The 143,516-nt window shown below is 25.9% G+C and overlaps 1 protein-coding gene across 2 annotated transcripts; it reads left to right on the forward strand.

Annotated features, from left to right (window-relative positions):
* The first annotated feature begins 53,017 nt into the window (after positions 1–53,017).
* Positions 53,018–114,075, forward strand: LOC129612587 (homeobox protein unc-4 homolog). Of its 2 annotated transcripts, none has more exons than XM_055526265.1 (6): positions 53,018–53,612; positions 94,320–94,529; positions 99,548–99,688; positions 111,269–111,571; positions 111,643–111,827; positions 112,194–114,075. In XM_055526265.1, exons 1-6 carry the CDS (start codon positions 53,471–53,473, stop codon positions 113,430–113,432), a joined length of 2,220 nt encoding a protein of 739 aa, XP_055382240.1. In that variant the 5' UTR covers positions 53,018–53,470; the 3' UTR covers positions 113,433–114,075. The 2 variants fall into 2 exon arrangements, with proteins under 2 accessions (XP_055382240.1, XP_055382241.1); XM_055526266.1 differs by having other exon boundaries at positions 112,211–113,243.
* The last annotated feature ends 29,441 nt before the right edge of the window (positions 114,076–143,516 follow it).

The raw sequence follows: 143,516 nt of genomic DNA on the forward strand, positions 1-143,516 counted from the left end.
TAATTTTTCCAAATAAATTTAATGTTATTTATTAGTGAATAATTTTCAGTAATTTTATGTACATACTCGAATATTGTTAAAGCAAAAAAAAAAATAAAAAGAAAAAAAGCAAGAGGTATGCGTACCCAATTTATAACATTTAATAAAATCCAATTTCCAGGTTTTTTACGGTTACCTTCCGTTTAAGAATTTTAATTATTTTGGACACTTTTTCGCGAATTTTCGTCGCCTTCTGTAGTCAATTTGATAATCATAAAAATATTGGATGATGATATTTTTTTTTTGTTTTTCGTTTCTTGATTTTATTTTTAAAGATTAGTTTGGAGCTGTCATGCGGGTTTTAGGAGTTTTGTTTTCTTTTTTTTTTTAATTTTTATTGAATATATTGAAGAATATATAGAGAATTAATTGTCAAATTAAAGCAAACAAGATCAGAATGGAATCAGATATTGCATGAAATTTCGGTTTAAAAATGACTCATATCGAATTCGAAAATACATGTAGTGTCAGTCGGTATTGTACCTAAATAACGATTGCTTTTTATTTTGTACAAAGATGAGTTTGAAAAATTCTTGTAATTTAAATTATGGTTGGTTAAAGTTTTGTTTGATTTTTAATTTATTTGATTTGATCTTTTGTAGTGTATTGAAATTTTATATGTGTGTACTCATAGAATTAATTATAAGTAAAAAAAAGAAGATTCATGAAAATTTTTATGAGCTGTTAAATATTTGTGTTCTGGAATTACTATCAAAAGTTTCCTAATTCGAGTTTGGCAACGCTTTATTTGATTTTAAACATAAATACTCTTTTGTTTAGATTACACGACCTTTTAGAGGTAACGACCTTTGTTCCGAAGTCATAGATTACTCAAATTTTAATTTTCCAAGCTAAGCTCAATGATTGATTACGTTTAGCTTTATCTATCAAAACTTGTTCATCGTACTTTACTAAGTTCTAAAATTTTGAATAAAAATATAAAGGGCAAAATATTTTTTTTAAATATTTTTTTTTCGAATTAAGTCCAAGTTTTCAACTTATAAAAAAATCGGTTATATTGCTTGGACGTGCTTTTATAAATTGAAGAATTAAACGCATTTAATAATAATTTTATAATCGTGGAGTTAATTTATTGTAAGATTATTTAAATAAGGTTATTCTTCACAATCATATGTAGTAGCGTAGCTAACGTAATGTAATTGAGTGGAATGTATGCTGTTATGATTTACGTAAGGTTCGCTCATCAATGTACGCCTTTACCTAAATTGTTTTGTAACATTATTATTGCAATCAAATTCATTTATGAAAAGTTTTTATTGAATCGTGATTCAAAATATTGTATGTAGATATTTTACTTCAATAATATACGAAAACAACATTACCTACAATTTATTTTTTTATTATTTAGTATGGTCTACGTCTCAGCGATCACTGATATTTTACCAAATTTTACAAAGAATATAATTGAATATCGTAACAAATTAAGTTATCACTGTTTTAGTGAAAAAATGATGAATTTAGCAACAGTCCCATTTTAAAATAAATCACAATTTGGGATTAATTGTTATGTCAAAATAATTTATAATTACATTTTTGATATTTTCATTTCTAATCGGTAAAATTTTGATTTTTGTTTTCATATTTTTAAATTATTTTCAAAGTTTTGCTATTATTTAATTAATCCGAGTAAGAGAACTCATTTTGACATTTCCTACTTAAGATTCGAAAGAAAAAGTTCATTACTTTTCATTATTTTTGAAATTTTTTTTTCTTTCTACATTTTTCTTTGAACGTTTTTATCAAAAGCAAAATCTCTTTAAACCTAATTTTTTTTAATTTCAATTAAATGAAGAAGGCAGGAGGAGCTATTGTTTTTGATATTTATTTAACTTTTGAAACGGTTGATGTAGTGTTTAGCATTTAACTGTTAAAAATATTACATGAGATTTTTTTGAACTTTTCCTGTTGTGAATGAATTTTATTTTTGAGCTTAAAAATCATAAAAGTATAAACATGTTATAAGATTTTACAGGGTCGTAAGTATAGTGTATTATACGCCCGAGTATAGTACACTATACTTGCGACCTAAAAGTATAGTGTACTATTACGGCCGAGTTCACAGAGCTTATTTTAGTATCAGTTTGGTTATCTGCTGAATCCTCGATTTTGAGTTAATAGTTGAATTATAAATTCATTTACATAATTCGTAGAAATTTTTCCATATCTAGCAAATTTAGTATAAAATCATTCTCGAAATATAATGCCACGACCTTCAATTTCATCCTTAATTTTAATCATCCGTTTTTATATTTAAAAATGAATTGCATCCATTATTATAAACGGAATATGTATTGATGATTTTTCATAGCAAATATAGGTGAGGCATAAACCCTTATACTCAGTTGTAGTGTTGTGATTTAATGTTTCAGTTCAAAATGTTCTTTGAAAAATTTATGTGTAGAATTTGGAAAAGTCTTCTAGTGACTCCACTGCGAAAAAAAATAAACATTTTAATTTTTTAACAGTATTTAAGCGCACATACAGTAAAATGCAATACCTAAGTGATTATTTTTAATGAGCTGACATGTAGATGAAATAACGGTTACGTCTATATAGAAATTTATTCAAATGTATGTCTATATCAAATGTATTTATAGTTTAAAAAAAAAATAATTCAATTGTGTTCGCGAAATCATGCGTTCAATTAAAAATACACCTTACTTAGATCATATGCAATTTTTATTACAGCTTCTTTTGTTTACTCGTTTACTTATTTATTTTATATAATTTTATAACAGTAATAGAAATTACAGTTGAATTATGTTAAGTATTTTAACATTAAAAAAAAATTATAAATTTCATTCCACTTAGATTTGCCAGATATAGAAGAAATTTTTTAATACAATAAGCAGGTATATAAAAGAAAAATAAGTTTTTTATTACTTTATTTCCAGATGCCATCAAATATAAAACGCTCTAAATTATAATAAAGTAAAAAAAATAAATAATATTTTTTAGTTTCTCAAAATTACTAACTGTTAGCATTTTAAAAATGAATGAAATTTTCCGACGTTTGTATGGGTATTTTTTAAATTTGACTTGAGTAGCAGATTGATTTTATGAGAATTTCTTTCAGATAGTAACTGTTAAGTTAATTTCTAAAATTTTTATGGCCCCATATCAGATCCATTTTCGTTAGAAACTATACTGAGGAATATTTTAGGATATTCGGAATAAATTAAAGATAATCAATATTGTAAAAAATTATCAGCAACAGCGCAATAGCTCTGAGTCTATCTTACCTTCATTTGCAACTAGTTCTCGTTCTTCTCGATTCGTTGCCTTATTTTCTCGTCATTTTGTGAAAATCCTGTAGATATGTTATTGTCTTTAATGTTCCCTTTTTGACTTCTTAAGTAGTCCGTTTTTGACTTCTTGTTTCATTTACTTTATGTGCAGGCCTGGCCAAATTAATGTATTTAGAATTAATGCATGGTCAATGGATCTTATGTGTTTGACTCCACGACTTGGCAAAGTTATAGTATTTAAAAATGTTAGAAGTTATACTTGTAGGATATAATAAATAAAATAGATCTAATCTAGATCCTCCATCCGATTTGTAACATTTTGTGTAAGAATAAACCTTTCGGTTGCAGGTTGTTCACTAGAATTATAAATATGTATATGATATTATGAAGAGAATTTTTTTAATAGCAATAAACGCAATTTTTTTTCTCTGTCTCTCTGCCTCTTGTAGATTTTTTATATTTTTCTTTTTCTACCTCACATTTATGTACAACAGTTAATTAATTTAATAGTTGAAAAACATTAAAGAGTTTGAATTTAATATTTCAATTCATTTTCTTTTGTGCAAATTAAGTACAAGTATTATTTTTATCTATTTTAATTTTCTAATCGATATCTTAATTATTATACAACATACAAGCTTATTGTTATATACGTGCATACATATACATATGTAACAAAACTCATGCTGCTGGCCCAGTTTCTTGCTTTTTTATTGTTATTTCGACAGTCAGGAAAGTTTTCAGCATTTTATTCAAATATATTTCCAAAAAAAAATAAAAAAAAAGTTTTCACAATTTCATTATTACTTTTAATTATTCATATTATGTATTTTAAATGGTGATTATAAGTTAGTCATCGTGTACCAAAATATGAACACAAAAAAAAAACAGAATTAAAATTGAAACAAAAAAGAAAATTGGTAACAGTAAAAGGAAATGTTAAGCAATTTTCATTTTTACTCAATTTTTAAGTACATTTCATGTCAAAAAGTACAAAATAATCGTTTAATGTAACAAAACCTCAAAAACTAAAAAAAATTATAATTTATGAAAAAAAAAACTTTTTAATTTCCTTAGTGGTGATACCTACACTTTATTACTACAACAAAATATTAAACGTGTGCATGTAAAAAAAAAATCAGAGGGTGTCCCACATATGGTGACTAAAATGAGAGTATTTTATCTTTTATGAGAGTAAAAACTTTTTGGTTCATCCTAGAAAAACAATAGAAATTAAAAAATAGAATAAGCTTTTTGTAACAAAAAGTGAAAAATAAGTGGCGTAGATCAGCACGCTGTCTGTTGCTATAAAATATTATTTTTGAATATAAATTAAATCATTTATGTGTCAGATTGGTGTGTTGTGGCAACATCCATGATCACAACTTGAGATTTATATTCCATTTCAAACTTAACTTTTTGAGGAACGTATCAACAAAAAATATATTTGTAATAATATGCTTTTTAATTATATAAAATAAAAAAAAACACTTCCTAAGTAAAATTGAATTTTTAAAAATTTTATAAGTTTAAAAAATTAATTATGTAGTTGTCATAAAATTTTTTTGTAAATTAAATTGTTAAATTGAAAACAAATTGTAATTAAAATTGTTACATTTTCTACTAAAAAAACTAAAATAAAAGTTAAGAAAATATTCTTAAAGTTTGCAGTAGTCTCTAAAAGGATCACTATATATATTGCTTTTTTATATAAGGTAGCAAAAGTTAATATATTTTATTTTTAGTTAAAATCAATCACCGAGATGAAGGGTTACAATTATTTGTTAATAAACTTCACTAAAGTAATTTATTTGAAGGTAGATGTGAATCTTATATTCTTTTAAGGTTAAAACAGTTAATATAGTGATAATTTTTCCATTTTGTAGATTTCAGATTTCAAAGATTAATCGTAGTTTCATAATGATAGTATTGTCGCCAAAATTCAAATCACTCTGATATTGAAATTTGGTATCACGTTGACGTACTTAAGAAAAAGTTTTCCAATTAAGTTTTAAACACAATCAACAATCAAAATAAACATTTGACTGAATAATATTGAATCCATGGATCCGAAAATTGTTGAAATTTTGAAAGATTGATATTAAGCTGTGCTTAGGGCAATTCGATTTCCAATTTTAAGCTTTTTTATTCGTTAGCCCTTAAATTCCAATTAAATTCTGTTAAAATAAAAACTGGTACACTCTATACTTACTTGAATTTTTTGCATATTTTATAATATATTGTAATTTATATATACATACATATGTAGAAAATAATATAAGGTAGGTGAAATAATATTTTAGTTGTTATTATAACGAAAGTTAATTGTCATTATTGTATGCTAATTTTTTTATTTTTTGTATCACCATTTATAAGTAAACTCTTGAGAAAGCATTTATTGTTATAAATTTATACAATTTGAACATTGTGCTTGTTGTTGTTGTTGTTGGAAAAGTTATTTTACTAACTTTTTATTTTTGTTGATTCTCTTGCAGAAGAAGAAAAGGAAAAAATAATTAAAAGATTTACTATAGGTAGCTATTGCAAGTACTTTTGTTATTTATACACACACATTATAGGCCATGGAATCTTGTTAACTAAAGTTACAATTTTCTTGTGTTCGTAAATTAATAAAAAAGTAACTGGGTAATTTACAAATGGTATAAAAGAGAGGCAGGAGTCAAGATGTTTTGAAAGTTATTTTTTTCTTTTTTTTTCTAAAATTATATGATTAGTAATTAGAAATCTCAACTACAGTTAAATTAACTTTCAATTCATTTAATAACAATCAACATAAATTTGAATATGAAATTTATATTACAACTTATAAAACATTGTGTAAAAGGGAACGGTATGAGAGGAAGGATTAAAGATTTAATCAGATTGAATTCGAAAATATCATTAAAAAGTAAATTAGTTGCGTAAAATACAAAATGGCATTGAAAAAGAAAAAAAAAACGATTTTATATTTTATTCGAACACAATTAAAACAATTTTTTGTTGAGTGTTTTTGCTTATGGTTATGTTTTTCTAATTCACTTCATATTGATAACATTGTGAAAATCTTAGATTATTAAAGAAATGAAATCGTTTCATTTTTAACATCCTTCTTAAAGGTTATGTAACGCTTTTGATTCTTCTTTCAAAAAAGACATATTTTATTTAGCATATTTTTATGGACTAGATTTGAAATTCAAAATTTTTCATTGAAACATTTTCAAATGAATCAGTTTTTGAATCAGTTCACGAAAATCTCTGATATTTGACTAATATTAGACTTTTTAATTTGAAATTTGAAGTGTATAGGTGATCTTATCGAACAGTTTCATTTTATGTTATCGAACAGATTTTTTTTATTCCTTTACTGGGAATATACTAAGTACATTAGAGATTTTTTAATTGTTCAATGAATACGGAATCAAATAAAATCGTTAGCTACATTATGTAGTTTTATATAAAGTTTTCGTGTTTTTCTATTATAAATCGCATTAGTATCCAAGAATATTGTCACTTCTCCTTAATTTAAGAATTGTATTTAAGAAAATGTATTTCAATATTATGTAGTTTTCCCATAAATAATAAACACTTTTGAACAAAAGAAAATGTTTCATAATTTATTTAAAATTTCATATTTCATTTATTCAATGAACTTTTTTTATTTAAATCAGTTCCATACCAATCCAATGTTTAATTCCGTTTTTGTCATAATTTTTATCATGTATACGTGACATGTGGTATATAAGCACTATATAAAGCACCTCCAATCTGAAGTTAGGTCAAATAACACCGCCTTTCGAACTATTTAAATTGAAAAGAAATAATTTCATAAACACAATTTTTTGAACAATTCGTATTTCAAAAACTGCACACAAATTTGTTTGCAGTTTTTAATCGAAAACTATTCAATTAAAAGTTAGCTATTGCCATTTTGTTTTAATCTTCTTCTTCTTCTTCATGACCTTGTCCCTTATTTGGGGTCGGCCCTCCGTGATCTGAGGCGCCAAGAACACCTGTCTTGGGTTGTCGCTGCGTTCAATCCTGCTTTTCTCATATCTCTGTTGACTGTTCCTAGCCATGTTGCTGATGGTCTACCTGGTCCTCTCTTAGGCACTGGTATGTCAAGGGCTTTTCTGACGACGTGCTCTTCATCTCGACGCATGACGTGACCGTACCACCTCAGACGTTTTTCAGTTAATTTTTCTTTGATGTCGGCAACCTTAAAGCTACCCCGGAGCTGCTCGTTTCGTACCTTGTCCATTTTTGTCACTCCTGCGGACCACCTTAACATCCTCATTTCGGCGACATATAGTCTTTGTTCATGGGTTTTGTTTGCCGCCCAGCACTCTGTCCCATACATAAGAGCCGGCCTGACCGCCGTTTTGTAGATTTTGCCTTTTAGTTTAATCGGGAACTTTTTGTCACACATGACACCTGTTACCGATCTCCACTTCATCCAGCCAGCATTGACACGGCTAGTAACGTCCCCATCGATTTTCCCACTTGATGATATAATTGAACCAAGATATTTGAAAGCATTCGTTATCGGTATTGCTTCGCTTTTTATTTTAATTGTATTTATAGGACCTATACACAATTCGTTTTTGAATGGTACATACATGTATTCGGTCTTCGTTCGACTTATTTTTAAACCATTATTTTCAAGAGCGTTGACCCACTGATCTACTTTGGTTTGCAACTTCTCTAAAGATTCGGCGAGAATTACAATATCGTCGGCGTATAAAATTGTCCAAGGAACTGGATCGTCGATATTTTTGCTGATATAATCCAAAGCAGTGATGAAATGATTGCCATTTTGTTTTAATAATCGAATAAAATTTGATATAAATGTACGGCCTTGTACTCTTAAATTATTTTATTCAAAGAGCCCAGTTTTTTTAAGTTACATTATATGACACATGAGAGTTGATATAAACAATGAATTGTATCATAAGATGATCGTCATCGTCATCATGAGATATATGACGACGATATACTGGAATTGTATGTATGAGCTAATCGACAGAACACATTTTAATATATAATATTTTTTAATAGTTTGAATGATTTTACTTGGCTTTAATCCTTTTTGTCTCTAGATTTTTTATCCAAGTTTACGAAAAACAAAAATACGTAATATTTTTTATTGTGGCAGTAAAACTCTGCCAAATGCTTTATCACAGTTTAAAGTATGTGGACTCCAATACTTTAACATATTTTCACTTAAAATATTTTTACTCTTATTTTACATAAAAATTTAAATATTACGTGGTAAATATTATTGATTTTCTTATTTTTAATGCTTCCAACAGTAAAAAAAACTGTCACACCCACCCAACATTATCAACCTTATTACTACCAAAAAAAAAAAACCAAAAAACTTAACATTATTTCCTATCGAAACTCATCAATAACATAACCAAATGATTATGTGAAAATGACATGAAAACGTTAAAATATATTAGAAAACAAAAAGTGAAAAAAAGCGAAAATCGCATTTGTCAACTTAATTTCCAACTTAAAGTTCAACCTTTTTGATTTCAAAAATCGAAAAAATTGGTAAAACACATAAAACAACAAAAAAAAAATCAACAAAAAGAAGGAAAATTAAAAATAAAAATTAGTTACCATTTTAGATAAATTTATCACCGGTGTCATCATCCCAGACACAATTCATAATGGCGACACTAATGTGAGTTTATGTTTTAAATAAATTAAAGTGATACTAAAGAAAACAACAAAAAAATAATGAAAGAAATTAATTTTTGAAGTTTAACTTTTGCAAATTAAGCTTTTACACAAATTTATGTTTGTTTTTTTGTGCATCTCTTTAAGGGGACAATTTTTTTAAGGTCATTGATAATGGAATGTGTTATTTGAAAATACTGTTTAACTTTGAGCAAAGTTATTATTAAAAATTATTAAAAAAAGGTGATATTAAAATTATCATATGATTTGTCAAAATTAAGAAAAAAATTTGTTATTTCAACAAAAATGGTTGACATGATCTTTAAAATTTACAAAATCGTTGTTAAGTTATTGATAAAATATTTTAAAATAATTTATAATAATTAATTAATGTCACAACTCTAATGAGGCTATAACTTATAACTTTTGTCTTTGATAATTTTTCTTTAAATATGTTAAATTGCTTTTTTTGTTTTAACAATAAATTATATGGACATTTGGCAACAATAAATCTTTATTCAAGTTTACGTTATTGTTTCAACTCGTTTCAGGCATTTCTATTTTTTAGTTAAATAGATTTTTACCTTATTTTGGATCCTCTTTCAAATTATAATTAAATTGAATTGCTTATGATGGGGAAAATTTAGAACTATTTTTTCGTCTATTAACTATATTAAACATATTTTGCAAATTATAATAATATTAGCAGAAATTTGATATTGTGAACACAATAAATGCACGATTCGCATTTTACAGGCAAGTTCATTCAATCAAAAGTTAAATTAATAGAAAGTATCTTAAGTTTATTACTGGAATTATAACTCGGTATCTCGGTGTGTTTTTGTTTCCATTTCTCGAACACATTTTATAGCGTTTATTCTCTTAGCACATTTTTTAAAAATTTTTAATTAACATTATAATTCAATTGCAATAAATTTTTTTTTAAATTAGTGTTGTTACATATATTCTTCCGGCTTTATAAGGATTTATCATTTTTCTAATTTCCACTTAAATTTGAGCTCTTACTTTTGACATTTTTTCGTCATTTTCTAAAAGACTTCTTAAACCCTTTCAATGTCTTAATACAGTGGTTCTCAAAGTGGTCTATATAGACCCCAAGGGGTCCATGAAAATCTTTTAGGGGTCTACAAAAAAATATGAATTTAATTAAATTAGTATTAAGAGGCTCTATCAAAAATTCAAAAACAAGAAAGGGGTCTACGAGGGGGGAAGTTTGGGGACCTCTGTATTAATAGAATACTTTAGCGTTACTCTAATAGATAAAAATAGTTAAACTTTTTATTAAAAAGAGTAAATTGCAAAAAAAAAAACATTTTGTAAAAAATCTCTATCGTGATCTTACTAAAATTCTTCATGTTAGAAGGCAGAGCAAATGCCAAAATTATATACCTTTGTTCGATTGGGGAGTTCATGAAATTAGGTGTTCACTAGAGTAGATTTCTACTATAAATTTTATTTATTATTCTTCACATCCGAACATTGTAATACCCATTTTATGGCAATACTTCATACTTTAAACTAAATTTTTATATATTTGTTCGGCAAGACTTTTTCAATGTTCGTGATTTTTCACAAAAATAAAAAAAAATACTTAACTGAAGATTGATAGATCCCACTCATTAGTTTTGATCTTCAAAATAATTCAAAAAATTTTTCATTACCTTAAATTTAAATAAATTGCACATTTGGAAATGTCAGATTTTGTTGCAATGATAAGGAAAATATTTAGTTTTTTTTTAGCAATACTCAAGTTCTTCACAATTTTCTTTTCTCTTTTCTTTTCATAAAAGTTATTCAAGGCTTTCAACAATATATCGCCAAACTATATCAGACATTGTTTTTCAAAGATCCTTTCTAAGACGGTTTTTGAGAATTCACACCGTGCAAGACCATATTTCAAACAAAATTTCGCAGAAACTTTCAATGGCAACATTAGTTAAATTTTCCAAAAGATCTTATTTGGACTTTGTATAGGGGGTGTTTACCTAATCCTATATAATAAATATAAATTTTATTTATGAAGCTTTCAAAATCTTTTCTAGTTTGGCATAATAATTTTAAACGAATAAAGGCAAAAGAAAATTGCCATAAATCATTTAATTGCAGTCATTCGGTGGCCGCTTATTTAATGGAATTTTTCTGCTTACACAATGTTGCCGTCAACAGAATATTATACTGTTTACAAAAATAAATGTAATAAAAAACAAAAATTAAAAGAAAAAAAATACAGAACTCACCACCTAAGAAATTAAAGAAATCCGAATTTTTTAAAGAATTCTTTTTTTTAAAGAAATTTATAATCAGCTTATAAATTACAAGAACAATTCACAAAATATACAGTTATAAATCCATTTAAAGGTAAACTTAATGTGCTCATAAAAATACGGCACTCTTCTGGTATTTATTACTACTCATTCAATCATACACATATTTATATATTTTTAACATTTATGTAAAAACAAAATGGTAATGAAAAAAATCAAATTAAAACGGATCATAAAAATGACATTGTTTTGCGTTATAAATTATGAAAAGGAATACCGTTCTTAAAATTGCATAAAAATTATCAGAAATCTTAATTTTTTTGCATATTTATGAACAATAATTTTTTAAAGTTATGTCCTTAAACTATAAGGATATGACCGTATTGTGGTTCACTCATTAATAAATAATTCAATTCGGACATAAGAAATTAAAAATCTTAGATCCAAGATCTAAATGTTTGACTGGATTTCATATGTATAGTAAAAGGTGCAGAAAGGGAAAGGTATCAAAAATGTTTTTTTATTTATTTGAGATATGTGAACATTTCAGAAATAGAACAGAGATAAGATTGAATTTGAAATGCAATATAGTCTCGGTTTGCAGCATATAGAAACTTAAATTCCGAAAAATTTATTTTATTTTTAAAAATCTTATTCCCCATTACCTAAAGTAATGTGTCGTAGACAATATGGATTACTAACAAATTATTAAAGTGATGACGAATTGAAAATCTAGGAGAATATCGGGAGCCCATATAATAACTTACTAATAATGACTTTTAAGTATTTAAAGAACTCAATAATTGAAAATATTATGAAAATAGCTGAGCTTTTACCGCAGAGAAAATTCTTAATTTCTTAATTTAACTCCTGTTAGACCATATTTCCCTTTTTAAAATCTAAATTACGGTAAACCTGTTTACTTAAAAGAACGTTACTCCAAATTCAGAAAGAATTATGTTTAAAGAAAAATTTTATGAGAAATTTTTGTTTCTTATTTGGCTTTTTTAAGACTTTAAAAAGAAAATTATGTTTTTTAAATTATCTTTATTTTCAATATTCTTTCAACTTAAATAAATTTTCCCCAAGATGTTTAAAGATTTATTTTAAAACGAGTTATAGGCAATTTAAAAGTCAATGATTTAAATTTATATTTATTTAAAAATAGTTACGCAATTATTTCTTTAATTATGTTTTACAAATTAAATTAGCCTCTAATTACAAACCAACTTGATTTTTAATTAATGATCAAGCACAATGCAGAAAATTTATTGAACAATTTTTAAATGAAAAATAATTGCGTAATTATTTATAAGAATTACCTTTTGAATAATTAAAATTAATAATTGTAAGTGCAGGCAGGAAATGTTGCGTTTCGTATTATGAATTTTTACTATGATTTTCACATTTTTATTATAATTTGCTGTATTTCAAGATTTTACAAAATAGGTTTGCTTGAAAGGCTGGAGTCGAAATCTAAATTAGATAATACATGAACAAATATTAGCAAATTATTGACTCTAGCGGCAAGCTTAAGTAGAAGTTCTGGGTAAGAAAAAACTCAAACTAAAGTATTTTAGTTTCTTCAAACGGATCAAACCAGTAATCTCTGCCTGGCATGGCCTTAATTTTAATTTTTTTTGCACATTATAATCCAGATAATAGTTCAAAGGGTCCAGGAGTATCGTTTTCAAATCCCATCCCTCGAAATAACGACTCTTTCTTCCAAGCAAAGTTTGAAATCTCGTTTTCTATTTGCTCATCATCTTTACATAAATCATTGAGGTGATTAAAGAAAAGTAAAATTTAACTATAATTTTTCATAACAAGCTAGCTACGTCCCTGTTCGATTAAACATTAAACAAAGATAAAATTAATGAATTTTCTTTTAATTTTATTTACATTGTAAGTAAATGTAAATAAATAATTTGTTAACATAATTACTTTTTTAGGACTAACATTAAAATATAAAATTTCCATTTTAAAATCAAAATTAATTTAAAAGCTAATACGAGTTTACAGAATCAAATATCCGACAGTATCGTCGAAGAATATAGTCGTATATAATAAAACTTAAGCAACAAAGCAAATAAATAACAAAAAGAAAAACACTTTAATATTATGGCAATAAATTTACATGAAAAGCAATTCTAAATTCGAAATCTTATTTGCCATTAAACTAATTTGTATTAAGCAAAAAAAAATTTTTTTTTAAGAAAACTAATTTAAACTATACGTACAGTCTTGATAATAAAAGTGCAAAATAAATTTTACATAATATAAAGAATGCCTCAAATTACCCAAAACTGCTGAGATTAATTTGAATTAAATGCAACAAAGTGATTACAATGTGATAAATTTTTATTTTGATTTGCTACACTCCATTTAAGGAGTAAAACTAACAATGACGGAAAAGTAAATGCAAAAAAAACAAAAAAAAAAACGCTTAAATCGATTTCACATTTGCCAATTAATGTTTGTAAAAATCTTTTTAATTTTAATTCTTAAATATTTCATTTGTATAAATACAAGCATTAAAGTATGATAACGTCCCGTTCAGATGCCACCTCCAAACTATGCTCTTCAAGTCAAAAGAAAAAAAATATAAAAATTTTAAAAGTTCTGTTTACCTTTTAAAGCCTCAATTAAAACATTTTTATGTGCAATGATTATGATTGTGACGATGATGATTATCACAATAATGATTAAAAGAATGACGAAGAACCTATTATTATTATTAACTATTACAACAGGGTTTCCCCATATTAACTATTAAATATTTATTATGTATTCAAATTTGTACCCTAAAAAGTAACACGCTTAAGAAATCGCATATCAATAAAAGATATTGCCATAACACGAAATATCGTAAAAATTGAGACAAGGGTATAAAGCTAACACAAAATGCTAGTATTCATTTTCGTTAATTTGCTTAAGTTGGGAGGGTTATTTTGCGTTTAAATTTAAAAATTATACTAAATTAATTTGTTTAGTAGTTTTAATAATTACAGTTTATGAAAAGATGGCTGCTTTACTTCGGCTTTAAATAATTTTATTTCAATAAATTTTACAAAATGTTTTAAGTAATAAATAGTATTTTAATAAATTTACGTTTTTGAAAATGAATTGACTTTAGTAGTGCAGTTTTTTTAAGAATTTAAAATATCTGAGTTTTCTCGAACATTGAAGCTGTAAAAACTAAAATATTTAAATGTGACTGTATATTACTATATGTATATATGCAAGTGTAATAATAAAGTAAAAATTAGTAATACAACTTAAGCCACAAATTAAAACCTTTTAACTTGGTGTTAAGCAATTTTGCCACAAACTGACATTTAAAATTAAAAATTCTTCTTGAAAAACCCTGTGCACTATTGTATGTAATGATAACGACTTTTGACGATGATGTTCGTAATCATAAATTTCTTAAAATTTTACGATCTGAAATAAATACGGCCCCAAAAACTAATTTAAAAAAGGAGTTCTTTTTCATTGCACTTTTTTTTATGCCTCTAAACTGCTTTTTTTTTCTTAGCAATAAATTGATTAGATATTTGCCTTGCAAATCAATTATTGAATTTAAGTAAAATAATAAAATAAAAGAGAAAAAGAATTAAAAACCCAAAATGTAATTTAAAGTGTAATTAAATTTTGATTTGAAATCGCTGTTATTTGATTGGTTTTAGTTAAGCAGTCAAAAATGCTCATATGCGTAGAACTAAGGCGCATCGCGTCGATAAACATAACCTTTGCATACTTTGTTGATGAGATTAACAAGGATACATTTATATAGTAATAAAATTAAGCAAAAAAAGGGGGAAAAAATGTTTTATGACTGTTAACTTTGTATGTTTTGATCGCCATAAATAACCAAAGTTAAAAGTTTTGCGAGCCTCTTTTTTTTTCTTGTGTTATTCTTGACAGATTTTTGATTATAGAAGAGAATATAAAATTGTAATTTAAAAGTTAAGGTAGTTAAAAAGTATATATTTTAAATTTATTGCTAAATATTATCGGTCATGACTTTGTTTAATATGTAAAGTATGTACTTCTTTTTTTGTATAAATGGATTATAAAGCCAATAAATGCAAAATTTAAAATTTGTTTCTTTTTTTGACATTAAATACTCAAAATAAAATGTAACAGTAACAGCACAGCAAGTAAAGGTTTTATGTTAAGAAATAAGTTTCTCGCGAAGATCTACACAAATTAAAATTTGTAGTTCTGACTTTTCTTTTTATTTAAATCGAACTGAGTGATAAAGTTTTAATCAAAAATAAAAATTGTTACATAACATTTACAGGGCAATGGGAGATTCTAAGTACACATATTGTGGGTGTTTGTAAAATTGATAAGTTATTTCGATAACAAACTAGAAAGTTTGAACTTTTGATTTTTTATTGTACAAGAAAGTTTACTTTACTTCAAACATTCCTTTAAAAATATCCGGAAACAAGGAAAAGAAGAGTGGTATAACATTACATCATAATAGCAGGGTAACACTGCATTGAGATACGATAACACGATATTCTAAAATAAATTCTTATTAATTACATACATAGATTTTAGAATTTTTTGAAATTCTAAGCTTTGTTTAATTTGACGTAATTGAAATTAACATTTCTAAAAGAAAATTCAATATATGTGGGTTATATGCAAAATTTCAAAGTCTCAAGAATAATCTGATTAGCTAACGAGCTTTAAAACTAATTAAGACTTATACAAATAAACTTCTTGAATCTAAAGTAGACTAAAATGAAAATACAGATTCCATCAATTACTTAACAATTTCAGCTTCTTCAGCTACTTAAGAAGATAGTATATAAATTTTTGTATTTTTTCAAGAGTACAATAGTAATTGAGGATTAAACTGCTTTATTTAAAACTACTTAAAGTTTTTGACAAAATTCAAAAAAATTTTGAAAAAAGCTATTTTTAATTTAATTCTGTCCGTTTGCTTGTCGACCGTGGAAAAATTTGTTTGTATTCGAATTTTTTGTATCTTTCACGATAGAAAGTTGATTTTAGAGAAAAATTTCATATTTCTTTAGAGAAAAATTTTTAAGCATAATTGAAAAGTTACGATGTTAGCCAGAGATAATTTATAATTTTTGTATAAGCAGAATTGTTGCAACTTATTTTTTCTGTCGTAACAAACTATAAGTATCAAATCGTCAAATTAACTTTTCAAAATAAACATAATCTCTAATAGATTTTTCGTAAATCATATTTCTTGAAATAATATTTCTCCCAAACGAAAAGTCAGTTGAGCCTGAAATTTTTTGTAACAAAATTGCTGTTACAAAAAATTTTTATTTTTTTACAGAATTTTTAAAAAAGTTTTTTTAGAAAATCTGCAAGTTTTAAACTACAGAATTTTTCCTCTCCTCGAGACCTCTCAAATGATTTAAAGTTTAAAAAAAAATAATCAAAATTTTTCCTTCTAAAATCATTTCCAGACTAATATTTTCTACTAAATATATTCTCAAAATTTTTGATAATACAATTATATAACAAAAAAATTAAACAACAAAAAACAAATAACTGATCCCTTTAAATCATTTCCGCTTTTTATACGTTAATTCAATAAAATCGTTTGTTAAAGAGGGCGACATAAAAAATTAGGTGGTTGATTCCATTGTTAACAATATTATGAGATCAAAAACGCAAGAATAATGCAATGTTCACATCCATTTTGTTGTTGCATACATCAATTCATAAATATCAAAAAAATTGTTGAAATTTTCTTTTTTAATCGTCAAGAATCAGGGTAACAAAAAAATATACTTAAAATCCTTAACTCGAAATCATCTGCTTTCAAACATTAAATTTATTTGCAAGAATTAAACTCCATCGTACCCACTTTTTATGATTGTTTTTGTGCTGCTCTCCTGCGTTTTTTTGGCTTGAGAATATTTTGTTTGTATAAAAATTACCTGTAAAACAAGTACGAAAAACAAAAAAGAAAATAAGGAAAAATTTATGCGGCAGTCAACAATACCAGTCATGAAATCCTTATTCCGATTCAATCTTATGTCCGGTCGTATTTTATGATATAAACTTAATTGAGTCATAAATTTTGAAATTTATCTGCGCACTCTGGAATTTTATTTTTCTTTACTTTGATTTTTGATGCTTATAGTGATTTTTATTTTTTTTAATTGTTGTTGTGGATTTAGTCTTATTACACCAATCTCACCAAAAAAAAAAAAATGCTAAAAGAAAAATTAACAGCGAAAAGAAAAACAAGCATCGAAGAAATTTTTTGTTTAATTCGAAGATTCCTAGATTATTTGTGCGACAAATTCGTTCAAATCGATTCTTTTCCTTCATTTTTACACTTAAAATTTTTCCATTTATACCTTTAGCATATGTATGTGTGTTTGTATATTAAAATTAAGGTACATGCTAATAACATATTATGTTTAATGCTTGTCTCAATATTAATTTTAAAAGCTCCATATACATATACATACATGCGCACGTATATGCAAATATATTACATAATATAGATATACCCAATTTTAATAAATTTGGATCAAATATGTGGTTCGTTAAGTAGCGCTTTTACCTTAACAAGTGATTAAAGGGTTTATTAAACAAATATAAATTTTTAATTATTTTCCTTAAAATACTGAAGTTTATCAATTTGTTGCATACCTTCAGGATTCAAACCACAATTAGCAAAGGAAGCATTTTTAAAACAATTAATTATATTTTTTGAGAACATGCAGTCCATTTCATAAAGCGTTCCGTTTTTGGAAATACAACGCGTCAAAAATTGAAATTTCACTGCTTTCAAGGGACATAGTTTTTATATTCATACTCGTAACTCGGAATATAAAAATTCAGATTTTTACATTAAAGAATATAGAAGATTTTTAGACAGAGTTACGGACAAATGGAGGGGCAGAGTGAAAATAATAAGCACTTTCTCCCTATTTTATTTTACAAAAACACTAAAAATGTATGTGTGAATATTAACTATACGAGTATTTATAACTTAGATTTTAACTAAATAATCATTGACTCTAAAAGTGTTGGATGACATGAAAAGTCATTGATTTAATTAAATCCTTATAAATTTTATATATGTGTGCATACTTAACAATGTTACCGGTTCTTATTTATATTTATATGTATATATATATTTTATGCAAGTAAAATATAAGATCAAAAAATTTGTGGAATAAAGATTATGTTGTTAAGAATTTTCATTAAAAAACATTCAACGACTATAACAAAAATAATCAAATGCAGAAAATATAAAAATAATAAAATGAAGCTGGGACTGTGTTCCCAGTGAGATTTTGAAGTTTCTCGTTAATAAATTTAATGCTGTATGATTACGAATCGAAATAGACGAAAAATCAAATTAGAAATTAATCGTAATTTTCAATGCTATTGTTAAAATTTTCTTGTTAAACTTACTGCTTGAATCATTCGGAGAAAGTTTAAGAAGTTGAAGGTTGGTGCTCTCAATTTTAGAGTTATAATTTTATGTTTAATGAAATTTAATATTAAATGTTACAATGCTTATCCGATAAATATGAAATCTGAAGTAATTTTTAAATCAAAATTATTTTTATGTAATACTAATTTAGCAGTTTGGTAAATTAGTTATGATTGGATTTCTTATATTCTGTATCTCTACTGTATTATTATGTTATATCACTACTCCATTGAATAAGTTTTCTGATAGCATATGATTGCGTTATGACGGAACGTACCACTACAAATTTAATTATTACGCATATATTTCGAATTAAAGTTGAGTGAAATTAGGGAACACACTTTGTGAAAATTTTGGAATATTGCATAAATCTTGGCACGAGAGTGTTAAATATTATTAGACCAAAAATTTGTTCATTCAAATCAGCTCGAACCTATTTTCAATTGACGACCATTGGCATTTTGAATAACTTACTTAATTTAATGTTTGATTACGCAATATTGAAAATTAGGCGAAACTGGATAACCTAACCCTAATTGTTGTATTAGGTACACCATTTTCAAAAATTGCTCAAAAACTCTTGTATACAAACCAAACTTTATAACTTTATTTTTAATAAAATTTATAAATTTATATATAAAATTTAATTTGTAATTTAAAAATAAAATATAATATTAATAAATTGTTAATAATTTTTTTCAAAAGTCTGATAGGGAATTCTCATCAATATATTTTTGAATTCGTATTATGTGACCAAATGTACATGTTATTCATATATGTATATACGTATATATTTATACTTTTATTCACGTACTTACATAATGAAAATAAGATTGTGATTTTGATTTCGATTTTTATTGATTTCACCACAAGATATGAACGTTAACAGAAAATTGATATTACCTAAAATTACTTTAAATTTGCATATAAATGGGACATTCGAGGACACTCTGAGGATATCATAATTTTTAAAATTGAATTAATTTTTGCTTAATTTTCTTTTTTTCTTCTGGTTTTTATGAAGTCTACCTTATTTTCTTTTAATTTTCTTGAATGCCTAATTCCATATATAATGAATTTATAAAAAAGCGACTGTGAAAATTATATTCGTACATAATCGTAACATATACGTACTTATTTATGTTGCATTGCGATATTTTTACGATATTCATATATGTACATGGATTCATAATAGAATCGTACGATATTAAATTAAAAAAAAAAATTGCTAATGGTAATTTCATTCATTACTTGTTGGTTAAATAAAATTATCATCTTCTGATAATTTGCACACCTCTTCACTGCTCCAATGTAATATATATTTAGAGAAAGAGAAAGAAAACCGAAGAGAAAAAGAAAAAAAAATTGAATAATGTGTTATCGGTTAAAAAAATATTTATATGCGCAAATGCATGTGTGAGTTTCAATGAACATACACTCTCTTTTATGTTGAGAAAGTAAAGGTCATATAATATTAAAAAGATATAAAGCCGGAGTCTGGCCAATATTCACCAAAAAGTAATACGTTAATTATATAGGTACATACTAGAGAAGAGAAAAATTTTCTGCAGTTTTAACAGAAAAATATAGCCAAGAAACCTCATGGCATGTAAAATAGCAAATTTCCCTTTTATTTCGCTATTATTGAAATGATTTTCAATTTCATACCATAAAATAATATATAAAAATTGCATAATTTTAAGATGAATCTTATAGTAATAATTTCAAAAAGTTTACGCTAGCATAAAGATTTAAAAAGATTACAAATTAATTTAACTAAATTAAAAATAAACGATGGAAATATTTTTGAAATAACTCGGAAGGGAAGGGAATATAAAAGATTTTGTTCTATTGTTATCGATATCGAAAGGATCAATTAACGAGAATTAAATTTTTACTTTTTTGTTAAAATGAAGTTTTATAAAATAGTATTGTTTTACAGTTAAAAATTAAACAAAACAGAAAATCAGAAATATTTTCAATAAAAATTATCATCTGGCAACATTTTTCCTTACATATTAATAAAAAATCAATGTATATCTTATTTTAAAATGCTAAAAAAATTAAATTAACATATTTTCTTTTTAGATCATAAATATTATTACTAATTAGATTTAAGCCTTAAGGCATTTTTTTACAACCATATAATGTTAAATTTTGTTGTAGAATAGTTGAAGCTGCACTGTAAATTGATTTTGTTGCTCATTCAAATCTCAGACACATCGTAAGCTGAGTTCATCCAATAAAATTTAAAGAGATATTTTAACATGAATTTATTTAATAATTATGTAATTAAATTTATGTAGTATGTTAAGTCAAAAAAAAAATTAATTACTTAATAAAAATTCATTATGAAGGCAACAATATCATAAAAATTCCAGATATAAATTTGCTTTTTTTTCCTTTTAATTTAAAAAGTTGTTAATAATTTGTCCACTTTTCACATTAAAAATTATGCAAGTAAGAAAAAAACTGCTGAGTTTTTTGCTATTATTTCGATATTCTATGAATTACAATATTAATACAAAACTTTAAATAATCTTAAATTCTTAAATTATCAATTTTATTGGTTGGGGAAAAAATATTCTTGATCAGATTTTAAAACAGAATAAGCATTTCTTTTGATATTTTTTCTTGGAAATTTTCAACTTTATTTGGATTCACTAGATTACATAAAATTTTCCATTTCTTCTACAGGTCTCTTAACGTAAAATTTTTATTAAAGCTCTTTTCATTTATTTTCTTTTCAAAGAATTGTTCAAAATATTGTACAAGGAGTGAAATATGAATCCAAAGTTTACCCTTGTTTTCCACCATGGGATTCCAATAATCCATTTTGTCATGCAAGCAAATAAGTATGTGTATGCGTTATTGTATTTTAATGTTAGTCTCCATATGCATATACATTTCTCTTTAATATTCTTATTATAATAATATATAAAGGTATATGGAAAACTACAGGAATTTTTTAAAATTAACAAGCTCAAAGTATTATTCTTATTTTTAAAACAATAAAAAAAAAACATCCTAAAAGAAGGCTTAAGATGTATCAGGTGACAATAAAAAGGATGACTGTTAATATTTAGTACATAATATACACATAATTATGAAAAAATACCACGAAGAACCATCATTGGCATTGAATGATGTTAGAAGAGGAGTAATCGATTCAAAACTTGTTTATAATGGCATTAAATCAAACAGTTGAGTTGAGTTATTGGTTCTTATAAAGTTTAAATTTTATAAACAAGTTTAGTATATGTTATATTTAGAAAGAAATGTTATATAATGGTTGCGTAACATTGGGGAAAAATTTTCATTTAATTTCGATTAATTTTTTTGTTTTATTTTCCTTTATTAGTTACCATTTTAACAGCCAAGTTTTTATAATCACAATATGATATGAAACTAAGATGTTGTGTGGAAATTATTTATATTAATTTTTCTTTCAGTTAATATTTAATAAAAAATTTGTTTAAATTTTCCAGAGCCTGAATCTCTGTGGGTGATTTAAAAACAGAAAATTATATTTTTCATGTAAATTTCTCCCCATATGTATACGCAAGTAGGTGTTAAAAAAATCGATCAGGAAGCATTTATTGTGTTGTAATTTTATATACGAAATTTAATATGGTAAATATTGTTAATTTTTTAATTGATTTTAAAACAATATCATCACAGTAAGCATCGGATTTTATGCCAACTTTCTACTGTAATGACAGTAATACCATATATAAGGATAACATTGGAGTCCGAATACTTTATTCTAGAATTATTGCTTGTAATATGTATGTTATAAGTGCGTATTATAATTTATTTTTTAAATTTTTGTTATATTGTCGGGTATATCCCCTTGAAGGGAATCTTGGTATTTTGTTGTACACGGGCCGGCATAACAAGCTTGTTTTTGAGGTTGATACTTAGCTTTGTATGTTAAAGTAACTACTAAGGTGACAAAAGATAAGAAAAAATAAAAAAAAAAAGATTTTTCTCAAAAGAATAAAAAATTGTTTAATAATGTTACTTAATTTGTGAGATTTGCAGTGGATTTTTATAACCTAACGAACGAATATTCGAATGGAATTATAAATTTGCGACTCTGTTTGTAACGTTAAGAAATAAAGATTTAAATAAGCAAATATAAGCGATTGTTATGTTCAATGAAATTCATTAAAATTACTAAACTGCTTCAGAACTTATTTGGTCATATTTTAAAGCTACACTTTTAAAACTACAGAACTTGTTGAAATGAGGGAAAAAGAAATATGAAAAAATTAACGCTATTTTCGGGTTTTCTCGAAAAATATTGTCATTAAGTTCGTTGGGTTTTGATACTTTTATGTTAAATATATAAATAAAAGTATGTAACTAATTTTTAGTTTGGTGGAAAATGTGATAATTTTACAGTTGATTTTTTCATATTTGTACTCAGGAGAACATGCTCTAGAATTAAAGATTCACCGCTTCCATATATTTACTAAATTTATTGATATTCTTCTTTAAATATAGATTATGTTATAAAAGTAATTTGCAATCATAAGCATCGTAATTCAGTATTAAAAGCAAAATTTAAAATAATTGAAGTGTTGTCGATTTTCATAAAATTTCTAGGGGCTTGAAAAACTGTTTTTGCAAATTTTCCAGGAGGATTTATAATTTATTAATCACATTTAATGTTTGAATTATTGCAGTATTACTGTACTTGATAAATATTAATTGTTGCAATATTGAAACATTTTTTGATCTCCCGCTGTAGTAAAACGCCACACATTGCTTCGATAATAAAAAATTAGTTTACAATTATTTATTTAAGAAAAAAAAAGCGGTAAAATTAAATCAAAGCTAGTTGAATGGTAACCACTTAATTAAATTGCTGTAATAACCATCATAATTTTTTGTTGAGAATACGAGTATAGTATTTCAATTATGACTCAGAAAATATCAGTGCAATGTATAAGAGGCTCTGTTTATGGCTATAAAATCAAGAAAGTAAATCAAAGTTAATAATTTAAATTTTAATATTGGTTTATGAAAATTTCTTTTTTTGCCATATCGTTTGAATATTTGCTTAATCTTCTCTAATCTTAATTATTCACGTCTTTTTATTTGGAGTTAATTTTTCAATTTGTATCTCGTATTAATTTCAAAAGCAAGTTATAAATAATAAATTTAAAATGTTCTTTTTAGGACTTCTTTTAGTATAATATTTCAAATAATCGAAAAATATATTCGAAAGAAGAGTTAATGGTCATTAATAATAAAATAATATTATCAAAGCTAGTCAATGATTTCATTTATGTCCCCTGCATTGCATAAATGTTTGTCGGTTTTCTGACCTTTTGTTACACCAAGTAACAAAATCGGGTTCTTGCAACTTTAAATTTTCCTTTCTTGTCCTAGAGAATTATTTTGACTAAAGCGCTGTTAAATTTTTGTCGATGCTATGAATTTACGATAGATGGTAAAGCATTAGTATAGTAGTTTGGCTTAGGGACAACTTAATTCCTGGCTGCAAAATAAAAAATTCAATTTGATTGCATAGTCACCACTTCAGTAATGTTGTCAAATAATGTTTTTTATTTTAAAACTTGGAAAATATTCTTAAATATTGAAATTGAAAGAAAAATAAAATGAATTACGTGGCTCTCACAGTAGAATTTCAATTGTATCTGGCATTGAAATTAACTTTTAAAAATACATTTTAGCAGATTGGCTTTTTTAATTTTATTTTTATGTTTTTTTTTTGGCTTACGGAACGCATAACAAAAACTCTACTTTGCGTGTCTATAAAATACAATAAAATAAAAATTAAGAAAAAATTTATCGTGTTCTTGGTTTTTTTCGTCGTTGTCTTTTTTGGTTTTTGGGTTCTTCTCATCTTACTAAATTGTTTACATGTCCATGTAAGAAAATCACCAATTTTATTAATTTTTTTTTGTCCATAAGGTAAAGTACTTATAGTTTTAGGTTAGGAAATTTTAGCTCAATTTTTTTTTTATCTAGCTTTTACAATCAACTTTTCTCTACTTACATATAGATGATGTTCTTTGATATTTCTTACATGTCAGCTGGGTCACCTTTTTCTGTTTTAAAAGAAAAATATATACATATGTCTAAAAGTTAAGAATATATATGTATATATACGTACACATACATATATATTCTTAACTTTTCATTTGTACATATACCAAAATGTTGGCACTTTGGTAATTTTACAATTCTACACTATCTAGTATGCTATATTGTCAAGGGAGGCATCATTATATTGCGAGCTCGCTCGCTCACTTGTCTTCCTCATATAATTCTTATTCGTTCGCACTTTTACATATGCCTGTGTAGATTCTTATATTTCTTCTTATTGTTGGAATATTTTTTTTTGTGTTACAATGACACTAAATTGTTTATTTAGTGACACTTTCTGTTGGTTAAAGTAATTGTTTTGTTCTGTTGTGTACTTCTACTCTATATACTATGATGTAGTTTTGTGTCGTCGGTGATGATCAAAGAGAATTTGGTGTATTATTTACGTATCTACATAAATGTTCTATATAGTATAATGTATGGGAATAATAATGCATAAATAATTCAACATTTTAAACCACCACCGCTATTATGATCATCAATATCAATATCTCTTTCAATATCATCATATTATAACTACAAAATGTTAATCTGGTTTTTCAATACGGTTGGGAGCCATACATCAGATTTACTTAGCAAAGGAAACGATGACTTCCTGAAGAGTGTCCGAATAGTTTTTCTCTCTAAGAGATTTTTTTTCATTTGTACCGTTATGAAATTTAATAAGCTCTTTTTAATTTAAGAGACTCTAAAAATAATTTGTTATAATACAATATTTCGCCACAAATGTCATTTTTGAAAAGTGTCAGAAGAACGCACTCTATAAAAGAAATAAAAGCAGAGCTTCGTTTTATGTAAAATGATGAAGTTATTTTATATGTTAGTGAAAGTTATAGTTAAAAATTTTTGTGGTACCTTCAGACACTTTAGTTTCTCTTTCAAAAGATTATTCTTGTCTCTGATGGCAGAAAAAAATTATAGAAAAAATGCTATAAGCCTTAAATTATAAAAAAAATTGTTTTCTAAAATTTTAATGTTGCTTGAATTAATTTTCAAAAATTGCTTCGAATTTATTTAGAAGACCGGAAGGGCTACGCTAAAATATATTATTGTATATTAATATAAGGTCTTATTATTATATACTATAGTAAATTAAACTGCGTAACTTAAGCTTTCTGAATCTTAGAAAATTTTAGGTAGCTGCGATTTAAACTATGAATTTCGTTGTATTAAATAGCCTATTGCTTCACCAATCTACCATTACAGAACTGTTATATCTGACAAAGCCAAAGATCTATAATCCAATTTCTACTACGACAGTCGAAAAAGAAATTATGCTTTCAAGAGTCCCTATCTCCCAAACCGGTCGAAATAAAAACCTATTTGGAACAATGATATAGTTATGATAATCTTTTATTCGGTCTCAACATTAGCAAACGAAAATTATATGAAAATCATTTATTATTGAAGAACCCATTTAAGGAGAACTTTTAAATAAAGGCAGTATAGATATTACTGACATGAATACACGTAAACTTTTGATTGTCTCATGTTGATTAAACCATTTTGGGATCAACAAATGTACAAACGAATGCATTTGGATTTACCAAATAATATACCGCAATATTAGCATTTTTGTCATCATGCTTCTACAGCTTAATATATAAATAAATGTACGTATGTACATATCTATTTACTACATTTTTAACAATTATATACTTATGCTCTTATTATGCTCTTATAGAATATACAAAGTTTATTATACAATTACTGATAATAATGATGGTAAGGGTAAACGAAACCACAAAAACACGAATAGTTAAATTTATGTGTACAACATTATTATAGTAAATACAAATACATACATATATACAAAATAAACAATGAAGTAAAATTGTTGTAACATGAAAATTTTCTTAGCCAATTGTCCAATATTCTTAACACTTACTTACTTAAATTAAAAGATTCGCAAGAGAAAAATAAAAATTTTGTTGAGAAAAAAACCCAAACAAAAATGACAATTCTATGCACACCAAAAAGAATCTATAATTTCCGCTTTTAACTTTTTTTACCACTTCATACTATCATAAATGTTTAACATAAGAATAATAGAGGAATGCCATAATACTACTATTTGAATGCTTTGTATATATTTACAAGAATGTATATGCACGTAAAAATGATTATAATCGTATAAAACTAAACTCGAAGTATTATACGCCAAAAGAGAGTACATAAAATATGTGGAAGCGCTTTCCCTGTACATAACTTGCTATATATATTTGGTATAAACAAGTATACTTGGTGTATACGTGATAGAAAATTAGAATTAATTTTTGAACATACACGGTTGCAATTCTACTACTAAATACTGATATAATGGTTATATTTATATAGATTACACAACGTTATATACATATAGGTTAGTTTATGTATACAAAAATTAACATTAAAAATTTTCCAAACATTTTCATATTCACATATACTCGTAGTTGTAGTCCCCTTATAAAGATGATAATCAGTAAATGAAGAGCTAAAAATTAAAAAAATAAGCAAGAAAAGAAAAATTAAAAATTAAAATCGGAAAATGAAAATCTAGAATCCGTACAGTGGAAATACTAATGGCGGTATTCATGTAAATATCAACTATAACTACCTTTTTGGTAGTTAAATTTCTTTATTGGTTTAATATTGTTGTGGTTTTTGGTGCTAAAATTGTTGGTTTTGAAATAAAAAGCAGGAAAAAAACAAAGAAGCAACAGAAAATAAACAAATTCTTCTTTTTTTCTGGTTTTATTTCTGTTTTTTTTTCTTGAATTTTATAAACAAGACAGTCTAGGAAATTCAAAGAGGAAAAAACCACTAAAATAGGAAAGAACCAAAAAAAAATAAAGGAAAACAGAAAGAAAAAGAATTTTTTTTTTGTATATGGTGTATATAGAAGTTGGCATATTGAAATGGTGGAGTGCCAAATATTTGTTTTGGTGTTAATTTGTTAGTTTTTAAGATATTTTGATCGGATTTCGTTTTGGTTATTTTCAATACCATTTTATTTTTTTCAAATAATGAAAAAAAATATTCAGCTGTTTATTCTGACATTTTGTTTATTTTTTTTTCTGGATTGCGGTAATTTAATGATAGTCAAAATTTAAGAATGTAAAATAAAACAAGTTATAGGGTGTTTTTTAAAACATTTAATTTTATTTTTTAAAGTTGAGCGTTTGTAATGGAAATTTTATTGCAAATTGCAATGATACGTAATTAAAATATTAAATAATAATTTTTAGAAAGGGTAAGGGTACTTCTATCAAAGCAATTTTTATTGATTTGTTTTCGTAAATAAAATTGAACATTTTTGGACTGATTCTCAATAACTTTACTATACCATGAAACACTATTAAATTAAATATTTTTTTATTTCAGGTCTTGAGCAGTTGTAAATGTTTCTACTTGAAAATTAATGCACAATGTTTTGCTGACAGTTCAGTTGAATATTGTACTGAATGTAGACAATAAAATACTAAAGAGAAATTCCTCCACTCGGACCACCGCAGCCAGTCATGGCTTATTGTAGCTCCCCCATATCTCGCTTATACTACGGTCCCAAGTAAATACAACGAAAATATCTCTCAGGGAGTTGAACGTGAACTCATCAACACGAGAAAACACTGCCTTCTTTAATCCTTCTGCCGACCGGAGCAGAACAGTCAAACAAAATATGTCTGACGATTTCCTCATCGTCTCAACAGAATCTGCAACAGAGTGAGTTTGAATATTGTACTGATATTTCTTTGAATATCTCCATTAAGCCATTATGGTAATTCGAAATGCGTTAAAATCTATAAGTAAATCGGTTCACCATAATTAAACAAACAACGCTTAAAAATGTTTGAGTGAGACTGAGTTCGGGCTTTTTATTAATTTTAGTACAATAAACAAAAGCAGTTTAAAATCGCGTGAATTGTTTATTATTCTAGACGTTATGTACCAATGATAATTACGGTAATAAGGCCTCCGTATAAGAAAAAATTTCAAGCTAATTAAAAATACTGAATGAATGCATATTTTTGCGCTTTTATTTTATTAAAATAATATTTTATCAACATGAAAGAAGAATAACTGTAACTTTTGACAAAAAATAAATACAAAAATTGTAGCAATTTTTTAAAAATTCTCAAAATACGCTTTGAAATGCCTCTGGATATAATAAAACTTGAATGTTTCTATACTTGCATAAATTATATTTCTGGTACTATGAATCGTCAATTTGAGAGACCTACATATATCAAAAATGTGTTTTTTGCAACTTTGGAATTTTGAGCTAATATAGCCATGTTTACCTTTCCATCTGCTCGTTGGTACTAAGTCCATTCGACTAGCCAACTTTTTCCTAATTATTTTGAGATGAGATTTATGATGAATTTTTTTGAATTTGGTTCCAAATGGGACTATGACTTGAATAATTATTTAGAATGTTGAACCACTATCGTTTTATCGTTGAACCACTATCGTCTATTACAATTGAAATCAAACAACATTAAATAAAATTTTAAAACATCCTGTACGAAATAAAAATATTGTAATTTGTTTTTCATTTTTTTTCCTGAAAAAAAAATGGTGACAGTATTTTTTATAGTAAACGGACAACAACATGACAAATTAATTAAATTTGTGTTTTGTAAGTGCCATGGTGTATGTATAGTTAAAACAATGTACATACATACAATTATAACAAGGTAAATAAATGGAAAAAAATGGTCACGAATAAGTTTGCTTCAAAATAATTTTAAAGTTAAATTGATTTTAAAGAAGTTTTAAAAAAAAAATGTAAACATTTTGTACATTTTGCAATTCTATTATTTGCGGTTGCAATTGTTATTTTCCAAAGCGTAGTAAAAAATGACGAAATTAAATTTAACATGAACTTCTTTTTGATTTTAAAAAATTTATTATTGCATATACATATGTATGTTTGTGGTACACTTTGGAAGGGATAATGAAATTTTTGCAAATTTTAAGTATTATGTAAGATGAAATGAACAAAATAATGGCATATGAGAAAGTTCTATTTAAAAATGAAAGAATTTTTAGAAGGCCAAGAGTATACAGTTGAATTATGATGAAGTTACCACACTAATTCTGATATATGAGATTTTAGGATTTGATCTTGTAACAAACTGATTATGGAAGTGTTAATTACTGTTTTTGAGTCGTTTATTTATTTTAAGTGTAACTGCTTTAACATTAGACTAGAATTTGTTCATTAACAATAAGGCTCTTTTAATTTCTTCAAAATGAAACATTTTAAATAAAGAAGTCTTTAAAACGTCTACCATTTTGTTTTCTAAAAAAAACAAAAAGTTAAGAGTTTTAAAGATTTTTGTGTATTTGAAAATCTTAGTCAGAAATCTTTAAAAGCGTTTAATTCTTATAGGATCGCTGAGGCATGTTTTCTTTACCCATTACAAAGTGATTTCTGAATAAGAGGAGAAAAATTTTGTTATTAAATTCCTATGTCAAATAAAGCGACATTTTTACTGAAGAACTATTTTCAACCATAGGGATAGACTTTTATTTTTAGAATGCCCCGATAATTTCGTAATTTCTGCATAAAAATTTAATCAGATTTTATGAACAATAAACTTTTGCATACCTATTAAATTATAGCGATTTTATAGCATTAAATTAATTTTTTTAATAAAAATTGTGTATTAACATATAAAAAATACTGAGTGCTCAAATATAATTAACGTAATATTGAAATTTTCGAAATATTGATCGTAAAAAGTATTTTAACTACTTCGTATTAGTTTTGACTCAGTACATAATTTTACAACCAGTGGCTTTTTTGAAATTGTTATTTTCTTCATTTATGGATTAATTATATACTCGTATTACTGCACATAAAATTTATTTATGCAATAAATTTTTGAAATTATAAAACTTAAAAATAATAAAAATTAGCAGCAATTTGAGCAAGTAAATTCGTATAAGAGATTATCAATGAGCATTGATCTTTTTATAATTTATTTATTCATGATTAAATTAAAATTGCGTCCTTATTATTCTAAGAAAACTTAATTTAATTCATATAACTTCCGAAATATAGGTAAATAACTTTTGTAGTTTTGAAGTTATAGGGCAGAACCACTGCATGAAATTTGACATTTTAACTTTTCATTTTTAAAAAAACGTTTATTTTCAAGATGACGTAACATTGGAGCTTTCTCCAACTTTAGCACAGGTGGCAACCTTGAGTCAATTTGGTGTATGAGTCATCACGCTACCTGATCTGGTTTAGGGGTTATTGAGAAAATGTTTTCAATGTTTTAAAAAATGTACAACAATCGTTCAAAATAGTGTCTCTGTTCTGTTATGCAAATGTTCAGCTTAACGTCCATGTTACCTCACGTTTGCAAAAATTAATGGCCCGGAGAATATCATATGGCGCCTCTCATTGGTACAGCCTTTTATAATTAAATATATAATTGTATGGCACTTAGAAAAGCACCAAATACTTTTGTTTTGCTTTTTGAATTTTTAAAAGTACTTATTTTAATAGTACACGGTTCATTAGTGTTTTGACTTTTAGTGCAACAGAAATTTTCCAAATTGCTTGATTAATTACCTAAAAAAAAATAAAAAAGTGATTGGTTCTATAGAGCCTAGAAGGTTAATTTCGCATTGTATTTTTTTATTCATTTCAAGTATGGCAAGAGTAAAATATTTTTCAAATTAAAATTTTACTTAATAGGATCTCGAACTACAGAAAATGTTATCAAATTATGTAACCACAATTTACTAATATGCCCCATTAGAAATTGAGAAAGTCGAATTCTTCATTATTTCATTGTGTTGTAATAATTTACATTTCGAATATAAGATAATTATAATTACACGGTAATATTTCCTTATCAAATATAGGATGTGATCGAAATAAAAAAATACTCGTATTATAAAATTCTCATACAACAGTCTGTAACGCGCACCTCGATGATTGATTGCTTTAAACAAGTAGCAAAATTATTGACATTAATTATTTTATTGAAAAAGTATAAAAAAAGAATTTTTCTAATTAATTAATTTAATGGCAAATAATAGTACTCGTAATAAAAATTCCACCTGCATTCATTATAAAATTTTTAAATAAAATGAAAAATATGATTTTTTGATCACACATCTTTTTCATTATTTTCTTGTGATAAGTTTTTCTCACGTATTTCACTATAAAAAAAAACAAGAACTTATTATAGAATTCATGAAAAATCACAAAAATTTTGAGATTGAATGAAATATTTTCCACGAAAATGTTTAATAAGGTGTAATAAAATTAATTTTAAATATAAGATTTTTTTCTCCCTTGAATATCTGTGTTTAAAATATGATATCTTAATTTTATTGACACCTTAAGGTATAAAAATCAAAAAAGAAAAAAATTGGTAGATAAATGCTCTCTTCATAACACAATATGAGTCCAACCAAGAATTGAATGGAAGTTATAATTTTGTTTCCCAGATATAATATGAAAAGTACAAATATGTCACCCTCATTTAATCATCTTTTACCCGATTCAAACGGAAAACAAAGAGAAAAAAGAACAACAAAGACATTTTTATTCGAAATTGATTTGACGACTTTTGGCAAATTTTTATATTTACCTAAATTTTTTTTTCAAGTAAACAGAGGAAAAAAAAGGATTCTTTTGATACTAAAAGAAGATTTTATAGAGTGTATGACAATACAAAAGGAGTTATAAAGAAAAGAAGAATAAGAAGAAGAAAGAGAGAAAGATGAACCAAGGCATTCTTTAAAAGATTTCGATGATGTAAATTAATTGCTACACATTAGTCATTGTCTAAATGGCTAATAGATTGTAGTAAGATGTGAAAACAAGATTATTATATAAAATAATATGACTTAAATGATGAAATGAAACTGAAATGAAATCGAAGAATCCGAATAAATTTTTCCTTATTACATTAATGTATACCTTAATATGCTTGTGTATACCTACTCATTCTTTGAAACGCTTATCAAAGTTTTAAGAATGAAAATAAATGAGCAACTAGGTTAAGAAAATCGAGGAGAGAAATCAAAAATAATGTAATACGTGTTGCCGTTTTGTATTTTACGAGAATAAAGTCTTAAAAGAAGAGGTGATGAATATCTTAGACTCTTAGATCGTATTTGCGAAATGGTTAGCTGTTACACAGTGATAATGTTTTTAATTTTTTGATTAATATACTCTGGTAAATTATTATAAATAGACGAAGAAGAATTACTTATGTTTATAACAAAATTTTGTGTTCAGTTCATTTTTCTCTTTAATAGCTTGATACTGCATGTGATGTTGCACATTTCTTATTAACGCTCGTGTGAGGCGATATGAGGGAGTTTAGGCCGCCTACATGCAAAATGATCATCATTGAAAAGATCATTAGATAACAAAAAGGATCATTAGTCGAAATAAGGGCGGAGGTTGCATTATGATAAGTAGAAATTGTTCTATGACCAATTATGTTTCGGTTGAAAACGGTTTCGGTTGTGGTACTATTTTATGTCGTTAATTCAATCAACATTGTGTGTACTATTGTTAGAGATCAGTTGGTCAAGTATTGATATTTTGGCAAATAAAAAGCAAATTTTGATTAAAGCTTGGTTTTAAAAATTTAGTTTACATAATTTCCACCAGATCTTTTTGATCTTTGCATTATACCGGGATCATATAGAAAGTGTTTTTACTGTAGCAGTGTTGATTTTTGTACTAAAAATTGCATACGAAATATTTCAATAAAAATTAACTAATTTAGTTAACTGGGCTAATTTAGTTAACGGGCTATATTATACAATAGCCCAGCCCGTAAGCGAAGTCATATGTTCTCTCTATAATTAGGCTCTTTTTGAAAAAATGTTTGAGGTGTAATGTAAAATAGTTCCTGCGAAGATTCTTATATAGCTGCCATTATTTTTACTGCGATTATTTTTGGATGTTTACTTAAGCAAATTCAAATATTTTTCAACAACAAATGGGTATCTATTTCTAGATCTAAATTTCATTATTTTTCAATGATGTAATATTTTTTGGTATATTGAGAAAACCAAAAATTATAACATTTTATCAGTTTTCCTCAGCAAAACTTGTCAAAAAAGAGTTTGTATTAAAAAAAGCTTGATGTCAAATGTAATTTGGTTTGATATAAAAAAATCTAACGTTATTCTAAAACTGCAGTATAAAAATTTTTTTCCAAGCTTTATTGTTCATCATTTAAAATTTAAATTATTGTCCCGTTGAATTTTAATCTACCAAAGATTGAACTGGGGCAAATGTATGGATACGTTTTCATGTTATTTCATCACTGACATCTCCCATGTAATGGTAAGCAAATGCGAATGAATTTCAGATAATTGAAATTAAATTATATATAGAAAAAATAAGTCCTTTAGCATTTAATAGTATGTTATGAAACTGTAATGCATTTTCTAAGTCTTAGTCAATAGTCATTCTAATAATAATCAATAAAACTAAATTATGCCCTCTTTATTTCAATACTTGTTATTGTTTTCTCTTTTTCTTTCTCATTTTAACATTAGCAATATCATTGCAAATTGGTGAGCTGACGTGAAAAACTTAGACCTAAAATTAAATTAAATAAGTTAAGCTGATGTTTTGTATTCTCTTGAAATTCCTATAAAAATTTAATTGGATTAAAAAAAGTACACGCAATGAGTTTGTTTTTTTTTTTGTTTCTTTTTTTTTTTAAATAAACAAGAAAAGCAATGAAATTTGAGAATGTAAAATTGTTATAAGAGAAAATGTATCGGAAGTAGATTATTACGGTTTTCTTATTAGTGTAATTTTAACTAATCTGAACAGAAACTAAACATGGATTTCACGCAGAAAAAGTTTTGAGCACAAACTATTTTGCACTATACGCTTGCTATTACATTGGTTTCATACGAGTAGATACAAATGTATATAAATATATGTATGTATATATATTTGTAGATTTTGATATCAAAAGCATTGAATAAATGGTTCTTCAGAATCATATTAATGTCCGTCTGTTTTTTGAAATTGTATAATACTTTTAGTATCACACAATTTGTATAATAGTATAATACTTTCAATTAAAGTTGCAGTAATCACATTTTGCAGTCTTGTACTGCAAAAAATTATTTATAGAATTTTATATTATGTATTGTGGTTAATAGTTACAATTTGTTAGAAATGCCAACATACATTTATACCAAATTCAATCTGATGTGAAGTTGAGTGTGATTATATTTTTTCGGTATATATATACAACAGAATTCCAAAAACAATATCAGTTTTTATGGACAATTATTCAAATGAACTTCACTCAGTTCACAATTTCATTTTAGAGAAATATGTAGCTACTTTTTTATTTATTTATAATCTTCCAGTAATATACAAATTTTTTTTGTCTTAAAATAATTGACTATTGATTTTATAGAGTTTAGGCTATTTTAAAGTCTTTACAACTAAGATATTTTTGATAGCTACTTGATTCATAAAATTTGTCACCAGGGAAAGACACTCGATTTCTCTTAAAATTAATTATGTCTAAAGCAAAAAACTCATTTTCAGGTTTGTAAAACCTGCAAACAGAATTTGTTTTAATTGCTGTTGTTGGTTTTTTATTTTTGATAATTGTTTGTCTTTTAAAATTATTGACAAAATATGACCGGCTTGCATAACTACGAATCGCAGTTTTGAATATCACCCTTTAAAAAGTTGCTCTAGGTTATTTCAAATTCAAAGTTTTTAGTTTTTTTCTGGTTATTTCAAGGGTTACAATCATTATTTTACGCTAATTAATAGTTATAAATATATAGTTTTCGACTAATACTTTAATAATTTGATCAAAAGCATAATCAATCAACATATGAAAAATTAACTTATTTAAAAAAAATCTAGAAAAATTTGTTTTTACCGGTTTTGTGCTGCCACAGACCTTAGCCCGTTTACAAAACTTTAAAATTTTTCGAGGTAAAAAGATAAAATTGAGAATGAAAGGTGAAATAGAAGAAGAGTTTAAAATTTTAATTTTATGAATTTCGATAGACATTTCATTTTGCTAGCTTAAAATTTTTATACTAGCCTGTTTCAATGAAGGCTTATGTTTCATTTTATTGAAGGCTTTCCCATAAGTTTCATTTAACTAAGATGTAAAAACTTAAAAAAAACCCTGTCGCAATCGTTTCTTATTGCAAACTGTTCATGCTTTTAGCAATCTATTTCCATATTGACACTGTCGCTCTTTGTCACCGTACGCAACATAATACGGTATTTACCCTTATATCCATTGGGTCTAAAAAGACCCACACATAAAACTTATTAACCAGTGCTTATTCCCCTCTAAATTAGGAATGAGCATCGTAGACACGTTATTTTTACACTTTTATGTTTATTTATAAATTAATATTAGTGAATTTGTATTATTTTAAATATATATACATACATATAATAAATTTTTTTTTATATAAACGTATGTTCGTAAACTTTTTAAAATCAATAAATAACGATTAAAACAGTGGTTTTCAAATTATCACACTTTTTCGAGCCATTGGAAATACTATCTTCAGAAACAGTCTTTTACTTAAGTTATTCGCATTCTAGCCAGCATATTGTGCAAAAAATAATTATTGTCTACTTTTGGTATAAGAACAAAATTGATATAAGAGGATTAAGTGTCTTATCTAAAGAAATATCAACATTATAGTTAAATTCGTCTGCTATTTAGGTAAGTTAGACACTTACTTTTAAACTTTTGCTTCTGTGGAAGCTGTTTGTCGGATTTTGGAATATATTGATAACTCTGAAGGAGAATTAGATAAGAAAAAATGTTGTTCTAACAGAGTAAAGCAGAAGTAGATAAATTTTTTTTTCAAAAAAATCACTTTCTCTTTCAGATCCAAAATGTCAGCTTTGGCATTAAATCTATATGTTTTAATTTTTCTTGTAATATTCAAACAGTTTACTCAAATTTTTCAAAGTCACAGTAAATTTCATAGACCAATTTTTTAACTTTAGTTTTTCGGGTTGAAAATGACTCCATTATGAATTGGGGTGAAGGCAACTATTTTGGTGGAATACACTTTTCATAATTCTTTGACTTTGTTCACTTTCTTTGACTTTGGTGTTATACCACTGATCAGACTTTTCGTTTATTTTAGTGTAAAAGTGTAATTCGTTTTAAATTTTACTAATGAATATTGTTATAAAACGGCAACACTCGTCATACATTTTTATTACAATTTTATCTTATTAAATAAAAAGGATATTATTTTATTAAAAATTACTTTTGATAAAGTCCTCGAAGTCAATTTATATACCATTCTTTTGGTATATCGATAAATTTTAAATTGTTACCTACAAATAGTCACATACATATGTATATATGTATGTATATATTATGTGTTTTAGGATTTTAAATCTCAATTCACGTTCTTATAATCATTTGATTCTATCACTTCTTAATTTTCATTTTTTACAAACAAGAGTAACGAAAAAAAAAAATTGAATAAATTTTAAAACGATATTTTTCAGATAAATTATTTGTGTTTTTTTCATACCTGTTATTTATAGGTATTTAATATGCTTGCAACCTGCAAGTCTTATACCTGTATAAATAAATTTTATTAATTCATTTTTTATTTTCAATTCTGTTTTTGTTTTTCTACTATAAAATTAGAAATAAATTTGGATATAATCAAACATTTTAATATTTAATCTATATGCAGACTTATATGAAATGAATACGTGCATGTACGTAAGTATATGTGTGTATACAAATGTACATTTATATACTTTATATTTTAAAATGTGATTAATTTAATTTTTAAACTGTAATTTAAGAAAAGTTAAAAATTTTGTTTATTTAATGTGTGTCGGATTCCGATATTTATTTTATTTTTATAGCCGCATTTTTTACAAAACATAAAACAATTCGAAAACGACACCTTTTTTCCCCCGATAATCAGATATGGTATCATCATCAAGGAGCTTATTAATCTTTTAAATATTTTATCACTGTCCATTTTTGAATTTCATTTTATTTATAAAGTAATAAAAATCACACAATTTTTTTCTTTTCAATTTTAAAATAAAAAAAATTAAGTGATAATTGAAAATGTTTTATTATTTATCCATATGTTCGTCCCACAATGAATCCTTCGCGTGAAACTCAAAGAAAACATATACATATGTATGTAAATTATGGATAATTGAAATAATAAGATTTTCATCAGGACGCTTTTGATAAATGAGATACAGAATCAATGTGACACAATTATTTTATTGTTGTTAGAAATAACCGAAATCCTATACATTTCAAGGAGTTTCGTAAGTTTGTTTCTGGAATTTGATATTTTTATAAAATTACTACGATATTGGTCTTGTATTTTTGTTAATTTTCAAATCTAAATTCAAAATAAATCGTCAAATATATTAAGGATGCATATTTGAAATTATTTTTGAATATTAGCACATAAATTTTTTATCAATCTTTTCATGGAAGTAAATTTTATTTTGTAATATCAAGCGAAAACTGCTTAAATCGATTTTTGTTTTTAAATTCGAAATCGCTACTGTTTGTCAAAATTCGAATCAAAGTTTTTTATTGAATTCCGAAGTCTTGAACGAAAGTATAAAAAGTCACCATTTTTTTTTTATTTTCAAACATTAACTCAATTTACCCAAGGCACGAAGTTTCGATTAGCAGTAATTCCTCCTATAAAGTATTTATATTTTGGGATTGAAAGTTTCCGCGGCCAACGAAGGAATTATTTCAAAATTTTAAGGACAAGACTTGTCGGACCAATGGTTTACATAAAGCATTACATTTCCTTTTTAACTCACTCTTCTTACAATTGCAGTCCCCTTTGTATTAACGCATAATGTTGGGTTTTAATAAGATTAAATTAGGATAAGATTTAGCTAGGTTCAACTACCTAGTTGAATCTACTTCAACTAAAATTCCATCTCCTATATTTCTTTTAATCAGTCCCCACTTTCTATTAAACAATTAATAAATCGGTTTAAGTCTTAAATCCCACAACTCTAAGAAAGCTACTGGATCACAAAAATGTAAATGAAAAAGTCTTTTTCTAATTGATAATCTAAATACTTTGTTACAGATCCAAAGTCACAAGTTATTACATATGAAAATTCGTACATTGTCAGTAACAAATAGAAAAAAATTTTTTTTTGATTACATAAAAATATTATGCTTAGGTTATATAATTTATTCAATATAATATTTTAGAATTTAAGATGTAGTATATGACTTATTTTTATTTTAAGAACACATATACAAACATACAAGTAATTAATAATGCCTAAATTAAAACGATGATATATAGTAGCTGTAATTCATCAGTAATTTAGCCGTTAATGCAACAAATTTTCATTCCTAACTACGTTATATAATATACAGGATGATTCAGAAAGCTATACAACAACATATACCATTGGTTAAAAGATCGAAAATGGGTGAAACTTTTGCTTCGGACTGGGTGCCAGATCTCAAGGTTAACGAATTTTCACGAAATTTTTACTTATCAAAATTTTTTTTGGATTATTACTTCCATTCTGAAAAAGATAGAAACTTCGAAAAATAGTTTCTAAAAGGCCTAGTAAAGGACTTAAAATAGAAATGCTGGTTGATTCTGTAATTTACGTACCTTCGGAATACCAAGCATTCGAACTTTTGGGAAAATCCAATTTTTCCCATGTTTTTTTTTCAGTTTTTTCTAACTGGATAATTTCGTAAGAAAATTTTTTAAACCTTAAAATTTGTTTATAAAATTTATCATAGCTGCTTAAACTTTAATTTTAGACCTCAAATATTAACAAATTTTTATGGTACAGAACATATAGCACAAGAGCCACAAATATTGTTTTCAAATTTCTTAAAACAAACACCAAATTCTCCTAGGAAATTCACCTAATTCAGCAAAAATTTATGTTTTGCTTCTTTCAAATCTATTTAATCTATTTTTATTCAATCGCATATTTTAAATTAATTGCTTTACTGGAATTCTTCCAATTACCAATTTTAGTTTTTAAAAACTTTGTTGAAAATTTATTATTATACCTAAAATTATTTATTAATTATTTATTAGCTTAATAATGTTAATACCATATCATTTACCAACTCCATTTTAAAAATTAAATTTTTCTATTAAAAAAAAACTGTTTTTTTATTAAATATCAAAATTTATATGGCATGTCTTTAAAAATTCGCTCCAGCAGAATAATTTTAATAATTTCAGATGCCAAATGGTGCCTAGATTCCGAAAATATTTTTTTCAAATTTTTAAATTGCACCCAATCGGAGAAAAATGCATTTAAAAATTTCAAACCATATAGGTACCATTTCTTACAAAAATTGGCAAAAATAAAAAAACCATCAATTTCTTTTACCAAGAAAAGTTTCGAAAAAAAATTTTTGATTACTAGATTTTTTTTTGTTTTTCCTATTACAAAATTCTAATTTTTCTTTTGAAAAATTTCAAATTTTTTAAAATCAATTTTTGCTTTTCAAATTAAAAGTTTGTATAAAATTTCGTTTCAATTTTGTTATTACTTGTTACATTTCAATAAAAACATAAAAATTCAGATTTTTTATCAAAATAACGGCTCTTCAACATGTCAACTGTTTTTTGGAGCGACTTTTGTCACCAAAAATTAATGTTAGTTGATAATTACAACGCTTAAAAAAATCCTTGCCTTTAAGGTTTCTTTAAAACCTTGAGAAATGGTTTTTGTACTACATCTTCTGTATTGTAACATAAAAAAATTTTTTATTGTTTGAGGACTTAAATTAAAGCTTAAGCAGCTGGGCGAAATTCTATAAAAAAATTTAAAGGCCTTAAAAAATTTCTTATACGAAATTATCTAGCTAGAAAAAAACTGAAAAAATAAAACAAGCTAAAACTTTGATTTTCCCTAAAATTCGAAAGCTTGGTATCGAAATACAGAATCAATCAACAAGTTTATTTTGAGACCTTTACTGAGACTTTCAGAAACTCTTTGTTTGAAATTTCTATCTTTTTCAGAATGGAAGTTATAATCAAAAAACCTTGGATAAGTAAAAATTTCGTGAAAATTCATTAAAACCCCTGAAACTCGGAAACCCTTGAGATCTGGCACCCAGTCCGGAATAAAAGTCTTACCCATTTTCGATCTTCTAACCAATGGTATATGTTGTTGTATAGCTTTCTGAATCACCCTGTATATTTGCGGCATGATTAAAAACAAAATTTGTTATGCTCTCGTTTGCCGCCTTTAAGAAGTATATTATTAATATATATGCACATAATAACAAACATATGCTGCGAATATCATCACCTTAAAAAATAGCGTTGCTATTATTATAGATATGGAATAAACCAGTAAGCAAAGAGCTTTATTAAACATTTTTTAATGCAATTATGTTTCTGAATCGTAGCCTTAAAAGTTTGAATTAAAGTTTTTTATATTTAGTGTGAAAAATTTGAGATTTAGTATGTTTTTTGAAAACACAATAGGCCTCGCCCCACAAGCTGACCGTAATTATTTGAATTTTAGTTATAACTTAGTTAGGTACTTCATTAATTTTCAGGTATTCAGCTTTTACTAAAATGCATTGGATACAACATGGAAAATGCATTCCTCTAAACTATTTTTCAAAGAACCAAATTTTACATGTCCAATTTTCAACCATTTTAAGCGAGATTTGTCAATCTGCGCTTTCCTGTAATACAATTTCGACTGAACTGATTTTAGAAAAAGACGTACATACTTGGATTTTCTTTTTCTGTCTACTAGTTTTGCTGAGATTCAAAATGAAAGTCTTTGGAGGAAATTTTCCTAATCTTGTGTGTTCTTTTCCTTCTAATACCTTCCCCAAGTTATTAAAAACAGATTTCAGATATTCAGAGAAGACACAATGCAGTTGATGATGTGCTGAACACATCAAATATTTTATTTGGCTTACTGGGATAAAGTTTTACATATTCATAATGTGCACACGTATCCAATCACCTATGTATCAAATTGAGATTTAAAGTAGCACATCAAATATCATTAAAATGCTAATAATATGTTGATGGATTTATTATGAATTATTTGGATATATTAGGCAGGTATTTAACTTTGAAGTTTGACGTACATATGTTCATACACACAAACATACGCTCAGAGTAATGTGTGTAAACTTCTTCATCATCATCAGTTAAGTATATCCATAATGATAAACAAATCATGATAAAGTGTTGATAATTTATCATAATAGTTTTATATAAATATTGACTGTTCAGGATAATAGATATGTCATGAAATAAGGATACTGTGAAAAAATATGTTTTTTAGAAAATTCTTTCGAATATGATATTAATTATGTTTGTGTGTTTGACATAATTTTTAAGACCATTCATTGTCTGGGAAAATACTTTTTGTAAATTTTATAATTTTTCGAAAAATTAAACAAAACAAAAGTAATTTGTAATAATAAAATGATTAGTTGATGCCTTTGAAGAACCGCTACCGCTATTATTTTTAGAATTTGGAAAAGGATGTCAATATTAGTTACGTTTTAATGACTCATAACTAAGAATGTATCGAACATTTTGAAACAATAGATAATTTCTATTCAACTTTTTTTGGGATATTTTAAAAATCAAGTTATTTGAAGAGACATTATATTAGTTCAAGATAAACTTTCCGTAAACTCAATAAAACTTTCAAACTATGTTTGAAAGAAAAATTAGCAAAGAAAAGAAGTAAAAGAAAATTTTGTTCAAATTAAACAAATCTGTATGTAATGTGTTATTTCACAATATTTTGGCCAAAACTGATTTCTTCATAAAGTTGCAGATTTCTATATTTTAAAGATTTGAGAAGTTTTAAAGGACAGCCTTATAGAGTGAAACTATAGCAAGCTTATTGTTCCATTTTGATTATTCCAGATTTAGAAAACGGAAGAACATAGAAGAAGAAGCGGAAGAACATACTTCGACATTCCAACAGATTTTTGTAAAATTATTAATGAAATTTTCAATTTTTCAATTAAAAATGCTAATTTTTGTTTGTAGAAATTTTTTATTTGTTCGTATTTTACATTAGAAGTTTTTTAGATTCATATTTACATATTGATTTGTGTTATATTATGTAACATTATAAATTGTATAATATAATAATTTTAATATTAAAAAAAATTTACGTCATAATTAGCCCTAGTCGATCTTTCCTAACTTATATTTTATTCTTTGATTAATTCTATTCAACATCTTGTCTGTGACACAGTCTTTTAGAATTTTTCTAACTCATTACAAGTTATTTTTGGATAGCAGTATGCTATTTATAGTAGTAAAGTTTTGCAACGACATAAAAACAAAAAAATAAAATAAGGAACAGATAATTTTTTTAATAATAACAGACTTTGAAATTCCAATAATTATTGTTGATATTTACATATTTTGTTGAGAAGATCTTCATATTAAAGTTCACTAGAGGTTGTCAAAAGTAGCACGTGTATCATATTGTTTATATACACTTGATATACAATGTAGATAATATGGGACAATGCTTTTTTAGGACAATATTACGAGTAATTAATTATTGAATTAAAATATTTGTATACAAATATATGGGTATTTTATAGGTAAACTATGACATATATGTACATATGTATATATTAAGGCATAAACATTTATATTTTATATAGAAATTGAAAATTTCATTATGCATTTGCATTTAATAGTAATTTAAATTAAATGAAACATTCACACTATTTCAACACTATTTCACTTGTTGTGCATTTTGAAATGGAAAACATTAGTTCAATTTACATCCAACAAATCTGTTCAACCCAAATATGTTTCACCCAAATAAGTGCAGTAAATCTAACTTTGGTGTGGAGTTGATTTGTCAAATGTGAGAAGAAAGTGAGGCAATTGCTTTCTTGTTCTGTTATTTTGTATTATATTCAAAATCGCCCTGCACCAATTTACGTCAAAATTTCAATCAATTTGCGTCAAAAGTTTTATAGATTTTTGAAAAAATTTTTTTACTTAATCAGATAATCATAAAAGCTTTTGCTTTAAAAGTTATTCCACTTAAGATGATTTTGTAACACAAAAAAAACGTGATTTGCATATTATATTTTATCAACAATAACACTCTGGAAGATGAAACAAATTGTTTTGGATTTTAGGGCAGCAACTTATAGAGAAAGTCTTTTTATAAAAAATTTAAATTTTCCTACAATAAAGTCGTCTTAGAGTAATACTTTTTACAATCTAACTATTAAAATTTTAAAGAATAGCAATAACTCAAGAGTAATCGGTATAGTTTCCATTCCACCAAGATTGGTATAAACAAGTAAATTTTGAATATATGTATGTACATAAATATGTAATTTTCAAATGATTTATTTTGAATTGATAAAATTTCTAATTCTAATTTGGCAGTAGAACAAATGTAATTTAATTTAAAAAAATATTATTGGAGCAAATAAACAATTAAAATTTCTCCAATGTTTTGCAAAATTATGTAAAATGGCGAATAAATTTTTCAAATTAGTTTAGCAATTATCTAGAATATTTTTCTTTGAAATTTTAAAATTAATTATTTAGTTTTTGAATGCGAACACAATATTTTTTAATTAAATTATTTTTTACTATGCACATTTGAATTTTATTTTTTTCATAATTTTTCCTACTTTTATAAAAATAAACTTTTTTCACGATTGTAAGGCAATAAGATTTCCTCAAAAAAGAGTTTCTTTAAACTTCACTCATCAAGTCCACTCTTTCTTTTGCATACACTCATTATTATTTAAGGTTTTTCTTAAATTCACTCATTTCATAAAATTCACCACACTTATTTTTACTTGTGTAGCAATTGATTGTTTTGAAAAATACTCATATTTGAGAAGTAACACTACTACTACTACTACTACTACTAGTACATATTTTTTAAATAGAGCCATTGCACTCAATATTTGCGATTGTGTTTCAATTCCTGCAATTTGACAGCGAAATGGTTTATGGATTTCAATAAGTTTGTAGTGGTAATTTGAAAAATTATATACTTGCATAAGAGTTTGTACATTCTGTTTGTGTTTTTTGAGTTTTTTTTATGTTATATATAAAATTAGTAATTTGAAACAGTTAAAAAAAGGTGTGGTTACACATTTTTTTTTGTTTATTTCTGGATGTAAGAATTTCTTTCTCTTTTCCGCGCAATTGTTTAAAAGAACAGGACAGTGTAACTCAATAGAGCATATAAATTAAACCAAGAGTTGCGTGAGAATTTTCAATTGAAAATAAAGAGAGTGTAAATAATATTCAATTAGATTTAATTTAAAATTCTCATGATGTGTGCGAAGCAAATGCATGCATATATAAATTTATTATTATAATTGAAAAAAATAAGGGAGAAATTAAAAGAAAAAACGGGCGTGCCTAACTATATGTGATTAAAAATTGTTTATTTTGAATATATGTAAGTAATTAACTATATATAAATGAATTGTAGGTCCACTACTCAAACAATAATTGCTTAGTATCATCAATGATTATTTAATAATTTCTTTTTATTTTGCTTACTATTATAATTTTTTTTTTTAATTTTAAAATTGGTTCAGCTTTATCTTCATTCCCAAAATATGGAAATTAATTCAATTAAAAGAATAAACAATTAAAAATTTTTTAAATTCAACGTTAATTTTGAAGTATGTGCATAAGTAGGTATTTTATTAAATTGTTGGAACATACATACATACATATGAACTTATTTTTATGAATTTGATAAATAACTTATTTTTGTAATGTTCAGTTAGATATTTTAAAAATATAGTACTTACATACATACATACATACAGGTGTAAGTCCACATAAAGAAAATAAGAAACTGCAGTTGTATGTTCGAAGATTATCTAATTTACTGTAAATTTATCTAATTTACTTTTCTAAATTCTTGTAATTATTGGTTTAATATTAACAAAAAAAACAAAATAATTTTTTTTTGAAGTTTCCAAGTTCTTTGGATTGTTAAATAAGCTCAAATTTTGGTAGTTAAATTGGCTAAAAGTCTGAAAAATGCCGTTATACTTATCAAATAATTTTTTTTCTTTGAAATATTTTAGGACGCAATTTTTAATTTCTTAATTATAACTATTAGAGTGATGAAAAAATAAACACTTAAAGAAGAGACTTGTTTAATAGGAAAAAAAATAAAAAAGGAATTGGCATGCAAAAGACTAACCTTTTCAAATGAAAATGAAGTTCGTACTTATTATTCGTTGATTCAACTAATATTTTGGCTTATTATAACTCAAAAACTACAAGGTTTTTAAAAAAAAATCACTCTGATTTTTTTTAAAGTTATAAATGAATTATGTTATAAAGAAGAAAGAACATAACGGTACAAGACAGAAGGAAAAAGAGAAAACGAAGAAAAGAGAGTCGAAACAATTTACATTAGTATTCTAAGGCTCATTGGAATTGATACACTGAATGGATGAATGCACTGAACTAAGTAATGAGCTAAGAAAATGATAAATCAAAGCATTTTCTTATAGGAACTTTAATATGGAAATTCATTGAAACCTAATTTAATATAAAAAATTTTAAACTGCTTCATTTAATTTAATCCTATAATACCGATGCATAACCTTTTAAAAATGGCAATATTTCACTTTTTATCAATAAGTTATTATTAATTACTATTTTCGTAACTCTTTATTTATAGACATTAGAATCGTATAACTGTAATTTTAAATATTCGTAGCTAGACATAACCCGGTTGGAGGCAGACTTGTGCATTAGCAGATTAATTCTACACATATTTTACTAGCTTATGTATATTTATATAAATATTTTTGAAATTAGGTAAATACTACATTCTAATACATTAAAAAGTTGTTAAAGTTATTATCATAGAAAAAGCTTTTCATTCATGAAAATTCTATTTGATATTATTTAAATGTCTACAACATTTAAATAAATAAAAAAAATTACAACAAAAGCTTTATCATATTTTTGACAGGTTTAAAAACTTTCATTTATCATTAGTTTGCGCTTCAGTAGTTTGTGAAGTGCAATTTCTCATCACATGTTCCAGAAATTAGTTCAGCATTAATACAATCATGACCATATTCTAGCAAAATTTTATATGGTTTCCTTCAATCAAAAGTTTTCCTTTTAATGATCCTTTCGTGGCTGAACATTTTTATGTTGTTTTCGTCAGGCCCGTTTAAGAGTACACATGTCAAGTCTGGTCTTCTTTTCATAATGTTGAGAAGAAGGAAACATGTGGCTTGTATTTATCCGCTTCTAAACCGATGAATCTAAGCTGAATGACAAAGTTGTGTCGAAGTCTACCCTGTGCAACCCGGCGTCTAGATCTCCTTCCGTTTAAAGCAAAGGTATTACAGGTTTTAAAGAATGATTTTAAAATAAATTGTATAAATGTTATTATAATGTAGGGTTAAAAACAAATTAATTAAATTCAATAAAGCAGCAATACTTTCTTCCTAATATTTTACTCAAACGCTGTTAACATTTACTCGTATAGCAATGAAAAATATTTAATTTTTTTTTTAGCTTCATATAATTCAATCATAAACACCCACCATTTTATTTTTTTCATAATTCTTAATTTCTATTCAAATATGTATTATTTAAATTAGATTTTCGAAAAGACTAAATTTTTATCTCACATCCATGAAATATACGTATATATGTATGTGTTAATATAGAAATTTATGTACTATAAAGGCATTTAATTAAAGATCTAAAACAATGGTTGGAGTTCAACAACATTACGAGGAAAAAGTTATGACCATCAAAATAGTTCAACTCTATTTAAATGCGCTCCTTTCCTTACCATTTCATGTTAAATTATATAGTAATCATCATTGTAATGTAAAAATATTTGTATATTTTTAAAAAGAGTTAAAATTAAAATTTGTTTTATATAATTTTTAAGATATTTCACTTAAATATACAAACAACTAAAATATAATCCATCCGATCCATCTTTTATGTAGTATATTTAAGTATTTATATATGTAAGTATGTATCTGTATAAAATCTTATCTTCGTACGTTCATCATCTTAATGTGTGTACATGGATTTGTGCCGCCATACTTACAATTTTAATGTTATTTTTTGTTATATGTATGTCTTTACTTTTTAAAATTAACCAAGCAAGAGATATGAGCCAAATTATAATTTTAACATAACCCACAGACCAATAAAAATAAAACAAAAAACAAAAAAAAAACTAAAAGAATCGAATTATTTTTTTTTTAAATAATTTTTGACGTCCCCATTATATAAGTTGCGTTACGATTGTAAAGTAAACTAATAAAATAATCTGAATTTTTGAGCATAAAACTATTTTCTGTCACGCTCCAGTGATTCGAATTATTTTAACCACTTATTTTGTAGTATGCCTTCATGTAAATTTAAATATTTATGTACATAATCATATAAATACATTTACTTATAAATATACTAAAAATAAACGCTAAATTCGAGTAAAATTAGAAATTGAAGGAAAATTTGATTTTATTTGTAAATTTGAATGAAATGTTTTTGTTAAATGAAACTAATTTTAAATATACGAGTGATATTAATATAAAGGTTTTGTACATCAAGAAGAAGGTGAGCTTCATATTTCAAAACCTTGAAAAGCAAGTAAGCTTCTCTATTCAGAGGAAGGTTATTTGTAAATAATAAAATTTAGTTTCAACAATTTTTGGTTCCAAACAAAACTACGAAGTTTTTCTTCTAATGTTTCTAATAAATCGAAAATGCTTTTAAAAATTATATCATTAAATTAATTGATAGTTATCGAATTTTGATTCCTTTAATTAGAAAAAGACAGAAAAAATTAACTGTATTACAGTGCGTATGTGGCCCACTAAATGTATGTGTTTTAATGAATCTTTATTCAACGTATACGTTTTTCGATGTAAAAGAAATTTCTTTTACTTAGAATTTTAAAATAATTTTATCGAAATTATTTTCTTGGTCGAATTTTTTTTGGTAATTATGAGGATAATGAATAAAAATATTAATTGATTGTTTTCTATAATTAAAATTACATTGCAAAATTTTACTTAGTCAAGGATTCATTGCGATTGAATCTTAAACTTATTAACTTGCTCAACAAAGTACCAAATTAGAAAAAGAATTTGTTAATCTATATGTGTATGTAATTGATTTACTTAAATAAAGTATTAAATATTAGAATTCTTACATATTTTTATAATTCAGTATAAATTATTGTGTTTGAAGTAGTCTTTTAAACGAAATTTGAATTTTGAATAAATTTTTTCGTTACAATGCCGCCAGTTACACGGTCAGAAGGGTTTTCCAAAACTGCAATCGATATACTGGATGGTTAGCACTTTGGCAGATTACAAACGTGAAAGTGATTGCTCATAAAACAGCATTCTCAAATATCATTTACAGATTAAAAATTTGGAAATGTTAGGGCCCCATTTTTTGGCGATGTAATAAATTAGGGTAAAACGTAAATTGAATTGATTTGGTGTTGTTGATTGTAAAGAATCACGCATGAAATTTTGAAAATAAAAAATCCTGTTTGGTGAAAATTCGGCGGACTTTTTTTTTTTAAATTTGTGCATAATTATGTTGTTCTTTTATTAAAGTGGGATATTTAATATCAAATTCATATAGGCATACCATACAAATTTCTAAGACATCGTATTATTCCAAAAATAATTTTTTCTAAATAGGTATGTACATATGTATGTATATAGTCAAATAAAAATAATATTATTATGTTTTTGATATGCTAAACAGCACTTGAGTAAACTTTTACGTCAACTAAAAAAATTATTTGTAGTGCATATATGGTTGAATCCAATTTAGTAAAACGGAAATAAAAGATGGAAAATACATAAAAATTACAGTTTTCTTGCATCATCATGCATTTAACAAAAGAGAAGCCTAAAGCGTGTTCAATTAAATAAAATGCGTATATTTATGTAATGTGGGTGCGTTTAGACGCCCATTTTCAAAAGATGATTACAGTTTTTTTCTCTTTTGTATACTTGGAACTTTTCAATACCCGCATAGAATTTCTATTTACTTTTTATATTTACATACGTTAATATATATACTACGTAACATTTCAATATTTGCAGGCATTAATATGCACATACATACATACTTTCATGTCTTTCTATTATGATACATAATGTCAATAAAAAAACATACATACATATGTTCATAATTGCGTTGAAACTCTTGAAAATGTCATATAGGAATTTCAAATGAAAATAAAATGTGAATTAAAAATAATTCAATATTAAATGAAATAAAATGTGCTTATAAGTATGTCAATTGGCAATTAAAAATTTGAAATAAGTGTAATAATCACCCATTTTTAAATATAGTAAGTCTAAATGTACGTAAGTATATGGTGCATATATCAATACACTGGTATCAATATAATATGTCTCCATATGTATAGCAACTGTTTTTATTTAAGTATTTAATGAAAATTGAAATTTAATACGATTACTTTTATTATGTTACTCTGCATTATTAGTAAAAATTGTAAGTGATTTCATTTTACAGAATAATTATATTTGAATTATAATGGATATTTTAGGTAAATGTGATTTGATCGGTTGTCAAATAATTTGCTAAGTGATAATAAAAAAGTGATAAGTGGTGTGACAAGGAATAAAGATTTAATATTTAAATCTTATTCAATAAAAATTTTCCAAACATTTTCATCTACATATTTCATTTATTGTCCAGGAAAAGTACTTCATGAGTTTTTCACAACATCACATCCAAGATATTTTAAAGCCCATAACTTCTTATTAATGATAAATTTCATTACAAATTTAGTAATTGGATTAACAACAACTTCTTAGTTTTAAAGTATTTTATTTATAGGGAATTAAATACCGGGGAGGATAATAGTTTTAATTGACAGACTTCATTAAATGGACGTATAAACAGCAGAAATCTGGCGTTTTAATAATATTTCAATTATTATAGATGTAAGTGGAAACACTTCATAAAAGAAAGAGTGCCTTTAACAATACTGTGAGTCCCTTTAACATTATGATTTCAGTTTTTCTAGCAAGAATAACTGAATTATACTTCTTTGTCAGTTTATTCTTTGGTGTTTGTTACGTCTCAATATTTCTGCAAATGTTTCAATTCTTGCCATTTTTAAAATAAGCAATTTTTTCCCCATACTTTGTATATGTATAGGTATTTTCATTTTATTTTATAATGCGTTTATTTTTAAGCTTTTTCATTGTGACACCTATCTGCCTATACTATATATGTATATATAAGTTTGCAGAGAATTTTTAAATATTCTCATTCTACACAACTTTTGTCTAATAAATGATATTTTCTCTTGGTAACATACGTATGTATGTATGAATATACATAATATGTAAATTTTTTAAATATGTAAATCGTAAAAAGAACACAAGACTTTTTAATAATTTTAATATTATTTTATGAATCACATATTATTAATTTTTCCAAAAGCAGTGATATAACGCTTTTAAATATTTTAAATACATTTTGCAGCATATATGTAAGCGTGTATATGCATATTTACATGAATAAATAATAAATATTTATAAATATCTTTATAGTAGCATATTTTTATCAGAATGTGTACCCATATGCATACATACGTATGTGTATAAAATTTGAGTGAAAATATTTTTCTTGTAGATATCATAATTCAAAGCAACAATTTAAATTCGAACAAAAAATGAACAGGTAACTCAAAGATAATCTTTAATTTTAACGTGTTAATTAATGAGAAAATAAAAAGAGAGTTGAGAAACTAGAACCTAATAAAACCTAATAAAACAAAATCAACTCATTCACCAACACTATCTAGTCAATATAATTTGAGTATAAAATTCTGTTTTAGTATGAAATATGTAGCAGTTCACAATAATGTTTGATTCAGTTGAAGTGTGTGCGTTTGTTATATTATGTCAAACCTTTTAGCTCGTTTTCCTTTTAAATTCACTCATAATTTTCCTGCTTTGCTTATTTTTTTTTACAACGGAATCTCTCGCATTTAATTTTTTTTCTTAGTATTGTTGCCATTTATGTATAATTTTTTTGTTGCTAGTGTTTTTTATTCTCATTATTATTGTCATTATTGCTGTTCCTCTTTTTTCTTATTTACTTATTTGCTTGCATTGCCAATGTTTAGTGTTGCTGCTACTTGCCGCACAATAATCAACTGCCACTCATTTTCACTGAGTTATAAGTTATAAGACCTGTTAGTTGCTTGATGTTTAACCACTACTGTTCCGTTTTTCAGTTATTTTTTTCTATTTTATGTTTTCTTTTTGTTTTGCCTTCTTTTGTATTGAATCGAAACTAAACTTTCGTTGGTTGGGTTTTTCGATGTGCTTTTTGTTTTATTTTTAAGCGCATACGTCGTTTCGTTTCTTTTGTTTTGTTTCTATTTCTGCTTTATTTATTTAGTTTTTTTTTTAATGTTAAAAATGATAATTATATGAAAAAAGGCTATACATATTTTATGTGAACGGAATAATTATAGATACATATATGCACACACAAACATATGTACACGTACGTCTGAAAGAAAGATTAGTAAAATAAAAAATAATAATAAAAGACAAGGAACGGCAACAGTGCAAAGAAGGGTGTCAGTACGGTAACGGTGTGGCGGCGGGGTCTAACATTGTTTAAGTAAACGGTTTAGTTTTAGTTTAACATTTGATGTTTACGTGTGTGCATCATCGGTGAAACTTTTTTGCAAAAGAGAAGAAAACAGAAAATTTTTTTGTAAAAAAAAAACAAAAATAAAATTGAAATAAGCAAGCGAAAAAAAAAATTATTTTTATTTGGTGTTTTTGTGTTTTTCTTTTTTTTTAAATTTGTTTTGCATTGTTTTTTGTGTCTCTTTCTTGCTACATGGTTTTTATTATTATATTTGTTATTTTTGTTAATTTGTCATCACACTTCTAAAATATTTTAAAATCCAATACTTTTATTGTTCCGTTTTATGTTTACTTTCGTTTTTTTTATTTTGTTTTTATTTGTCGTTGTTTTTTATTGATTTTTAATTTATTTATCTGTGATTTTTATATTCAAAAAACCCACCTATTAATTAATTATCGAAAATATTAAAATCAGAAATAATGTTACTCGGTAAAATTAAATAAAAAGTATAAATGTTTGTTCTGTCTCAATATGCAAAAGAAAATAATTAAAAAAGATCGAAAATGATTAAGAAAAAAAAGAATAAAGAAACAAACGAAAACTTTGTAATTTATTGAATAATCGCAATTAAATCGGGGTTTAGACGAAAGAACATACAACACAACAAGAGAAAAAAAAGTGAGTACACTATAAGCACTACTTTTAACCACACTAATAATTTATGAGAATAAAATGTCGTTTTAATAACTCGTTCTTCATCGATCAATTTAAAAAGTGTAAATATCTAATTTTCCAATTTCAAATGCCGTTTTAATATTTTTAAATATATAAAAAGTAAAAACTTTTATTAACAACAAAGTACAAAAATTTATTAATAATACAAGAAGAAGTAAACGATAAAGAATTGTTTTGGTTGATTTGTCATGTTGATTGGATCTAGTATTGGTAGCGAATTTGGACCGTTACCAACAACGCCTTGGAGTATGGAACCACCACGACCACCGATTGTTGGTGGCGGTTCAATACCACCACCACCGCCACCTTCATTGCCCTTATCTCCAACAGGTGAGTGAGCAAAGCTGTATATGCTTTTTTTAAATTTATATACTTAGGTATTACATTTGATTGTCGTATATTTATGCAATGCAAAACCTTTGTATGTATTCACATTTAAATTTGTCCTTACATCAAAAAGGTAATAGCCGACGGCATAACTTTTTTCCATTTAATTTTTTTTCCTGATATTCATTTATAACATAAGTGAACTCGCTATTTTCTATCAATCAAGACGACTAAAATAAAAAAGTTATGAAAGTAGGAAACATGCATGTTTAAAACATTTTATAAATTTAAGTAATAAAAATGAAAATTATATTATATTATATAATATATGTATAAAGTTTTTTAAAAGAATTTGAATTTCAATTGTGATTTTGCAAAATTTAAAAATGTAATAATTGAAAAAGCCGTAAAGTATGCAATAAAGAAAAATGCGTAATCTGTATTCCTTGATGTAATCCCTTTTTTCAAATTTGAAATAATGAATATAACAGTTAGATCGATTAATGTTAAAACCTCAACTTTTATAAAATAGAAGCCTTTTCTTTATTTTTTCATAAAATTTTAATGTTATAATCACTGTAACAATCAATAGTGTTCCCGAAGAACTTTTGAAAATATAAAAATTAATGTTTGACATACAAAAGGCGAAACTCTAAGAGAAAGTAGTTAAAGTTTATAACTGAATTGAACCAAATTTTTTCTGAAACGGTGATTACTTTCATTTAGCAGAAATCAAACTTCTAAGCAGCAAAATCACAAGTAACAAAACTTGCTGGTTAAAGTGTTATCGTTTCTTCAAGGATATTTTAAAAACAATTACTGACAGTAAAAAAAAATAAATAAGATTGTTTTGAGTATATGAAAATCAACCACCTGTTGATTGTTTCTGGTAACACAATAACAAAAAACAATTTATTATGCATACGTTTTTGAAAAATTAAAGAAAAAATATTGTAAATAATGTTTTCTCATAGTAAATAGTTTCCCATTTCTACTATTTTTATAATAAATTCGGAAGAGAACGCCGAGATTTAAGAAACTATTTGTTTTTCCTTTTGTGTTTCAATCAATGTATGTATATAAAGAAATTTAATTCTAATAATTTTTTTCTTTATACAGTATTGCTTTTATTGTATAGATTTGTTAAGTAATTCAGTGAGCTTTAAATTAAAATCACTCACCTTCAAGGTGTTACTAAATATAAAATATGTATTTCATTATGACTTAGTTTCGTGTCATTTGTAACAGTTATTCACCTGGTCTTATATAAAGTAAGCGTTTGATCTGATGTCAAAAACCTGCTGTTACTGAAAACTAGTAAACAGGATTATTGGGCATCTTTTATTTGGTTTGTTCTTAGGATTTTGTCTTTTTACGGGATTATAACTTAAGTTGCACTCTTACAATATAATGTGCATATTACAGTTCTTAACAATTTAAAACTATTTCCTTTTAACTATGTTTTATTTTGATATAAAATTGTATAATAAAAGATTGAGTAAAATGTAGATGTTTGTTAAGGCGAATATAAGAAAAAAAATGTATAAGTACGAGTAAAATGTGTCGCTTTTTGGTTAAGTCTCAAATGCCAGTTGGAGAAATCCATTAAAAGTTTTTGTATTAATCAAATTTTAAATCTCAAATTAAATAATGTTTTAAATTTCTTTTTACAACTTTATGCGCACTTTTATTTGCGCGATTTTACAGTAAGAATTTGATTATAAAAAAAATGTTTTTTTTTTTTATTAAAGGAACATAATCAACTCTTAATCAATTTTTTTTATACTTCCCAACTTTATCTCTAAAATAGAATTTATAGCAACTATTTTTGTTATATTTTGCTTAACGCGAAATTAAAAATATGTTACACAATTTAATATCTGGAATAAGATAAAAGATTGTGGATGACCCTAATTGCTTTCGTTTTAATGCAAAATAATTATCTCCTTCTTTCTTTTACTCAATTTAATTAGCACTATTAAAAATTAGATCATTAAATTTTATATATAAAATCACGTTAATTGATTGGTGTAATTAAGATATTCACACCTTCCATAACTTAACGTAAGACCTAAGAAAAGTAAACTCATAAAGAAAAAACATTGAATTATAACTAAATTTACTTGTAGTGTTGTTCGTGAACACGTAGTTACAAGTACGTGTATATTTATTTTATAGTGTAAGCTTTTTAAAATAGTTAAAAAAACTGGTTATATCATTTTATTTTTCTTATCTAACTAATAAATTAAAATTATTTTTTAATTGATCTAAGCATTAGAAAAAGCTTTAACTGACAAGCATCAAAACATATAAAAAATAATTTAGTGTTGTAGCCATCCGTCACTAAAATCACTACTTGTATCGTACCTATGCATAATTTAGAATATGATTTTTTTTTTAGTTGTACTTAATATATGCAAATAAAGGAAAATCTTCATAAAATAAATACTTAGAAGATTTACTGTTTGTCTGGATTTAAAATATTGTAAACAGAAACCAGCTTTTTTCTACAACAAAGAAAAAAATAATATGATAAAACTTTAAGGATGAAACTTTTACTTAATTATTGTTAAGTAATTATCATCTTCAGAAAAACATTGAGGCAGTGAAATAATACAATCTGACCTATTCATTTGGTTTAATAAATTGAACGATTTCTTATAGATTTATAGAAAACTCCTTATAGACTTGAAAAAACAATTAGTTCAGTTAGCTTCAAGGAAAAGTTAACTGTACGTTTCAACGAGAACTAATATTTATTAATAGAATATGATTCATTTAAAAATTACACATTAAAACTCGTCTTATATCATGGGAAATTTGAAATCGAATAAATAATTTTCATGAGTAGCTATCAAATACATCAAAAAAAGATTTAAAAGGGAATAATATAATAAAATCTATAGTGAAATAATCTTACTCATTTGTAATACGAAAAGTAATTTCAATATAGTTTCAGGATAGTTTTTTAAGAAAGGACTGGCAGATGAACTGATAGATTTAGAATTAAAGACAATGGAATACTTATTTTACGGGATGAGAATGAGATCAGTGCCATTGGGGGCAATAAATCAAAATAAAATTTTTTTATACAAACGATAAAATTATTGTAGGGTGAACGAACTGCATTTTGATCAATTATTAAAAAAACGAACTCAATTTTCCTTTTAATTGTAGGTAAACATTAGGCGTTAATGTGTAGGTAAACATCATTAACGGTTAAACTGCAACAAGCTACATATTTATGTCAACCATATCGCCTAAACTTTCCTGGAAATTGGTAAATAATCTTTTAGATCATTTGACTAAATGTAAAGTTAAACAAACAAGGCAATCACATCACTTGTATAATTTTTTTCCAATATAGCATGGTGACAGTTAGACATCGGCCATCTGTATATATTGTATTTGGAAATATTTTCTCTATCTTACTAACAAAACGAAATCAAATGGGCTTTCTTTAAAATCCGCAATTTTATTACGAAATTTTTTATTCACAGATCTATTAAATTATTTTTTATTATAGTCAAATCATGAAAATATTAAAATTACCATGACGTTCCATTTCGTTTTTTTTACATAACTTAGTTACTGCTTCACAAACTTCATTTCTTTGATAAGCAACATAGATAAATTAAAAAGCAACTTGTTGAGCGATCATGGATAATCATCCATGTTCAAGTAAAACTATAATTTTCTTTTTAAGATTTTATTGAATTATATTTCAAGCAAATATTTTGAAATATAAAATAAACGAGAAAAAATAGAGTTAACCTTGTCAACTCTGTGATACCCGTACGAATTTGTTATCCTATGTGCAAATAAATATGCCATAACTGACTATGGGACAGACTATGACTTTAAGTTGCCGTATTACCATATTAATTTATGCAAAATTTCAGTACTGTGTTTTTCAAAATACTGTGTGTGCCAAATTACTACTGAAGTTGTATGGCAGCCACCAGAAAGAGCCAAGAAATTTTAACCAATTTTATCAAGCACATCGGCCCTACTGATCTATTCGCTTGCGTGAAATTTCACTACCACAGCTTTTATAGTTTCTGAGATATAGCCAAATAAATTTTGAAGCTGTATGGCAGCTACCAGAACCGGTACCCCGATCATGTCCAATTTTAATAGGGTTCTAGCACTTACTCCAATAAATCATTTGTAAAAATTTTGTGAAGTTAACTCAGAATTCGACGCTGATCAAAAACATGCACTTGAGTCTATATCTTAGACCGTTATTTCTTAGCGTTACAAACGGTAAGGAAAATTTAGTATACCCTTCGAACATACGTTCGTACGGGTATAAAAAGTCGCTGTTTCATCTGATTTATAAAGTAAATTTGGTTTTATAGTATCGCTTCGCTATACACATTTTAAATGAAGCATGAAATGTGGTGGAGGGCTATAAACCTATTTTAAATATAAGCCTCTTTGATTTTATATTTCTCTTCGTCTTTATTTATCTTATGTGAACTTAAATTTTTTTTAATTTTTATTGGAATTTTTTAATCTAATCGCGAATATTAAATTTAGATTTGTTTTAATTTAATCACACATTGAAAGTTGCACTTTTATTGTCTTGTCTTTTTAATTTATTTTTAATTTTAGTTTTTTTTATTTTTAAAATATTTTTTTAAACGATTTTTTTCTATCTTAACTATTAATCATTTGGTATTGCAAAACTTAATAACGATACGTAATAATAGTTTTTTAATTTTTATTATTTGTTTTTTTATAACTTTGTTTGAAAGTGTTTTAAAGACAGCGGATAGAAAGACTTAGTGTTTTTTTGATGAGATGAATAAATTTAAATTTGAAATTAACTTAAAAATTGTATTAATTTTTTATTTCTTTCTTTTTAGCATTTTTCCAACAAAATTTAAAAAAAATGATATTTAAATTTAATCTGTTCGTCTGTTTACGAAAGTTATTAAGATAAATAGGTGAAAATTGTTATACATACTTTTAAACCGCTGATTAGTTCTCTTAAAGATATGGGCTCTTAAAGTTAAAATATACCATAATCCCTAAAAATACTTACATGTTTTTAAACTGTGAACCACCATAATCCAAAGATTACAATACTAAAATGACCGTTTGACTTACTTACTATCTTAAATCAATTGTTTTCAAATTTTCAAAATTCTTTTGCTTTTAGACATTATTTCTTTTTCTTTATTTTCCCTTCCTTTTAAATATTTTAAAAAACTCTATTAACCGTATAAGTTTATTAATTTGTTATAGTTAATTTTCTTCTCATCCTAAATATATGCAATGATTATGATTTAATAATTAAAATTAAGAGAGCGATGGTAATACGTACCATATAAAACGTCTTTTTTAAATAAAAGGATTTTTACTTGGAAATGTGCTGCTTTACAAGCCACTTGTGTGGCACGATTTTTTTTAATCTTGAGTGAAACGTAGGATTAATCAGCAAAATAGCTTTATATAATTTTGGTAAATTTCAAAGCTCTTTCTTTATTTAATGGGCCTTGATGCTATTATTAAAAATGTTGGATAAATATCTCAAGTGCGGCTTTTTTATTATTAAAAAAAAATTTTTGCGAGGTTTCTTTAAGGTCAAGAAATTTTTGTTTTCCCATTTGTATGAAATTATAACGCTTTTAAATTAAAATTATAACACTTTTGTAAAATTTTTTCTTTAATTTACTATAAAAAAAATATTATTATTAGGCACCACAAATTTCGACATCCCACTGAGATTTTTGTTGTTATTTAAAGTTGTGTTAATCCTTGATTTTATGGCCGCTATAATTTAACAAATTTTCGAACTTATTGAAACTTTTTGATGTTTTACTGTAAAGCTAAATTGAAATTGTTTTGATATGAGTTTAAATGTATAAGAAAGCATAAATTGGAAACTGAAATTTATCTTTTTTTTTATATTTGTAATACTTGAATATGGTTTAAAATATGTGTACTCGTAGTTTTTATTGAACAGCTTTGTTCAAATTTACAATAAAAAATAATTCAAATTTTCATATACTAGTCAAAATTTCATGCTCGAAAATTGAACTGTAAATTCAATTTATAGTTATTTGGGAATACAAATGTATTCCCAAGCTATTTAGCAATGTATAGTTATGGCCTCCTAAAGTTTTTTTTATTTCGACGAACCACTTTTGCAGCAACGTTATTGGGATTTTAAGACGTTATTGTTTTCACTTAAAAACTACGTCATATAAGTAAATACACATTAAACTCACTCCTTTTCGTCTTTCAATAGTTTTGTATACTACCAAGACTGAACTTTTACAACCCATACAAAACTAACTAGAACTAATTATACACTATAAAATTACAGCATTGCGTAATATTATAAAAAATAAAATTAAGTGTAGTATTCAACATAAAAAAACTTTCACGTACGCAAAGTGCATATGGGAAATTGCATTATGTATGAATAGTGGAATGAAAAAGCAAGTTAACAAGTCGACCGTTCAGACAATCAACACAAAGGTTATTTTACGCAATAATCTTTTGACCGATTATATTTAAAGCTAGACATGTTACTTTTAATAAACCAATTATTTTATTATTCATTCTCGTCTTCTCGCAGTTTTTATTCGTTCTAACAGTTTATTTTTCAAAACATCATGCAATTCTGCTCTATTTGTAATACGCTAATTACTTATACACTCGATATTTTGCTCTCTTCCTAGTTTCGGCTCTCTTACTCATGTAATTTTTATATTACATATTTTCGTTAAAAATTCTTTTGTCGTATCTACTTAATTTTAAATCTTCTTGTTTTTATATGCTATTGAAATATTTTCAAAAAATGTTCCACGTTATTTTTGATACAAGTTCACATTTCATTTAATATTCGCTAATGAATATTAAATATTTAAAAAATAGAAATAATATTTTTTTAATGTTTTTATATCCGTACGAACGTATGTTCGAAGTGTATACTAAATTTGCCTTTGCGTTTGCAACGCTAAGAAATAATGGGCTGAAATATAGATTCAGGTCTATGATTTGATCAGAGTCGAATTCTGAGTCGATTTAGCTTTGTCTATCCGTCTGTCCGTCTTCCCGTCCCAACGATAACACAAAAACTAATTGAGCTAAGTTCACCAAAGTACAATAAATGATTTATTATAGTAAATGTCATAACCCTATTTAAATTGGTTACGATCATGGTACGGGTTCGGATATCTACCATACAACTTCCAAATTTATTTGGCTATATCCCAAAAACTATAAAAGCGATGGTATTGAAATTTCACACAAGCGAATATTTTAGTAGAGCCATTATGTTTGACAAAAGTCATTGAAATTTCTTGACTTCTTGTAGTAGATTTTTATTAGCATAACTGCATGCTCATAACTTCAAGTTGTCTTTCGTAATTATGTGGTCCGTTTCGTAAATATCTTTTGCAACTATTGAGTTTATCTACTTAAATGTTGTTTAAGCCTTATTGTATCGGGTCTCTTCATTTGGTTTATATGAAATTTGTCGCAATTATTACATTAAATTTTGTATACACTGCATCTTTCATGTTGCCTTAATTTATCCTTAGCCGAATTTAATAAATTCATCAGTTGGTATTTACTGTCGGTTTCCAATGTCCGAATATTATGTTTCTTTAGTTGTTTATTTATCGAATTTGTGGAGCGATGATCATAAATTAAAGATGTCCTTGTTCTTCCTAGTTCTTTCAATAACTTGTTCTGTTTATATAAAGTGCTCATATTTTCCCCTTCAATTTATTATTTTTTCCTCCTCATGTGTTTGTTAATACATTCAGCCGTTTTTCACAACCGTGTCCAGTATGAAGTTTACCTGTGCTTTAAATTCCCTTTTATCCAACGGTGTAGTTAGCATTCTGTGAATTATAGAGTAGAACCACCATTTTATGTTTCATTTAATGGTATTAGTCTTTTGGGATGCGTTTTTGTGTGGTTGTTTTCTTCCTGTATGTGTTGTATTCAGTTTTATCTGATTTCAGTCTGAATTTTATCTGGAATTTATACGGCATTCATACTCTAGGCATCAGACATTCCTCATCCATCTTTTTTTCTAATTTCAACATAAATAATTCAGCAATAAAAGGTGAAAGTAAAAGCGCATATTCTTTTTAACTTTTGGTATTCTTTTATTTTGTTGCTCCAATTTTTTTCTTCTCCTGTTTGTGTGGATAACCGTAACGCTAAATTATTTACTGCTTCATTAACTGGAACACTGGAAAAAGGTTTCGTTCGATTTCAAGATAGAAAACACTTCTAATTTAAATAGAGTTTAAATTTAATTTTTGTTGTTCTAATTGAAAGAAAACCTGCTCTGATAAAGTGCATTTATTCGGAAGAAATAAACGCACTTTTATACATCTAAAATAATTTTATATTTCGGAAAAATATCAACATTTTCAATGAAAAATTTTTTGAATACCAAACTGTAATTATTTTAGATGTATGATTCAGAACGTGATTCACCAATGTTATAATTTAAATATCGATTATTCAACAATAATTTCCTTTAGGTGACTTCTATAATCATTTGACAACTTAAATAAATAAGAGGTTATTGACACAAATATAATATATAATATGTAAAATATGTCAGATTAAAAGTAACCAACTGACTACCAATAATTACCCATTTCAAAATGCGTTGTCGATTTTTCGTTCTGGAAAGAATAACGAATTCAATAGTTTGCATTGTATATAAGGTGAACGGCTATAATTTGGACCTATTTTTTCTATCCCTAGCATAAAATTTACAATTTCTTCGACGTTTTAAGAATAATTTAATAATTAATAATGTTTAAGATTTGGTGTGAAGTATCTAATTTGGCTCGTCGAAAATTTACTGTTATTGAAATACATTTCTCCACTATAGAGAAACTTAAATAAACTAAGGAGACTATCTTGAAATTTAGTTTGTGAGATCTGTTTGGAAGCGACAGAAAGTTACACTCTTGTTCTTAAATTAATTTGATTTATGGAATTTATATGTGTTTGTCGTAGTTGATTTATTCTTAACATAATTGAGTGTGATTCCAACTCGTCCAGAAACTGCTTCTTTAATTTATAAAATATCAAACTAACTTCTTAAAAGAATATCTAATTTGGTAAAGTTTTTACTCAAACAAGCATTAATTTATGTAGTCAGTTTTAAATGTTCAAATTGTAATAGGAAATTAAATTGAAACATATTATAGCTGACCTTGTTACCTTAATACTCGTATAAATGTGAAGGTTAATACTTCATTTTTATGCAAAGATTCCTGAAAGGAAAGGAACGTTGTTATATTTATTTTATAACCATAATTTTATATATAGATGGAAATTAAAGTATCTTAATTGAGAATAAAAAACAAATAATCAAATTAAAAGAATTTTACGGAAATTAAAGTGATTGTATAATTTTATATTCACATTTGAATTCTCACGACGTGTAGTTTCTAAATATCATAATCGCTATTATATTGTGCGAAACAATTTTGTAAAATCTACTTTTTCAATAAAATTGAATGGAACTGTAGAAAATGTCAAGCATTTTTATCTAATAATTTTTCAGCCTTCAATGATCAAATTACTCAAAAGTTTACTTTACATTAAACGGAAAATTATACGTTAATTGTTGCAGGAAGTTTCAAGACTAAATTCATTAAAGTTAAAATTCTATGTTTACAAATTTTAAACATTTGTGTACCTACTTGTTTAACTGTTATCTTTTATTCTAATGGAATTCTTTTGTCTTAATATTAATTCTGTTTTTAGCCTCATATTGAAAAATTGCAAGAGTATTTTAAATAGATTGTGCCTTGACTCAAGTAGAATTTATATAGTTCAAATCTCTGTTAGCACCACTGAAAAAACATTCTGTATACCAAAGGCAAAAGAACATTTCGAAGATACTAAAGGGCCGCTAAATATTGGAAAAAAATATGGTGGTGGAACGAGGAAGTTGAAAAAGCACGGCAACAGAAGAAAGAAGTATATATCGCAAATGGCAACACTTCACATCTGCAGATGAAAAACTATAAATCAAGAAGCGATACGATGAAGCAAACAACACAACAAAACTATTTGTAGCAAAAGCGAAAAACGAGGAAAATCAAGTATTTTACGATACCATGGAAACAGTGGAAGGACAAAAAGATATACACAAGATAGCGCAATAACACCATAATAACAATAAAGAATTTCTAACCGTAAAATTCATTAAAAGTAAAACGGTAGCCACAATAACTAGGAACTGGGAAACACAAACAAGATAGTTCGAATATTTTCATAAGCTTCTAAACGAAGAATTCCTGAGAGAAAATATTGCAGTCGAGATGGCCCAGATGAAGCCCCGGTTGAAGTTTGCAAAATGTCAGGGGCGAAGGCAGAGCATCGGTGACAGTGCTCTTTAACAAAATCCTGGAAGGAGAATCAATGTGAAGAACAAGCCTGCTTGTGCCAATTTATACCAACAAAGACGATATTCAAATATGCGAAAATTACAGGGGAATAAAAATGATGCCCCATACTATGAAAGTATGGGAGGGGTGATAGATGCATGCCGAGAGAATTTCACGGCAATGTGGCTTTCATTGATCTAGAAAAAGCGTTCGATCGAGTACGAAGTGAGCAAGTATATCAGGCCCTAAATGCGAAGAAGGTGCCAGAGATTTACGTCCACATTATTCGAGATAAGTATACTGGAAGTAGCACACAAATCAGTAGTCCGGTCAGTTTAACAAATCCATTTCCTGTCGAACTCCTGGTGGAAGGTTCGGTTCTTAGCCCACTATTATTTAACATTGTCATGGACTATTTAACATCAGAGACTGATTCCATTGAATATATTATATGAAGTTTCCATCTTGTTGATTGTAAGCAGAGAAAACCTAGAAATAAGGTTTAATTAGTGGAGTAGCCTCCTGTCATCAAAAGGTTGCCAAAAAAAACTGAATATGTACTCTTTCCATTCGTCGCAACCCCCATTGATCTGGGATTCCATGAAAGTAACACCAATTACAGAAAAATTAAAAGAGAATATATTGCAATGGTGTGGGCATGTCAGCAGAAGAGGAGATGACCATATTATAAAGACGGCTCTTAACATCAGAGAGGAAAAACGAGGTCCTGGGAGATCAAAATCAATGTGGCTTGGTAATATCCAGAAAGATATGGTGGAACGTAATATCCCGCCAGAGGCAACTTAGGATAGAATTTCCTGGAGGCTGAGGCCAAAGCGAGCCGACTCCAAATATTAACAAAGACGAGGAGAAAAGTAGGAGAAGAAGAGCACTGAGTAAAAGCTGTATGATTGGATATTGTTTTTTTTTTTCGCAAATGAAACATTGCTGTTAAAAATATTCTTGTGTAATATCTTTTCATCCATATATTCATATTAAATTATTTACTCACGAAAATCTCCAAATATTAAATTAAGGTTCTTGGATAAAAAAGGAGTTGAGGCAAGTTCAAGTAAGGAGAGCTTGGTCAGTACAAAAAAAAAATTCTGTTAAAATATAAACCACGTAAGGAATATAGACCAACTTAAAGAAGAAAGATAAAATTCAATTTGTGGAGGTTCTTGCAATGTTGACATATAGAAATTCGTTTGAGACAAGTAATTACCAACAGCATTGCATAGAATGAGAAAGCTTATGTGACGGTGAACTTTTACTACTTTAATTAAATTTTTGCTTTAATTATATATAAATGTATATATGTATATTAATTAATATTTAATTATATATAAATATAAATATATATTTTGCTTTAATTATATATATCTTTTATAAATTTTTGCTAACTCTTTAAAAGACTACTTACTAACACTTATAGAACATGAAATTAAAATTGTTTGACGGTAGTTATATATGCTGTTATAATTACTAAAATCGGATTTTTTAAATATCAGGACACTGTTAGTTATTCGAATCAAATGCAAATGCGAATATTATGTGGCTTGGTTGGAAGTTTAGTATTTAATCGTACCATTTTTAAATTTAAGCATTAGAAACATGATCTTTTTAGTAGTAAAACTTTCGTTTATACAGGTAGTAATGCTAACTTATAGTTAAACTTGAAAAATGTACAAACCAAAAATAAAATTATTCTTATAACAAATTTAAAAAATGACAAACAATGTAAAATTAAATACAAAAGAAAAAATGTAGTTTGCACATTGCTTTCTCTACAGTTTATAATCTTCTTTGCTTTACTGCTTTAACACATTTCATGCATAAACAAATGAACACATTTCCGTTGATTTCTAATTATACATTCTAAAAGTGTATTTAAAATAATAGATCAATTATTATAGAAGCTCTAAAAATTTTAAGCTTAAATTATTTATTTTATAATTGTTTACTTTACAATAACATTTTGTGACTGGGTGAACATGTTGTTCAGCGGGTAACTACTTGATTCTTAAATTTTCTACTGACTGACTACATAGTGTACAATTTTCTATAGATTATAATTTTAATTATGTTTATAGTACAATATATAGAATTGATAAAATAGTTAAATACTTATACAAATATACTGCCAGTAGATTTTTTGAGATTGAAGAATTACCTATTGCGAAAGTCGTCAGTTGCTTCCAACAACTGTAGTAAAATTAAATATAAATGAGAGAAATTTTATGAATTTTAGATACCTAAACGAAGTCAACATAAATGACGTCGCAACCAACATTCAACAATTTTCCTTTGTCTCTTCAAGTTAGTTTCGTAATAATTTACAATGATTCTTTGATAGAAATTATTTGTTTTAAGAAACTATATTTTTAAACTATTCATTTTATGAGATCATGATTTTAATGTACTAGATTTCATAAATTTTAGTATTAAATTAGAAAATTTTTAGGAATCAAGTTATATTTCAAATGTATAATAACTTTCACGTATTGCGTTGGAATAGCGAAGTTTACTTTCTTATAAAGACACTAACAAAAAAAGTTACAACTTACAAAGTTAATTAAACACACATACATTTATGCTCGCATAAGACTAAGATGCAATAAAATAAAAAATCATTCAATTATGATAAACGTGCAACACCCTATACAAACTAATTTAAAATTGTGAGCATTACGGAATAGATTAGCAATAATTTTGGTTAAAGTTAGTATCAAAAGTTATAATGCTTAAAAATAAAAAAAGTTTTAAAACAAAATATTTTTTTTTTTGATTTTTTATATTTTTAAAGAATTATTTATAGAAACAAGGTTAGACAAACATTTTGCAGATGTCAATTTAAATTTGCGTCATGCAGATAAAAGTTATTCTACTACAATGTATCTATATAATATCTAAGTATATAAACTAAAAAAAAAACAAATTCTATTAATAAATAATTTAACAAAACTATTCTTGATTACTGCGATCGAAATTCAAGTTTAATTGTTACCTATATAATTATTTCTGTCGTGCTCAAAATTAGTGCGCCCATGAATCGCCTAAGCGAGGGGCTTTAAATATTTGGCAGAACATTTATTGGATCAGTGTAAAATAAAAATACATAAAAAAAATGAGTGCCGAGCAGGTTTGACCACAAAATTCAAATTTATTACACTGGTTAAATTCGATATGTGAAGCCGATATTGCTTCGAAAATTTTCATTAGATTTTTTGAGTTTGATGTAATATTTATTACTAGTAATAGTAATAATGGTAATAGTAATCATTTGATGGCGATGGCTAATACATAGTACATAACAACAAAATTATAATAATTTACCGGGTTTTGAAGTGCATTTCCTTCTGGTTAAAAGACTGGTTTATTCCAGTCTTGTGGAATAATTTATTTTATATCGCAGACAAAAATTAAATAAAAGGAACTAAATAAAAACTATGAATTTTAAAACTAAAACTCACTTCCTTTTTAAAGTTGAGTTATTTAAAAATGTCTTTGGATTGCCTTTTAAAAATGTCTTTGGATTAACTTATTTTCAAAAGATTATGTTATACAGTGGAATTATAATAGACATATTTAGAATAAGAAAACTCACCTGAGCAAATAAACTTTTATTGTTTTTGACTATGATCGGTTCATCTTTTTGAACTAAATATAAAAAATTAAATATGTATGCACGTAGCTGGCGATGGTAACATATTGTACTTGTCTTGCCTTTCTTTTTTAAAAATGCTAGTTTGTAACGTTGTTGTTGGTTTATTGTGTTTTGTTTTCAAATTACATCTCATATTTCAAATCTTATAAAAAGTCAGTAGACGTAAAGAATATCATTCAAACTTATAAGTTTGAGTTCTGTTAAACTCATTCACATAAAATTTTGCTCTGCCTTTTCTTTTGAATAGTTTTTTATCCTCTCTTTGGTAATTCTTTTTAGGGCAATCAGTTTAAGGTCTATAATTTTGAAATTTTAAATATGCTTTTATTAAATAATCTAATATAACTGGAAAAAGTTTATTATTAAGAGGTGTTTTGTTGTTCATTCTTCTTAACACTTTAACCCTTATAGCTTTATTGTTTGTGACGTTCTAGTAAAATTTAATTAGTTTCTTGCAAAGTTATTGTTTATATTTTGTGTTTAGTGCACAAAATAAAATACTTGATGTATGTATATTGAAGAGAAGTTCACCTGCTTGAATTGTTACGAAATTTATATTTTTCTCGAATAATATGTTTGTCAAATTTGTTATGATTAAATTGTTTATCATTTTATAAAAATTTTTGAAAAATTTAAACTCTTTTTTTAGAAAATTAGAACATTAATAAGTTTGACTGCAATGAAGTGATATTTAGGGAAAACCAATATTTCCGTTTTTTTAAATAAATTGAATGTTTTATCATAGCAATAACTTGTGATTAATTCTCACTTGTAGAGCCTGTCATAATAAATATGTGGCTAAAATGCACTAAAATTAAAACTACTCGCTGTGCTGATAAAGTTACTACCTAAAGAAAATTAATTTCCTTTCAACTGTACCAAATTAAGAATTATGAGTATGCAGCATTAATTTGTAGTTGTAAAATAAAATAAATAAATTATTTTGCGGATGTTGTCCGTAATAAATTGAATAATTTCTGTGTTTTCAATATTTTATTTCTTAAAGTAAAATTCAAGTGATTCATATATAGATCCTCTAATTACTAGGTTTGTTAGAAAAATTTTCTAAATTAATTACTGCACAACACTAAAAACAAATATAAAAAGATAAATAATACACATCTATAATAATAAATACGGATGAAGTAGGAACAATCGTTATTCAAAAGTTGAATGAAAATCATAATAGCTTTGAGTAGAAACCAATGCTAAAGTGGTGTAAGAAGTTGAAAAAGTTCCAATTTTAAATAAATTTATTAACATATTAATAAAGTAAAACTAAATTTACGTTTTAATAAAAAATAAATGTAATATTTGGATTTAGATCGAACAAATGTTTAGAAAGATTAAAATACCATGTGTATTAGTTTATTTTAAAATGTGCTAATGTTGAAAGGGAATAAGTAATTTTAGAAAATATTCTCAGAAATTCTAAAATTCTAGAAAATATTCCCAGTGATTCTGTCAGTCTATTGGCTGATGTCTCTTTTATTCTTTGTTTTTATTATATTTCGAAAATGTTATCTCAAACCTTCATAGTTTCGTGTGCAGTACGCTCAACGTGTAGTACTTGTGGACATTTATTTTATTAACATTCTGTGAATACTCTGATCAAACTCATACACATACCAGTACAATAACAGTTTTTATAAAATATTAATTTCATTTTAACAGAAAGGTGTCATAATTTTTTAAAGACTTTTCCAAAACCTTGATGCTTTGGCGAACATTTTTGTTTCTCTGTTTTGTTTAATTCTTTTTTATTGTATGAACTTACTTATAAATTTTTTAAATGTGCATATTTCCCTTTACATTCACTTATTTATTACCGACCGTATTGTGTAAACAATAGGTAGGTTATGTGATGGCAACAAATTTTGCATATCGAGTTTTCGGTGGGAACGTACTTCTCCATAGTAGGGAAGTGTAAATAAACTATTTTTAGCAACCTGTCGGTCTGTCGGTCTGTCGGTCTGTCGGTCTGTGTGTGCACGCGTGTATCTCAAGTTCGGCTGAACCGATTTTGATGAAATTTTATATGTAAGTTTATTTCCACCATGGCACGGATCGATCAACTTTTGGAACAAATCAGGCATCGGCAACTGGACGTTTACTACGGCCCAAATATACATTTTTGTGTATATAAAGAGAAATAATCAACCGATTTCATTGAAATTTAATATTTGAATTCCTTGTATTAAAACAATGAACATGTAAATTTTTTGGAAAGATCAGGGCTCGAAAACTGATCTGCGGGCCGATTTTACATTTTTCATCATATCTACGGAACGAATTGATGGAGTTTCTTGAAATTTGATATTTGAGTTCTGGTTGTTACCGAAACTAACTGGTGAGCCTTTCAGGGAGTTCGGCTAGCACAAAGCGAAATTCTACTAAGAGCCAAATTTATATTTTTCTAAGTATGTTAACTATAAGCTTACTAATGTCCTAAAAATTGGAAAGAAGTATTTAACAGACATTTCTATAATATTCTGTAACACTTTCACTTAACTAAACAATACACATTGCGGTCGGTTATGTGCTGACCACATCAGATTTTTTATTTTTAAAATTATACTATACGCACTTAAAGCACATTATGAAAAAGTATATTAAAAGGAAAAAACTAAAAAAGGGTAAAATATCAAAAGAGAGGAAACACAATCAAGAGCAAAAGAGCAACAAAAAAATAATAAAAAGCACCTGAGAAATACTGCGTTAATGCTATACTGAAGTCAAATGGAAAATTCTGGGAAAATTAAATTAGCAAAAGTTGAATTGGTGTCTAGATATTGAATAGAAATTGTATATGGATAGAGTTGATACATACAAATTCTATATACTTAATATTTAGACACTATTTATTATAAGAAACTATTTATTTATAACATACTCTTACTTAAAAAAAATAAACATAGACAAAAATAAAAATAAAGTTGTGTCAAACCAATAATTTATAATGTGGCACTTTCCCTTCAATAAGTGAAAATATTACTTTTGAAAACAATCTGTACACTACAATATTAAAACTAGTTTCATTCATGTATGAATATATTACAAAGACTGCACACCTTTACGATGCGCAATGAATGCAATCTCTGAAATAAAACAAAAGAAAATTTAAAGAGGCGATAACATAGGTTCGATTGCGGGAGTTAAGAAAATAATTAGGGAGTTAAGAAAATAGTTTTTTAATGCCATGACACCTAACGTTAGCTTTCTGCATTCTATAAATGTGGACAGCTTGCAGTTTCAGAGATATAAGGTGCTAAAAATTCAAATTTCACAAATTTTGGAGGCAATATCTTGAGAAGGGGTGGAGGTGAAAAAAAATTTCTTCTAACGAAATGAACTATTTTTGAATATCTAACAGCTTGTTAGCTCCTATAACCTCTTAATTTTAGACTCTTACAACCTGAAGTCTAGAAAAAAGGGATATCAAAAATTTGTGGAAAACTGGTTTTAGACAACGGTCAATTTTAACGGCCATTTTGTTTTTGCAAAGTTCAAATAAGGTACGCCGCGGCAAAAGAAGCCAGCCACTACTTTTCTGCTTTTGTAGAATTTAAAAAATGTTTCTGGTTTTACTACAGTAACTACTTACAAATGATGTTTTTAGATAGATGAAGATAGGTAAAAATTTTTTTCTACGGAAATAGGTTTCTAGTAAATTTCTATGTATATACGAAATTTCAGCTTTCTATCTGCAAGCGTGTAGAAGTTTTGTAAATACGTCCACGGATGGGCGGACAGAGTAAAACTAATAAACATTTCTTTTCAAAATTTTTTTCGAAAAATGCCACAAATAGCGAACATTTTTGATGTAATTAACGTTTTTTGAAATTTTCAATTTCTTTTTCTTCAAATTACTTTTTTAAGCAGCTGTAAGTCTGACATCAACCGTAAGTAGAAATTGTCCAGATAAATCTGTTAATTGTGAAAAAAATTGCGAACAACATATTGCTCTATAATAGTTTCGAAGCTGTTTTGGGTATTTTTCAGACTGAATTTTCGCAATCAGATTTTTTTTCAAATCTAGAAAACTACCATTATATTATATCTGAGACAAAGAGATGAATTCACGATAATTGGAGTAACCACGGTTATTGTATTTATAAAACGAAAAGCCTCAATGTTTTGTTATATTGAAAAGAAAACAATTTAAAAATTTCTGTAGAAAGAATAAATTGTCTCTTTATGTTTGCAAACAATTTAGAAAACATTTAAAAGAACCCTCGTACATCATTGAAAAGCACGTAAAAAAAATTTGGCTGTGCTTGGAGGGGTTATGGTGATGATTTGTTTTTGTGCTATGTTGCAGATTAATCTAAATTTCATTAAAACGCTTTAAATATAAGTTTTAATATTATTCAACTGAAGCCCTTCGGTTTTTTTCAGATTGTGTGCTTTTATTGGAAATATTGAATTCAAAATTATAATTTAATTAGGTCAAATACTTAATTTCTTGAATTTTGTTCACTTTCTTTCACTTTTACAAATCATATCATAATTGTCTTTTTCCTTTTTTTTCCCATTAAATTTTTTATTTTAAAATTAAATTAAAAATCATTAAAACTCATAGTTAAAATTTACGCATTATTAACGTATTTATGAATTAATGGGTTGCGGTACTGGTTATACCATATTTGTGGTTTCATATAATTTTATTGCATTACTCTAACAAAAACAAAAAAAAAATTTACTCAGTCATTAAAATGCGATTAAATGCAATTGTAAATAAATATTTTAAAATATATTAAAAAGCTTTATTATAATGAAATTTTTTTTAAAAGTATTAACATTCATCTGAAGGGGGAAACAAGCTAATGCTTACTTTGTATTAAATATAAAAAAAAACAATAAAGAAGTTAATTATATGCATGGTTTTCAAATTATAAAGAATTGCAGTTCCCTGATGGTGATATTCTCATAACCATAATCATAATGGATCATGAAGTTAATGGTTACTGGTAAAATATGCTTAAACAGTGAAAAAAAATTGGATGTAAAAAGAAATCATACTAGAAGAACGAAACGTTTTCGTTTTGTACAAAATTATGAGTTACAAATCGAAATGTTCATAAATATTAAGTTATTGTTAAAACGCATGCACAATAAAGGAAATGTGATAAAGTTATAGTTATAAACGACTTTGCTTTATTTAACCTTTTGCTATTTGATTAACATTTAGCTCAGTTAAGTTTCCGTTCCGCATAGCACATTTTTTGATGCATCAATAAATTAATACAGATTTTTATACTCGAACGAACGTATATTCGAAGGGTGTAATAAATTTGCCTTGCCATTTATAGCACTGATCAGATCAGAAATATCTCAGAAGTTATTCAACGCATAGTTTTGAAAATTTGCTCAAGCAAATATATTTTTAGGGCTGTTATGATTGATAAAAGCCGTTGAAGCTGCAAACTGAAATTTTGAAAAAACAAATTTAGCGATGTTTGGCGGAATTCGTTTTTTAACTGAAATTAAAATGAGAAGTGATACAAGTAGTTAACCGTGTCAACCTGTACAAATAGTACGTACAAACAGTACAAGTTTTTGTAGAGATATATGTGGTTTCACTAGTAATATTTTTTTTCGAATGGTAGCGCCACTATAAAAATTGTTGGCATTAAGTTCCTATTTGTTTTTCGATACCATAATATTTATCTTTAATTGGTATTTCTGTTAGCTTTCTGTTTCTATATAAACTTGTGCAACCACTGCCCAAATTCTATAATCAGCGGTCCGCTTGTTAAATTCATTTATACAATATTTGGCTATGACAGATTTATAATTTCTGAGACATAGCCCAATTATTTTTGGAGTTGTAGGGCAAGTCTTAAAAGTAGTAATATAACTACAACCAAATTTTATTAGGATAATTGCACTGTTACCGAATCTTTTTATGTGAAATTTTCAGCTATAGGTTTAATAATTTCCGATTATCAAATTATTTTCAAAGCTATAGTAAAAGCTTTATTATAAAAGCTTAAACACCAAATTTTTGTTGGAAAAGTGATTTTAAAATCCTAAACTCATTTACGGAAAATTTATTAAATCTTTGCCTTACAAATAAATTATTGTTCCAGTTGCGTGGAAGCTACTCAATCCAAGGACTGCTTAATCCAATGAAAAATTAAATACGGTTCTTATTGTTCTTTAAACAATTTGTAAAAATATGGTAATCCCAGCGGATATGAAGGGACAGGCATAGCTAAATTGACTCAGAATTCGATGTTCATAAACATTTATAATTTCCTTAAATTATAATTGTAATTTCTTTAAATTATAATTTCTTTAATTATTAAAATCGAGCAATATGTTAACACAGCCTCAATTTTTTTGGTTTATTTGAAAAATTGCATTTGTTGCTGATCCTAAAAGTATGCAATTTCTCAAATGTTTTCGTATATTAATGAACGTAATTTTAATAATGAAGTACATCGCTAGATTGCTTTTATAAGCAGAATTTTCACTTGTTGAACGGAAAAGTGCTGCATTACAAACCATTGGTTTGACCCAACTTTATTAAATAAATACGATAATTCGATATTATGGAAGATATTCAAGAAATCTGACTCAAAAATCCCAATTAAGTAGAAATGTTCGAAAACAAATTGAATTTTTAAGATTTTTTTTAATACAAAAAATGAAATTAAAAATGCAACTCTTGATTAATAATCATTTTTCTTAAATTCATAAATTTTCTATTTTTTGATCATACGATCAATCATCACCTTCTATTAATTAAATTTAAAAATTCAGCACTACTAAATAATAAATAACGTTTTTTCTCATTGCTGCATAGGTAAAATTTATTAGACTCTCGTATATTAAAAACTTGACTTTGGTTTCTTTTTAATTCGATAATAATTCCATAATAAAATTGCATTATTGCAATCATATAAAATCACATAATCACAATAAAAAAGCAAGTAAAACGTAACGCCAAAATAGTGTTATTTAAAAAAAAGAAAAAATCCTTGAAAGATAAAAGCTTACGTATACGTAAACTCAACGAAGTGCAGCTCAATTCAATTCAATTCAAGATTTAACAAAAGGATGGAAATAATTTCACCATAAATTACGTTTTTATCGTAATGACAAAAAGGTTTTATTTGCCCGATTATTATTACAGACGATTTTTCTTAACACTTTATTATTGTTATTATTATTTTTTATTATTTTACAATTATTATTGTCACAATGTATACGCATTCATACGAACATTCACGTATTCGCTAAAGTTATAGGTTCATGTAAAAGGATCATTGCTCGAATTCAGTTTGTTTTTGATCATAAATTATAGATATTGTCGCAGCGTGTAGTTAACACCTAATTTTTCATGGAGGAAGAATTTTTAGATTTATTGGCTTAGTCCAGTGGTAATTTCAACTATAATATATGAGGGTAATCAAAGATGACAATACGGCAGTATAATAGGTATATACAAATTTATATTCATATTATAAGTGCGCAGCAGTACGGTGATTATGACGATGTTGATTCGATGATGATGATCAGTAACAATAATTGGTATTATAGTGTATATTTGTAGTTATACACATACGAAATATATCTATAAACATTTACGTTGGTATTTAGTTATTTAAAGTATTATGCAAAATTTTTGTGTTAACAAGCAATTTTTAGTGGTATTTCTTATAAAGAAATATCAGTTCATATTCATTATTTATATATACATAGGACACAGTACATATGCGTATCATAAAATACATATAACACATTTGGTTTATTCTTATAGTAGCCAATATCATGATGAATTTATTATTAACCTTATTGTTCATATAATATACATAGGAAATTACAGAAGAGAAAAGAAAAAATTATGATCTGAATTTAAGTAGGTTTGAAATTCCAGAAGCTATTTAAATAAGAGTTAAAAAAAAATGAATAGAAATTGAGTGCCATAAATTTTATAATTTTTAGAATGGAGGAAATTTTTTTGACCATCTTCAATTTAATATTTTATAGGATCTCTTATAAAATTATTCACTATTGCATTTTGAACGTGGAAAACTTTTGTGCAGCGATTAACAAGAATAAACTACGGACATAAATAGCTATTCTTTAATTTTTAAGCCGTAGGTAAAAGGTTTTTGTAAAGCATTCGAAAGATTGAGTAACAAGCAATTGGTCCAAATGTAATAAAAATAAGCTAAATCCAAAATTAAGTGTAAGAAGAATTTTTATATTTAACATGGTAGAAATTTAATTAAAGCTAAGTAATTAAGAAAACATTAAATAATTTGTAAAAGCATGATTTCTTTTTGTTGAGCTATTTAACATCACAATTATCACTGTATTTTCGTGATTCTAATGACCGCTTCTATTATATTCTTCCTTAGCATATGGCTTTTCTTCCACTCATCTACATTGTTTTACTTACCAAAAGGAAATACGAAACCATAGCCGTTAGTTAATACTACTGCGTTAGTATGCTTACAATACTGTGTTTCTTACAATAGGTCATCGATTTTAAAGAATTCTGCCGAACATAAATAATTATTTTAGAATCAATGCCTGTGCTAAAGCAAAGAATTTTAATTAATTACTTGAAATTAATTACAAAGGTTTTAACATTTTGTAATTTATTTTTACCAAATATTCCATTAAATAATATTCAGAAATATTCAGAAAATAATATTCAGACCATATTAAATATTAAATATAAAACTTGTTGACCTTGAAACAAGAATCTTGTTTTTTTAACTGAATTTCATTAAAGAGCACAAAAAATAAAATTTCTAAGAATTATAAAAATTGAGAATATTAGACCCTTGCTTGAACAGAACCAAAATATTCAAATTTTTCTTTTTCTTTATACACTTTTAACCACAAACCTCTGAGTATCGATTACTAAATTTTGCATCTAATATTGCATTGAATCAAGGAGTTTGTCCATAAATTTTCAATAAAGACTTTATTCATTCCCAGTAAATGAAAAATTTTAAAATTTATTTACAGAAAAAGTTCATTATTTATCAATTCAATACTTTTTTTTAAAAATTGAATATATTTTCCTTATTCTGAACGTTTTTCGCAAAATATTCACTCAAATTTTATATTTTGCAATTATGAAGCGCGAATTTTTGCACCCAAAATAATTCTCAATTATCTTTGTGCTTCACGTAAAAAATTATCTTTAGTGAAAATGACAAGAACAAATGCATTTAAAACATATTTGATGTGAAATTTAAAACCTTATAATGCCTCCAATTAATTCAAAAAATCAATGAATATTACCCTATAATTTGCTTAGGACGCTGTAAATAATCTGATAAAAAATTTTTTTTTGTTCCAAAAAGAAAAAATTTTATAAATTTTTCTTTGAAGCATTCATTAAAATTATCAATGATACGGAAATTAACATGTACGAAAGTTGTTTTTAAATTTAAATGAAAACATAAAATAAAACTTAAGGAGCTTCTTTTAAGCAGGGACGGTTCCAACAATTTTTCTTTTAATACTTGCATATTTTATTGAAAAAATTGTATTGCAAAATATTTGTATTTTAAGTTGTTTTAAAATATTTTGTGAAAAGAATTGAATTTATTTTTATGTATTATAAAAGAAAAGGTGATTTTTTAGCTATTTAATTTTTCGTACAAAAGTTAAAGCGCTAGCACTTAAGTACAAAAGTTAAGCATTCGTACTCTCCGAATTGACGACTTAAACCGTTGACGAAGAATATTTAAAACAATACGAGTTCTGTAGTTGTTTTAAAATTGAGTCCCATAGGAATTTCAGAATAAGTGTTTAAGTGATCGAAATTTTAATGAGTCAGAATCTAATCAATTGTAAAATGAGATCCATCTCTGTTGTGAAATTTATATTACTGCCTTTATGGATATTATTTTAAGACAAACGTTTTTTATAACTATACTACAAATTTGAAGTGTGTACAATACATGTATGTGTATAATATTTGGTGTGGTATATCAATTTGCGATGCGTTTTATTTTTTTTTGGAGAAAAAAATTGTCAAAATAATTTTGACCTATATATATTAATAAAACACATGGGTGTATAAGGCGATAAAGTTCTAAAACTTATAATTATTTATTTCGACTATAAGAGGGCGATACCAGACATAAAGTTTGCTCGTCATCGAAATCAAATTTGTGATATACACTAGCTGTTTTTATATTGCAATGCAAATAATTATAAAATGAGAGATTTTTTCGACAAATAAACCTTGTTTATTAAAATAAATTGAAATTTAATCAATAAAATGCAACACAATACCAGACGTGCAGATGTATGAGTACATCGTGGTTATACTGCTTGCAATCTCTATAACGTAATTTAATTCTCAATGCGCGTAACAATATTTTCTGCTTTACACTTTCTTAATTTGCTTGTTTTTTTATTATTTCTAATACTTTGCATTGGGATTAATATACTTTTTGCTTTACTTTATCAAGAGGCATGGATAAGTAAAATGAAACTAAATATACTAGTTGTGTTTAAAAAGTTAAGGAAATTTCAAAATTTGTGATGAATAAAATGGTGTTACACTTTAGCAACATTAGGATCGACTTTTCAGTTAAGGTATTATCTTTATGGAAATTGACTGGTATGGCAATTCGTGTATTACTTAAATTTTGTGTGCAAACTTTGTAAAGAAGGTACTCGTAACGGCATAAAGAAAATGAACTCAGTTTCGCATCGAGTGATTGTCGCAGATCGGTTAATTCATTTTGTGTGCGGGCGGCTGTATAAGAGCTTGACTTTTGGAAAACGCCGATTAATTTTAGTTGACAATATGTAGACACCAGTGGTCGAAATAGTTTCCTTACCAATTCGAAAACTGTATCTGTATTAGCAAATCTATTTTAATAAATTGATTTAATGACTAATTTTGGCATTAATTTATTTTAATGTAAATTTAAAAGTTAGCGAAAATTAGGCAAAAAATAAATAAAACACATACATATTGAAACAGTGAAATTCGGTACAAATTCTGGCCTCTTCTTAGTTTTCACCAAAGTTTTCTTCCCTCACCTACTAATTAGTTATTAGAAATATTGCAGTTGTAATCTATTGTTTTAGCCGTTATATTCAGGTTGATTTTCTTCTTCATTTTCCTATTTCTTTTGTGTTTTTCTGTTTTACTTTTCTGTGGTTTTCAATTTCAAATTATTGATTGATTTATTAGCATCTAACAATCAGTTAGCTGCCTATGGTTTAAATTAGCTTTTACATTTTCATTTTTCTATGTTTTTATATTTTTGTCACTGACACAGTGTTTTTTTGTTTGTTTTTTCTTTTACATGTTTTTTTTTTTATTTAATGTTCTGTTATTTTCTAACTTGTCCAATATAATTATTGTCAGAAAAATGTTCGAACAACGATGTATGGAAACGAAAGGGGGAAAAATAACTATAGAATAACTGAATGAACTGAAGAAGCATAGAAAGAGGTTGCAAAAAAAAACAGCAGTAACAATAACAACAATAAAACTTAGATAGAGAACATGAACAATAAGTAAAAATAATTTCGATAGATGACAGCACACACATTATATTTTATAATATAAGTTTAGTATATGCAATGTGCATATAGATAGCGATGTGATGTGAAATGAGACAGTGAAGGGTGCCAGAATTACTGATACCCTTGTAATATTGAAGTGCTTTTTACTAATGACATGTTTCAGGTATTTTCTTTTTTGTTATTCTTATTATTGTTGCAAACTATTCGTGTTTTGTTGGTTTCTATTATGTTACTTGTTTTTACCTTTATTTTGTTATTTCTTTTTCTTTTTTGCTGAAATGCAGTTTTTCTAAGAAATTTCATTTGATTATATTCGCAAAAAAGCCGCAACCACCTAACATAACAATCAATTTTCAATTTACGAACTATTATGAGAATAGCAAAAGAAATAAAAATTATTCAAAAATAAAAACAAAACAATGAGCAATAGGAAAATAGGCTTAAATTGCTGCTTGTAAGCTCGACTACAAGAAGTGTTAATTTTAAATCGGATTAATTATCTTTTGGTCTCTTTTAGCTCTTTATATAAATACATGTCGTGCTGTTATACATACTCCCTACTCAATTATCCTCTCCTACATGCTATAGAATTTTTTAAATAAGCAATTTACAACTTTGCTTTAATAGTTTTTGCTTAAAATTCTTTTTATATTGAACAAGCTATATTTTAATTGATTTTGAACTAAAAAAATATATTAAAATTTGTAAAAATATATTAAAGGTTATTATTAAACTGAAGTAAGGGCGGTCATATTTAATAAACATCCAAATTATGATAAAACAGCTTCCCAGCCCTTAAATTCTACATCTAATTTTTGCATAACATTTATTAGAATCAATTGCAAATATATCATAACTGCATACCTTTTTATTTGGTAAGTTTCTTTTTATTAACCCACTTATGAACTATTAAAAATGTATTATATGAAATGCAATTCGATTTAATTCACTAACAGTAATTTTCAGTGAGTTAAAAAATAAATTTTTAGATTTGATTAATTTTACACGTAACTTTTGTTATTTGAGATCAAACTCTCACAGTGCTCTTAATACAAAAATGTTACTAGAAGAATTTATGAGTTAAATAAAATTTCCTATCAATTTTCATTACATTATCCATACACTTTTGGATACCACTTTAAATATCGAAAAATTGCTAAAAGTTTAAAGTAATTTTTAAAAACATTTAACTAAATCGGAATTAAAGACATACACATGAAAAAAAATCTGGTGTGGTCAGCACATAACTCATCGCAATGTGTATTGTCTAGTTAAGTGAAAGTGTTACAGAATATTATAAAAATGCCTGTTAAATACTTATTTCCAATTTCGAAGACATTTGTAAGCTTATAGTTAACATACATAGAAAAACAAAATTTTGCCTCTTAGTTCGCTTTTTGCTACTAGGTTATACGTACGCTTCAAAAGACAAAAACAGAGAATTTATTGTTTTTCTGTTTACACAAAAATTTAAAAAATTTGAATTAAATGTTACATAAGTAATTACGCTTAATCTTCTATTTCACAAAATGTAAATTCATTAGTATTTTTTTAAATTTAAAAGAAATTCCACAGTTTTTTAGTAATATATTTTTCTTATAGTAATTGGCAAATTTATCGCAGCTAGTATATATAGGCTGTTTAGGCCTAGGTTATATCTTTTATGTAAACAAAAACTGTATTTGAAAATAGTCGATTTTTCTTTCTGTTTTAAAAAATATTCAACGTCTATTTAAGGTCGCAAGATTCAAAATCGCAAGAATTGCTCAATAAATGCACATGTTAATTAATTTTGGCTCTAGTTCTATTATTTCTTAACAATCGAAATAAGTCATTTCGCTCAAATGTGGAGATACCTTGCCTTTTCCTTCAAGTTTTTAATTCACAAATTTAAATTAATTAAAAATAAAATTATGTTTAGTATAAGTGTTTATTTTTATAGTTATAATGCAAACATACTTACATTAATATTTTACATACATTTTTATATTAATACATAGATATATGTACATACAACTATATTAACATTAATTGTTATATTTATTATTAATTACTAAATTTTAAAACAACGAAATGGAAACAACGTTATTATGGTTTTAACAAGTACGCATGTATTAACTTATCGCGTGTTTTTATAGAATGTTTTTAATTTTTGTATTAATTTTGATTTTATTTAGAAAGAAAACATTTAAAATATCTCATTTAGCAAAGGTAATTTTAGTGAACAACTATAACTTATTTAATTTATTTTTGTTTTAGTACGTTTTAGCTTTGTAAATAAACTACTTACTCCGAGAGAATCAGAACTAATTTTTTAACATTTACGGTAAGATTCTTCTTTATGTCACCTTTCAAATAAGAAGAGCTTAGAACTTCCTTTTGCGTTTCCTAAATTTCTTACGATGAAAAAATTTGCTTACAGATTTCTAAAGATCACTTATTAGTTATGAGATTTATAAAGGTTACTTAAAATCATTTAGTTTTTTACATACAATACATTTTACATATACATTTACATTGTGACTGTTAAAATTTGGGTTTCAGAAATCGCAATACTAAATTTAGTATTGATTTTTAATAGCTAATGACTCTTAGTTATAAGTTCCACGTATAAAAATATACTTTCGATATTAAAATTCCACATACACAATTGTGATTACAATATTACACACGTATCCTTTATAACTATCTGTATTTATGTTACTCAATATTTTAACCAACATTTAGCGTATTGTGGATATACAAAAAAAAATTACATTTTTCCTTTGTTATCTTTAAAGCCCGTAGACTTTTTGTTTCTGTTAAGATGAAAGAATTATTACCATTTACATTTCCGTTTATCCACAAAAGTATACAAAATTAATAAAGTACTTCATAAGCTGATAATTCTTGAAAATTAAAAATTAATTAATTTGATGGTGTGCAAAAAGTTTTCAATTCTCTTTTCGATAATTTCTTAATTGACCTTATAATAAACATAATCAACATTTTTTTAAAGTTCGAATTTTTTGGTCTTACTATTGAAATTTTATAAATTTTTTTTTTAAATTTTGAATTTCGTCGTATTTGTATTTCATAAAAGTTAACATGTAGTGTTTGAGTATGACAAAAAAAAAAAATTATTTTTTTTATATAAGAAGAATGGGGTTAATTTTATATAATATTATTAATAACGTTTGGGGAAGACGATAAAGAAATAAATTAAGAAACAGTTTTTAATTATGTTATTAACTATAAGTAAAATTAGTGAATTCATTCAACTGAAACAAGTTAAAATACTGGTTTTAATAATAGACAATCATTTTATTTATACTAGTTTTATTCATATACCAAAATACAATAATTTATTGCATACATTCAGGATGAGCGAATGAAAAAAATTTAAAGAAACCTTACTATTATGTTTGAATTTGACAGTTAAGCTGGTAAGCTATGATAAAATTTTTTACTTTTTAAAGGCAAAGCTTTTATCTTTACTTTTGCGATTTTAAAGAAATTTGGAAAAGGTTGAATTTCAGAAATATAAGACCCCGAAAATTCAAATTTTACGAATTTTGAGAAGTGATGAATTATTAATTTCTGAAAACTGCTAAAATTTCAGACTCGACAGATACTCTACGCTACTGCGATATCTGGCAATGTAATTTATTCAATGATGGCTTACAAATTCGTAGCTTGTTGAAGAAGATTTTCCCAAGTGGCGGCTTAAAAAAAATACTGAAAACTACAGAACCGACTCCGACCAATGGAAGGAAGGTATTACTGAATATTCCTCAATATAAGTTTGAATTAAAAAAATTAAGCAAAGTCCCAATGTCTACAGAAACTGTATGAGTTGTTTATGGAGAACAAAGTCGTCATCTGAAAGCTAATAAAGAACTTTTCATGAGAGGCAGATGATCTGTTCAGAGCAGGAACTCCATAACAACAGGAACTAAGCAGACTGCACCTTTCATTTCTTCTAAATGAGGGTTTCACATATTCATAAGAACATTTAAATAAATGCTTGTACAAAAAAGTTCATTATTCCAATCATTCCAATAAGGACAAAGATCCTTGATAAGATAATTGAAAAATATTCTAAAAAGTTAAAGAAATGAGTTTTACTTGTACAGAAAGAAAAAAAGTTTCACTTAAAAAATACTTAAGGAACCATGAAAATCATTTTACTAGTAGAAGTTTTCCTATAACTAAGCTGCTTTTTGTTAATGCTTAAAGTTTACAAAAGTATAGAGCATATAAGATTTCATATAAGCTAGATTTAATTGAAACTTTTTAAAATTATTTTGTTAAACGATTCTTCTCTTTCTTCATATGGTACCGGTTTATTACGGACTTCTTTATCTGTAACACTGTGTTACATACATGAGCTTTTTTTCTTTACTCATTATTACTGCTATAAAAGTAATACTATGAACAACAACAAAAAAGGAAAATATTTTCAATATCTTTTTTTTTGTTTTTGGAATTCGTTTTAGTCCATCGCAGACACCAAAAGTGTCAAATATTACACTAAAGGTCAATTAATGATGCCACAAGTACTGAATGTCAAGTTGCGGTTTCTTGTCAATAGCCATATGGGGATTTCAACATAACATTGTGCATGAACGCATACACATATAAAGAATTTATTTGCAAAATTAAATTTTTTGGTGTTGCTTTGTTATCAATCTTGTTCAAGGACCACGACAAAAAGTTGGAAAATCATTTCACATTTTTTTTTTTCTTTATTACTTTTATTTTGGTTTTGAATTGCTGTTTTTGATAAAATCAAAAATTATACAGTTTAACAACTTGAACAACAATATTTTTTAATAATGAAATTTTAAAAGTATTTTAAACATTTAATTTTAGATTTACGATAATTTTCGAATTTTAACACTTTCAAAATATGTTTGTTTTATTGTTTTTTTTCCTTATTATTTTATACTAAGAAAAAGATGTTTTTATTGAAATTTCTCAAATCAATGAATTTTAACAAAAAAGTTTAAAGAATATTGAATTTTGCTTTTATTTTGAAACAAGGTAGCCCATATGATTGTGCATTTAAAAAATTTAGATTATTTTCCATCAAGAGACTCAATTTGCTTATAATTTATTAATTTTGCAGTAATTGTAAATTTTTTAAAATATCTAAATATCAAGTTCTTAACAATAATCTACATATGCTAACACTTGTTTTACATATTTTGAATGAAAGTATATCAGAAATAATTTCGTAAAAATTTTGTTAAATCCCTTTATAATGAAGATAAGATCGAACACCACAAAATTTTCTTACTTAATTGAAATCAATTTTATTTTTTTGTAATAATTTGAATATTTGAAAATCTCCCGCTAAATATCTTCATTTTTCTTTTGCCCTGCGACTACATAGACTTGACAGAAAAATTCAAGCACTTCCGGTTTCAAATTACCTAACTTTAAAATTGACAAAGTAAAATTAAAATAATGTTGCTAGTTATCTAGCTACTAAATCTGTAAGTAATTAAACACTATTTTAATCTCATTATAAAAATATGAAACATTTTTAATCACTTAGTATTCCCGATTCGTTTGATTTTTATAAATTTAATGAGTTAAAAATACTAACATTGTATTAAAATATATACATATGCATATAAATAAAATATCAATACAAAACTATGATTAAAAATGTAGTTTTTTAAAAATGGAATTATTTATGTTTAGTATTTTTCTTCTCGAAAGAATCTAAAAGATGCAAAAACAAAAAAATATGGTAAGGTGACAAAACAACTTATAAAATATCACGGAATTTAACTTAAATAAGTTATGCTTAGAATTTTGAATTATTATATTTTATACATATGTACAAAAATGCCACAATTGAAGAAAACTAGGAATTTTTATCTCAGTAGAATGAAAATATTGTTGACGACTTAAAAATCATCAGTAGAATAAGATTTTTTATGAAAATATTTATGATTTTGATTTAATTCTCTTTGGTCTTATTCTTAGGCTATTTACCCTTTAGAATTTCAAGCAAAATCATTATAAGTAATCTACGTACACGAATATTCTTTCATCATAGTATATTAAAAGCCTTTAATTATGAAAATTGGGTTATGAGTTTGATAAAAAAATTCTATTTATTTACAAAGTGTTCGGAATATGGAATAATTGGCGCAAAATTGACACAATCACTACTCTAATTTATACAAATTCAATTTTTGGTGTATTATAACACCGCATTTTCTGTATTTTGAATTGCCACATATATGCTCTGCACCATAACGTCGTACTAGATTTTATAAACTGTAAATTGAGAAACTGGAGTTTCTACAAATCATGACGCATGTTGTGGATATTTCACGTCCTACATTAGTATTTTAAAAACTTGAGTAGCTTTTGAGAAATAATTGTCTACAGTTTATTCACCACAGAAGAGTAGAATGTATAAGTGTCTTCTAGGCTTCACCACTGAGGCTTTTCTTTCAGTACCACCATTCTTAACAATTTGTATCTTTTTCACCATTTTGACCTCTTTGAAATATTATTTCTGCTAAAAAACTAGTAAACCGACAATTTCTTAACCAGTAGATGTGCTAGACAGTTTGTATAAGTAATTTTAGTATAAAACTAATAGTCCAAAAATTTAAGACCACCGTTCAAATCCATCAATCATCATTTTAAATTCTTAGGGCCTAAATTTTTAATTTCTTAAAAATTTTTTTATTGTTTTTTCTTCATCCTTGTGTACAAATTCAATATTATGTTGTAGATGAGTGACAGAAATTGTATATTAAAATGCTTCACATACAGTACGGTAGCGGCATTTTTTCTTACCTTAAAAGCCATTCTATTGGATGATGATAAATCGTTTAAAAACAAGAAAAGATTTAGCCTACGTATAAAATCATCTATACTATTTACAAATAAAATATTGAAGATACCGATTGAACGTAGACAGAATTCAAATATACATTCATACATACATATGTATATGTGTGTACACGTTATAACGATCATTGACAGAACTATAAGTAAGGAATATAAAAATATCTTAACTTATCGCATAATTTTTCTTTAGAAAATAACTTGTATTGAAAAAAAAAACAAACAAATTTCTTCTTACGTATTTTTAATATTTAAAAATTCATAACTTTATACTTTTAGTCATTTAACATGCTTTTGTTAACTTTTTATTGTATTCTACTTTATTTTTGCTTTTAAATTAACTTACTAGCCTAACTTTAAAAAAAAGTTAACCATTTAAAAAAATTGAATAAAGTTGGTGAAACATAATTCAAAATTACGAATATATTGAACAAGGAATATTGAACGCGTAATAAACTAATATTTCAAAGAGCACCAAATAATAAAAATAAAACAGAAAAAAAATAAACACTGCCATCTAGTGTTAAAAGGTAATCATGAAAATTGAAAATATGTAAGTGTGTATGAGGGGAAAGAAAAAAGACAATCAGTATTTTTTTCTGTTGTAAGACCAATTTTGTAGCCTATTGTTGTGTTAATTTATGATTCTCAATTTGCAGGTGAATGTTCACAAATAATACGTAAGTATATACATATTTGTAGATATGTATGTCAAACTTTTTATTTGTGAGTATGAGCGCATGAGTATCTTATGGCAAAAACAATTATCTTTCAGTGCAGTAGCAGTTCCACGCAATCTCTTTTTTGTTATTTTAAAAAAGAAAAACTCAAATTACTAATGATTAAAAATGTACCAACATAAAACTATTTAACTGCTTTATTACTATATGTGTAATACGTATATATACATTGACATCAATAAATTATTTACTCGTAACTGGTATTTATTATTAAATGAAAAATGGGATTTTTTCTATAAGCGATTGAACTGGGCTTAGAAAAATTTTTTCATTCTCAATGAGCAAATGATCTTTCATAGATGCACATCCCTTTCATCGATGCTGTAGCATAAAATAGCTGAAATTGTACTAAGTGATATATGTATGTATGCGTAAGCATAATGGAGCATAATTAAAAGTAAAAAACAAAATTTATTAACTTTAGAGCTATACAATTATTTCCTCATTCTGAACGATAAATTCCATGTAATATTTTTATTATTAATAAGAACAATACCTGTCATCAGGAACTTGTATTTCGCATTTTCAAGTTGAAAATTATACCAATATGGAATTTTTATTGTAAAAGCTTGCGCGAAAACTTTTTATAAAATATTTTACTAGTGGAATACAAAATAATCAATTATCTGAAAAAAAATGTCGTGAAAAAATTTAATTTCTCTTTCTAAAATTCGAAAATAACAATTTAATAATATTTTTATTTAAATTATAAGAATAATTTGGATGAAATGTATGAAATTAGCATTTTTCGCATGTTTTTCGAACACATTTAACACGTTTTACTGGGGAAACTATGAGAGGAAAATATTATATGGGTTTTAGCTCTCATTTTAGCGCATCAATAAAAAAATAAAACAAATTTTCGACAAATTTTTAAAAAACATTAAAAAAAAAAATTCTGACTTTGAAGAGCTCTATCTGGAAAACTACACCACAGATCAAATTAATTGTAGAGCAATTCAATTACATGTAAAACAAGAAAGCGATTGTTGCTCTACGGCATTTTTCCGAAATTATAAGCATTTATTTATATGTAGGAAACATCTTGTACCCTTTGTTGAAAACAGGCTGTAGCTTAAAAACGAGTATGTCTGCCCCGCCCCCCCCCCCCCCCCTTCTCCCCTTCTCCACTCATAAAATTTTTTACTGGAAATTTACGGTACAACTAATTCAGTAATTTATAGTTTTATATAACAGCTCCCATAAGTAGGCAAAATAATTAAAAATTTATATACATTTTTTAAAGAATGGTTCTACGAGTATTATAAATTTTAGAATAAAATGTTTTTTTCCTTTCCCTGAAGTTTCAGTTCGTTGCTTAACACATTATGAGCGAGCAGCCTAGCATGGGCAACAATGTTACGTAGCAGGCGAATATAAAATGTATACATCCGGATACATAAAAAGTTTGAGGGCCCTATTACTCAAAAAATAACAAGTTTTTGAAAAAAATACAAAAATACAATAATGTCTAAAATAAGTTTCTACATCCATATTGTCAATAATAGGATTAGTTCCCAATTTTGTAGGTTAGTTTTAGGTGGATTGCTAAAATCCTCGTAAGTTCTGGGGGATTTTATCACTTGTTTTTATAAAAATATATAAGAATAAAGAAAGTTAACGAAATAAGAAAAACACATAACGAAATGTACATTTCAAAAATATGTAGATAATGTTATGTACACAGAACAATAATTAAAAATATAAAAATAAAAAAACACATAATGAATTGTTCACTTTAAACGCGTCACTTTAAATTGATGTGTCGTTATGGGTAAAAACGAAATGAAAGGCTGAAAGAAATTATTATAAGACCTTTGTGTATAAAAAAAATTAACTAAAGGGGACGACCAAATATTTTATCAACAATCCCATCAAAAAAATTGAAAAATTGTAACAAATGTGGTCTAGGAAGGCGTTGCACTGTCATAGGAATAGTAAAGTATCATAATAAACGAAGTTCTGAAACACAAACATGAACAATATGAACGAAATTTCTAAGATAAACAAATTTTCTTATGATTGCTCCGGATGTTATGTCTAACGCGTTCCCAATAATTATACATCAATTTGAACATTATATTAAACATATTTTTTAGCTTTTGTCATTTAAAAGTGGTGATTTCAAACGGGTACTAATACCTGTACCGCTTTTAAGCGACAATCCGCGCAGCGTGTACTTGTACATGGCCCGCTTATAAGTGACAATCCACACAAGCGGGTACTAGTACCCGACCCGCTCATAATGTGTTAAATTAAAGTTTTTAAAATATTGCAGTTTTAGAAAAGTTTAAATTGAGTTTACTAAAATACTCACTGCAATGTGAAATTTACAGAAGCTGTACATTAATCTTTATTTTATTGGAAAATAGCTATTTAGGAAATTTATAATTATTTAAAAAAAAATGATTTTTATTACCGTATCTTTATAATTTTCTAGCTCAAAATAAAAAAATTAAAATTAAATAACACAAATTTATAAAAATTAAAACATTTGCACTTAATGTATGAGTTTGAGTAGTTTTTATATGCGTTCAAGTGCACATTACCTTATATATGTAAAATAAATTTTATAAATTCATAAAACGTATGTATGTATATATTTTATAATTAATTTGAAATTATGACAGTTAGTCAATCTATATAGACTTGATTTACTGTATAACTAAAAAATGAAATGAAGAAAAAGATAAGCAAAAAGGAAAAAATTAAAAAAATATTTTTCGTGGAGCGTTTTTTTTTGCTTTCTTATTATTTTTTGCGTTTTTATATTAAAATAAACCATTTTCAATTAAATTAAGTTGAATCTTTGCTTACTTGCTTACTTGCTTGCTTATTTAGTTATACCAACTTATTGAACTGCCTACTCATTCGCGTTATCTATTTTCCAACTTTTCAATTCACATTTTTTCTTTTTCTCTTATATTTTGGAGTTTGTCGCGCAAAAGAGTGTAGTATAAATTATTGGAATATTTTTATTATACAAATATATATATGTATATATATAACATATTTATATTATAATTATAAAGTACTTTATTAAAAAGTGTATGCGAATAATAAGGTGTAAAAATATTTTAACAAAAAACTTAACACTGAATAATATTCGTACATAAATACGAGTACTATACATATTGTGAATATATAGTACTGTATAACAGTTAACTGGAATCGTAACAATTTTACCATTAAATATGATTTGGCATACAAAACATGTTCGAAATTTTTTTTTATTAATAAATTTATTAATTCTCTTATTGTGGAAAATAAATCAGCTTATATATGATTTAATTTAATTTAATAAATGCAATATTGAAATTATTTAAGTCCGAATTGGAAAATTTTTAATCAAGTTTTATTACTAAAAATAATAAATGTAATTTAATGCACAATTTAAAATTAATGGATTTTAATAAAAATTAACATATAAATTTTAAAATTTAGGTTTACAGAAATTTTTTTTTTTTTGTGGCAGTGTGGTGAACAATTTTTTTTTGTTTATATTAAATTTAGAATTCTTTATATTGTATGTGTAATATGGTTGTATGATTCTATCAATTCATCAGCTGTAATTAATAATACTATTTATGTCGAATTATTGAAAGTGAAAATATTTTAAAAATGATATTGATGATATCACATAGTTTTTATTGAAAGGATTTGAAATTTATGATTGCTTATTAATTACTTTAATTTATTGCATTCATCTCAATTAAGTCCAAACTAATAGTATAGAAATACAGTGAATTATAATAATTATAAAAACGGTTTTGCCGCCTTTGATATATTGTTACTTATATCCATTTCATCGATTTCGATAGCGAAAGTTATTTAGAGTAAGTCAATGTATCAAAAATTGAATTTACACTCTAAATATCAACATGCTTAGAAGCTTATATTAATTTAAGGATTTCAGAAACTCGTGTTTTGAAGACAAAATATTAGTAGCAATTTATAACAAAAACATTATTAAAGGGAATTATATTTTGAAATTAATTAATTTTGAATTTGAAAATAAACAAACGTACATTTGTGCTGTGTATGGTAGGTTATTCCGTTACATAGGCCCATTAAATTAATTGTTTCATTTACTCGAAAACATTTAAATTTTAAATTTAAAATTAAATTGCTTTCATATAAAATACCAATAAATGTTAAACTTTTGACAACTAAGAAGCGGATGATTAATTTCAATTCATTCTTTACGAAAATTTCGCAATTCCCAGTAAAAAAATAGGTAATACGTGTAATATTTCTTTGCTAATAAATATTTTCGAATTTCATTGGTTTAAATAACTCAAAAATAAAACCTTATTTGTTGCTCTAGTATGACTACACATAATAATTATTTTTTTTTTAATTTTTATATTATTACCATAAATATACATAATTCATATCTAAGTTTTATGATCTTAATCATATTAATTGTAAAATATGTATAAATTAAATCCCATAGGAAACCTAAGCAGTAGAAATTAAAATGAAATTGACAATATTATTATTAAAATTCGAGCAATTTTATTGAATAAATAATTTAATGTTTATTACTTGTACATAAGTATATACACACAATCATATATGAAAAAAAATTTCTTAGATTTATAGATAATTTTAGATATAATGACTAATATAAGTGCATTTTTTACAGTATAAATATAGCAATTAAAAAATTTTAAATGTTTTTAGAATAGAATAAAATGAAATTAATTAACACACCTGTCCACCGTTTAATATGTTGAAAATAATAAATAAATACATATGTATATAAAATATTTTTGGAAAATAATTCATTTATGAGAAATTAGTTTAATTTAAGTAGAGCTCTATAGCAGTCTGGTAACTGTGTTCTATTTCAGTATTTTATATCTTTAGTTAAAAATGAAGAATCTCTAAATCTTGTAATAATTTTTCTGTTTTTTTAGAGTTTTTCATATTTTAGTTGCCAAAATTCAATTATAGTGTTTATTTCATTTAACTTAAGCTTTTTTAGTTCACAATCAATTTTTTCACGTTGACTTAAATTGATTGTTTGCACAAAATTATTGTACAGGTTTATATGTTATTGTAATTAAGACAAAGAGTCTTAGAGTAATAAACTCCTCTTTATCAAGTAACGGTACAAGAGAAATGCACTAGATAGAGTATTTTTTTTTTTTCGTAATATGACAAACTATCCAACAAGAATAATGATATTTTCTTAAAAATACTAATGGTGTATAATGCAGCACTTTTCCCTTCAACCGGTGAAAATAAAAACAGCCTTTGTACTATACTAATAAAATTACATATATGAAAACACTTCAAAGATTGCATACATTTAGGACGAGTGAAAAAAATTAAAAGAGGCTTTAACATAATGCCCGAATTCAAGAGTTACTTGCGTGATTTAAGAAAAATAAATATATTTTTTGATGGCATGGCATTTACGGTTAGTCTTCTGCATTTATCGAAATTTAGAAAAGATTACAATTTCGGAAGTATAAGGTGCCAAAACTTCAAATACTTGCCACCACTTTGCTGCGAAATTTTAAAAATGCTTATGGAAAAAAAGAAACGTGAATTATATCCTGCACCTTGACAATTTGAGTATAAAAAACTATTTTGGAAATATTTAGAATAAAACTTCACGGATATTCCTGACATACGAGTATAATTGGACAAAATTAGATAAAACTGCCAAGTTTCATAAACCTAAGTTTATTATTTTTCCGAATTAAAATTACTTTTTTGAGTTGTATAGCACCTAACCAAGTCAGTGCAGACACCCCATTGAAATTTGTAAAACTATAAAAGATGTAATTGAACCCACCTATAAAAAATTTTATATTAATATTTTTATTAATTTTTGAAATATTAAAGATAATATCTTTGAATATGGTTACCCGAACATGGGCAAAAAAAATGTTTTTCTTTTAGGCAAAATTTAGCTATCCTGGATCTTTTAGACCATTTATTGATATATAACTTGATTGCTACAAAAATTTGAATTTGGCTTATTCCTATGTAAGCGAAAGGTCAACATAATAAATGTGAAATAGTGTAAAACTATAGGGCCTTGAGTTTGTGTTATTGCAAATTTTATTATAAATAATTCAAGAACTTTTTTCACAGACCAGATTCATTTCATATTTTAAAAGTATTTTTTTAAATTATTTTTCGTTTGAGCCTGTACGTACATATGCATTAGGTATGTTATGTTTGTATATAAATAAATTTTTAAAAGAAATTTCATATTAATTTATTGGAATGCTAAGCAATCATTTGATTTTACTTGCTTAATATCATTTACAAATTGTGCGGTGTTAGCCAGCTGTCTAACTATTGTGCCAACTTATATTTGTACGCGAATTCTTCTGAATGTTAAAGAATTCACGTTGAAATATTTGGTTCTTATTTGTTATATAATATAAATGACGACAATTACAAAAAACAAAAAAAAAAAACAAAGAATATAGAAAGCTAAAAAATTGGAAAGGTATTAAAAAGTTACAAGCAAAGTGATTGAAAATATTTAAAAAATTTTGTTATCAAGTTTATAAGTTTTTTTTATTGTTTTAAAATGAACTTTAAAACCCAACAAACAAAAAAGAAACAAAAAACAGATTATAACATGGAAAAAATTCCTTAAGCGTTTTTGTCGATTGACTCCAAAACGTGATGAAATTTAACTTTTTTTTCCAGTATAACTCATTGCAATTTTTACATGTCCATATGACTATGTGCAACATAAATTTTATATATACTTAATATATAGAGTCCTTTTTTAGTAACATTTATTCGCTACCTTATTCTGAGCTGTACGTACAAATAAATGCAAGTATGTATAGTGAGGGAATTATAAGGAATAAATGACGTATCACCTACCGCTTTAGTCTTGTTGGTCTGACATTAATGGTGATATTTAGTGAAACTTACATTTTTCATATATTTGTAATGGAATTTTAAAGGCTGACTGTTAAGAATTTTCGATAGTTTTGTTTTTATTTTAAGCCTATTTAGGAGTACATACATAGAATATACATAACATAATCATAAGTATGAAAATCCTTTATATACATAGAAGTATACGTACATATATGCTGTTTATAAACTGTTTTATGTTTCTTTTTTCATTGCTACCGTCGTCCTTAAAATTATTCTCACATTATTATGGACATTTTAAAAAAATTATTTTTCACACCTTGTTTGAAATTTTCTGATCATTGCTTAATATACGAGTACTTACATACATACGTGGGTACGAATAGGCACTACATGGTAAATTTATCGTATTGTATGAGAAATTGTAATAATGGTTGTTTTGGAATTCTTTGATATGATTTTGATAAAATCCCAAATGGACTTATTATCATTGTACGCACATAAAATGTTGTTTTATTGTGTTGGAACTTATGTTTTTTCCTTATTTGGAAAATTAAAGAAATAAATTTATTTTTTGCTTTTTTTTAATTTCGTATATTTTTTTTTTAATATTTATGAAAATATATTTTTTTTTATTTTTTTTTAATTTTTATTATTTAACTTAATTTTATAGTTGGTCTTTCACCGACAGTACCATCAGCAACAGGTACAGTACCAAGTCCAAGTGGTGGAATATTTCCTAGTGGTGGCAATCCATCACCATCAACTTTGTCAGCGCTAGTCTCACAACATCGCTTATTAGAATTATCAAGATTTGGTCTTAGAGGTTATGATTTAGCTCAGCATATGTTAACACAACAGGGTGCCGTTTCAAAATTATTAGGTGAGTATTAATATAACTTTTAAATATATGTGTGGTATTTAAATATCGTGATCAAATTGGGTTTGGCAATCGAATTATAGTAATAATATTACATTTTGATTATATTAGACCTACCATATAAGTTTATAACAAAATAACTCGAATCAAAAAAAAAGTGTTTATTAATTTCACTCTGTCCGTCGGTTCGTGTGTCTGTTTACAAAACTTCTACACCCTTGAAGATAGAAACCTGAAATTTTATATGTACATAGATCTTTACTAGAAACTAATTTTCATTGAACATAATTTTTACCTAAAAGTTATAAGTCCCCTGTAAAAGTTATACATCCCCAAAACCCTAAAAATGCCATTTTCAACTGTTTAGTGTAGTTGAACTATATGCTTTTTTCAAATTCTACAAACGCATACTATACTTGAACTTTAAAAAAACAAAATGGCCGTTAAAATTTACCGTTACATAAAATCCGTTTTTCTTAAATTTTTGATGTTGTTTTTCATATAGACCCAAGGATGTGGGAGCCTGAAATTTTTGGCAGCTTTTAGGCACTAACAAAAAGTTCATTTCGTTGGAAGAAAACTTTTTTCCATCTCCGCCCCCTCTCGAGTTATCGCCTCTTGAAATTTGTAAAATTTGAATTCTTGACGCTTTATATTTCCGAAACCGCAATCTTTTTCAAATTTCTATAAACGTAAAAAGCTAACGGTAAATTCCATGACTTTAAAAAATATAATTATTTTTCTTAACTCGCGCAATTAACTTTATATAAATTTTATATCCTAAATATATGCAATCCTAGAAATAGTTTCGTATATGAATGAAAATAATTTTGATAGTGTGGTAGGTATACATCGATTGTTTTTTGTAGCAGTATTTTCACTTGTTGAAGGGAAAAGTGCTACAATACAAAGCATTGGTTTGACCCAACTTTATTGAAGTAACACATTTGAATTGAACTATTTATTAGTGCCTAAAAGCTGCTAAAATTTCAGGCACCTAAAACATGCGATCTGGAGAAAAACGATGTCAAAATTTTTTAAAAAAATGGATTTTAGATAACGGTTAATTTTAACTTCCATTTCGTTTTTTCAAAGTTCAAATATGATAATCCTCGGTTGAAGAATCCACCCATTAGTTTTAAAGGGGGCGAAATAGGTAAAAATTTTCTTCTACGGAAATAAGTTTTTAGTAAATATCTGTGTACATAATTGCAGCTTTCTACCTTTAAGCGTGTAGAAGTTTTGTAAACAGACACACGGACAGATGGACAAACGGACAGACGGACGGGACAGAGTGAAACTAATAAGCACTTTTTTCAAAATTTTTTTGGAAAAGTATTAAAAGCAGAACAGATTTTAATTTCGTATCATGACAGGTTAAAATTTTATTCTAACAAAAGTAGTTTGCCGTTAAGGTTCTTTTGTCTAAATTTAGAATATTCTAAGTCATAATAGTCTTTTAATAAATTTTATGTTATTACTTTACAACATTCTAAATTGCGTTTAACATAGTGAGATTTCGGTATATCAATACAACAAATGTCACAAATGTACAGTTTCGATTATATTGTAGACTTTCAAATAAGAAAGTTTGAAAAATATTTATTATTTTAATGCTTGTTCAAGCTTTAGTTTGAAATTATTAAAATTTTTCTGAGGTTTTAAAACTGTTACATTAAAAGCAAATAAATTTGATTTACAAATATTGTCGACGTATTCATAGAAAATAAAAATGGGAAGAGCGAACACAAATGTTCTAAGAAGACATAAAAAACAGAATATCCGAGTACAAAAAAAACTTGTAATTGACAATGAAGGCAGGGCTGTATTTCGTACACTTAAATATGAAAAATCTTTTTGTTATTTCAACTAAGATTCTGCAACTAATTAAGAAAAATTTGAATTTGAAACTGTCTCGGAAAACGGTCAGAAGAGGTGAAGAAAATCTTTGAGTGAGATTTCGGTATATCAATACAACAAATGTCACAAATGTACAGTTTCGATTATATTGTAGACTTTCAAATAAGAAAGTTTGAAAAATATTTATTATTTTAATGCTTGTTCAAGCTTTAGTTTGAAATTATTAAAATTTTTCTGAGGTTTTAAAACTGTTACATTAAAAGCAAATAAATTTGATTTACAAATATTGTCGACGTATTCATAGAAAATAAAAATGGGAAGAGCGAACACAAATGTTCTAAGAAGACATAAAAAACAGAATATCCGAGTACAAAAAAAACTTGTAATTGACAATGAAGGCAGGGCTGTATTTCGTACACTTAAATATGAAAAATCTTTTTGTTATTTCAACTAAGATTCTGCAACTAATTAAGAAAAATTTGAATTTGAAACTGTCTCGGAAAACGGTCAGAAGAGGCGAAGAAAATCTTTGTATCTCAACAAGAAGAAGACGCCATTCAGATTTCGCAGAAATGCATAGAAAAAAATAATTTTCATTTTGGAAAAATATATATGGAAAATATTTTTGAAGTGACAGTATTTAACACGGTATAATAATATTATCTTCGTTCAAAATAAATAAAGTATATCTAAATTTTTATTGTTTTATCTCTTAAAAATTAAAGTATCTTATTTAGATTGCCCCAAATGTCATATCAATGTATACGTCATATCATAATCAATGCACACGTAAGACGGAAAGTCTGTAACAAAAGAACGATTTTTCCGATTTTGGGGAAAATAAGGTAAAACGAGTAGAATGTCTCTTTTTAGTCAAAGTCTCTTTTTAATAAAAAAACGGGACAAAATTCCTCAGCTTGAATTTGAAATCATAAATACAATTTTCGGTACTCAAACGTTCTCTGCGATTTATGCAGATTTACGTTTTAAAATGAATTTCCTCTTTAGCATTTTTCGTTTTACACTCAATTCATATTTTCAAAAATTCTCTTGATAAAAGTAAGTTCCAATCGAAGAAAAAGGAGATCCTAACAAAATACTTGCACAAATTGACACCCGTTTTGACTCAAAACAATTTATTTAACCATAGCTAAAAATTTTATTTAACCATAACATTGTGTTTGTATAATTAAATTCTTAAATTCATTTTATTTAAAACTTTTCCAATTAAATCTTTTTAACATTAATAATTAAATGAATACATACAATTACAATAAAAATAATTACATCTATATAAAATTAATTTACATTCATTGTGAGAATTAATTGAACAACGGATGTTATGCGGAAGTGAACACTAAACAAATCATTCATTCTTTTCTAATAATATTAAATTTAAAGCCTCATTATAATGAGTTTAAGTTATGAAGAGAGGAAGTCTAAAAGCTTCACATATTTAAAATCAATTAACTACCAAAAACAAAGGAAAATAAAAAAACAAAAATTCCGAGGGCTTCATTTACATGACAATTCCAAATTGTCTTTTTATTTTTCTAATTCAAAACTCTGAAAGACAAAAAAGAAATAATTGTAATTTTAATTTAAGTTCATTTCAAGCTCAATTTCAATTTAGCAGTTGTGTGAAATAAAAATTTTCAGAACGCGTAAATTACAATGATTTAATTTTGCTTACTTACACTTTCATATACTTATTCTATGTACATATATTACTGAAATTTGCATGTACACAGATACATTATAATTACTAAAACACAAAATGAAAGAACACGGGAAAAATTCATTCACAATTGCACTTTTCAATAGGAATAGAAATAAAACACGGAAATTTTGCATCCGCTATGATGTAATGTGCAATCAATTTGATTTTTATGCAAATTTCGTTCATATTTTGTATTCGGATAAAGGTTAGCGTGTAATTAGAGTAAACGATTAATTGTTTTCAATAAATTTGCATAAATTTTTTTTTAATAGATTCAGGTGCTAACTAAGGTTAATTCAAACTAAATTTTCTACATATCTTTAGATTCGTTCATTTATTGTTATTTTATAATTAAAATTCAACTCTGTTTGTTTTAGGTTTAGAGAATTACATTTGTGTACATCAGATTAGCTCCTGAACAGATACACTTGCTTATTCTATTGTTTCACAACAGCTCCCAGAATCGTGTTACTAATTTTATTATATTTTTATAAAATTTTTTTTATAAAACCATTTTACAATCAAATTTAAAAAAGGAATTTGTATTTAACGTACAGTAAAAGTATTTGTGCACAAGAAGTTTTTTAAAGAAATTTCAAGTAACCAAGTCTAATAAGGCTCTGGTGATTTCCTAATTTAAAAATTACTTCATATTATTATAATTTCTAATTTATGGAAAACTTTTATTGCCTGATATGTCTACCTTTTCTTAGATACATCACAAATTAGGATTTGCACAAATTACTTACATATATAGCAAGTTTTATGTAATGGAAATTAAAAACGTCACCTGTAAGCATGTAAAATTCATAAACAACTACAATAATTTAGAATGAAGAAATGTTATTGTAAAGTTTATTTAATATTATAAATTTTCATCAAAACGTAAAATGAATTTTATTTAGAAGTCTTTATATAAAGAATAAATTTGGAACGGTTTAACGTTTTTTCTTTGCTCCCGACGGAAATTTTAAGCCAGTGGATATTTCTTTTCAATTCGTTTCATTCCATGCAAGAATAGCAAATTTTCTGAAATCTTTGAAAACGTGCCTTTCAAATCTATTACAGTTCCAAAATGCAGTTAACTTCAGTTTTGTAGGATATGTATTGAATTAAGTCAGCTTTATTCCATTAGTTCTAAGTAACCTTCTCGTAAATATAAATTATAATTTATGTATACAGTGAATGAAATAGCATTTTTTATAACAAAATCCTGCTCATAATTTGTAGAAAAAGATTAATCTTTTATATTATAGCACACGTATATTATAATTTTAGTATACATATTATATAAATTTATATTATATATACATAATTATTTTAATATATATATATATACAAAATTTCATATTTTTAATATTTTTTTCTATTAAATTAGTTTAATAACACCACTAAGAAATTTAAAATACAATAAAAATATTATTTAATCATTTCTTTACAGGTACATTACGACCACCTGGTTTAATAGGTGGTTCAAAACCAAAAGTGGCAACGCCGGCTGTAGTATCAAAAATTGAACAATATAAAAGAGAAAATCCGACGATATTTGCGTGGGAAATTCGTGAAAGATTAATTTCAGAAGGTTAGTGAGTAAGTTTTTATGAATTAAGAAATTTTATAAACAAAAAATGAAAACAAAAAAAGCATACATATATTAACAGTATAAACACACAAATTAAAAAACAAAATATTTTTTGCTGTTCACAATCCTTGCCTCTTATTTTTTATTTTCTTCTATACTTAATTTAAGAAGAAAAACACAAAATTCATAAAAAAAGATCAGCGATTAGCGACGCGTTTTGATTACATCGTTTTACAAGAGTATAAGAACAAAAGAATGACATGATCAATCGTTTAGTGTCACATCAAATTGCACAAATCACTTGGATTTTTTTTGGTCCGTTTATTTAAAAGTATACGCTTTTATATACTTCAGTCAAATAAATCTTCTAAATTTAAGGTTATATTTTTTTGCGAAGTTTTTTTATCCTAAATGTTTTTATGCTAAAGAAAATTTACTGATCAATGTGACATTGATATTTTAATGGTGGTAATAATGATCATTCCTCTAGAATTATTCGAACTGTTGTAATAAGTTGACCATATGTATGCATACACGTACATATTGCTACATATTATAAAAATATTAATCCTATATGTACACGAATAGGTATTTGTTGTATAATACATATTATATAGACCTATATAGAGTGTCGCATCCAAGAGAATTTACGAGTAAGAACTTAATATGTAATAAATACTAATTTTGAGATATTTCAAGTGATATACCATTAAAATATCTGATATTTTATTACTCAAGTAGAATTCAGTTATTTTCAGAAACTATTTTAACTAAACAGAGGATTCATATCTTTCCTCTCAAACAAATTCCCAATGTGGATTTACTTTGAAAGCATTTCCCAATTTATTTTATTTAAAATAAAACCTAGAAAATCATACAAAATTTAATAAAAAGAAAACTAAAATATCTTAAAAAGGCGTAGTTGAAAACTGTTTATAAAATCATATTTAAAAGTTACATTATTGCTAAAAAAGGTTTTTTTTATAAAATGAATATTGGAATTTATCTAAGCGCAAATGTCAAAATATTTTTAAAATAAATCAAAAAGTAAATAAAGTCCTGTCAAACCAATTGGTCTTAAAGTACAAGAAAAAAATTGAGAAGAATTAGGATTAGAATTAACAAAGTATGTTGATTAGTAGACATAATGTAACTATATTTTCCTAAAGAATACATTTACCGGCTTTTTTATAATAAGTTACGAAAGAGAATATTTTTAAGAATTTTATCGGTTGTAACCCTAAGAGCTGTTGCTGAATTTTTATTTTGTTTTCACTATTAGCGGGCTGTGAATCCGATTCACTTCATAACGGCAGGCCCGTGCACATTCTCTGCGACTGTCTTGGACATGGGTCCCTAAGTGTTCGGGAACTGTTGTCCAACTCCCTTAGAGATATCTCCGGCTTTGTGGTTAGGACGGGGATATTATAGGTGGGAACGTGGGGAGGCTACAATAAGTCAAGATTGGCTGCGGTGGCTTGGCGGGTTACTCCTGTCCCACTCGGTTCCCTTAAAATCTACAATCTACAACCCCAAGAGCTTAAAAAAACTATCTTCTATAAAAACTAGTCTCACACAGAGAATCAACCACGTTTAAGTATATGAAATTTTTGCTTTCTTATATATCAAAAGCCTAATAATTTTGTAAACAATCACATAAACAGACAGACGAATAATACGATTTTCATTTTTTTTATGAATCCCTTTGAAAATATTCAATAGAAGATAAAAAACTTCAGCACAAGCTAAAAAGCATTACTTGCTACTTCGTCTATTTATGTGTCGGTCACCAGCAAATTATATGTTTATTTTCGAGAGTGAAGCATTTAAATTTACCAATTCATTTTCGAAAATTTCAATGTGCTGTTTAAATTTTTTAAACAAATTCTCACGTTTTACGTTGTACTTCAATATTACTGAAACACTCTCTACCATTAAAATATGCATTTTATATTATTTTTTTTTTTAATTTTATTTTCGGAGACAATTCGAGAACCTTTGAAGTTATCTACTTACGCGTTTTTGCACACTGCATAATACACATAACACACATTTTTACAATATAAATAAAGAAAAAACTTTTGGAAGAATCCGGAGATTTCCAATTAAGGCAAAATAATTTCAATAAATAAAAAAAAAGAGATGATCTCGTTTGATTTGTTGCCCCCAAGAAAGTCATTTCTCTTACTATACGTTGAAACTATATACAACAAATTAACGCACATACATACATACAAAAAATATATACATTTGTTTTGTTTCCAATTTAATGATTGTAATTTGTATGAGATTTAAAAGGCAAAATAGTTATCGGCAAATAACAATGCTTTCGCAAAAATTTTTTATTTAGTTTTTATTTTATGTTATACAGAAAAACGAAGCTTAATAACAAGTCTTTAATATGCATATCTCATGTATATACATATACAATGTATAAATGTATGTATACATTTGGTACTACGAATTTGATATTAAGCCCATCCGCTTAACATATAAGCATGTACATTTTCATGTTCTCGTATATATAACTGAGTTAGGAGTGCATCAATCAATCGATCAATTTATGTACATCCGGACACCATGCAGATCAAAATGCAAATTTCCTTGATTTTTTCAATTCTTTGCAATTTATTTAGCGAATTGGATTTTTTGTGTGTGGTTTTCTTTTCATCTCATTACGTTACAAATGAAGATTCGCGAAATGATTTTAAATTTTCGTTTATTTTTCTATTCCTGCAAAGTGATTCGATTGTTTTTTTTTTTGTAAGTTTGTTTTTGTGTTGATTTTTTATACTGTTTATATTAGTAATCAGTAGAAGTCATCAACAATTAAGTTACCTATTGTTAGTGATTGAATAACTGTCTGGTTGATTGCTGAAACTTAAATGCCCGGTGGTTTGGTTAATTTTGATGAAGAAATTTTGTAATTTTTTTTATTCTCCTTTAGTTTTGTTTTTATTTTTTTGGTTATTATCTGATCTTATATAGTTTTTGTTTTACTTGTAACAATTAGTAAAATAAAAAGAAAATAAATGTTAAATTAAAGAAAAATTAAAGAAATATCCCACGCCGCCACCGTTATTACTAGTGCTTTGCTATAGAATTTAATGTAACGTTAATGTACTGTGCTTCTTATTTTGTTATACTTCTTTCTAGGAAAATATACCAGAGAGCTTCAACTACATCTTCAATATGTAACAAATTTATATTGATTGCTTAGGGAAATTTAATTTAGTTTTTAACTGTAAATTATTGTAATCTCTTTTCTTGATTTCATTATTACATTGTCATATAACGGTACAATAGCTCTTGATTAATGTTTTAAGGAAAGTCCTTCTATTATTTTGAAATACTTAATGATGTACTATGATATTGAATATAATGTTAATTAAGTTTTAAATTTATGGTAATATTTAAATTGGTACATGTAAAATTTTCCAGAATGTTTGAATATTTAAAATGCATTTACTTCTGACTTTCATGATTTCCTTTACAATGGCATTTTTATAATTTCGAAAAATCTGATGAGACTGGTACTTAAAACTTTTATTTAATTTAAAAATCTCTCAAATCACAAAACTTTTTAGTACTGTTATACACGGAATTATTACAAATAATTGTAATGTAATAAAATAAATGTTAATGGTTTACTGAAGCCATTTTGAATTTACAAACACTTACAAGATAAATGATTATTACATGTGGAATCCGGTGGGAAATCTACGGGTTATATAGATGATTTTTTTTAAGGTACATACATACATATTTTGTTAAGTTTTAAGAAATTACAGTACTAGCGAAAACAGTGTTGATCATGTTAAAACTTTCTTGAAAAACTGTGCACACAGAGTAAAAAATTTTATAAAGCAATTTTTGTTTTTCTGAAAATTTATGAAGAAAAATATATATTACTTTAACAATGGATTTAAATGTGCTTATAAAATCTACGCTCTTAAGTTTGGTTCAGTTCATGAAGTCAAATACATCCCAAAAGTTGATCAACCGTGCCATAGCTAAATTAGCTTCACATCAAAAATCGGTTCATAATAAAATTTCAACAAAAATGGTTTTTGAGATAGGAGATACACGCGTGCACCGCGAAAGACCGACGAACCGACATCTTTTTGAAAATAATTTATTTACGCTTCCCTATTATGGAAAAGTGCGTTTCCACTGAAAATTCGACATCCGAAATTTTGGTGCCATCATATAACCTTCCTTATTTTATGCAATATGGTCAGTAAAAAGTTAATCGCACATAACTTAGCAACAGAACCAATATCATGAAGAAAATTCATATATATTGACGCGACTAACTTTTTCTACTCTCATTATTTTCCCATTTCATTTGTAAATACTCAAATTAATTTATTTTTAAAACACAAAGTAACCCAATATTTTAAGAGCCACGAAGAAATACAAATCAATTGAACTTATTTTATTTCTTCTTATATCTTAAATAATTTTTATTAGAAACTTTCATTATTTTCTGCATCAGAAAAGTAAAAATATTTTAATTGGACTCAAAAAAAAAAAAAAACAAAACAAAAATCCAAATAGAGATTCTCGTATATCATCGTCCAGGTGATATCTGTATCCTTTAATTGAAACCAGTACAAATTCAAAAAAAAGAAACTCAAAAAATTTAAAAACAACGAAAAAATAAACTTTTGCAACAAAAACATCAAATCGTCGGATACTCTCGATAATCTGAAAGCGGAAAGAAATAAAAACAATTGTGATTCTATATCAATGTAAGCATCAATTTTGTTGTTTTGTTGGACATGAGAAAAGGAAGTGATTATTGAGCACTTTGTTATTGCGATGAAATGACAAACCGAGCCGAACTAAACCAAATCAAATCACATTGAAACAATTTAACGACAACAAAGATGAAAATGTGATTTGTGATTGCTCTTTTATTGATTTATTGACCTGATGGCTTTAGAGTTTTTTTCTTTTTTTTTTGCTTATACTTAAGAATCTTTTTTATTAATTTGCTTTCTGCATTCTGCAGAGGTTAACAACGTTAACGTTATCATTAATAATCGAATTGAAATACGCAAAAGCGCTGCATAAATGTTGTTGAATTCGTTTACATATATTACAGTACATTGTATCACTACATTTTTCTGTTCAACGTGTTTAAAACTCATTGTATAGCAACCAAAGCGCAAACATATACATATGTACCTATATGTAGATATAGATCGCATTAATTCAATGATGATTGCATTGGTTATAACATTCAATGTATTGGGATATGCGAAAAACTAGTGCTAAATTTTAAGAATAATTCTAAAGTTTGAAATAAAGTGAAAATAAACTGACAAAAATAGATAAGAATAACAAAATGTAAAATCTAAATAATCTGTAAAACAAATTAATTCAATAATAGGAATATAAATTTTAAAATTCACAAGTGAATTTCATGAATTTTGAAATTTTGTTACCTACGATTATTGTAAAAGTTATAAGCACTTACATTTACATTAAATTTTAAATATGAGAGATCTGAGCTATAAAGGGAAATTTAAATATAAGGAGCTTAGAAGACGAGATTTTGCTTTTTAACAATGTTAAATTTCTAAACTGGAAATTAATATTACGGATATGTACACGATTGATTCTATTTTTTTGTGATTGCGGGTTACGCCATTTTGCTTTCCTAAGTTCTCAGATGGGATGGAAAGCGGATGTTTATTCAACATTATTTCCTTTAATTATTACAAACTTTTCCTGAAATGTTGGCTAATACATTTTAATTTTGAGCCGAAAAAGAGAACAAAAGACTAAACCTTTTATTGGAATTTCCTAAGAAACGCTATTTTGGTGGTACAAATAATTATTCAAAGAATTTATTTATCCTCTCATAGGAATACCTTATTACTCAACCTATATTTCCTTTTAATAGGCTTCAATTACCAAATAATAATAGGCTTCAACAAATAAAACTGGTCTAACAAAATCTTTAAATTAATTAAGGTAACCGAATTTTTAAATAATCAAGTGGAATGGGAAATCTTACAGAACTTTTATGAATGTCAATTTGAATCCATTTTTACTTAAAGTTTTATTCCGACAAAATTAATAACTTTCCAACAATTTTGGTTTTTTCAAGTTTTTCGAGAGAATAAGATATTGGTTTGCCTAAAAAATATTAATTTTTTATAAGTTTATAAGTTTCTAATGTTTTCATTGAGGGAACGCATTTGATTTAATGAATCACAGTTTGTAAGAAACAAAATTAATCAGCATGCTAGCAGTCTTACGTTTGTTTAGTAAAATATTTAAAATTTCTTAATTTTCATAACTGAGTAATAAGTAATTGCATAAAATTATTATAATTTAAATAAAACGCGTAAAAACAATTTTGTAAATACAAAATTCAAAATTTTCTACAAATATCCTATGAGACCTAACATCTTTAATGTTCATATAACATCACAAACATACACAAATATTCATATACGTAGTCATTTTTTCTTTAAATATGTAAAAGGAAAAGCTAAATTTAAGGACACAAATACTTGTAAAAATCATATAAAAATCGATTTTCTGCTATTATAGTGAAACCGTTATTATAAACATGAAACCCTATAATTATTCAATCATGGCTGGTCGTTTTTAATTTTTTTTTTCAAAAACCATGAGCTAACTAGCAATCAAATGTATTTTTTTTAAAAATGAAATTTATATAAAAGTAATTTTATTATTTTATATACTTACAAAATGTTCATGTACATATGTATGTTAATATAATTGTGATGAATGACATATTGTGAAAATAAATTTATGTATACATACGACTAGTATAAATATTTAATTCAAAAAACTACCACATTTACACACAATCATACCAATTATAATCAAAGAATTTATATGTAAATGTACACTAGGTGATAAAACTTAAAAATTAAAAAATTTGTCCTACGTTCAATTTAACAAAGAAACATTTTTTGTCACACCTTTTCAATTAAATCTATTTTAAAATCTGTAGATTAGTAAATGAAAAAAAATAAAATTCCTAGTGACTCAAAAATACCATCTAAATTCTATTATACTGCACTACTTGTAATTTAGTAAAACAAAAAATGTATGAATATTTATATTATGCTAAAAGGTCTGTCTATTCGATTCCATTAATAAAAAAAATATCATATTTCTAAACGAACTGAACACATTCAATTTTCCATCTTCTTTTTTCACTTATTACTCCTGTTCATTTCCACTGAGATATTATAAGTAAGGTTGTGCAACAATTTTAACAACAAAAACAGAGTGACATTATTACGGGTTGTATGGATACAGTTTCTAAATATGTAAATTCAGTTACAAGTTATTAACCAATATTTACATACATCTATATTTGCATATAAGTAAAAAACTGTAAATGTGTTTGGGTATGTGCATATGGGTTGGTGTTCAATTTAACTACAATTTTTTTTTTAATAATTAAATAATTTCTTGTTTTAATAATGAGTGACAATAATAAAATATGAGAGTATTCTCTTATTTTTCCACTCGTGCTCCCTTTAATTTTTAACTAAGTAAAAAGTACTTCTCTATACATATATGTATATACATATATTTCATTATATATATGCATATATGTATAACTTTCGACAGTTAATGAATAAAAAATAAATATGTAGATAGTAATGTAAATGTTCACTGTAATTATAAATTATTGGATAATTCACCCCTATGGTTGCAAACTAGCAAATACATACAAGAAATCTGACATGTGTTTGTATAAATATTTCAAGTTATGATGTAATCATGCATACATGAGTAAGTATTTGAATGCATTTGCACATGTACTTAATTGTGATGGTTACCCTTTCAACTAATTGAATCAGCAAATTGAAATCAAATATGGAAGCACATCACCATAAGCATTAAATGTGGTTTAGCTTTAAAATTGCGCAATTGATGTTTTTATGATTGCTTTTTTTCCATTATTGTATTTTTTATTGCTTTTTTAATTTACTTTTTTAATTAAGTAAATAAGAAAATAAAAATGATGGTAAGAATTTTAGTATAATTACTGTTACTTTCAGATTTGTGACATGCACGTATTTTATATGCATATATGAATATGTATGTGTTATTTTGCATATGAAATAAATATAAAAGTTTTCTTTAAAGTTTATAGGAAATACACAAAATTTATTTGGTCCAGCAATAATCAAAAAAAAATAAACGCTATTCTAAACCAAGGACGAGGAAATTCCTATAGTACTCTTTATTATTTGATTCTCTTATTTTCTAGATTAAAAATTCTAGATTGTTTGATTAGAAAAAGTTTAATAAAATATTAGCCTGTAAATTAGTAAAACGAAAGTTTATAAAGTTTAATAGTTATGTGCAAAGAACTAATATGATTGAGTAAGGCAAAATATGCCCTGACATCGGAATTATAAATATAGCCTAACATCAATACACAATAATTAACATTCAACAATTAACATTTATAAGCTGAATTATCTAAATCTGCATTAATACAGTATTATTACAATCCCAATCTCAGCAATATTATGCATTCCACAATAGAACAGTGCAACAATGGGCAGATAATCAAGAATTTTGATTTTATTGTTATATAAAAACATTGGTGATTTAGAAAAGCAAAAAGCTAAGTGTAAATCACAAAGGATATTGATTTTATTCTACTCCGTTAAAAACACATTTTCAACTGTTAAAATTTAATTGCTTAGCAAGAATCTATTCGTTATGAGGAATATCGAATACTTTAAGAGGAAAAAGGTGAGAAAGATATGTGATTATTCGATACAAGAAACAACAAATTATGAATAAATATTTGGTATAAAATCGAAATCTTTTAAAAGGGAAAGGTCATCTTTAAAAAAGCTCACTTTACTATACCAAAAACGAAAAATTTCAGGTAAACAACAAGAAAACGGGAGCAAGCAAAACAAAAAGCTTTAAGCAAAAATCTGAACACATAATTTTAAGATCAATAATTTCTGTTTTCTTAGTGTTAATTTAAATTTTATAATTCAACGTATTACGAAATAAATGTATTAGGAAAAGCTATTTGAATATTTCTAGTGACAGGGAGTAGGATCTTTAATTTTTAATTTGTGTAATTTAACATTAAAAGCACTAATGTAAATGATAATAGTGGTTATTGGTCGTAAAAGCACCCTTAATATAAATTTTATAAATAAAAGAATTACCTGCAAATATAAGTCATAATTTTTCTCACTGGATGACTTCTTATATCCTAATAAATGCCAATATACATGTATATTTGTATGGTTACGCCAACATCATTAAGTTGGTGAGACTTTTTTTCGATTATTTATAATTATTTTCAATCACTTAAACACGATTTACTCATAAATCTTTCGTATTAAAAATATTTCAAAAATTTTATTTCGTTTCACACATAAATTTTACATATGCATACAAACATACGTATATCTATTAACTTGCTTATGTGTAGGTTTTGGCATTAGCCGAGTTTTATGTACTCGTTCAAAATTATTTTTATATACATATGCATGTAGATATTTCAATATCTTCATAGTCGCTCATTAACTCATAAAATATATTTATATGCGCACACACATACATGTAGTCTGAAACATTAAAGAAGAAAGATGTGTAAAGAAAACAAGCGAGCAGCTCACTCAATTTTGTATATGTAGAGATTTATAAAAAAGGGCTTACTTGCAACTGTTTTGTCTTCACATAATTTAATTTTTATTATTTTCATTTACACTTAACTTCAACAATTTGATGACATAATGGCCGAGTAATAAAACCAATAATGGCCACATATTTTATTGCATATTATGATTTTTGCTGTTTTTTTTTTGTTTTTTATTCTTATTTTACACATTTATTGACTTACAATAAAAAAGATTTCGAAGTTTTTCATTAGTTGTTATTCTTAACGTATTTTTAATTTTTTTTGTTCTTTTTCAACAACATATTTTTATTTTCCATTTATTTTTTCTCCTCATTTTGCTTTAAATTGAATGTTGTCAGTTTGTCACATAAGTTTACCACAAAAAAAGAAAAACAAAAGACAAAAAAATCCTGAAAAAGTAAAGTATAAATTAGAAAGAAAACATCAACGTGAAGATATGCCGCAATTTGAGAAAATTACCAAACAACATAATAATAATAATAACAATAACAACAGAAGTGGCAGAAGCAACAGCGGCATGGTAACTACATTATGTGGAAATGTATGTACATATGTGAAAAAAATATTAAATGAGAGAAAAGATACAAGTCGCATTCCAATATTGTCATGACTATACTTCGTTTTTGCTCCACCTTTTGTACTATTTACATTTGAAAATTGTCTTATTCACTGCCGTTTATCTAGAGTATATTGAAATTAATTCTAAAGCCATATTTAGTTGCAATGCAATATACATAGGAACACAAACTTGTATAAGTGTATGAACAAGGTTATTGTATGCTCTCTGCTCCGAATCAAATTTTAATCCGTTCAAATTTTTTACATAACTAAAGAAATTTTTATTGAAAAATGATTTTTTTCCGACGGTGTTACTATTAAAATTTTATACATTTTTAGCAACTTATATAACTTCCCGGCTGTTTGAACATAATATATATATGTATCTTTCAGTCAGAAAAACTCATATATTTTTATGTTATGTTCTTTTTTATACATATTTAAATTTTTAAAATAACAGTCGTCCAAAGCTTTTAGATTATTTAACTCTTAATGAAAATTGTTTTGAACAAGATAAGTATGTATAAGAATAGTATAAATCAATATTAACTCAACCAAATTGATAAGTTTAAAACTTACTAATTTATATTTACCATATTCATGTTAAATTATTTTTACATCTTGTCTTGTGACTTGTTGTAACTTCCTCTTTTTTCCCAAATGTTGAAATTCTGAACTGTTTTTTACTTTGATTTTTTATTACGATTTATTTGATGAGTAGAAATATTATTTGTAGAATACAATTTAATTTAATGTTTTATTCAATTAAACATCAAATTAAATATGATAACAAGATACCTAAAACGAAGAAAAGTATCCACTATTTTTTATGTATGTAGGTATTATATTTACATTAAAGCGTAATTTTCGTACCATAATTTTAATAACAATCGGGACAAACCAATTCAACTGAATAGCAAAACTAGTATCCAACATTTCAAAACATTGATTACTTTTAATGAATTCAATCACTCGAAAAAGATATATTCCTAATTTAACTATCATAGATTTTTCTAACATTATATTTTACTAATATTAATGCAATAAAGTTTAAGTCCAGAGCACCAATTAAGGCTCAATAAATTGCATAAATACTTTATTGAATACAGAAACTGGCGGTTACTTATTATAGAAGTACATATGTCACAAATTTTAATTTTATTTTGCTATTTTAATAACATTGATTCAAATTTAATTAGCCATTTTTGGTTACTGTAAAAATAACAATAATTATTTATCATTCTTTTAAAGATATAAGCTGCCTTTTTTTATTTATTTTTATATTATTATAATTTTATAATTAAAGTAAAAATATATTTAATTTATTTTGCGATAAATAGGAGTTTGTACGAATGCTACAGCACCGTCAGTTTCTTCAATTAATAGAATTTTAAGAAATCGTGCTGCAGAAAGAGCTGCCGCTGAATTTGCTCGTGCAGCTGGTTATGGTTTGTATCCACCACATCCATACACAGGATTTCCGTGGCCACCAAATCCAGCTGCAACAGCACATTTATGGTCACCAAGCTCTGCCTTGTCGGGTATTTCATCTAGTTCAAGAGGTGATTCAATAGGACCATCAACTTCACCTGGTTCTGGAAGTCATGATACACTAGGTTCTCCCCATGGGGATAGATTAATAGGTAATATATAAGTTTTTAATTTAATAAATTCTTGTATTGTATATAAAAAATTATTATTATTTTCCCCACAGACGTTGAGGGCGAGGACTGTGAGTCACTTGATGGTGAACAACCAAAATTTCGCCGTAATCGAACTACTTTTAGTCCAGAACAACTTGAAGAATTAGAAAAGGAGTTTGATAAATCACATTATCCATGCGTTAGTACAAGAGAACGTTTAGCTTCACGAACTTCACTTAGTGAAGCTAGAGTACAGGTTAGTAAGAAATTTAATTTTTTTTTCAGACTACTCTAAAATCTTTATTAATAACTGCCTTAAGAACGAAGTGTTTTATCTATTTGCTACTAAGCTCTTAATCTTACTGTAAATACAAAAAGTGAAGTTTCTCCAGTATAATTAATTGTAACACTTTTCGAGGAGAATGATCATGCAATACAAATATTAACTTTAATGCAACTTCAAAATGATTTATTTTAATTTCATTCAAAATATCTTATTTTCTCCTCAAATACATAAAATTTGACTAAAAGTCAACCGTTTCCCTATTCGAATGAAATCAAAAATCCGTAAAAATTCTTTTTTATACACTAACGATAGATCTCTTCGCATTGATCAATTCAGGTTTGGTTTTCCAACAGACGAGCGAAATGGCGACGCCATCAACGTATGAACTTACTGAAGCAGCGGGGAAGTCCGGCACAACAGCATCAACAACATCAGTCCATGCGGGCATCACCTCACTCACCGCCAATCACCCCCACCAACACAAGTACTCCCAACACAACACCCAACAGTCTTCACAGCAGCTCAACTTTATGTTCGGTTCAATCTCCCATAATTATCAGCCCAATCACAAAACATGGAATGTTACAACAATGCACTCAGGAACTCAGCAATCAAGCAATATCATCCAATCTGAACATCAACAACAGCATCAATCTAGCTTTAATCTCCAGCAGTTTCAAGGGCGACAGTCAACAGCGAGAAAATTTCATCCATACATCAAACAACAACAATCAAAACAGTCAATCAGTAACAATAAATTCAGCCAACATCAATTCACACTCACAATCCAGAACAGTAGCTATACCACCTCATTTGACACATCATTCACAAATTCCACAGCAGCATCAACAATCTTTAGTTGTAGCAGCAGCAGCGGCAGCGATTGCAGCAGCTCGAAATTCGACCAACAACAATCAAACATCTCAAGCGACGACGATAGAAAGCAAAACCACTCAATTGACAACGGTGGAAACAGCATTAACGGAAGTGACATCAGAAAATTCGCGTCAATTGGAAAACCTGTCGTCACAGAAAAAGGATCCAACACCAATTCAGAATCAACTTTCAATTGCACAAATGATAGTTCCACAACACAATTGTGTAATAAATCAGAAATCAGAACAACAACAAAAGGACTCACCACAACAATTCCATCATCTGCATCACTTGCCTCTAGTGCCGCAGGAAGACAAGGTAGTAAAAATGAAGAGGGTGGAGGTGCCGGAAAACGTGACGTCATCAGTCACAGCATCAACTCCATTATTAATGGGAGGTGAACATAGCGCTTTTCGTTCGATAGTTAATCCGTCATCGGCCGCAGCATTTGCTTTAGATTTAGCTAGACAATATGCAGCGGCTTCTGTTGCTGTTGCAACAATGCATAATAGAAACACACAAGATAATGAATGTAATAAAAATAATGAAAACTACGATGATAATAGCAGAAATAATAATGATTATGCAGATTCTGATGAAGAAGAAATAAATGTTCAATCAGATGAAGACGAAACCAATTGTAGTCACAATAATAGAATACCTTTGCAATTAACTAAACATGACAACAGACAGCAGTAGCAGCTAACAAAACAAACAATTCTATCATCGGTACCCATAAAATATTTAATATAGTTTTTGTATAAATGTTTTAATATTATAATCATCACTTATATACGTAAATTCAAGTAAATATGTAAGCATATTATGTACATATAATTTAATTTTTCAATTCCACAACTGTAGTGCAATGTTTCATTATCCTAATTAGATTTACTAAAATAGATTACTTGTTTTATTTTTTAATTATCAATATAAAATAAACGATACATTCTTAAGTATACGATTAAAATATTTTAGCTTTTATATTGAAAATAAATCAAAATTTAGAAAATTTATCGAATAAAAATGAAATTTTAAGTTAAAATGAGAGAAAAACTTAATAAGCTACAAAAATGGTGAGAATAATTGTTTTCAAGGATTTAAATTGAACTATTACATTAGAGTCTTTCATATTTTTCATTCCTTTTAATTTTGTAGAATCGAGACTAACTTTTCCATATGTACACGAAACTGTATTTAAAAAATAAATTACAACAATTGAAACATAATCCAACCCATAATTTTTCTATGTTTTCGTTTCAATTTAAAAACTATACGCTTAAAAAGTCTCTCAGTGTAACAGAAATAACAACTCCATTTTACATTAGAAAAATTTTTTTAAAAATAATGAAGCTATGTATATATAATACATAATTAAATGGTAAATTATGTGAATTAAGACAAATGACTATATTTGGTGGCGCTAGGAAATTTACAGTTAGCTTTTTGTTTTTATAGAGATTTGGACAATTCAAATTTTTATGATAAACTTGCGGGGGGGGGGGGGGGGAGATAGGCTAAAATTACGGAAATCAGTTTCTAATAAAGATGTACACATAAAATTTCAGCTTTCTAACTTCAAGGATGTAGAAGTTTTGTAAACACGTCCACGGACGGATACGGACAAAGTGAAACTAATAAGCACTTTTTATACCTGTACGAAGGTATGTTTGAAGGGTATAAAAAATTTGCCTCACCGTTTGTAATGTTTTTGATCAGCGTCAAATTCTGAGTCGATTTAGCTTTCTCTGTCCTTCCTTTGTCCGTCCGTCCGTTCCAACGATAACTCAAAAACTAATCTAAGTTCAACAAATTTTCACGAATGATTTATTATAGTAAATGCCAGAACCCTATTTAAATTGGATATGATCGGGCCACTGGTTTGGGTAGCTGCCATACAACTTCAAAATTTATTTGGTTTATTTGGAAACTATAAAAGCTGTGGTATTGAAATTTCATACAAGCGAATATATTAGTAGGGCCAATGTGTTTGATAAAATTGAAATTGCTTCGCTTTTTCTGATAGCTGCCATACAACTTCAATATTAGTTTGGCTATATCTTAGAAAATACTGAAATTTTGCTTAAATTAATAAACTTAAAGTTATAGTTTGTGCTATAGTCAGCTATGACATATTTATTCGCACATAAATAGCAAATTCGTACGGGTATCACAGAGTTGACACGGTCAGCTCTATTTTTTTCTCAAAAGTGTTTTGCTTTCAAACAAGTGTTCTTCTAACAAAATAAGTTATGTACCAATTGTAAACTATTTGACCTTATTATTGTCAATTATTTCAGCGGCCATTTTATAATTGTAATGTTTGAATTTATTATTTCCTACTATAAAGTAGCTCTAGAGTCAAGTAGTTACTTTTCTGCGTTTTCAGAAATATTTTATAATATAAATTGTCACAAAACGATATTTTGATGTTTTTGAGAACTCACAACTTTTATAGGTGGCGGAGTTGTCAAAAATTAATTTCTAGTAAGTATCCACATATTTGTGTACAAAATTTCATATATTTTAAACGATGTAGAAGTTTTTTCAATAGGCGACAGCTCTTTTTTCAAGTTTATTGGAAAAGTACTAAAAGCAATTAAATAAAAAGCATTTAATTTAGACTATATAAATATAATTTTACGCGTTAATAAATTATAAAACAGCAGCTTAACCCATTCTGTAAAATTAATTAACGGCATAAAAATTTTTAAAATTTTTTAAACAACTATGTCCATAGATGCCAATTAAAACGAGCTCTTAATTTTTCAAAAAAAAAAATGATTTCATTCTTATTCGATTGATTTCTCAAATTATTATTAAATAAAAATTATTTTTTTAATGAAATAATAAAGATTTTAAATGCTTGATTTTTACATCTTCAATTAAAATTGATTTTAAAATTGTTATAATAAATGTGTTCCTATGTAATTAGTTTGTATTGAAATAAATTAATCAAAAATAGTTTTATGTTTTATTCAGTTCATTACAAAAATATAATTATAAATATTTCTGTGTAAATGGAGGACACCATGTGACAATATTCAAAAAGAAATTTATAATTTGGACCAACATAAATAAAAAGGATATTCAAAATTCTTTAAAAATTTAAAACTATGTTAGAAAAAATTTGTCACATGGTCTAATTAGTTGTATTAAATTAAGACCAAAGTATTAATAAAAACTTAATGAAAAATAATTGAATTAAAAAAATAACGAAATGGGTTGTCAAAATGCAAAAAAAAAAAAAAAGCAGAAAAATAAAATATCAATACAAAAAATAATTTATATTAATAAATTATAATTATTATGTAAGTTTGAAATATAAAAAATATTTTAAGCAGAATAGGTTTGTACATTCTTTATAATTAATATGTGTAATATGCAAGTGTGAGTATATCCTTTTTGATTTTAACTGTAGAATAAAATATTTAATTTCGAATTTATTTATGCATTAAAATATTTTAATATTAAAGGTAATTTTCTTGTATATTAATTTAAATTGAAATTTCAATAGTAAAATAAATAAAATAGTAGATCCTATAGTTTTTATAATATTGTTATGTAATATTATGCTTTATTTCTTGCAAGTTACGTGATCGACGTGATCGACGAAAATTTTCTATACTTGTGTGAATTAAATTTAAATTTACCCAATAAATGGGGCTTTATTTTTGAAAATGCAATTCTAACTTATAGAAGTGGTTAATGATTAGAATATTTAAAATTAAAACTTACAAAATTCTATTGTAATTTCTCAAAAATACACAACTACTTCAATTTTGTAATAGAATAGTGCTTTGAAACACAATTTTGGTTGAAATTTGTTAAAACAATTTTGCTACTGCAGATTAGTCTCCCGCAGTTGTAAATGAATCTAAAAATATTACAGTCTTAAGTTTCCGGAAACAAACACAATAATTGAAATTTTTGATTCTAGCACTAAATTATTTGATATCTTTTACTGCACGTATGTCTGACTAAATTATAAATTTTGGCTTGGAGTAAAATCCGCTTTAGTTGGAAGAACTTTGTCATATCAATTACATTATGCCTATGAATTAATTACAATTACTTATGAAAAAGTTTTTTCAATACTGAATATATTTTAACATTATAAATTTTATATGCAATTTAGCCAAATCATTTTTGTACTTAGTTTAATACGAATAAAAATGTGATTGTCATCATATTAACGCAATACCAGTGTAATATTGTGCTGAATACGGTGCTATGTAAGAAAAACAGAAAACACATATAAAAAGGAAATTTTCAATATGATCTTTGTTTTTTTTTTCCTTATAAAGATTTCATAATAATGTAACAGCATTTGCCAGATAATTAAATTAATTTTATTCATAGATCAAGTAATGAAAACAAGCTATAATGTTCTTTGATTTTATTTTTTTATTTCTCACCCACATCGTTAATTCACACGATTATTATTATGTGTTTTTGTACTTATTTGGAAAGTTTAAACAAAAATGTATTTTTAATAAATTTTATTTATTTATAAATTAAAAATATATAAAATTTTTTATTAAAAATTGTATAAATTATAGTAAAACCTGTATAATTTTGTATATAAATGAAAATACAACACCTACAAATTGTCACTTATTAAATTCTTCATGTTTTTTTTTTAATTAAGAGAACATATTTCAAATATTTTAGGAATCTCGAAAACATAGTAACAATTAATTAATTAATTAATTAATATAAATAACATTAATTAAATCACGGAAGATTGTAGATTGATAAATTTTTAATTGTAATTGAATTAATTTTCGAAATATGAATTTTTTTCAAGCAAATTTGAATGTAAGATGTGTAAAGCAATTAAATTAATTTTTTAGATTTAATGGTAAAAATTGTGTGTTAAACAAATTATGAATAAAATAAAAATTTTCAAATAAAAATTAATAGTAAAAATTGTATACAAAAAGTAAAATTCTACAAATAAAACAAAATATATTTGAATAAGTTGAAAAATTTGTAAATAAAACATTAAAAATAAACCAAATATTTAAAAAAAAAATCTTTTGGAATCTTTGTTATTTTTCGGTTTCATTAACCGAAACTCCTAAAAATGATTTCAGATTGATGGTACAAAAAGAAATTCTTGAAACATCTTATTTCAGTGATTTTATACCCTAAATTTTATTTTTATTTACTTACCCGCTTAAGTATAATTCACTCTTTTTAGTAAAATTAATAGTTACAAAAAGTTTGTTATAATTTAAACAGTTTAGTAGTATAAATACTTAAATATTTTAGTGCACATAAATGCTTTAACGTCCTTTTTTTAAAGACACGAAAATTATACAAAACAATTAATACTTGGAAATTTTTTCGAAATATCATTTATTATCAATTTTTTCGAAAAGAAAAACAATTAATTCATCTTTAAATTAAAATTATTAATAAAATTAAAATAAAATTTGCAGTTTTAGAACAAAACTTATTTCTGAACCGAGTAAAATGCAAATCAAATATAATTCACTCCGCAAAAGCGTAAACTCTATACAAAAATACGAGTATCACTACAATTATTTGTCAATTCAATATTATTATGTAACTCCGTTTAATTATATATAAACTATTTTAATTAAACTAATATTAAATAATAAAAAATTATTCTAGATAGTTTTTTAAAAATTTTTAAAGACTTATTTTATCTCTAATTAAGATTTAATTTCCCCATAAAGACCGCTACATGTGTACAAACGCCAATTGTCTAATAATTCGAGGAGCATGAAACAGCATACATGAAAACGTACAAACTACCATTTCTTTTTGTACATATAAAATTGATGATATCTATGTAATTAATTTAATATTTAATTTTTCTGTAAGAAATGACTGTAAAACAATTATTACCACAACTTTATTTATATTTTTTTATTAAAATTATATATTAATTTCTTATTTGGGTATGTTATCGAAAGGGCAATAAATTTTTATCCTTTCTACTCCATATATTACTTAACGACATCCCGGAATGTCGCTTTTGTTAAAAATTTAAAGTTTCTAAAACTTTCACACCCACTTGTGGGAATGAAGAAAATTAAAAAAAAACAAGATGGAAAATATTGGTGTTTTTCTAAAGTTCGATGTTTGGTATTCGGAAAGCAGGTATAGTGCAAAGTAATATGTTGCTTTGAAGCCCTTTCACAGCCCTTTTGGAAACTGTTCATTTGAAACCTCTATCTTTTTCGGATGAGAAGTTATAAGCAAAAGGCTTGGGCAAGTAGAAATTTCCTCAACATTTGTTAAAATCCCTGTATTTCAAAAAATTTTATCTCTGTAATACACATATTCCCTGTAAAAATCAAAAAATCCCTGTAATACAAAAACTTTACCCATTTTTGATGCTCTAAACAATGCTATATAGTATTGTAGTCTTTATACTGAATCACCCTGTATATAAACTGGAATTCGTGTTGATACTCTGTGTTGATAATTTTTAAAATAATTATGGCATTTAATTGTTCCAATCAAAATCACTTGGATATTCAGCTAAATTTGAAATTTTTCATAATCCCGTTTAAAATTCTTAAACGCTTGGGACAATCTGGTGTAAAGTCTTTTCAAATATTTTTGGATTTACGCAATTTTTAAATCAAAAAGTTGTATTTAAAATATTTACCATCCTTATTAGAATTCATAGAACGTCATTCATTTTAAGAACGTGCATAATTCACATTTGTAATTTCAAATTAAAATTATTAAAATTACAAAAGAAAAAAAAATCCAGAACATTGAAACTTTATACAAAAATGTCAAATTTTTAACACCTGATTATTAAAATTAAATTTATACCTTTTTATTCTTTTTTATTTTTTATTATATTAAAATCCAAATTTTTATGTGAAATATTTTCGATTGAATTTTATTTTATCCTTTTCAAAATCAACTTGCATACCCAAATGTCAAATTAAATTCATTGTAGTGCACCAATAAACTCTAAATTTTCTTCATATTTATTCTGAATTCTGATTACTGCTGTTTATATCTCCAAAAACTCTAAATACAAGAAAAAATAACCAAAGGAAAAAAAAATCAAAGGAACAAAAATTTAGGAAACGTTTAGCATTTCATGAAAAAATAAATTCGATTTGATTACTGAAGGCGTCTGAAATAAATGATGATTGTTGGATATTCGTGTTTTAATCCTTTTTTCTGGCATTTACACTTTTTATTCTTGCATCATATATGTATGCTGCTTTTTTTATTGTTGAAAAGAAAATTAATGATCAGGAAGGAAGAGGGGGGTTTTATTTTTGTTAACTTAAACAGTTTGAGAAAAAAATTGTGTATAAAGGTATCAACTTATCAAGTTATCATCATTTGCATTTTTATAAATATACATACATATATATTATGTATGTATAAATAAAGATTTAGAGTATGGGTAATATGCAATATGTGTTTATTTATGTAGTGATTTTGCGGAATAAAGTTATTTTGGCACGATTTAATAAAGAACTAAAATACAAGAACAAAAATTAAAGAAGAAATTGTCTCTTTCGATTTAAAACTTCTTTATTAGCTTTAGTGTTGAGATTTTAAAAATGAAGTTGTAAGTATTTGTATATATAGTTTTACATTATATGGAGTTACCAAACGATTAAATTACAGAATATATTATTTTAAATGTGACAAATTTGGCACTGAATATCGTAACATACCATTTTCATACATAATAATGCAACGTTGCATTTTGAATTAGACTACTCGTAATTGCTTTCTGTTTCCAAGGAACTATCTAAATTACTACACAATTGTCAGTAATTAGATTGTTTATACAAAGAGATGCGGGCTGATATAGCCAGTATTTTATTGCAACAGATTGCTTTCCTTTTTTATAAGCGAAACAAATTTCGAATTATATTATAGCTAATTACAAATACCACACGTAGTAGTTTATATTCTTATAAGAATAACTAATGGAAATTTCTTTATAGAACTGCACAACAAATGGATGACGTTATCAAAGGTATGAGTCAAAGCAGAAAAATTTAAAAAAATTTCTCTTTCGAGTGGATTCGAACCAGTGATCTACCGCTTTCTAGACGGACGCTCTATCAATTAAGCTTCAGAGTCATGAAGAAATTTCTGTCAAATACTGTAACCTCTTTTGTACTATAATCTTTAAAGAAAAATTTTTTAATTTTTCTTCCTTGACTCGTTCCTTTGATTACGTCATTCATCTTCTTGCAGTTATTTGAAGAAATTTTTATTAGTTATATTTATAAAAACTTTGAATCCTCAATACACAAATATAATTTTTTATGATAACTTCTACACAACAAAGTTTTCACTAAAAAAATTATGCTATACTATATACATATATCGTATACGATAACAATTTAATTGCAATTCAATTAAACATAATGATTTGAAATACTACCATTGTAACATTTAAACTCAAACTGATCTGTTGGAGAGACGTTAGTCCTTATTACTTTGCTAGTATACAAGTCTTACTTGTTCACTAGCATATTCCATTTTTAGTTAACAAATTTTGTTTCATCTGCCCACATTTTTGTTCTAACAATATTATTAGAGGTTTAGCAATCTTCATATATTTTATTTATATAACAAATTCAAAAATTTTATTAACTTTGTAAAAGTTATACCTATAGCTTTAAGGATTCCGTGTCGATGACAATGTTACGTTAGTATTAAAATAAGGAAAATCTAAAACAATATATTGCGATATATATACGAGGTGTACCGAAAAAATATTTAAAAATTCCAATGGTATGTGTAACACATTCTGTGAAACATGCGATCTTTTATGGCATGAAGTTAAAAATAAATATAAAATTAAAAAATTAAATTTATAAATTGGTTAAATTCAATTGGAAATCAAAGGTGAGAGGAGATTTTATTACAACATTAGTTTCGTTTTTGTTTTTATTGTTATATTCTTATATTTGTTCTTTATTTTTGTTTATTTTCGGACAGGTATAAACATTTCAATTGCGTTTAGTTTTTCTGTCTTGTATACGATTTCTGTGCGATTATGGGAGAATTTTATTATTTCATTATAATGTTCTTGATTTTCGGTTCGATTCAATTTGATTCGGTTCTAAAATTTAAAACAAAGAACTATTATAATAAAATTGACTTTGATAACAGCAATAATGATGATGATGATGTTAATGGTGATGATGATGATCACGATATGAAAAAATATAATGTTAACATTGGTGTTGAGGTTATTTAAAAAGAAATAAAATTTAGTTAATACGTGTATAGGTTGGTATATAATTAAAAGAAGGTATGTGAATATGTAAAAAATTCAAATATGTATGTATGTAGATACCAAAAACCAAAGCAAATATTTGCGTATACCAGACACAGTGGCAACATAATGAATTTCTCGGCGTGATTATGAGATTAATTAAAATATAAAAGAGTTTTATTGACTTTTGTATTTGGTTCGAATTTTTTTCTTTTTTTAACTTTTAATTTTTTTTAAGATTTTTCGGTTCAGATGGCTTCTTTTTTACGTTCCTTTCGATTTTCGTTTTCTTTGTTTGCTTCTTACTTTATTCTTTTTAATTTAAATAAAATCTTTATATAAAATTTTTCTTGAATTAAGTAATTAAGTTTTATATATATGCATAAAACAGATAAAGATACGCAAAATGAGCTTAAGAAATTATTAAGAAAAGTATTTTTGGTATAGAAAATTTGTAAAAATGTGCACAAAAGAATTTAAGATCGAAAGAAATTAAAACGTTTTAAATATTTTAAGCTTAAAAATATTGTAATTTACTCTTTATATAACAAACATCTCTGTATGATCTACACATTCCTATTGCTATATTTGGGGCATAATATTATTAATTTACATTATATTTAAAGCATCCATACTTTCCTCTGAAAACCCGTATTTATTCTTTGATTTTAAAGAACATCCTCGCAATCAACACAATTCTGAAATACCAAAGTAACAGCCAAATGTTAAGTAAGTTTTTTTTTAATAAAACTGAACGAATCAAGTCAAGTAAAGTTATCTATCACTCAATCCAGAGGAAAAAACAAGGACGATTTTCATGAAGAATAAACGACTTTTGGTTTATCAAAGAAATTGAGAGAAAAGTAACAAATTTTTAATGTGTGTAAAAATCAAGTGAGTTTAGCTTGGAAATTTCTTATTCAAAAAGCGCAATAAAGAAATTGTCATAAATTATCGAGACCTAACTTAAAAATAACAACTGAAAATATAAAAGTTAATTTTATTATCACTAAAATTGAAATTCCCAGCTATTCTAAAAAAAAAGATTTTTTTAAATTAAATGACAAAACTTATTGGCAGAACAATAACGAACGTAGAAAGATTTAAATTTCCCTTGTTAGAATGGGAAATGGTTCGGTTATTTAAAAAAAATCAAAACAAAACTTCAAATTTATTATTTTCTCACATCTTTTGCTGAAATAAATGCCAACTAATTTTATGTCCTATATTCACTTATGCATATCACCTACATTCCATTTATACTCTTCATAAAAATGTGAGAAAAATAATTACAATTTTCTGGTATGCCGTTAATTCCAAATTAACATTTATTATTAATTTATTTGAATTAGGTTGAAAATAATGGTATAAATCATAAAATCATGTTCTCATCTTTTTATCTCACATGAGTTGAAAATCATTAATCATATTTCGCGATTTCATATTCAAATTTTTATATAAAATTGAAAATTAATTTAAATTTTTTTTTTCCAAAAGTTTCTATTAACCGCCCATAACATAACTATAAAAATGATGATGATCCATAAAAAGAGTGAGAAATATAAACTATTTCTGAGCATAATCTATAAGTATATGTAAATCAATATAAGGAGTGTGGGAACTAAAAGAAATTGTGCCAATTTAGAAATTAATATCAAAGCATGTAATTAAATTCTATCCTTATTATGCTTTACCCGTTATAAAACTTGTTACTACGATTTACAGAGTGTTTAATAAATTTTTGAAATTTGAAATTTTATTAATTTTTAATTATTGTTCAACTGTTTTATCTCTTTACGCTTCAGTATTCTTTTACATTTAGCATTTTAATAATGGTTCAATTTGACACTACTAGCAGTTTTAAAGACCTTTGAGTCCTAAAGCTATCAGATCCAACATATAAAATAACATTAGTCCTGTTAGCACTATTTTCTATTTTAAATTTTTCTTTATTTGAGGCTTTGTAAAAGTAAATTTTTTAAAATTAAACTTTTTTACATTAAGCAAGTGACATGCCAGAATCCTTTCTATTCTGTGAAGCAAATTTAGGTTTATTTATTCATATACCTGCAATAACCCATTAAAATTTGAAGTGGCTTTATAATAACAATTATTTTAGAAAGTTATTCAAGCACATGTTCATTTTCAGTAAATTTTTGAGTAAAAGGCGTACATACGAGTAAGTCAAAAATTTTTTGCGTTTAAGGAATTCACAAATTCTAAATAGTTTTAGCACAATAAGTTATCAAAAATTTGTATTTCTAAAACTCTATAAAAGGGATCATTCATAAATTTAAGTTGTAAGAATTCAAATGAACACCAAAAGACAAACGAATGCACATTGGGGTTCTTGCCAATTCCCTAAACATCATATAGTTACACTTTTAGGAAAAAACCTTGCAACTTTTTTTAAAACTATAAAGTTCAAGACGCAGTGAAAGCTGGTTTGGCAAGGCTTATAGACTTTCATTAACATCTTATTCACTATCAAATTCAAGCACTTATTAGACATACAAACCATGTTTTTAATTTTTATTTTCTTATTTCAAATCTTTATCTTAGATAATTTCGTAATAAAAAGTGTGGAAAAAATGGTTATGATTCAACTATTAAGAAACAAAACAAGTAAAAAAAAATTCGTATCATAAGAAAACGTACAAAAAATGGAAACGATTAAAAAATTAATTAATTTTCTTTTTAAGTACACATTTCTGCTCGCTCTCCTAACCTCTGCGCACATTAAAAGTCGCTATAAAAATTTATGAGTATCACGTCAATTAGCAGCGCGTAAAATGACCAAAACATGAAACAAACAAACGAAAAATTCAAACCAAAACTGAAATCAGAGATCAGAAAAAAAATTAAAGAAAAAAAAAAACAAGAAATCTTAATCCAATCACAGAAATTTTAAAATTAAAAAATTTAAAAGAAGCGAACATTTTAGTTATTTTTTTTTAAGTTAAATTAAGGCAAACACTAAATAAAGTAACAATAAAAATAAGAATAAAATATAAAAATTAATTAAAACATTTTCTGTCAGACATTAAAAATATCGCGACACCTAAACAGCCGAGATTACATGTGTTGATCCCATGACCCTTATGCGTTATTTTGAATTTTTACTTGCTCTTGTCTTTGATTTTCACATTATTCCTCTAAATATATGAAAATTTCAATGTTAAAGTTAACAATGTAATTCATTTGTACATCCAAATGTGCATATTAATTTTATAAAGCGTATAAAAATGTTGGAATGGAAGAACCTTTAAGGGCAACTTATATCTACAATATATAAGAAATTTCCAGTTGATTTTATGAGATTTCATTATATTTCGAGTAGCTGTTTGTATATTAATAGCTTTTTCGCAGTTATAGAAATAATTTTTCATTTATAATACCATCTTTCCAATTGAAGGTGAAATTTTCATCACATTACATACAATTACACTATATACAAGGCAAAGATCAAAACCAAAATTATTTCTGCCAACATGCATAAATAAACTTTCTGCTATGGTACTATTCGTTTGGCTAAAAAACGGATTCACCTGTAGACAAAGTTTTTGACAAAAAATAAAAATTCACTTGCAATTTTCATATATTGTCCGCATAATTCGCTGAATTCTGCCTATAAGACGTTGCCATACATCCTTTAGTTGACAAATTCGTTTCAAATATTTTTGTTACGAAAATTTTTGTCCAAAACTTGCAATTTTGAAAAAAAATTATTTTTCATTCTGTCTAGATAAACTAATTTTTTTCTGTTTTGGTTTTTTTTTTTTGCATTTGCACTATTTGGGATATGAAGAAACAGAGTGATACTCATTAAATTTTAACTTCAGTTTAGAATGTGGTATCAAAATTTTACTTTTATTTGTTGCCTTCTTGTTTGAGCGACGTGTTTTTTTCATTTTTAGCAACAATATCATAAAAAATAAAAAGCAGGATTATCAGATTAAAAGGACCATTCATGGGACTAATGGATTTTTTTTCTCTTAAATTAAGAAATTAAGTTGATTTTTCCTTTACCAGAAGGAGATTTTGTTTATTTATTTTTTGTCTTTCGGCTCAAGTCAAATCTCCGATGATTCAAAATGGTGTTATGTTAGCTTTTTTTTTGGTTAATTTTGTGCGATATATTTAACATGTAATATTAAATTAAGGTGTTTAAGGTAAGTATTTGTGGACAGGTATGATATTTAAACTACAAAAAACAATAAACTAAGGATAAGGCAGAAAAATTAAGAAAAATAATAACAAGAAAAAAAATTGTCGGGATATTTTGTTGATAACTTAATATTAACTTTTGAGTTTGAAATTAAAGTTAATTTTTTATTAAAATATTTAAGTAAATAGATTTATTCCAGACTTCTTGAAGAATATGACACATAAATATAGTAATTTTGATTGAAAATCTAAAAAACTAAATTGCAAATTCATAATTTTTCCCCTTGTTTTCTTCAAGTTTTACACATTTTTAGTATATAACTCTTAATACATAGTTTAAGTTGTCAAATCATAACCACCGTAGCTTTAATAGCCACCAATCTATAGGAAAGAATATTTAGAAATTTGGAATTCTTTTAATCCACTATCTTTATTTATTCCACAATTTTAGCTTTTCTGAAAATAATTTAATGGTTCTAGAAGCCAAATTTCAAATAATGCACTCCATTTTTTATGTTTATTAATAAAAACCAAATCTATATAGTTAACCAGAATATCTAAAGTTATCTTGAATGAAAATTTCAATGGTCCGAAATTTTTTTTTTCCTATGAAATCTAGTACAGTTAGTTTCAGTGTTAAATGGAATGCTGGTTTTATAGGTCGTATATGTAAAATTTTGTTCTTTTATCGCTTCTCCATATAAAACATTTTTTTACGCAGCATTTTCTTTCAGGTTTCAAATTAATCTTCTGACAACCAAGCAATTGGAATGAATACGAAACAACTTCTGGGACAAAAATAAATAATATATTTTAAGATCACTAACTTACCAACAGTGAGAAGGCGATCATTTAACAAAGAAGGAAATCAAAGGCACTTGTAAACCTTATTCGATATAAGAATAACAAACAAATAACAGATTAGCTTAAAAGTATCTTCTTTTACACCAAAATCAATACAATCAATATTAAAATTAGCAACCTCCAGCGTCATATAATATCGACTTACTCTATAACTCTAATATAGTTATTAAACGTTATCGTTTTTATTACTTTTATAACTGTTTAAAAAAAATCTCATTTAAAACTCTTGTTTCAAATCAGATTGAATTTACAAGTGACTAATTTTCTATCTTATTGAAAATTCTATCGAGAAACATTCACCTTGTTTAAATAATAAAAAAAAATCAATAAGAAAATTTCAATATAATTTACGAAAAACGAAAATTCCAAATAATCTTAAAACACATGAATTTTCAGTTTAATTTACCATACAGTATACGATCGAATTTGATTTCTATTCAACTTGCTCAACTTTTCAAATTTAAGTGCTTAGATAATAACTACACATATCTATATCACAATTAAATTATTTACAATCTTATTTTTTTAACTATTTCTAATACTGATCATTACGAACAGTAACAGCAATATCAATAATGATGATGGTTGTAGAGTTTGATGATCGTGATGATAAGTCGATCATTAGTTCATCAGATATATAGATAATGATTATTTTAATCCAAAACTAAATCTGTCAACTCATCAATTTCAATTATTTAAATCAGATCTCTGCCTGATTTTTTTTGTTGTTTTCTTATGTTTTAACTACTTGTTATATGAATAAATTTAACCACTTTTCTAACTTCTTCAGTTAATATGAATTTAAAAATAACAAAAAAAAAAGGTGGCAGTTTTAAAGATTATTTTGGTGAGGCGATCTGTATGTGACTAATTCGGCATATCATGAAATAAATTTGTTTAGATCAGATTTATTTAGATGTGTGAATATTATATTGTATACATTGTATATATTTTAAGATTGAAAGATATTTTTGTTTTGTCATCCTTATGAAAGGTAATTAATCAACAAGATGTGAAAAATTTCTGACATCTTTAAACGCCATCTAACATATACATATATAAATATGTATAATATAATACGTTGATATGTAAAATAAGATTAAATTGAGTTAGTTACGATAACGATACTGGTGATGATAATACAAAAAGAATAAGACGAGTGTCAAAGATTTTGAAACTTTATGAAAAACTTAAGAACATTTTGTTATTTTCAAGTGATTCTTCTTAAAAAAATGTTGAAAAAATCACAACTTTAGAGGGAATAAATATGTTCTTTACGTGAATATTTAGTCTTCTTTCAAATTTTGAGCTAATTATGAGTTGTAACAAGAATTTTAATCGTAAAATCAAAAAATCTTCGCAATATCTCAGCACATCATATTCAATAAGTCTTAATTAAAATTTTAAATTAAATTTTTGGCTTAAACATTACTGCTTACATTATATACGAAATAGTCCTGCCTTGTGTAATATTAGTTTCAAACAAACGTAACAAAACTTTTACAACAAATCATTTTTATTTTTCATTTTCATTCACATTGTCAAGTAGCATTTTTAACATTAACATGCCCACCCAACAGGGGTGCCTCGAGAGATATCCGAAGGATCCTGCCGAATATATTTGCAACACATATCTAAAAATTTCTTTGAATATTATATTAAATGGAAACACTGTGTTATTTTTTAATAGAAAAAAATAAAGTTGATTGTGTTGTAAAAACGAACTTCGATATTTCTCTTCCTTTTGGTTTGGCTCTTGTTTAAAGTTCTTAAAAATTTAAACTTTAAATTGAATTACTTAAGAAACGAGTATGTGTGGTAACAAACCATTTAATATGATAATTTTGTTTATTTTCCTTGATTAGTTATAACTGAAATAAATTTATGAATAAATGTTTTATTGAAAGGGTTGCTGTGATATTTTAAAATTCACTATTAGGTGCCAAAACTGAGAAAGATTGAGAACCATTTGTAATTAAAAACTTATGAAATATGTCTATGAAAATTTTTGATAATGTAAAATAATCGATAATTTTAAAATTTTTATAGAAAACAAATCGAATGGGAACCATTTAGAATTTTTTTTGAAGCTACAAAATGAAAATTCAAATTTAGTAGTTGAAAATTTCAACTATTGTGCCTAACCAACGTTTGCTGTATTTTGTAATTTTTAAAAAGTACTTTTAATTTCTTAATTACACCTGAAAATATGCAATCTAAAGGAGAAAAACACACAAACATTTTAATACAATATCATGTAAAGACTTATAGTGAAAAGTAAAAAATTATCCTACTAAAACTAACTAATCCTACTAAATTATCCTACCTTCGATTTTAAATATTGAATGAGCAATTAGAAACCAGACAGATGGACAAATCATTCAGTGTTAACGTTTAAAAAATTCACATATTCCAAAATAATATTAAAATGACCATGACAAAAAAATAACATGAATTGTATAGTTAACTTTAAAAGTTTAGAAATACTCGTATTTTTAATAAAATTTCAATTTTAAAAAATAATAAAAGAGAAAAGATGCCAAAATATTTATATTTTTATTGTAATAAGTGACGGGGGTGAATCCGAAAATTTATATTTTTAAATAACCAAAAATTTAATTGTCATGATAAAATTTGAAATTATTGAATAGATGGTAGTAGCGAATAAAAATGATGACTATTGACTATTATACTGATGGAACTAATTAACAATATTGTTGTAGGCAGGCATTTACTTATTACTTATTTTAAACTCATTTTTTTTCCTCCTTTATGGTAAGCACTTCGAACATTTTGAATTTGTAAAAATTTCAAGTCATTGTGAAGATTCAAATTGGTATAATTGTAAAGTTTAAATTGAATTCATGTTTTCTAAAAATGAAAATTTAACTAACTTTTACGATTACAATAGGTAACAATAGAAAAAATAATAAAGTGATGTTATTAGAAACTGTTTGTACTAGTTCATTGTATTCTAAAAAAATATATAGTTATACATATTCATATACAAACATCCAATGTACAATATTCTTGATAAAGGGTAATTTCTAAATTTTTCTTCAATATTGTTAATAGTTTAAATAAATTTTTAATATTTTATTGAATAATGATGAGTTGGTCATTGAATGTTTAAATAATTTCTTTCTGTTCAAACATTATTAAAGGTATGTTGATCAGTAACTGCAAATAACATACAAATAGTATCTATGTAATATCTAACTAACATAAAATTATACGCAAGTTAATCGCATCAACATTCTTTAAAAAATTTATGTTAAGCTATTGAATTCATCGCAGCTGGAAACTGATATCTTGTTGATCAAGGCGATCTATTCCTTGAAATTGTATAGGCATATTGGTTTGGTTACAATGCTGTACAATAATAACACGAATCTCAATATTAAATTTACTTTGCTGATTTGAAATCGATTACTATTAACATGAATTAAATTTAATTTCATTTCATATAATTTTTAATTTAATGTATTTTAACGCTTAGTGTGAGCAGTTTTACAAATACGAAAATTGAATGATGAATGATTGGATTTTCATTACAAAAATCTAAACTATCCGCTAGATCTTAAAGCTTTGGGTGGTCAGAGAATATATTTTAAATTGAAAGCCATATTTATGAATTAATATTCTTTGATTATTTACCGAATTATGTTTGATGCTTTGTCAAAACATGATTGCTGAAAAAAGTAAAAATTGTAAAACATAAAACGGAAATGTATTCATATTTTCTTCATTTTTATTCATTTATAAATGGAATCTTAAGGAAAAAAATACGATAAAAAGAAGTTTTGCTGCAAAATTTAATTCCATGTTAAAAATATGAAGTAAGTTTGCAATGTAATTTACAAATTAGATATAGGATGGTCAAGTAACTTGAAGAAAATACTGCATGATGTATTGTAAAAAAAATAGCAGTTTCGGTCACACAACTAGATTCCTATCGCCGAACAAGTCGCGAAACAAGTTTTAAACAATCATTAATTTTAGCATGCAGAATCAAAATTATGGCTATGCTTTAAAAGAAGCAAGATTTCAGTTTGTCGGTAATATATGGATTGATATATAAAATATATTCTTATTCAATAGCTACAGGATGTACACCTATAATGGTGCTAGTAACCGGGAACATCATTTATAAATGCAGTCAACCATAATAGCAAAACAATTGTGTCAGAAAGTAAGACTGTACTCGGCTGAATTTTCAATTATAAATTGCAATTACAGAAAACTTAAATTTGGAAATTTGCTTCCAGTAACAGCTTTTAAGATTAACCTGTCTTTATTTGCTTTTTTATATCAAAAAATCATTATTTTTGTAACACATTGAATAAATGCACACATCTCACATACATATTAACACAAAAAAATCCATTTGTAAGGAATTATTTAAGAAAAACCTCACCCAACTTTAATTTATTTATAATGCTAATTGAATAAAATAACTTCCTGTTGAATTCGTATTCCAAATCTACTTGCATTTACATTTGTATATAATTAAAATTTCAAAATTGTGTTTGACGAGAGTAATTAATTTATAATTTAAATTTCCTAAATACATATTATGTGCATGAAAAGAAAAAAATCACAAACTATTACAGTTTTTCAGAATATTTTTAAAGAGCAATATCACATAAACAATGAAAAAACATTTAAAACAAATTATGACCCCCTCTATTTATAAGAAAACCGCTTAAATAACAAATATTATAAGGTAAAAGCAAATTGCCATACATTAAATCGCAATACCACCACTAAAGTTGTGATTTGATTCAATGATAAACAATAAAAAAATTTATGATTTTTAACACAAAAAAGAAAATGAAGAAACCACTAAATTTTTAAGATCAAAAACTACCAATTAACATCAGTAGAAATCAACATTTCGATCTCCAAATTCTCCACACCCCTTTTAATTTTTACATATTTTAAAAAACAAAATGTTATGCACATAGGAAATGGAATTTTTATACATACACTAAAAATTATGATAATTATTATTGTTTCGACTGTTGAAATATATTTCGGCCTCCCAAAGTTACAAAGTCAAATGTGATTCCAAGTAGGTATATAAGGTATTATATAATGCCTATTGTTTGTATAAATGTACATCAATGACTTGCTTTTATGTTAGTGTTACCATCTATATTGCTAGACTAGAAATATACATACGTAGTCATTATAATTCTTGCTCTGTTTATTAGTATGTTGTAATTTGTATTCTGAATTTTAAATAACAATAAAAAATAAAAATAAAATATTCGCTCGAGTTGAGCACGCATATATAATTTTCAATTGATATTTAAAGATTTTTTGTTTTCTCGTGCAGCGTTTCCACTAGCATTTTAAATAACAATAATCTTTAAATTTATGATCTGACCTTCTAAATATCTATACACAAAATATAATGTAAAAATGCATGTTATTTTCAGAAAATACTGAAATAAAAAAATTAATTAAACATACAACAAAATTTTATAAAACAAATTTTTTTTTCTTTTACGATATAAACTAAAATATTGAATTATAGAAATATAAAAATTGTATATAAATTAAAAGTTGAATAATATTAAGTTTCGAATAGTAATGTGCAGCATACACTTCTAATGAATAAAACTGCATTGATGATGATAGTTAAGGTTTAAAAGGCAGAATGAAAGTAACAAAGAAAAAAAAACAAAAATATAATATCGAGAATCGAATTCACCCTCTAGCTACCACTAAAATGGAAAAACAATAACAAAAACTAAAAATTATTTATTTATTGTGTTCGATTTTTACTGTTGAATTACTGGTCACAGTTAGTGTTCCGGTCATTTATTGAAGATCAATACTTTTTTTTTATTTTTAATTTTCGTTATTTGTATTTATAAGTTCGCACTTAACATTAATGAATTCCAGATAGATAGGAGGGTAAACACCTTCTTTTCTTTTGTTTGTATATTCACTTTGTGTATACCATTCAAATATACATGGGTTATGAATGCGATCTACGCATAAATAATGTCCAAACATTTATATATTTCACTTCTTTAATTTACACTAAATTCGAATATTATTTGGAAAACAAAATAATAAACACGATAAAGGAAATATACTGAAAAAGTTGGAGTAGTGATTTAAAGTGGAATCAGCCCCTTGTACATTAGAATTAGAAACCTAAATGGAGCGTTATGCGGCGTGAAGTAATTAAAATAAACGCATTTCCAGAGCGCCACACCAAAATTTTACCGCATGGCTAATACGTTTATTACTATCAAAATGTGATTGGCGTTTGTATAAACTATCAAAAACAATAATATTATTTATTCAGTTTCGACAATGCACTGCTGGAATTGAAAATTTTAATCTGATGTATTGCTATGCCGCGTCCATTTAGGTGTAGAACTCGAAGAAGGTTATGCAAATTTTTAATGAAAAAAATTTATGAAACGAAAACACTTTTGTAATAATACCTAACACTTAACGAATGTAAAACATTCGCTTTTACAAAATTTCCAAAACTTGTGATATAAGTATAAATGATTCAATTAAATTAATTTTTTGTATTATAGGATTTTAGTATAATAGGATTTTTTATAATAGGTATATTTTTGCGGCAACACTATAATCACTTTATATATTAAAATGCGATTCACTCAAATTCCAACTTTTACAGGATATTTTTAAACGGTCAAACATTGCAATCTCATTCATCTAATTACTCATGGTTCTCGAACTGAATACTGCCAACCTGGATCTATTTTTGAATTTGAATTAATATTTTTTATTTATATACAGAGTTCTTATATAAAAGCGGTCGAGAAATGATACCTTGGAGTTTTCTAATAAAAACATCGAATGAGCAGGAGGGTGGGGGATGAACTCGACCGTTTAGGTGTAGTTTTGGACGGTGTCTCGCGAAGTCATTCCAGCAACATGAGTTATTCAAAAGCTTTTAATATAACGAAATGCCGGTGGTTGGTGTCACACTAACCATTCTTCAAACATAAAATTTTAAACTAAGAATCTCAAAATATCCTCTATTTTGTTTTGCAACGCGAGACATCATCCTCTACGACTTTTACTACGATAACTTATGTAAGTAATTTCGATACCTTCCTAAATTAATTAAGTAAAAAAAAAGTTAACTTGACATTCTTTTCACAAATTCTTTTGAATAAAATCAATGATTGTTTTTTTTTTGCAAATTGAACTTCTTCTATTTATAATGCCCTCAAAAATTAAAATTTTATAGGTTTAAAGTTAATTCATATCTCAAATTTAAAATCATTTAGTTTTTTTAAAAGTTGTAGAAAACTTGGTTGAACATCATTGTAAATGAATGATATTTAATAGTTCCGCCCTTAAAATCACGTTTATATTATTTGTTTGATACAAATTTTTGCAAAATGCTTAAAAACTATAAACTAAAATACAAAAATTAATCGCATAATGAAAACAAAAATCTTACATAGCCTTAGGCTATCTTTATTTATACATTTAAAATCGAAATCTTTGCATGAATCTTGTATTTTATTGTACGTATATATAAATTTTTTTTCGAATCTCTAACTTGTTAAACTGAACTACAAAAGTGTAATGATAACTTGGTGATATTCAGATCAGAAGCTTTGAGTTTCTCTATATTATTAAGAAACTTAAATAACAAAGTGGTGTTAACAAGAATGGTGGTCCTCTGTTTTTTTTTATACTAACTAAATGAATTTAATTTTGAATTATAAAAAATACAAAATACTGTACAAATTTTTAGTAAATAAAAAGAAAAAATTAACAATTTGTTATTCTTTATCAGTAGCCAATGCTCTAGAAACTCATTTGTCATCAGTGTTGATCAACAAACAGATATACTAATATAAAATGTATACACCATAAGAGTTAATGTTGATTGTGGTGGTCAGTATATTGCAATAAATATATATGTACATGCATACATAGAGAATTGTGCAGATAATAATGGTTGAATAAAGCTTATGGCTATTTCCAATGGCAATTTATTTTCAGTTTTGTTGACTTCAAATGATTTGAATGACTGTAATTAAAGTAACATGATTTATAATAGTTTTAAAATTAAAATGAATTGTAATTTTTTTTATACCTCGTTCAGTTGTACAAAATTTGAGCTCAAACTGTTAAAACGTATGTTTTATTCATATTTATTATTATTTTAAAAAATTCATATTAAAAATTGATTCGAATTGTTAAATATAAATTTGTCTAGGTAGCAATTATTATAGTTAATTATTGGTTTGCAAATAAGTTGGGAAATTTTGTCGTTTTATGTAGAATATTTTAAAAGGATCACCTATATATGTAACTATATGAAATCACAATAATTCAATAAGAACTATAAAAAATATTCAATAAAAAACTGTTTTCAAGATTTAGTTTAAACAAAAGAGTTAATTACACCGTGAACACATATGGAGTTTTATTTTTTACATGTTATTGCGTGGATATAAAATATTAATTTATATTTTTTAAATTTATATTGAATTTTGGCTTTTCATTTTACATTCAGCGACAATAGAAATTATTGTTGTATTCAAATGATATTGAAGGAAGAAGAATTATTCCTCTTAAATTCCAATATAGAACAATTGAGAGAAATTGAAACTCTTGTCGCCATTGTCTCTTCAATCCCAGATAAGGAAGAAATCTGCACATAAGCGAGAGCAAAGTGAAATTACTAAAGTGTTATTTAAGCACTTCTTTCAAATTCTTAGTAGAAATTTACGATATCACTTATATATAAAAATTCAAGACAATTTATTTAATACTTTTTTTTTAAATGATTACAAATGTAAATATATATATATATCTCAAAAGTTTATTAATCCGTGATGTAGATTAAGTAAACGCACGTATAAATTTTCATTAAAATTACTTCTACCAAAATATAACAGACTCGCAGACCCGCAGATTCACAAACCAAAACATCGATATTTCTTCAAAAGTAGTTTATTTATATTTTTCTTATATGGAGAAATGTATTCCTATTGGAAACTAGAATGTAAATTTTGATGAAATCACATGACCTTCCTTGCTTTATGCGATATTAATAAAGTGTTATTAGTATTAATGAGATCAAGAAAATTGTTTCCATCACAATGTTTATAGTAAAAAGTTTAGATGAACGGATTGGTTATACTTTGTCATATCAATTGTTCTTTAATACTGAGCACCTTGAATACAAAACGGGTGGTATTGGGATCACACCACATTTTATATTATATCTAGTTTTTAACAAAAATTCACCTCTTCTTTTTGGAAGCCGTAAAAAAAGTATTTTCTGTCTATTGATCTGTCTCTGAAAAAGCCCACTTCTTCGTATTGAAGAATTGTAAAAAAAACTTTTTCTAGTAATTTTTCTATACGGAGCTCTGTCAGGCGTTTTGTCTATGTACTTATAGAAAGTAGCCATCTAGAGAGAGTTATAATTTTTTTTCTAACCCACATTCGATCAAGAGAAAAAAATTTGGCATTTATAAGATCAGATTATATAATTGCTTTCACCTTTAATGTCTGGCAAGCAAATATTTCAAAAATATGTTCTAAAATTCTTATTTTAATGGTTTTTGAAAACAATTTAGAAAAAAAAATTTATTGAATGAAAAATCACGCCCAAAAAAATATGTTTTTAAGGATTCCATTTAAATAAAACCACAATAATAATAAAACAATAATTTGGTCTACTTGTTTTTATAAATATTTCTTAAATTTTTGTTAAATTTTCACTGGTTTTTGATAATTATCACGATTAAGGAACATTTTTTATACGTTTTGATTTTACACCTTCCGCTCCTTTTGTTAAAAAACTTCAAACTCACGTTTTAATATCTATAAACTTCTGTCAAAGAAAAAACCAAATCAAAATTAAATTTCATGCTGTTAAGAAAATCTTTATCCATATCCATTCAATACTGTAATTATACGTATCCTTAAAGGATATAAACTAAATACAAAAAAAAACCAAAATTAATGATTGATTTGAACATATTTTGAAAACACCTTTTTTATTGCACCTGTTGCCATAAGATCGTTGCGTTACATGCGATTTTATATTGAAATTATGAAGTTGAATAGATTAACAAGGATATTATCCTGTTTATTTTTTACTCTGTTCATGAAAATTACACATTTTAGAAGCAGTTGCATAATATGCGTGGTTTTACTTGTTTTTAAACATTTTTACTGCGTTTTTATTTACTAATTTTTTCTATTTGTTTAAGAATTTAATTTGCATAATTTCAGATGGAAATTTAAAAATGCATACTTTTTGATTTAAAAGTGCTAATTTCAAACTCTTGGTATATAACGTAAAATATAAAATGAAAATTACAAAAACTGGCAATTTCAGCACTGTAGGGTACATTCATACACCCAGTTGCTGATATTCATAAAAATTTAGTAATTTAACCTGATGAAAGGACGAATAATACAGATTTCTTACAGCTGCACCTAAACTTAAAAGAACTAAGGCATAATGAGACGTAACATTTGAAAAATTAGTCAAGCAGAAAGCCAGTTTTATTAATGTCAAATCAAATTAACAACTTTCCGACTCATGATTTTAAAAGGTCCACGTTAGAGTCGTGAATAGAGATGGTCGAATCGATAATACATAAACACAAGTATTGTTAACTTTATTCTTGAATATCTTGGAATAGTTATTAAGTTTAATGGGATAGCCTTAAAAGGAATTTTAATTGAAAGCTCCAAAAAGTTCTAAAATTCTTTAAAAATAACTAAAGGAAAAACGAATTTCAAGTTGTTTCATTTAAGCATTTCCTACTTATGACCTCAGATGTAATTTTTTTAAAATAAAAACTTTTAAATGTTGCACATATCTTCGAAAAATTTCCAATTAAATTAGAGTTTTGTAATATTTAAGAAAACTTTAATTGCTTTCATACTTTTTTTAATTTACTAGATTAATAACAAAGTTTGCTGTTCCAACTTTTGATAACTTTTATACCAATTAATATTCCATCGATTTCAGTATGTCATTTTAAAAAAAAATTAACACTACGAACAACTTTAAAACTAAAGAATATAGATGCAAAAAATTGCAATTACAAATTAAAGAAAACAAGTTTAGAACTCCAGATTCATATAGAAACATAAATATCGAAATAAGACTTGTATACCAGTTTAAATTTAAGGTAAGCAATCAATTTAAATTTAATTTACTCATTTCGTCGTATCAAAATCAATATCCTTAACTTTGGGAAAAAAAATCCATTAAGATTGTTTTATTTTCATAAAACTTTTTTTATTTATTCTTGAGTATTTAAACTTGGACACTATAAAAATTATTATTAATTAACGGAAATTGTTTATATAATGAACGCGTTAAATGATGTCCTAAAAGGCGTTATAATATGAAAAGCGACATTGTTTGGTTTTTTGCATTCAGTTTTTATTCTCTTTGTGAATTTCGTCTTTGTTTTCTCATTTATACGAATGTTGTTCTCTTCACAAATCAGCATAACTCATTAGTAACCCAACTTCAAAAATAAGAAACCAAAATTTTTCAGAATCAGCAATATAAGAAAAGAGAAACCAAAAACTTTTGATCAGTTTTTTTTATTTTTTGATTGTTCTTCATTTTGGTTACAAGAAAGGAGCCGCAAAAGCCGCGTCAGGACTTATCAATATTTTTGATCATAATTTATGTCCACAAACTGAGAATAAATCATTTATCATGTTCGTGATTTAGGCCTGGTGTTTATGCTTTTTAATTTTTTCTTTTATTGTTTTTTCGTTTTTAGTGTTTTTGATGAAGTGCAGTAACAAAAACCAAAAATTAATTTGATTTTTTTTTATTTTCATTGTACCCACTTGTTGTACGGTGGTGTATTTGCTGTTAATACAATGATCGAGCAGTAAAAAAAAAGCAGAAAGAGAAATATAGGATAAAAAAATCTGAAAAAAAGCAGGACTTTATTATTTGGTGGCGGTTGAAGTTCTTTTCAAATTTAAGTAAGCTCATCATCATTAAAACAAAACTCTTTGCGAATGTGTTTAAAATTCAAAAACAAAAAAAAGGATCAAAAATATTGTTTAAACTTTTATTTATTTGTTCTTATTATTGTTTTTCTTTTGTTTTGTAAATTATTACTGATTCTGCCAGTCATAATAGTTATTATATGGTGATAAATACCGCTAGAAATCCGATAATAATTTAAAATTAATAATAATTTTTGAAGAATGTTCATAGTTGACGATTACGAGGGAGTTTCAATGTTATCAAAAGGAAATTTTTACATGGAATGTTTAATTGTAGATGAAATTTAAGAACACGTGAATTGTCAAACAAACTATCATAGTCAATTTTTTCCAAAAGAGAATCATCTAAACTAAAAACCAGCCGTCGATTAATGCACCATTATAGAAATTTTTGAATTACAAAACTGTGTTTATTATAAGAATTATTGAATTGTTCATCACAAATAATTTTTTTAAATAATTTCAACAGTAAAGATATTTGGACCTTATTTGTTAACATTTCTGCATTCACACTTTATTTTTGAAGTTTACGACACTTTTTGGCTTAGACATAAAAAATGTATAATAATTTTTTTAAAAACAATCAACCAGTTGATGATCAACTGCACAATTAACCATTTAATTTTAAATTATTCAAAGAAGAAACTTAAAGCAGAATCTTACACTGGAACCAAATCGACATCAAAATTTTTAATTAAAAAAAATCGATTCTTAAATTATTATTCAAAATAAATGATCAATTTCTAGGCATAACATGTTACCTTTTAAAAAATTATTATAAAAATCCACCTTCTTTAATAAAAATCAAATGATTAAACAATGATTAGAATAAAAATAGAAAATATTTTTTCAACATCATCATCGTCATCATCATCACCATTATGGTTATCACAATTGCTATCATTTTTATGATTTTCATCTTTGTATACCAATATAAAACAGTAGGGTAAACCAAAAATAATGTTCCAAAAACAATCTCAATGATTATACAAATCAACTTTAACATGAAATTTCATAGAGGATTGGATGATAATTTAAAGAAGCTGCCAAACAAATCACAAAAAGTAGTTTTTTTTTATTCATTTTTTGTTGTGGAACTAACAATAAAAAAGGAAAGCGTAGGCGCAAAAGGTGTTATTACAGTTAAAAGATCTTTCACCTAGAAAATTAAAAAAGAAGGAATGGAAGAAAAAATTAAATAGGTGCCATCGTAATTAAAATTGTCGAAAATTAATCTATAAAAATTTTTAATGCTTGAGGTTTTTTCATGCCTATGTGAATTATTTACACCAAACATACTACAGAATAATGGGTATTTGTTGTCAAAAGTTGCACTATAATTAATTACTTGTTATGCCACAAACATGACATGGCTTGCGAAAATTCTAATATTTCGTTTTTCAGACAAACTAATTAAGAAACTTAAATTCTTACTTAGCAGCATGCTTTTAAATAAAATTGGAACTCTATCAATTGTCCAGGGCATAAATATTCGCAAAAATATTTTAATTGTTTTACAGCAATTGCTGAAAAAATTTTAAATTTTTGCGCTTTTCACTTTTAGAAGCTAATCCATCCCAACCTAACCGGCATACTAAGCGACAAAAGGACGGATAGCGACTTATTTTTATTTTTTAATTTAACACATTTTTAAATCATAATTTTGTCATGTCATTCTAAAAATTATTTGCTTATGATTAGAGCCCGCGTAACCAATCAATATTAATGTAATAGAAAAAAACTACAAACTTTTTTTCTTATAAATTTTTGAAGGAAGCATAACATTCCGGCAACCACTGGAATCGCCTTTTTATATAGTTTTACAACCTTCTTCTTCTAATTTCAGAAAAATAATATTTTCATGTTTTTCAAAATTATTTTTAATGTATTTTGTTACCCTCAATCTTCATAAAATTTTCCATATTTGGAACAAAACAATAATATAAAGGAACAAGTTAAGATCAAATTAAAAAAATATGTCTAAGGTTTGCCCATAGGTAGCAAAAATTATAAAATTAAAAAAAAACCAAATTCATTTATAATAAATGCTTACATCTCTCTTTTATCGAAACTTTCTAATTATCTCACTAAAAAAAAAAATTATTCCAAAATTTAATCAAATGATCTTTTATTCATATTGAATCGATTCGTCGTATGATGTTTTGGTTGCTGATGTGCGATGATTATTGAAAATCGAACATATTTAAAAAAAATTCTTTTGATTGTGGGTAGTTTTTAAATAGCTATAAATAGTTTCTTGTTAATAAGTGCGAGATAATCTTGTTAAAATTTTATTCTCTTTGTTTTTTTATTCTGAACTTTCTTTACACTCTAGATTTCTTTGGTTAGTTGTTGACCAATTCTTTTTTCTTAAATTATGCAATATCATCAAATCATAATAAAATGCTCCTAGAAAGGAATCTTAGAGTAAATGCTTTTTTTCTTCAATTGTTTGAGAAAATTAATTTTATAAAGATAATTAAATCGATTACTGAGTTTTATTTTATTAAATAATTAATTATTTATTTTTTTTATTTGAATCTGAAGATCATCTATTTCTATTATTTCGAAAAGTATTTTAAAGTTCCACCATTTCAGATTCAAATAAAATGTAAATTTTTATTTTATGAGTTTATTTTCCGCAATTTTATAAGTCGTTTTTAGAAGAACTAAAATAACTTTACACAGGTAAGGCTCATCAGCACAATAGAGGTGGTGGTAGGAAAAAGACAATATTGCATGCTGGAAATCCTAATTATAAGAATTTATGATCTTCGTGTTATTAAACGTGTATTTCCAGAAAATTCGTAAATATAGTTAATATGTAGCAGCAATTTGCTTGGCCACTAACTATGCTTTTTTCACAAAAAGTTAACACAATAACTTTATATCACTTAATTAGACTTACACTCTTCCATCCTTTTTTCCTTCTAATAGAATGATGATGTACTTGGTTGGCAATCTGATTTTTGACGCACAAAATTTGTTCAGTGAAGGTTGTTAGTTTTTGTGACAGTTGATGCTTAAACAGTTTTGCTAAACAAAACATTTGTATAGCACACTTGCATCACATAGGAATCGTATGTGAATGAAATGTCTTACCAGGATACAGCCGATCGACTTATACTTGATGTTTCATCAAAGAAATAGGAGACATTTAATTGAAGATTAGTTTTTAATTTTGTGTTACCACAAGGAATTTTTATTCGTTGGAATTTTACCAATACTGATTCTGAAATTGCAAAATATGTATTAGAGTTGAACCTCTAAAAATCTTTTGTTCTCAAACTATAAACTACTAAAGCCAAATAGAGAAGGTTAAGTATTTCTCATTAAAATTAGGTACAAAACAGTTTTTCTGAAAATATTCAAAATATTCAAATATGCCATTCCTGTGACGAAGTATTTTAAGTTTGAAACTTTAAATAAAAAATTCTATTGCTTTCTGAGCTGCATGAATAACTTAAATCTAAAAATAATTAATTGAAATGACAAAGTATGCTGTTCGAAAGTAGTTTGATAATCAATAAATTTACACACATAAATTATCTAATTTAATTATTTATTTATTTAATAAGAATTTTATAGCCTCGTTAATCGCAAGCTTTTGTTAATCACAAGTTGATAAAGAAAATTAGTTTTTAATTAACACGCAATTTCTATTCTATTAAAAAATATTTTCTTCTAAAAAGATTATTTATTTTATAAGAAATTGTCAACGGTCATACAAATACATACTTCTACAGTTGAATATTTTACGCCTCAAAAATAAATAGCGTATCAATAAAATACTTTATTTACGTACATATGTACATATATTCATGAATATATAGTGTTGATGTGAAAAGCACCAATCAGAATTTCTAATTTATAAAAATTTTTGACAATTTCTTTTATGTGCCTAATAAATATTTAAGTATGTACGAGTATGTATGTACATTTTTCTGCAGAGCAAAGTGCGGAACTTTAGCAGAAAAATTGTGTAAACATTAGCGGAAGCCAATCATTTTGCGCAATTTTATTAACCTATTTTATTATTTTTATATTCGTAAGTATATACATACATAATTATTATACACAATTAGATAGAACAAAATTTCAACAATGTTATTAATCCAGTCAAATTATAAAATGAAATTTTTGGAATATGTATTTGAAGAAAATTGAAATTTTGAATTTATATTAAAAATTTTTAGTCACAAACTTTGCTATTAAGATTTGCAACCGACGGCAACCGTTCTATTAAAATATAAATAATTTCGACAACACTATAAGAAAACAACACCAACGCAGCAATGTGATTTTCAAATGCAATTTACAAATTCATGGTCATACTAAAGCAAAGTTCAGGCATTAATGTGAAATATAAATTAGAGCTACCCATTTCCTAAACGTAGAAAAGAGGGCGACAAAAATATGAATTGGAGATTTATAATACGTATTTCAGATATTGAGTCGGACCCGCTTAATGTTAT

Source organism: Condylostylus longicornis, unplaced genomic scaffold (genome assembly GCF_029603195.1).
Source record: "Condylostylus longicornis isolate FDR11 unplaced genomic scaffold, ASM2960319v2 ptg000075l, whole genome shotgun sequence".
NCBI classification, from domain to species: Eukaryota; Metazoa; Arthropoda; class Insecta; order Diptera; family Dolichopodidae; genus Condylostylus; species Condylostylus longicornis.

Coding starts and splice junctions, on each gene's coding strand:
- LOC129612587 (XM_055526265.1), top strand. CDS start 53,471: ATGTTGATTGGATCTAGTATTGGTAGCGAATTTGGACCGTTACCAACA. Junction 111,572..111,642: donor CCATGGGGATAGATTAATAG/GTAATATATAAG, acceptor TTTTCCCCACAG/ACGTTGAGGGCGAGGACTGT. Junction 111,828..112,193: donor TTAGTGAAGCTAGAGTACAG/GTTAGTAAGAAA, acceptor TGATCAATTCAG/GTTTGGTTTTCCAACAGACG.